We start from the raw sequence: 144,179 nt of genomic DNA, 5'->3' as shown, positions 1-144,179 counted from the left end.
CCTTCTAAATCAGTTCAGTTTTGTGGTGATCTCGTTGCATCCGCTGGTTTTATGTTTTTGTGCGCACTTCTGTTTGTTAATCTTTTGATTGTCTTTCTGTGTGACTTAATGCTATTTGTCCTCTTCCGCAGACCTCTATTTTCTGTACTCTTTTCTTGTTTTCTCACCATCCCACTTGAGATGCTTGTTAGTAGCTGTTACAGGAAATACAGAATCCTACTAGACGCCAGAAAAAAATGTTCTAGACACGGATGGAAGGCCCTCACTTATGCCTGTTGACTTCAATACGCCTGAAGGTAGGGAGCGCCAGGTCTACCGTCAGACTCCAATGGTGGGTCTCTGAGGGGCTGAAAAAATGCCCCACCAATTTGGCTAAAGTAAGGAAAAGATATGAAGAAAAAGTTGCAGAAACTTGAAGGGTTAAGCTAAGTTGCTGAGAGAGTTACTGTAAGTTGCAGAGAAATTAAGGTTGATGTGTGGTTCAGGGTCTGTGCACAAAAGTGGATAGCACCTAGTAGCTGTAAGATGCAGACAGAGAGACTGAAAAAAGAAAGAAAGAAAGAAAGAGAGAGAGAGAGAGAGAGAGAGAGAGAGAGAGAGAGAAAACAAAAAGAGCAGAAAGCTAGGGAAGAAAAGAGACAAAAAGAAGAGGAAGCTAGAGAGCTAAAGAGAGATAAAAGACAAGAGAGGAACATATACTAGCCACAGTAGTTAGGGAACCTAGGAAGACAGTACCTGGCTAAAGATCAGTGTGCCTAATGCAAAGAAAAAGGACACTGGGTCAGGGACTGCCCCAGAAAGAACAAGAGGGGCCACTGGAGAGTCTCTCGGTCCTAGAGTGCTGGCTATGTGCAAAAATAGAAGGGAATACAACAATGCCAAGCAACCAGAGCTTCCAGGGACTAAGCCACTACCTAAAGACTATACATGGACTGACTCTGGACTCTGACCACATAGGTAGCAATGAACATCTTAGTAAGAGCACCAGTGGAAGGGGAAGCCCTGGGTCCTGCTAAGACTGAACCCCCAGTGAACTAGACTGTTGGGGGGAGGGCGGCAATGGGGGGAGGGTTGGGAGGGGAATACCCATAGGGAAGGGGAGGGGGGAGGGGGGAGGGGGATTTTTGCCCGGAAACCGGGAAAGGGAATAACACTCGAAATGTATATAAGAAATACTCAAGTTAATTAAAAAAAAAAAATAGAAGGGAAGCCCGCCCAGTTGTTTTGTGGATACAGGGACCCAACGCTCTGTGCTCCTATGCCCCAGTGGGCCAGTATCCATCAAAGACCTTGGGTACAGGGGGCTACTGGCAACAAACAATGCTTATGGACTACCCAAAGAACAGTGGACCTTGGCGTGGGCCGGGTAACCCACTAGTTCATGGTCATCCCTGACTGCCCCTATCCCTTGCTCATGAGAAATTTGCTCTCCAAAATGGCTTATGTGGGCTGAAATGGCTGGGTGAGGCCATGTGTATGCATATCTGTAGACTGTGTATGTGGAGTTTAAGACTTGTCTCAGTGTACCAGTACCTGATGCTGGGAGATGTGTGGCTTAGTGCCGTTCTGCCTAGAACACATCACTCCTGCCAGCTGGGCACTAACAATTATCACCCTATCCGGGACTTAAACTGTGGTAGAGTGGCTGATGTTTTGCTTTTAAATGAAATGTCCCAGAGGATGGGACCACTGGTCAGCTGACATGGACTAGATTCTCCACCTGTTGGGGGCAATCTGGTCACCTTGCTGCCCAATCCTGACCTGGAGCCACCATAGAACGAGTGTCAAGTACTGGCAGAAACCCATGGGTGGAGGGAAGACCTCTGTGACTGACCAATTGACCCCTGCTGAAAGCTGAAGCTACCTTGTCCACAGATGGGAACAGTTCTCTTCATGAAGGTCAGAGATAAGTGGGTGCTGCCATGGTGGACAACACAAATGTCATCTGGGATGCCTGAACCTCTACCCCCCCCCCCAGCACATCAGCACCACAGATGCCTTTGCCATCTCTTGGATGCCCTGATGAATCCAGCAACTGTGAGTATTATTCATTGCCCAGGACATCAGGAGGGAAGAGATTCTGTGGCATGGGGCAGTAACAAAGCAGATCAAGTGGCTCGAGAAATGGCTATGCAGGAGCCTATCCTGGTTACAGGCCTGCAAGAGACAGCCACTGGGAACTGGGATCGGACTAAGGGAGGCCTCACTTAGAATGTACAACAGAAGAAAAGGCACAAATTGCTTAAGAAAAAAAGACAATGGCACACTTGAGGGAAAACTATATTCCCCAGAGAACAAACAAAAGACTCACTTTGCCAAATACACAAATGGACACATTTAGGAGGTAAGAAGCTTGTCCAAGTAGTTAAGGTATATGTAATAGACTTTAAGATTTTAGCCAGAGAGGCAGTAAAAAAAATATAAGGTATGTCAGTAAGTGATTGCTTAGCAAGCAAACAGGAGTTTAGTAGAAAGTTGAAGTGAACTTCACTGAGATAAAAACCAGGAAAATATGATCACAAGTATCTCCTAGTGTTTGTAGATGCCTTTTCAGGAACAGATAGAAGCTTTCCTCACCAAGCAAGAGATGGCCTCGGTAGTTATTAAGAAGATACTGGAAGAAATCTTCCCCAGGTCTGGAGTGCCAAAGGTAATCTGGTCAAACAACAGCCCTACTTTCATTGCCAAGGTAAGCCAGGGTGTGGCCAAGTATTTAGAGGTCGATTGGAAATTACATTGTATTTACAGACCTCAAAGTTCAGGACAGATAGAGTAAATAAATAAAACTCTAAAAGAGACCCTGACCAAATTGACCAGGAAAACTGGTGCAGATTGGGTGGCACTCCTTCCCTCTTGCTCTCTTCAGAGCAAGAAATACCCCTTCCAGATTCAGCCTTACCCACTTTGAGATCTTATATGGGACCTCAGCTCCTCTGACTGTATTAGATGATGTTATTGAACCAAAATGTCATAGTAATAATGATTTGTATGCCAGGCTAAAAGACCTATAGGTGAAACAGAAAGAAATCTGCTCACAGCTGGCAGCAGCCTATGCCTTGGGGATCCCTGAGACATCTCATCAGTTCCAGGTCGGAGACTCAGCTACATACAAGAACACTGAGTCCAGACACTCGAGCCTCACTGGAAAGGACCGTACCTGGTGCTGCTGACCACCCTGACAGCCATCAAGTCTCAGCCCTCACCAGCCGTGTACTAACTGTTGGGGCTGAGAGCTGGGACCTAGAGGGACACTCAGATCTTCAAAACGCTCCCTAGACTTGCACATCAGATAAGTGGATACATCAGAGATGTGACTGGGAGGTTGCTATAATGCTCACTTGAGGAGTGTGCTTTAGAAAAAGAATTCCATGTTTGCCCTGGGATATCAGGATAGGTGTGGGGATAGACTTGATTTCTATTGCAAATGATGTAACATTGCATATGTTAGTACACCTAACACTTCTTGGGACTGTGCCCCAGGGATCACAACCTGTATAAGTTTAGAAGTTCTAAAAGGCAGTCATGACCTTTGTGTGTAGGTTCAGATAGTGTCCAGGTTGGAATCCTGATGCTAAATACTTAGACACAAAAGAGAGTTGAGAATTACTTAGGGCTATCCTAAGGCTGAGTCTAGGTGCTGCAAGGGCAGCTACAAGGACATCTGCTGTTGCCCTGCAACACAAGGCTTATGGAGAATTCAGAACTGCCATTGACTTAGATATAAAAAGAGTGAAAAAGACTTTTTACCTGACCTCCAAGAATCCCTAACCTCCCTCTCAGAGGTAGTCCTTCAGAATAAGAGAAGATTAGACCTGATATTCCTTAAATAAGGAGAGGTCTGTGTGCTACACTAAAGAAAAGAATGTTGCTTCTATGTAGACCATTCAGGAGTAATTAAAGACTCCATGAGTAAACTTAGAGAAAGGTTAGACAAAAAACAGAGAGACTGAGAAACACATCAGGGATGTTTCGAGAGCTGGTTTAGTAGATCTCCTTGGATGACTACTCCGATATCTTCCCTTATGGGACTCTTCTTAGTTTTGCTTCTGCTTCTGATTATAGGTCCATGTGTGTTAAATAAACTAGTTACCTTCATTAGAGAAAGAGTGAGTACTGTTCAGATTTTGATGTTATGCCAACAGTATCATGCTTTAGGAGGACAAGAAAGCCAATATTATAAAGATACTAAAATTTAGTTCAATGATTAGAACTAGCCAGTAGAAGAAGTGGGGAATGAAAGAATAAAAAATACAGCCAAAAAGTCAGAAGTTTAAGAATGCCGTCTCACCCCTAAGAAGCCCTAAATACCTCAAATTCCAGACCCTGCCCTCTACCTGTAAGTAAAGGGTCACTTTTCTTGAGCCTGCTCTCCCAGGATCCAGATAAAAGGGTTTAAGATAAGGCCCTTAGATAGGTGATCCCAACCTAGTAAAGATAAGAGGAAGCTTCTTCCAGGAACTAGCTGACCATAAAGCTAGATTAAAATCTTAGAGAACAACCTTGAGAAGCAGGAAGCTTCTAGGAACTAGCAGATCATAAAGCTAAGCAATCTTGAGAGACAGGAAGCTTCTCCTTGTGATTTTCCAATGATGCTATCCCTGCCCCCTTGGGTTGTGGCTTCTTCCTTTAAATACCCTTTCTCCCAGCTTCTTGGAGTCAAACTCCAGTGCCCCTGCGTGGGATATGGGTCTCGACCCCAGTACACTGGTTCCTATCAATAAATCTCATGTTTATTACATCAAAAAAATGGGTCAATTTGCATTCTTCTACATGCTGACCTCCAGTTGAACCAGCACCATTTGTTGAAAATGCAATCTTTCTTCCATTGGCTGGTTTTAGCTCCTTTGTCAAAGATCAAGTGACTATAGGTGTGTTGGTTAATTTCTGGGTCTTCAATTCTGTTCCACTGATCTATCTGCCTGTCTCTGTACCAATACAATACAATTTTTATCACTATTACTCTGCACTACTGCTTAAGGACAGGGATGATGATTCCTCCCAGAAGTTCTTTTATTGTTGAGGATAGTTTTTGCTCTCCTGAGTTTTTTGATATTCCAAATGAATTTGCAAATTGCTCTTTCTGGCTCTATGAAGAATTGAGTTAGAATTTTGATGGGGATTGCATTGAATCTGTAGATTGCTTTTAGCAAAATGGCCATCTTTACTATATTAATCCTGCCAATCCATGAACATGGAAGATCTTTCCATCTTCTGAGATCTTCTTTGATTTCTTTTTGCAGAGACTTGAAGTTCTTGTCATACAGATCTTTCATTTGCTTGGTTAGAGTCACACCAAGGTATTTGATATTAATTGTGACTATTATGAAGGGTAACATTTCTCTAATCTCTTTCTCAGCCTGTTTATCTTTTGAGTAGAGGAAGGCTACTGATTTGAGTTAATTTTATACTCAGCCTCTTTGCTGAAGTTGTTTATCAGGTTAAGTAGTTCTCTGGTGAAACTTTTGGGGTCACTTAAATACACTATCATATCATCTGCAAATAAGTAATATTTTGATTTCTTCCCTTCCAATTTGTATGCCTTTTACCTCCTTTTGTTGTCTAATTGCTCTGGCTAGGACTTTGGGTACCTATACAGAATAGGTAGAAAGGGAGTGGGCAGCCTTGTCTAGTCCTTGATTTTAGTGGGATTGCTTCAAGTTTCTATCCATTTTGTTTGCTGTTGGCTACAGATTTGCTGTATATTGCTTTTACTATGGTTGACTTCCTGACCTTTCCAAGACTTTTAACATGAAGGGGTGTTGAATTTTGTCAAATGCTTTCTCAGCATCTAGTGAGATGATCATGTGTTTTTTCCCCTTCTGAGCTTGTTTATATAGTAGATTACATTGATAGATTTCCATATATTAAACCATCCCTGTATTCCTGGGATGAAGCGTACTTGACCATGATGGATGATCATTTTGATGTGTTCTTGAATTTGTTTTGCAAGAATTTTAATGAGAATTTTTGCATCACTATTCATAAGGGAAATTGGTTTGACATTCTTTCTTAGTTTTGTCTTTGTGCAGTTTAGGTATATGCTTAATTGTAGCTTCAAAGAAAAAATTGGGTGATGCTCCTTCTGTTTCTATTTTGTGAAATTGGACAGTATTGGTATAATGTTTTCTATGAAGGGCTGATAAAATTCTGCACTAAACCCATCTGTTTCTGGGATTATTTTTTGTTGGGAAAGTTTTAATGACTGCTTCTATTTCTTTAGGAGTTATGGAAATGTTTAGATGGTTTATCTGATTCTGATTTAACTTTAGTACCTGGTATCTGTCTAGAAAATTATTCATTTCATGTGGCTTTTACAGTTTTGTTGAATATAAGCTTTTGTAGTAAGAGCTAATGATTTTCTGAATTTCCTCAGATTCTGTTGTTATGCCTCCCTTTTCATTTCTGATTTTGTTAATTGGATACTTACTTTGTGTCTGCTGGTTAGTCTAGCTAAGGGTTTATCTATCTTGTTGAGTCTTTGTATAGTTCGTTTTGTTTCTACTTGGTCGATTTCAGCCCTGAGTTTGATTATTTCCTGCCTTCTACTCTTCTTGGTTGAATTTACTTCTTTTTGTTCTAGAGCTGTTTGGTGTAGTGTCAAGGTGGTAATGTATGCTTTCTCAAATTTTTATTTGGAGGCACTCAGAGCATTGAGATTTCCCGTTGGCCCTGCATTCATTGTGTCTCATAAATTTGGGTATGTTGTGCCTTTATTTTCATTAAATTCTAAAAAGTCTTTAATTTCTTTATTTTCTCCTTGACCAAGTTATGATTGAATAGAACATTGTTCAACTTCCATTTATATGTGGGATTTCTATTGTTATTATTGTTATTGAAGAAGAGCCTTAGTCCATGGTGATCTGATAGGATTCATGGGATTATTTCAATCTTCTTGTATCTGTTGAGGCCTGTTTTGTGACCAATTATATGGTCAATTCTGGAAAAGGTACCATGAGGTGATGAGAAGAAAGTATTTTTTTGGTGTTGTTTTATGATGAAATATTCTATAAATATCTTTTAAATCCATTTGGTTCATAATTTCTATTAGTTTCTCTATGTCTCTGTTTAGTTTCTTTTTCAATGATCTGTCCATTGATTAGAGTGTGGTGTTAAAATTTCCCACTATTATTGTGTGAAGTGCAATGTGTGCTTTGAGCTTCAGTAAGATTTCTTTTATGAATACAAGTGCCCTTGCATTTGAATCATAGATATTCCAGATTGAGTTCATTTTAGTCGATTGTTCCTTTGATAAATATGAAGTGTCCTTCCTTATCTTTTTTGATAATTTTTGTTTGAAAGCCAATTTTATTCAATATAAGTATGGCTACTCCAGCTTATTTCTTCAGACCATTTGCTTGGAAAATTTTTTCTAGCCTTTTACTCTGAGATAATGTGTGTCTTGGTCACTGAGGGGTGTTTCCTGTATGTAGCAAATTGCTGGGTCCTCTTTACATATCCAGTCTATTAATCTATGTCTTTCTATTGGGGAACTGAGTCTGTTGAAGTTAAGAGGTATTAAAGAATAGTGATTATTGTTTCCTGTTATTTTTCTTGTTAGAGGTGGAATTATGTTTGTGCATATCTTTTCTTTGGGTTTCGTTGCAAGGAGATTACTTTCTTGATTTTTCTAGAGTATAGTTTCCCTCCTTGTGTTGGAGTTTCCCATCTATTATACTTTGTAGGGATGGTTTTGTGGAAAGATATTGTGTAAATTTTGAGAGTTTTACTCAATTTAGTAGCCTGTGCTGGCATTTGTGTTCTCCTAGGGTCTGTATGACATCTACCCAGGATATTCTGGCTTTCATTGTCTCTGGTGAGAAGTCTAGTGTAATTCTGATAGGGCTGCCTTTATATGTTACTTGACTTTTTTCCCTTACTGTTTTTAATATTCTTTCTTTGTTTTGTGCATTTGATGTTTTGACTATTATGTGACAAGAGGATTTTCTTTTCTGATCCATTCTATTAGGAATTCTGTAGGCTTCTTGCATGTTTATGGGCATCTCTTTCTTTAGGTTAGGGAAGTTTTCTTCTATAATTTTGTTGAATATATTTACTGGCCCTTTAAGTTGGGAGTCTTCGCTCTTTTCTATACCTATTATCCTTAGGTATAAAGATAATATACCTATATCTTTGATCTTCTCATTGTGTCCTGGATTTCCTGGATGTTTTGGGCTAGGAGTTTTTTGCCTTTTAAATTATCTTTGATGCTTGTATCAATGTATTCTATGACATCTCCTTCCCCTGAGATTCTCTCTTCTCTCTTGTATTCTGTTGGTGATGCTTTTGTCTATGACTCCTGATCTCTTTCCTGGGTTTTCCATATCCAGGGTTGTCCCCTTTCTGTTTTCTTTATTGTTTCTATTTCCATTTTTAAAACCTGGATGGTTTTGTCCAATTCCTTCACCTGTTTGGTTGTGTGATACTGCATACTCATTACTAAGCAAACATTACAACTCTTAACATCTATGTCCCAAACACTGTACCACCCAAAATCACAAAAAATACTACTACATTTTAAATCACATATTGATCCTCATACATTAATAGTGAAAATACTTCAACACCCTACTCTAACCAATGGACAAGGTCTTCCAGACAGAAATTAAACAGATAAAAAATGAAAATAACAGATGTCATGAATCAAAGAGGACTAACAGATATCTACAGAACATCTCACCGAAACATGAAGGTATATAACTTCTTCTCTAAACTTCATGGGAGATTCTCTTAAATTGACCACATACTCAGACACAAAGTAAATCTAAACAGATACAAAAACACTGAAATAATACCCTACATCCTATCAGACAACCATGGATTAAAGCTGGACATCAACAATAACAAACGACAGAAAGCCTTCACACACTCATAGAAACTGAACAACTCTATGCTCAATGAAAAATGAATCAAGACAGAAATTAGGAAAGAAATTAAATATTTTGCAAAAGTCAATAAAATAAATGTGCAACAAACCCAAATTTATGGGACAATAGGAAAGTTCATAGCACTAAGTTCTTACATTAAAAATTTGGCAAGATTTCATACTAGCCACCTAACAACCTACCTGAAAACTCCAGAACAAAAAGTAGCAAGCCCACCCAAAAGGAAGAGAAGACAGAAAACAATCAAACCTAGATCTGAAATAAAATGGAAACAAAGAGAACAGTACAACAATTCAATAGAACCAAGAGTTGATTCTTTGAGAAAATCAACAACATAGACAAACCCTTACCCAAACTAACTAAAAAGCAGAGAGACAATATCCAAATAAGCCAAGTCAGAAATGAAAAGAGATATATAACAACAGACACCAAGAAAAACTAGAGAATCATAAGGCCAGACATTAAAAACCTGTACTTCACAAAATGGGAAGATCTAAAAGAAATGGATAATTTCTGCAATAGGTACCATATACCAAAGTTAAATCAAGATGAGACATGCAATTCAAATACACCTATAGCCCGTAGTAAAAGAGAAACAGTCATTAAGTCTTCCTACCAAAAAAGGAAGGAAGAAAAAGAAAGAAAAGAGAAAATGAAAGAGCCCATGACCAGATAGTTTTAGTGCAAAATTTTACCAGACTTTCAAAGAAACAGAAAGAACATTGCCCAATTCATTTTATGAGGCCACAAGTACCCTGGTATCCAAACTACATATTCAACAAAGAAAGAAAGTTACAGACTAATTTCTGTTATAAGCATGGATGTAAAAATACTCAATAAAATACTTGCAAACTGACTCCAAATAGATAATTCACCATGATCAAATAGGCACATCCCAGAGATGCAGGGATGGTTCAACATATGAAAATCAGTCAGTGTAATCCACCATATTAATAAGCTGAAAGAAAAAAACCCACATAAGCATCCCATTAAATGCCAAAGAAAGCCTTTGTCAGAAACCCAGTACTCCTTTGTGATGAAGGTTCTAGAAAGATTAGAGATACAAACAACATACCTCAACATAGTAAAGGCAATTTACAGCAAGCCTATAGCCAACATTAAATGAAGAGAAACCCACAATATTTCCACTAAACCCAGGGACAAGACAAGGTTGTTCATTCTATTCATATTTTTTCCATATAGTACTTGAATTTTTTGCTAGAGCCATAGGACAACTGAAAGAAATCAACAAAATACAAATTGGAAAGAAGAAGTCAAAGTATGGTTATGATAAATGAGTCAGAAATACACAAGGGAACAAAAGATAGCATATTCTACAAATGATGCTGCTCAAACTGGAAATTTGCTTATAGAAGAATACTAATAGATCCATATCTATCACCCTGCACAAAACTGAAGTACAAATGGATCACTGAACCTAATAGAAGAGAAAGTGGGGAACAGCCTTGAATGCATTGGCACCAAACGCAACTTTCTCAACAGAACATCAATAGCACAGACTAAGATCAACAATTAATAACTGGGACCCAGTGAAACTGAAAATCTTCTGAAAGGGAAAGGCCACCATCAGTCAGACAAAGAGGCATCCTATGGAATGGAAAAAGATTTTTACCAGCTCCACATCCAGTAGAGTTATAATGTTGAAAATGTATGAGCAACTCAAAAAAACTAAATATTAAAAACCCAAATAATTCATTTTTTAAAAATGGGGTCCAGATCTAAACAGAGAATTCTCAATGGAAGAATCTCATATGACTCAGAAACACTTGAAGAAATCTTCAACATTTTTAGTCACTAAGAAATGCAAATCAAAACTACTTTGATAATCTACCTTACACTTGTCAGAATGTCAAAGAACAATCACGCAAGTGACAGCTCATGCTGAAGAGGATAAGAACCCAAGTGAGCACTCCTCTTTTGCTGGTGGGAGTGGGAATTTGTACAGCACTATGGAAATCAGTACTGTGGTTCCTCAGAAAATTGGGAATCAATCTACATCAAGACTCAGCTATACCACCACTTTTGGTCATATACTTAAAACACACTTCAGCCATCCTGCCACAAGGATACTTGCTCAAGTATTTTCATTATGGCTTTATTCCTAATAGTTATGAAATGGAAACAACTAGATGTACCTAAGCTGAAGAATGGATAAAGAAAATGAGGTATGTTACACACAATGACATATTACTCAGTTGTTAAAAACAGTGATGTCATAAAAATTTTCAAGTAAATGGGTAGAACTAGAAAGATTATTGAGAATGACAGAACCCAGACCCAGAAGGACAAATATGATATATTTTCACTCACTTATAAGTAGATATTAACTGTTAAGTAAATGCTAATCAAGCTGTAATCCACAGTACTAGAGAGGTTAGGTAAAGAGAGGGACTATATGAGGGGAAGCAATGATGAATCTCCCTGAGAAAGAGAAGTATAATAGATTCTGAGGATAGACTGGGGACAGATGGGGCTGCCTGTGGATTAGGTGGAGGGAGAGATGGAGAGAGTGTGGGGAGAGACGGCTGAAATTGGCGTGCATTTGGAGGAGTAATATGGAAACCTAGTGCAGTGGAAACTTTCTGGAATCTTTGAGGATGACACTAGCGAGGACTCCTAGTAATAGAGGAGTCCAGAACCGGCCATCTTCTGTAGACAGGCAAGGCTTCCGGTGAACTGGAATAGAACGGGGTTATATTTGGTTGAGTTGTTGGCCAAAGAGATCCTGGGGAGATCTCTAGCCAACACAGGCTTGTGTTTCAACAGAAGATTCCCCTGTGAAAACTCCATTTCCAAGGAGAACTTTGGCTGAGCTCATTGAGTGTAGAGAGGTTGACTTGGTGTGGGCTTGGAGTCTTCACCTCTATGTTCTAGTCTCTTTGGCAGAGAAAATACTAAACATGCTACAGAAAGAGAAACCAGACACAAACCCAGCCATAAAACCTTTCCACTTACAATATGTCTTGCCTTCAATAGGTGCTGGGGCAATGGTGACAGAGAACATGTGGGAGTGGCCAATCAATGTTTGATTTAACTTGAAACCCATACCATGAGAGAGAACCCATGCCCTATGCTGCCTAAATAGCCAGGAACCAGAGACCGGATAGGCCAGAGACCTAGAATAATTTCTAATGGTATTCTGTTATACTCATAGATCAGTGTCTTCTCCCATCATCATCAGAGACGACTCTTCTGGCAGCAGATGGGAATGAGTATTGAGAGCCACAGGCAAACATTATGAGGAGAGGGCATCTAAATTTGAGGTCTCTATCAGGTGTCTCCCTGTGGGGCACGAGTTGTGAAAGGTACCCTGATTCCTGATCAAGATCCCCAAAAACCCTAATAGAGATGGCAAATGGCAGGCATATTTCCAGCCTCCCAGATCAGGGTCTCACTAGTTGCAGCATTCCACAAACTCCTGTAGAGAGGTTTGAGACAGACCAAGTCACATAGAGCAATGCTGCAAGCCCCTCCTCCACAGGTGAAGATGTGACCACAGGTCATGTAGGCTCAAGACAGATCAGTCGTAGAGACAGGACCATGCCCCCAAATATGTAGATGAGGTGACCCATCCCAAATATGTATTTAAGGGTTGTGTTCAGAATTAAAGGTACACAAGAATCACCTTGTTGTCTGAGAGCTTCTGTCATAAGAGCTGTAACACTGCTGCTTGGGGAAGAGATCCACTCTCCCAAAATCGCTGCCAGATGCCTTCCTGTAAACCTTGCGGCTAGTCCTTCTCCTGCTGGCTAAGCCCATTCTGAAATGGAGGCAGAACAAGACCTGCCCGGGTTCTCTTCCTTTCTCCTGGACCCGTGAACCCAGATGGACCAGATATCTCCATGAAAAACCCTCATCACAGAGGCCCAGACATCCCCTCAGTAATCAGAGGACCCTACAGAAAAGGAGGGTCTGGAAATCAGAGGAAATGGAGAACACCAGGAGAACACGATCAACCAAACCAACAAAGCAGCACTCACATGGATTTACAGAGACTGAAATGGCAAACATGGGGCCTGCATGGGTCGACACAAGGTCCTCTGCATATGTTATGGCTGTTATCTTAGTGTTCTTGTGAGACTCCTAAGAGTGGGAATGAGTGTGTTTCTGATTCTTTTGTCTGCTCTTGAGACTGCTTATTTCCTATTAGGTTGCCTTGTACAGCCTCCATAATGACTGTATATTCATTTGTCCTGTCTGGCTATCATCCAGAGATCTGCTCTTTTCTGAAGAGAAAACAGAGGGGGAATAGATCTTGGAGGAAGGGAAGCTGGGGGGGGGGGGACTAAATGAAATGGAGGAAAGGAGGAAAGGGAAACTGGGATGTGCTGTGTGAAAGAAGAATCGCTTTTCAATTTTAAAAAAGAAAGAATTTGGCCCAGGACTGCAGACATCCTGAAGCCGCAGGACAGACTGCCACCTCTGCACACTGGGGTCCACATCCATGGTCCAAGGAGAAACTGCACAGTGTCTCTGGACACAGGAGTATAGGAACAGACAGCCACTGGTGTCCATAGTTCTGGTCTATGCCCAGGACCGAACTGAACCGGCCAGACAGCTCCCTGCACCCAAATCCTGAGGAGGAGAGAGTTGGACCCTCAGAAGTGTGCATATTCCTGAGAAGTCAGAGAAGATTACCCTCTGCCCACAGTCCAGACCCAAGAGGGAATCGCATAGTGCCAACTGTGTCTGCGGGGTGCAAGGACCTACAAGCAATCAGGGGCAGGAACCTTTGTTCCTGCCAGGCCCCAGAGCTGGAAGGCAGTCTCCAGGAGCACCAACACAACTGAAATCAAAGCACCTGTTCTCAGGAAAGGCTGAAAGAAAACAGGAAAACAGCTACAGGAGTGCTGACACAGAGGCCTATAGGAGGGTCAAGTCACTCTCAGAAACAGCAAGATAAGCAAACGCCAGAGACAACCCAATGGATAGAGGCAAGTGCAGGAACCTAAGCAACAGAAACCAAGACTACTTGGCATCATCAGAGCCCAGTTCTTGCACCAAAGAAAATACTGGATATCCAAACACACCAGAAAAGCAAGATTTAGATTTAATATCACATTTTTGGTAATGATGGAGGACTTTAAGGAAGACATAAAGAACTCCCTTAGAGAAATGCAGGAAAACACAAGTAAAGAAGTAGAAGCCCTTAGAGAGGAAACACAAAAATCCCTGAAAGAATTCCAGGAAAACACAATCAAACAGGTGAAGGAATTAAAAGTGGAAATAGAAGCAATAAAGAAGGCACAAAGGTAGACAACCCTGGATATAGAAAACCAAAGGAAGAGACAAGGAGCCACAGATACAAGCATCACCAACATAATACAAGAGATAAAAGAGAGAATCTCAGAAGCAGAAGATCCATAGAAATCATCGACACAACGGTCAAAGATAATGTAAAATGCAAAAAGCTCCTAGCCCACAACATACAGGAAATCCAGGACACAGTAAGAAGATCAAACCTAAGAAAAATAGGTATAGAAGAGAGTGGAGACACCCAACTTAAAGGGCCAGTAAATATATTCAAAAAAATTATAGAAGAAAACTTCCCTAAGCTAAAGAAAGAGATACCCATAAACACACAAGAAGCCTAGAGAACTCCAAATAGATTGGACCAGAAAAGAAACTCCTCCTGTCACATAATAGTCAAAACACCAAATGCACAAAACAAAGAAAGAATAATAAAAGCAGTAAGAGAAAAAGGTAAATTGACATACAAAGGCAGACCTATAAGAATTACACTAGACTTCTCACCAGAGACTATGAAAGCTAGAAGATCCTGGACAGATGTTATACAGACCCCAAGAGAACACAAATGCCAGCCCAAGTTACTGTATCCAGCAAAACTTTCAATTAACATAGATGGAGAAACCAAGATATTCCATGACAAAACCAAATTTACACAATATCTTTCTACAAATCAAGTCCTACAAAGGATAATAGATAGAAAAATTTAACACAGGGAGAGAAACTACACAGTACAGAAAGCAAGAATATAATTTCCTTGCAATGAAGCCAAAAGAGAGACAAACGTAATTCTACCTCTAACAAAGAAAATAACAGGAAGCTACAATCACTATTTCTCAATATCTCTCAACATCAATGGTCTCAACTCCCCAATAAAAAGACATAGACTAACAGACTGGATATGTAAAGACGACCCAGCATTTTGCTGCATGCAGGAAACACACTTCAGAGACAAAGACAGACACTACCTCAGATTAAATGGCTGGAAAACAACTTTCCAAGCAAATGGCCTGAAGAAACAAGCTGAGTTGCCATTCTAATAGCAAATAAAATTGACTTTCAACCAAAAGTCATTAAAAACGATAAAGAAGGACACTTCATATTCATCAAAGGAAAATCCACCAAGATGAACTCTCAATCATAAATATCTATGCTCCAAGTGCAAGGGCACCTACATTCATAAAAGGAACCTTACTAAAGCTCAAAGCACACATTGCATCTCACACAATTATAGTAGGAGATTTCAACACCCCACTCTCATCTGTAGACAAATCATGGGAACAGAAATTAAACAGAGACATAGAGAAACTAACAAAAGTTATGAAATAAATGGGTTTAACAGATATTTATAGAACATTCCATCTTGAAACAAAAAGATATACCTTTTTTCAGCACATCGTGGAACCTTCTCCAAAATTGACCATATAATCGGTCACAAAACAGGCCTCAACAGATACAGGAAGATAGAAATAATCTCACACATCCTATCAGATCACCAAGCACTAAGACTGGTTTTTAATAACACCAATAATGACAGAAAGCCCACATACACATGGAAGTTGAACAATGCTCTGCTCAATGGAATCTGCTCCCTTGGTCAAGGAAGGGATAAATTAAAAAATTAAAGACTTCTTAGAATTAAATGAAAACGAAGATACAACATTCCCAAACTTATAGGACCAAAGAAAGTGGTACTAAGGGGAAAACTCATAGCTCTGAGTGCCTGTAAAAAGAAACAGGAGAGAGCATATGTCAGCAGCTTGACACTACACTTAAAGCTCTAGAACAAAAAGAAATAAATAAACCCAAGAGGAGTAGAAGGCAAGAAATAATCAAACTCAAAGCTGAAATTAACCAAGTAGAAATGAAAAGGACTATACAAAGAATCAACAAAAGCAGGAGCTGGTTCTTTGAGAAAAATCAACAAGATAGATAAATGCTTAGACAGACTAACCAGAGGTCACAGAGAGTATATCCAAATTAACAAAATCAGAAATGAAAAGGGAGACATAACAACAGAATCTGAAGAAATTTTTAAAATCATCACATCCTACTAAAAGAGCCTATATTCAACAAAACTTGAAAATCTGGAGGAAATGGACAATTTTCTATACGGATACCAGGTACCAAAGTTAAATCAGGAACAAATAAACCATCTAAACAACCCCATAACTTCTAAAGAAATAGAAGCAGTTATTAAAAGTCTCCCAACCAAAAAGAGCCCAGGTCCAGATGGGTTCAGTGCAAAATTCTATCAGACCTTCATAGAAGACCTCATACCAATACTGTCCAAACTATTCCACAAAATTGAAACAGATGTAAACTACCGAATTCCTTCTATGAAGCCACAATTTCTCTTATACCGAAACCACACAAAGACCCAACAAACAAAGAGAATTCAGACAAATTTCCCTTATGAATATCAATGCAAAAATACTGAATAAAATTCATGCAAACTAAATCCAATAACACATCAAAATGATCATCCGTCATGACCAAGTAGGCTTCTTTTCAGGGATGCAGGGATGGTTTAATATATGAAAATCAAACAAAGTAATCCACTATATAAACAAACTCAAAGATAAGAACCACATGATCACTTCATTAGATGCTGAGAAAGCATTTGACAAAACTCAACCCCCCTTCATGATAAATGCCCTGGAAAGATCATGAATTCAAGGCCCATATCTAAACATAGTAAAAGCAATATACAAGAAACCAGCAGTGAACATCAAACTAAATGAGGAGAAACTTGAAGCAATCCCACTAAAATCAGGGACTAGACAAGGCTGTCCACTCTCTCCCTACTTATTCAATATAGTTCTCGAAGTCCGAGCCAGAGCAATCAGACAATGAAAGGAGGTCAAAGGGATACAAATTGGAAGGGAAGAAATCAAAATATCACTATTTATAGATGATATGATAGTATACTTAAGTGGCCCCAAAAGTTCCACTAGAGAACTTCTTAACCTGATAAACAACTTCAACAATGTGTCAGCATATAAAATTAACTCAAACAAATCAGTAGCTTTCCTTTGCTCAAAGAATAAACAGGATGAGAAGGAAATTAAGAAAAGGACACCCTTCACAATAGTCCCAAATAATATAAAATATCTTGGTGTGACTTTAACCAAGCAAGTGAAAGATCTGTATGACAAGAACTTCAAGTCTCTGAAGAAAGAAATTGAGGAAGATCTCAGAAGATGGAAAGATCTTCCATGCTCATGGATTGGCAGGATTAATATAGTAAAGATGAACATTTTGCCAAAAAAAAATCTACAGATTCAATGCAATCCCCATCAAAATTCCTACTCAATTCTTCATAGAGATAGAAAGAGCAATTTGCAAATTCATTTGGAATAACAAAAACCCAGGATAGCAAAAACTATACTCAACAATAAAAGAACTTCTGGGAGAATCACCACCCCTGACTTCAAGCAGTATTACAGAGCAATAGTCTTAAAAGCTGTATGGTATTGGTACAGAGACAGGCAGATAGATCAGTGGAACAGAATTGAAGACCCAGAAATGAACCCACACACCTATAGTCACTTGATCTTTGACAAAGGAGCTAAAAACATCCAATGGAAGAAAGATAGCATTTTCAACAAATGGAGCTGGTTCAACTGGAAGTCAACATGTAGAAGAATGCAGATCGGTCCATGCTTATCACCCTGTACGAAGCTTAAGTTCAAGTGGATCAAGGACCTCCACATCAAACCAGATACACTCAAACTAATGGAAGGAAAAGTGGGGAAGAGTCTCAAACACATGGCACTGGGGAAAATTTCCTGAACAAAACACCAATGGTTTATGCTCTAAGATCAAGAATAGACAAATGGGGGGTTGGGGATTTAGCTCAGTGGTAGAGCACTTGCCTAGCAAGCACAAGGCCCTGGGTTCGGTCCCCAGCTCCGAAAAAAAGAAAAGGGAAAAAAAAGAATCGACAAATGGAACCTCATAAAACTGCAAAGCTTTTGTAAAGCAAAAGACACTGTCATTAGACAAAACAGCAACCAACAGATTAGGAAAAGATCTTTACCAATCCTACATCTGATAGAGGAATAATATTCAAAATATACAAAGAACTCAAGAAGGTAGACTCCAGAGAGCCAAATAACCCTATTAAAAAATGGGGTACAGACCTAAACAAAACTTTCTCAGCTGAAGATTATCAAATGGCCAAAAAGCACCTAAAGAAATGTTCAACATCCTTAGTCATCAGGGAAATGCAAATCAAAACAATCCTGAGATTCTACCTCATACCAGTCAGAATGGCTATGATAAAAAAAACTCAGGTGAGAGCAGATGCTGGTGAGGATGTGGAGAAAGAACACTCCTCCCTGTTGATGGGATTGCAAACTGGTACAACCACTCTAGAAATCAGTCTGGAGGTTCCTCAGAAAATTGGAAATTCCACTACCTAAGGACCCAGCTATACCTCTCTTCGGCATATACCCAAAAGATGCTTCAACATTCAACAAAGACACAAGCTCCACTATGTTCATAGCAGCCTTATTTATAATAGCCAGAAGCTGGAAAGAACCCAGATGCCCTTCAACAGAGGAATGGATTAAAAAAGATGGTACATTTATACAATGGAGTACTACTCAGCTATCAAAAACAATGACTTCAGAAATTCATAGGCAAATGGAATGAACTAGAAAATATCCTGAGTGAGGCTACTCTATCACAGAAAATCATACTTGGTATGCACTCATTGATAAATGGATATTAGCCAAAAAGCTCGAATTATCCAAGATGCAATCCACAGACCACATGAAGCTCAAGAAGGATGACCAAAATGCGGATGCTCCCACTCCTTCTTAAAAGGGGAGAAAATATCCATAGGAGGGGATATGGAAGCAAAGTTTAGAGCAGTGACTCAAGGAATGGCCATTCAGAGCCTGACCCACATATGGCCCATATATATATATATATATATATATATATATATATATATATATATATATATATATATATATATATATATATACACACACACATACACACACACATACAGTCACTAAAACTAGATAAGATTGATGAAGCTAGAAAATGCATGCTGAAAGGGACCGGATATAGATCTTTCCTGAAGGACACATCCAGAACATGCCCAATACAGAGGTCAATTCTAGCAGCAAACCACCGAAATGAGAATAGGATCTCCTTGGGGGGAATTGGAGGAAATATTCAAAGAATTGAAGGAGCTTGCATCCCAATAAAAACAACAATGCCTACCAACCAGAGCTTCCAGGGACTAAACCACTACTGAAAGTCTATACCTGGACTGACCCAGGGCTCCAACGGCATATGTAGCAGAGAATAGCCTTGTTGGGGCACCAGGGGAAGGGGAAGCCCTTGGTCCTTCCAAGGTTTGACCCCCAGTGCAGGGGAATATGGGGGGGCAATAAGGGAGATTTATAGGGGGAATACCCATATTGGGGAGGGGAGGGAATGGGAGCTTATAGACTGGGAACAGGGAAGGGGAATAACATTTGAAATGCAAGTAAAGAAATATATCTAATAAAAAAATTTTTAAAAAAGAAAGAAATCATGAAATTCACAGGTAAATGGAAATAAATAGAAGAAAATCATCCTGAATGAAGTATCCTAACCCCCAAAAATATAAATGTGGTATAAATTTTTTATATATGGATATTATCTGTTAAGTCAACGATAACCAAGCTACAACTTCTCAACTTAACAACTTCTTAACATATATACATTTATAAAGATGACCTAAATGAAATCACAGAAAAATGAGGAGGAGAGTTCCTACTGGACATCTCTTGTCACCAAATGAAGCTTTCAGTACCAGGAATACAGTACATCCAATTGAATTGTTGGCCAAAGGGATACTACAGGACTCACAATCAACCTAGGCTTTTGTTTTTGCCAAGACTATAGCTCTCCACAAACTGACAGGAAGTCCCCGTTGCTGAACGCATCACCTACACAACTCATTGAACTTGGATTATTTGCATGGACGCCTTGACCATTTGTTCTAGTACTTTTGGTTCAAGTAGGTACTCTGCATGCTACCAAAGGAGAAACCTGAATGCTAACCCACATCAAAGCCTTCAATCAACAGTAGTGTCCTGCCTGCATGGTAAGCTAATGCAATGGTGGCACAAAGCTAAAAATTAAGCATTCACTATCTGATTTGGACCTAAGAACCTGTCTCACAAGATGGAAACTATACCTGACACTGCTTGGGTGACCAAGAACCTGAGACCGAAAAGCCTAGGGAGCTAAGGTAAAATTAAATATTACTATTCTACTAAAGAAAAGTAGCAAAAAAATGACTACTAATAACAATATGCTGTACTCACAGATCAGTGCCTTGTTCACCATCTGCAGAGAAGCATCATCCTACAGCAGAAGGGAGCAGAGACTGAGACACATAGTCAGGCAATATGCAGAGAGTGAGAAACCTTGGACCATTCATCCGTAAATGAAATGTCTCCTTCAAATATCTCCCAGCAGGGGTCAAGGAACCCTGTGGAAAAGCCAGTGGTAAGAGCTGAGAGAATGGAGGAACATCAAGAAAATAAGGCCCACCCAATAGACAGAATCAGTGCACATATGAATTTGCAGAAGCTGAGGCAGCATGGACAGGGCCTTCACTGTCTGCAAAGGATGGCATTCTAGAGCTGAAATAAGGCCCCATTACTGAACACATCACCTGCACAACTCATTGAACTTGTAGACACATGTCCCCATCAATGATCTAGGTGCTGTCTCCAGTTGATAGCAAATGAAATTTACATTTTCTCTAAGGAAGTCTCATTGGGGAACAAACTACTCAAAGGGGTAGTATAGATTGCCTGCCCAACGATGGATGGCCAACAGAAAATGAATTCATTGCTATATTTGGAGAGTTCTTATGTGGCGTGGGGTTTTTTTCTTTTATTTATATAATAGTTAATTTTATTTTTGCTCTTTTTACCCTATAGTTCTTTGGGGTGTATATTATGGTTTCCAGTTTAGTGCTTTGACTCCTGAGTGTGGAAACAAATTGGTCTTTGAGCCTATATTTGCTTCCTGTGCCTATGAGGGTATGTGTCTCTTTTCTTTCTTTTTATTCCTTGTGCTCTATTATGGTGTGTTAATTTTTGTTTTCTCTAATTATAATTTATTATTTTATTTTATTATGCCTTAGACACCTGTTTGTTTTCTAACAAGAGAAAAAAGGGGGTTGATCAATGGATTCAAAATGAAGACCACGCATAAATCCATGTACCTATTTTTTATAAAGGACACCTGAATTTTAATAAAGAGGCCAAAAAACACACACCGGAAAAAAAGACCTCATCTTCAACAAAATTGTGCTCATCAAACAGGATGTCTGCATGTAGAAAAATCGATTCATACTTGTCACCCGGCACAAAACCCAGCTTCAAGTGGTTCAATGATCTCAACATAAAACCACATACCTTGAATCTGATCAAAGAGAAAGTGTGAAGTAGTCTTGAATACATTGGCATAGGGAAGAACAGGACACTGTAACACAGACATTAACACCAACAAATGGCACCTGATATAGGAGCTCAGAAAGCTTAAAATCTTCTGTATAGCAAAGAAGGCCATCATTCAAGTAAAGCTGCAGCCTAAAGAAAGGGAAAAGCCATTGATTATACATCTGAGAGGAGTGTTTAGAATATATAAAGAACTAAAACAGAACACATAGGAGCAATACGAGTGTAAAAGGATCACTGTATCACCATGAATATACTATTCACCCTATACATATTCTATAAAATGCATAAAAAACTGCACAGAATTCAGGATAGCATGATACATTTTTTAGTGAACTCCTCCAGTCTCTTTCTAGAGTATGCTTTGTTTTGCAAAATGAACTCTAGACTGTCCATGCGTGTTGGCAGAATTCTTTCCATTGAGAAGACAAAAATTAAGTGGAAACCATCACCCAGCTTCATAAGAAATGTTAAATACATGGCAGTAAGTGAAAAAATATCATTTAAAAGACTGTATACTAACATTTTGGAAATATCAACCCTCTGGAAAGAGCAGGATCACTGGTTGACATGGATTATGAGGAAGACAGAGAGAAAGGCAGAGCACAGGTATGAGAACGCTCTGCATTACACGGTTATAACAAACACAGGATGTTATTACCTATGTCATCACCATAGAAACACACGACACTGAAGCTGAGCCTCAATGTAAATTATGGACTGCAAAGATACTAATGTGTGTTACACATAAGTCAGACAGGATACTCCATTGTGCTGTTAGAATGGTCACGGTAGGAGCTGGGGCAGAGAGGGACAACACAGGGGGTTAGTACATAAGAACTCAGTCTGAACAATTTTTCTATGACTTTAAAAACTTCTAAAACTTAACACTTTAAAGAACCATTATGTGAATGATTGCAGGGAGCAATGTAGCATCTATTTCCCAAAAACTCTTCTCCTGAGTTCTAATAATTGAACAGTGGGAAGTTGGACTTTGCAATAGAGAAAATTTAATAAATTATAATTTATTGGAGCACAGCCCAAGGTATTAATGAAGTAACCAAATGTACTGTTATGGATGTTCAGGTCACATAGGGAAACCTGACGATGAGCGACAAGCAGATGTTGATGTGTGTTTAGTTTTATTAGGACAAATAATTTTACCAGGGATGTGTGACCTTGTTAGAAAAGACCTGACTACACTCAGGATAGCACCACAACCGCTAAAACTACTTACAAGTGATTCTGCCCGAGATGGGAAAGAAGCACAGGTGCAGTAAAAGGTTTGCTCTGGTTGTCCAAGCTAAGGGTGCATTCTTGGAATGTTTATGTGGCCTTTTCTCAGAGTTTAGGAGTGCTAGAAAGTTTTCAGAAAAAAATTAGAGCAAAAAGTACCCAACCATCAAATTACTTAAAGAAGTTAGCAAACTTTATTACATATTTATCTTACTGAGCTAAGGAAATGTTTGTGTTCTGTGTATACATGGTTTAGGGAACAAGAAGGGCTGATGACCATGGTAAAACAACACCATGGGAAAAGCCAATCAAGCAGAGAATGTGAGGTATACTTTCACAATGTCTACACAGCTCGATAAAGCTTCCACATACATGTTTATTTATTGGGGAAAAGTTCATTCACAAACACAAAGGCACATCTCTAACCCCAGGCCATTTCGACAGCTGAATTTGTAAACTATGGGCTACGTATTACAGCACTGCAAATATGGAGACAACAACGGGTACGATCTCATGGTATCTGTGTCAGGTACCTAGACAGATGCCAAAGATGTGGGCGGACTCATCAAACAAATTCGCATGCGTCACGGCTTCTAGCTGCTGGAACAAGTCATGTCACCTCACGAAAGTGAGGACACCTTTGTCATCTTGTCTTAATTATGGTTTACATTGCTGTAATGAAACACCATGACCATAATCAACTTGGGGAGAAGGGGGCTTATTTTGATTCCACTTCCACATCACAGTCTATCACTGAAAGAAATCAGAGTAGGATCCTGGAGGCAGAAGCTGATGCAGAAGCAGAGACTGCCTACTGGCTTGCTCCTTAAGGCTTGCTCAGCCTGCTTTTTTTTTTCTTTTAGTGCCCAGGATCACCAGCCCAGGAATGGCACCACATTGTTCATCAACCAAGAAATGCACCATAAGACAATCTGGTGTGGTAATTTTCTCAATTAATAGTCTCACTTCCAAAAGGGCTTTAGCTTCTATCATGTTGGCATAAAACTAACCAGCACATGATCTGAATGCAATACTATTTAGATATAATTAGATTCTCTGGTACCTCAGACTATGCTATATATCATTGTTAAAATCTGGTTTTTCTGAGAATGACTGAGTATGTTTGCTAGATGGGGCCGCGAATTAATGTACTGTCTGCAGAGTCTCATTATCATTCCTTTAGAGTAGATTTTTCTTGCTTTCTGTGACCTTATCAGGTTAATGAGAATGTGTGAGCAAAGAAGAAAGGAACTGCCCAGAGGGAAAGTGGAAATACTTGTGGGGCTTGCGCTTGCTAAAGGACACCCCCATGGGCACCTGCATTTGGCTCATGTAGGTCACAACATACAAGAACCTATATTTGGCCCCTTAAGAGGATCTTAGACTTACCAACAAACAGCATATAAAATGTGACTTAGATGAATTCAGTTTATCTTGCTATAAAAAATCATTATACTTCAGCAACATATTATGCTTGGAACTGCTTAGAGGATAAGGGATATGCATTTCTTTAAGACAGCAGCCACTATTTAAATGTCCACTGAACTGTATTTTCAGACTGTTAGAAGCATTCAACTTTAGAACCAAGTTTAAAAAAAAAAACCCCACATAAACCCTGATGTAGTCAGCGTTAGCCATAAAATTTTTTGTTTCCAAATGAGTGCTTGGACACTCGGGCCTATCAAGGACCCTGTTACAGTGAGTAAATACTCATCAAATGCCAGATGTCACTACTTCGTTTTTATGCCTAGCTTTTATTTAACACCCTGGAGTCCAGAAGGTTAACAAGGAAGCTCACTGGCCGAGGATAACACCATTCATGAGTAGATTTGGATTGGAGCCCAGACTCCCTAATGGCAGAACTCTTCCTTCATTGGCTGCTACAAAGACAATGTTTGGGAATAACTTTCAATAAACTGGGCTTTAACTCATGAGGGCCTTCCTTCATTGTTTAGACATGTGCTAAGGACTTCAAGTGGAAGGACAAACTGTGAGGCTAGGCATTGGTATTTTTGCATGGATGTTGAGCCTAGGACTCGCAGGTTCATATGTACAGACATGGATTCACGTGCTGCCTGCTCCTCCAGGCTTTCAGATATCTTCTCTAAGTGGAAATTGCTGGCAGGATAGTGCTACCTGCAAGGTTATAACACCTTGGGTCTTTTAGCATTCTCAATGTGACCTCTAAGTTACTTCTTGACTGGTTTAAAATGAAAAATCTTGAAAGGCAATTCTTTTTTTTAATTGGATATTTTACTTATTTACATTTTAAATGGTATCCCCTTTCCCAGTGGTTTTTCCCTTTGGAAACCCCATATCCCATCCTTCCTCCCCCTGCTTCTATGAGGGTGCTTTCTCACCCACCCACCCACTGTCTCCTGCCTCCCTGCCCTGGCATTTCCCTACATTGGGGCATTGAGACTTCACAGGACCAAGGGTTTCTCCTCCTATTGATGTCCAGCAAGGCCATCCTCTGATACATATGCTGCTGGAATCATGAATGCCTCCATGTGCACTCCTTGGCTGGTGGCCTAGACCCCAGGAGCTCCAGGGCATCTGGTTGTTTGGCACTGTTGTTCCTCCTATGGGTTGCAAACCCGTTCAGCTCTTTCAGTCAAAAGGCAATTCTTTTTATCAGACTCAACTCTTGTCTTTTGCATAGAATGGGAAGGTATACACTATCACTTAGAGTTTAAGAACATGGACACTGACATCTTGATGTGGCATAAACTTATATCTCCACTATTACTAACTGGGGTTTGCTAGCCTCTTAGTGACTGCACTTACATCAGTAAGATGGGCACCCTTATGAAACTTAAATGCCTTCATGCCTGCTGAGCACTTGGAAGTTACTTGGTATGTGAATTTTCACAGCTTCAATAACAACGGGAGAGCATTTTTATCACTGCCATTTATAGTGGGTATCCTGTTGAAGTACTCGGGCTTAAGTACAAATTGTATGTTTCTAAATTTAATGGCTCTATGAGATGATGGTGTAGAGTTGTTAAAGTATGACAGAAGAAAATTATCAGAAATCAGGAAAATGTGACCAAATATAAAACTCATCTTTTTTTTTTTATTGTGTGAGAGCTGGAGAGAAGGCTCAGCAGTCAAGAGCACTGACAACCCACATGTCCTACAACAGAAGAATGGATACATAAAATGTGGTTCATTTACACAATGGAATACTATTCAGCTATTAAGAACGAGAACATCATAAGTTTTGCAAGCAAATGGATGGAACTAGAGAGCATCATTTTGAGTGAGGTAACTTAGACCCAAAGGACATGCATAGTATGTACTCACTAATAAGTAGTTATTAGCCAAAAAAGTACAGAATACCCAGGATACAATCCACAGAACTCAAGAAGGTTAACAAGCCAAAGGGCCCAAGTGAGGATGCCTCAATCCCACTTGGGTTGGAGAAGAAAGAAATCATGGGGGACCGGGGGGACCTGTGTGGGAAAGTGGACAGGGAGTGGAAAATAGAAACATGATCAGGTATTGGGGGGAGGAACAGGACTGAAGCCCCGAGGGCCAGCAAGAAAAAAAAAATGGAAACAGGCAACCTGGGGAATTAGGAGGTAGGGGGACCCTCTAGATTGTACCAGAGACCTTGGAGGTGAAAGACGCTCAAGACTCGAAGGAAAGGGACCTTAGATAAAATGCCCAATAATGGGGAGCAGGAACTTGTAATCCACCTCCAGTTGAAAGACAGAGCATCAAGTGGAGGAATGGGGTTGCCACTTTGACCTGGAATTGTTCCTGTCTAAAAGAACTGCAAAGGTCCTGAATTCAATTTCCAGCAACCACATGGTGGCTCACAACCACCTGTAATAGGATCTGATACCCTCCTCTGGTGTATATGAAGACAATGTTCTCACGTACACAAAATAAATAAATAATTCTTTTTTTTTAAAGTGGCTGTGGGTAAAGGACCCATTAGTTCCAAGAACAGCCTACTCTAGTTGTAAAGACCTGAATGACAGTTAGGGAAACTTCTGCTTCTAACTAGCTAGCTATGTGACTGCCCAATGAAATTACTCAATATTTTCTGTTTCAGTATAAAGTAGCAATATTATACTTAGCTAGTCTCTCCCAAAAATTATTATATGAATCAGGTGAAAGGATATAGAGGCTTTATTTGTAATGTTATTTCTATATTAATTTTAAATGACCACCAAGTGGAAGAGCATTTCTATTAGAACATTAAGTCGTGTAGGGGTTTTTTAGGCGGGGGCAGGGTATATTATTGTTTTGTTTTGTCAACATAACACAAGCCAGTATCATCTGAGACGAGTGAGCCTTGGTTGAGAAAACTGCCTCTGTCACATTGGCCTCAAGTCAAGTCTATGAGATAATAGATGTGGGAGGGCCCAGCTCACTGTGAACGGTGCCACCCCTGGATGGGTGGTCATGGAGTGTATAAGAAAACTGGCTGAGCAAGCCAATCAGTAACATTCGTCCATGGTCTCTGCTTCAGTTTCTGCCTCAAGTTCCTACCATTAATTCCTTTCCTGACTTCCCTTCATGACAGACTGAAACCTGTAAGGTAAATTAAATCTTTTCTTCCATAAGTTACTTTTGCTCATGAACTTTATCATAGCAATAGAAAACAAACTAAAACAATGCAATAGAAAAATGGTTAGACCAAGTGTCTTTTTTTGGTTCTTTTTTTTTTTTTTCCGGAGCTGGGGACCGAACCCAGGGCCTTGCGCTTCCTATGTAAGCGCTCTACCACTGAGCTAAATCCCCAGCCCTTAGACCAAGTGTCTTAAGTCCTACTTTACTTATCATGTAAGGCTGAGTGACACAAGGCATAAAGATTTTATGTCCTTAAAAACAAAGCTATTCTTATCATCTATGCCCTTCCTATCAATCACATTATCTGAAACTGGGTGTTTTATAAATTATTTCTTATTAACATAAAGTGTTCTCATAATCATTGTTTATGTAATTTAATAATTAATGTTTCTTGTTGACATAAATGTTATCATGATTATTGTTTATACTATTTACTACTCATCAGTAATGACAATATCTACTAAATCTATAATTTGAAAATACTGTCTCAGATATAAAGCCCCTGTACTAAATGATGCACTGTACTGTAGCTGTTCTAATGAGATGGACTTACACAGATGCTTTTCCCCTTATTAGGACATTGCTTTCTTCAATCAATCAATATGCATGCAGTGGCAGACACAGTTATCTTTTTTGGAAAGTTTCTATATTACTTTTTAGAATCTTTAGTTTTCAAGGTAATTCCTAAAAGAAGAAAGGATGTTTCTGGAGAGATTGTACTTATAACAGGAGCTGGGAGTGGACTTGGAAGGCTACTGGCCATGCATTTTGCCAACCACGGGGCCACCTTAGTTCTCTGGGACATTAATCAAGAAGGCAATATGGAAACATATAAACTGGTCAAACAAAAAGGTGATGTGAAAGTCTTTGCCTACAAGTGTGATTGCAGCAACAGAACAGAGGTCTACAGAGTTGCTGATCAGGTGAGTTCATGGCTGCTCCTTGCACAATTCTGGGAAAACTGTTTCTAACCAGCACTTCTACTACTGCAAGGGGAAGGGATTTGTTATAGGTTCTCTGGAAGATTGCTGTATACTGACAGTTTAATTCCATTCATTTAAGTACGACTTCATATTTAAGACAAAAAAAAAAAAACAGCATAGCTTAGTAGGACTTGGTCTGGCTTCAAAGTCCAATGACTGCTTTGCTTAGTGACTATCACTTCAAGCCCAGTTCTGTCTGGCAGCTTTGCTTAGGGAGTCACCCATGCTTGGTAGACAATGTGCCAAGCCCCAGATCTCCTGATTTCGTTGTGCAACATTTACCACGTTACTTACCTTTCGACACCTATCTCCATATCTGTGAAATGAGTGGTTGGCAAGGTCATGGTGTGCAACTGTAACTCCTCATCATCCCATGACTTTGATGGCAATGAAATTCCACCACAGATTATGGCAAACCTATTGCCACATGGTGTTTGTTGAAGACAGTATAAGGAGTATAAAGGGGAAATCACTCAGCGTACGAAAGTTCTTCTCACAGTTTACCTACTGGTGTTGTCTAACTTTGGGTGAGATACTTCACTTTACCCACAATCTCTTGACAGACACAGCACAACACAGCACATAGGGGATCAGCAATGGAAACATCAGTGAGACGGGAATGAGAAGAACGTATAGGCAAACACTGTTATTGTTTTTTCCACTGAAACGAGCAGGCCATTTAGTAACTGAATATGTTTTGTGATTTCAAAGGGATCTAGAGCATAGGAACACCTCTGTTTTCTGCTGTCTCAGGCATGATTGAAATAGACATATTAGTAACATAGTCTACAGTAATACTATTAGGAAAAACAGTTAGACATATGGGATTAATGACTTTCTCAAAAAAAAAAAGTTAATGTACCAGCCTCTAGTTAGAATCTCAAAGCTGACTCAAAATACTTGAACAAACAAGCCAAAACAAAACAATATATAAAACTAGCAACTATATTATTTTCATCTTATATTACTCTTTTCAGCAACTGTGTGCCTCATAACCCAGTTAATCAACACACTCTGGCCTTATGAAATTATTTTGCTATCGTCATTCCTGTTTATCTAAGGAAGAAGCCATGGAACACTGACCTACAAGCTTACACAAGATCACAAGGCAGAAACTGGCAAGAGACAGAGTCATGGCCAGATAGCTGGAACCACAAGGTACATGCAGTTGGACCACAGAATCCCTAACAGATTTCTGTGCAATCCAATTTCTGTATGTGCCATTCAATTTTTCATTTATTCAAAATTAATTACTGAGTGACCACACCATGATACTTTCCAAACCTCTCACTTCATACTTCCTTACTTTCCTCTTCCACTCTCTTTGCTTGAATACCCACAGTAACTCATTGCTAGATGATAACATTGTGGGCTTTATAGCTCCCTGCGGCCATCTTGGTACAGAACAGGGGGAATGAAAAGAGAAAGAAACATGACAGAAAGAGCTCCCAGCAGAATGCATTTGGGGTGAACTTAATGTAATCTCATTAGTGGGGAATCCTGTCCCAGAACCAGGCACCAGACAGTTCAGAGTGCCTGGAAAAACCTTTGCTTCTGTCTCTGATAATATGAAACTTCACAATGAAACAGGAACTATTATTTTAATATTTTGTCCATTATGAAATAGAGGCAGGGAGAGTTGGAGGAACTTAGGCAGGTCATGTATCCAGAAACTAATGGATGTAAAGCAGCCCTAGAACCCCTGCTACATTATCACAGGAGTATCACCAGTGACCTGTGAGCAATGCTAACATCCCCCAACCTTTCCCTATGCTGAAATATAACATCACCTCCTATACCATCATCCCAGTCTCCCTACAAAGCATTCTGTTATGGTTGAAATTTCCTTGGTGTCCAGTAGGAAAGAATTCTAAAAAATTAGAAATATTTGCCATTGAAATATATCTGAAAGGTTTCTTCTTTACCACTATTCTATAAGTAGCATGACTCCAGGTTTACCCTTCTATCTTGTTTTTGGCTTAATTGTAGTTAATTCTTAAGTACTGAGAAACCCAAACACTTTACCTGTAAGACAAATGGAAGACATCATTCTCACCCTTGAAATGGATGGAGACCCAGTTACCATGGTAACACTCCAATGGGCAGAGTACTTAGTTTTCTATAAGCAGAGAAAGGAAATAATTTTAATTCCCATGTGTAAAGTCAACAAAAAACATCAAACATAATGACTATAAGCCCACATCTGGGAAGGGTAAGGCAGGAAGATTGTGAGTTCAAGGCAAACCCAGGCTATAATATTGATGATGATGAAGAGCAGATTTGTGTAAAAGGAGGTATTGTATGCCACTCCAGATCCATGTGAATCACTGTCCTCTCAGCAACGGTGATTCTTTTGGCAGGGTCTTAATTTCCCACAGTCTATATCTTTATCCATGATCTAGAACAATGCCTTCCTTAAATGTCTTCTCTATGTAGAGTTAAAATTAAATTCCATGATCTAGATAAAAACTCCTCCTGCTGTAGTGACTTTCAGATTCAGGACTTTCTCTTGGAGTGGTATCAATGACCATTCATTTCCTAAGATGGTTAGGGATTTTATATGAAAGACTCTACCTCCTTCTCCCCATTTTTTTGATCAGGTATCCCTCACTAGTCTAAGATTGATCCCTTCTTTACACTGATTGTCTCACTAAACCAATAAGATGTCCTTTACGACTTAGTCTTTTGTGGATATTTTCTTCAGACCTACCTTCCTCCAAAGCAGAGATGTCTAATCCCAATACCAACCCATATTCAATCACTTACCTATATCAACAACAGATAGGTAGATAGATAGATAGATAGATAGATAGATAGATAGATAGATAGATAGATAGATAGACAGACAGACAGACAGACAGACAAATCCAAACAACATTTTGATACATACCCAAAGTATCTCCACCTGGAAGGTTAGCATATAGCTTGCACCAGAAATTAGAAAAGTCAGGATAGGCAATGCTTCTTGTTTAGAGGAAAGAAAGAGTAGTGTATTTTCTAAAAGATTTGATTTGGAATCTCTCTCTCTATCTATCTATCCCTCTCCCTCGTCCCCAACCCCCGTGTATGGTGTGGTGTGTGTGTGTGTGTGTGTGTGTGTGTGTGTGTGTGTGTGTGTGTGTGTGTGTGTGAAGATTTCAGGTCATTGTTTAACCTGTTGACTACTTTGGCCCAATATCAGCTACAATCTGAGACAAAACAGCAAGGGAGAGACATACTTTACTTAATATTCCTGGAGTATGCTTTACTGCAAACAGGACTCATGATGTGTAGTAGATTATGCAACAGGAGAAGTGTGCCATGTGGGAAGGGAGAGATAAGATAGCTGTGAAGCTTGTAAAAATCCTACTGGACAATAATATTGAGTTTAGAACTGGTCTTTTGGGCAGAGCACAAAGGGTCACAGTAGCCTCTGGGCACGGGAACAAATACACCATTGTTTGGGATGTTTATTCCAAGCAAGACTTACCCTAGTCCAACAGGAATTAGGAGGCTGTTGACTATATCAGGCAGTCACATGCTCACAGTAAACCTAATGGTTGCAAGAAGAAATATGCCCAGAAACACAGGCAGAGAGTGGAGGAAGATAGGAAGGGAGGAGGGAGGGAGGGAGAGAGGGAGGGAGGAGGAGGAAGAAAGAGGGGGTATTACCCTTATACAGAGATCAATTTTTTTAACTAAGAGAACAGGTTTATTATGGCTCATGTTTTCAGTCCATGGTAGCCTAAACCACCAAAACCAATCAGAAGAAAGCAACATTTACTTCACCACAAGGAGCACAGGGCATGGCAACCTGCCTGCTTACCACATGGCCAGGAGTGGAAGAGAGCGGTGCTACATACCACAGTCCCCACTGAAAATTCTTCCAATGACTGAAACTTCATGATAGATCCCACATCCTAGAGTTTCTACCATGTCCCTAAAGCATCATACTGAATATCAAGCCTCAAGGGAACTTTCCAGATCTAAAGTACACCATGCAAGAGGGAGATGTACAAAACTTGGAGGGTCTCAGCATTCCTCAGATGTTATTGTTTAGAAGTGGGGCTCCATGAGATATCCCCCTTCCCTGTTAGTATGTCGGCTGATGTTGTCCTTGTTCAGGTCTTATGTAGGCGTCATACTGCTGAGATATTTCATGGGTGAAGCTTCCCTCTTATCTCTAGGAGATATGATCTCACATCAGATTATCTGGTCCTCTGGCTCTTACGATCTTTCTGTTCCCTCTTCCTCAAGTTCCCTGACCCATAAGTATAAGAGGGATATTGTGAAATATCAATTGGAGCTGAGCATCCCATAATCAGAGGTTCTCTGAATTTTCACTAGTTACAGTTTCTGTAATGATCTCCATCTGTTACAACAGGAAGTTTCTTTGATGAAGGAAGAGAACTACCCTTATCTGTGAATATAATGATAAATGTTTAGAATGCCATTAAGTATTACACTGGCTTAGGAAAGGAGAGGTAGTAGGTTATCCTCTAAGATCCATGATCTCAACAGCCCTTGTAATTGACTAGGTTTCTAGTACCAGGACTGATTTTCTTTCTGTTAAGTGGGTCTTACAACCAATTAGACAGGTTTTGATTACTGACAAGATGTGGATGGCGCTATGGCAGCCTTAGGAATATTTTGACCTGATGGTTGTTGTGGCGGCTTATAGGTATCACAACTAGCTAGTACTTATTATTGGCTGCTCCCTCCCTTGGCAGCTTTCAAAGTGACTTCCAGTACTCTGTAAGCTATCCCTTAGGAAAGGGACATTTCAGAAGGTTGTGTCCAGGATGCATTGTGTCTTCACCAAAAATATACAAGTGGTATTAAGAAAGAAATAGTCACAATTGGCAATGATTGTATTTGGCTGCAGTGATGGAAGATCAATCGAAGAAGTGGGATGGAGGAAGAAAAAATGACACAAAGGATGTTTGGATGTTTGGTTAAGCCTTAAAATCATATTATTTTTATTTATCTAATATTATAAATAACACGTATAAGTGTATATAAACATATGTAGTTTAAATGAAGTTACGTGGGCTGAAAATGCTTCCAGCAAGATAGAGTCTCTGACAAAATACCCAGCAGCAGACATGAGAAACATCTTTCAAGTTGTTTATCAGAGGAATCCAAGAGAATCTCAAAACCATATAAGCTACTGCTGTGTCCTCGGTGGTCCTCAAGAAGAATTTGTGTACTTTCAGCAAAATTTCCAAATCAAAATCTTTCTCTCAAAAGGTATCCTAGGGCTGGAGAGATGGCTCAGCGGTTAAGAGCACCCGACTACTCTTCCAGAGGTCCTGAGTTCAATTCCCAGCAACCACATGGTGGCTCACAACCATCTGTAAGAGATCCAACGCCCTCTTCTGGTGTGTCTGAAGACAGCTACAGTGTACTTAGATAAAATAAATGAATAAATCTTTAAAAAAAACTCACAAAAGGTATCCTAGGATTACTTTTAAATTGATTAATTTCTTCATGAAGAGACAAGAGCAAATTAAGTAAATTAAGGAAATAATAGGCAAGTATGGTTGAACAGTGGAAGCATGTTCTGAAGAGCATACTACTAAGTGATTTCTTAGTAGTTGAAACATCATAGAGTCTCCTTACACAAACAAATAAAGCTAAGTGTCAGTAGACAATTTAATCTTGGCACTACCTTTACTTGTCATTGAAATGCTGTGCACTCCACAACTACACTTGAGTAAAACAAGGGGAAATGTGACTTAGGAAAATAAATGTCAAAAATTCAACATTTCAATCAATGTCATGTCTCTCTCCTTTCTGCTAGGTTAGAGAAGAAGTTGGTGATGTCACCATTCTCATTAATAATGCAGGTATTGTGACAGGAAAGTCGTTCCTTGATACTCCAGATCACTTGGTGGAAAAATCATTTCTTGTCAATGCCATCTCTCACTTCTGGGTAAGTCTCTCTCGTGTATATTAGAGAGCATCAAAATTCTCTGTACTTCCAGAAGGAACTGTTCAGTTATTTGCCCAGAAATATAGCATTTGTCTGTTTTCTGTTGACAGCTCAGGCAAGTCGCGCACACCCTTACCAGGTTCTGCTCTACCTGGCCTAGGTTAGTTTTTCCTGCTCTTGCCCTACCCCAAATTCTCAGTGATATCTCTAACCTCTTTTCACAATGAAAATCTTCTCTCTTTGCTTCCTAATATGCAAATCATTCAAAACATGATTGACAGGAATAAAGCTAAATTCTTATTTTTATGCTCTTTAATAATAATATATAATGTATAACAATTAATGTACATTTAATTAGCCACCAATACCTAGAGGCTAAGGCTTGGACATTGTCACTTACAAAGTGGGTTAGAGACTGAAGGAAGCTGGTACTAACAAAATCATTTCCACTGGAGGGACTATACTTGTGATAGAAAATAATCACCAGTGGTGAATGCAGGGTACAGGATATCCAAGTGACTGAAGCCAGAGACATAAGAAATATAGAGACTGTCAAAGAGTAGCAGAGGTTCAATGTTTTGTTTCTGAAGGATTTTGGAATAGATTTGTTTCATCTAACTCGTACTTACTGCAACTGAAAATTTTTGCAGCCTTTATCACCTTCACACCATTGTCTTCGTCCTTGGTCACCAAGAAGTGATGTGAAATCACACTGGAACCCACAAATGTATTTCAGTCAACACTAATAGAACGATTAACACAGTGCTTGTGTGTTTAGGTCTCCCATAAACATTTCACCAAGCTCTTACTTTCCTTCCCTGTTTATTTCATTTTAAGCCTTTTTCCTGGGTGGTAATTGCCATTCATGTTGGTAGATGGGTCTCGGATCCACATACTAATCCTATCAGACACATAGAAATCACCCGGATTCCTTTTTAAAAACACTGTCCTGCCAGCCATGCAAATCATGCCCAAGTGCATATCCCTCCGCCCTTGATGCCAGGTTTTCAAGCCACCTCTTTCATTTACTGACAGTTTATCATGGCTTCCCATCCTCAACCCTCATGCCTTCTAAATTTATCTTGCTATGTAATCAAGGTGACGCTTCCATGGTATTAATCAAACAATCTCATTTGATGTAAGAATCAAACAGTCCGGGGCTGGGGATTTAGCTCAGCGGTAGAGCGCTTGCCTAGGAAGCGCAAGGCCCTGGGTTCGGTCCCCAGCTCCGGAAAAAAGAACCAAAAAAAAAAAAAGAATCAAACAGTCCTCATTCAGAGGATCCCAAATACATTGAGAGTGGAGAATGCTTACATCGCAGAGCTTGCAAACCCTACCAGGACATGAAACTAGCCTCTCTTACCTTTCTCCAAACTCTCACCTCTGCATTTCACTCATGTTCAATTTACTCCAGAAATCCTCACTAAATCCTACTATGTCAAACCTTCCTCAGAGAGTCTAGGCATGAGCTGTGTTCTCTGACAAAATTCTTCCTCCTGACTCTCATCCTTCTGGCTCCCTGTTGTCATTGAACCTGTACTTCTGTATCATGTCTAAGTGCAGTTGAGGTCTTAATGGTACACAGTTAATAGTAAACGGAGTCAATAAACACACATAAGCCATTGTGATGTATGTCAGCACATTTAGGCATTATTCTGAGCAACCAATAAAACTAGGACATCCACTTCCATCCAAACTACAGAGAGAATTTATCATTCATATTTAAAATTTGAGAGGTTCAACATTTATATATTGCATCCTTGTACTGGATTCATCTGCTTCAAGGCTTGATGGCCAAATTCATCATAGATATCTCCAAACACTGTGCCTACAGCACCTCTAGTGAGAGATTTCTTTTCTCAGAAATGTTAAGCTTCTAGTCTATGAAAAACTGCCTTCCGTTATTACCCACAAATATCTTTCTTTCACTGGATTCTAGTGACACAAAGAATTCACAAAGAATTTCCCTCTAGCTTGCGTATGCTTACAGCTTCCTAAATAGAGGAGTCTAGGATTATAAATAAACCAAGATTTCAAACTCATTCAAAAATGTCCTTATATGAAATTAGTACATGTGATAAGTTTTAAAGAAATAAGCCAAGAATGAAGGTAAAGTACTTCCCCATACACTTAACAATATACTCATCAGAAAATAAATCAGTATTTATATTAAATATCTCTCAGTATCCCTTTACAGCCTTTCTTTCACGCCTACAGATTCAATTAAGCTCTAACTGGAAATATTTGAAAAATGGTGTTGCATCTCGAGAGAACATGTATAAACACTTTCTTGCTATTATTCCCTGAGCAATACAGTATAAAACATAATATGTTGATAGCACTAACATTAAATTATGTGTTATAAGTAAGAGACATGACTTAAAATTTGCAAAACAATGCTCATAGATTATACACAAACATTGTATCATGCTATATAAGGGATTTCTATAACCTTGAATTTTGGTATTATTGGGGTCTGGAAACCAACATTCCTCTGAAATCTGTTCAGGATATACTTCTCCATAGCCACTAGTTACAGTAGATACCATTAATAGTTCATTTTAAAAAGTCAAAACTGTGTTTGGTGATTCAAATACTTATTTACTATTGCTACGGGGTACCCACCAGAGAAGACTGCTCAGACATGGCTTTAAGCCAATAGAAAGTCTTTATTAATCAGTCAGCAACTATACTGGGTGTTCAGGATCCCATTATAGCATCAAGCCTTTCTCAGGGTGAGCTTTTAAGCATAAAATCGTGCTCTGGATTGACAAACTTCAGGGGCCAAAAAGCAACGTTCGCACATTTAGAGGGTTACCCAGAACTGTGAACTTTGGTGGGTTGGGCCTTTGTTCTTATTTTAGCAGGCGATGCTATCTACCTGCTGAGAGAATGGTATTTCCACGATGAGGTCAATTGTGCTAAAATCTGAGGGCCTACTAAAATCTGGAGCCCTGTTACAATGTGAATGTTTACTTCCTTTAAAATATTATGGGTAAAATCCTCATACAGTTACTAACTAATGTAACTCCCAAAATGTCAAGTCATTAAAGTTGACACTGTCTATTCAGCAGTATAATCTCTGATGATGCTAAAATGTTGTCAAGAGGTAAAGCTAAAAACGTGCACATGATAATCCACATATTGAAAAGAAGTCCAACACCACCAGCTTTGGTTTTGGTAGTAAAAGCATCACTTTTGATTTGAATGAATAGATATTCCATGAAAATGGAAATAACTTTTCAAACCTTTAAACCAGTGGGGAAACATTCATTAGGTTTTATGAGGGGAAAACAAAAGCCTTAAACAAGTCCAATAAAATAAAATCAAGTAAATTTAATGATTCTTTACATCACAACCTACATATTAAAAAAATGAGCAAAAGAGGTACAGCTTTTTATAGAACAATTATGAGTTGTTTATATAGATATTTTAATATAGATAATAACCTATATCCAGTGTAATTTCTTTCAGTAATTTCTCTGTTATTAAAAATACTTCATGGGCTGAAGTGGTGGCTCAGTGGGTTAAAGTGCTTTCCATGTATGAAAACCAGGGTTCTGACCCCCAGAACCCACCCACATAAATGCCAAGCAAGCTTGACAACCAGCCTGTAATCCTAGCACATGAGAGGCAGAGTCAGGAGACCCCAATGGCAAACTACCTGGCTAGATAACTCAAATTGGTGAGCTCTGAGTTTAGGGAAGAGACTTTACTTCAACAATGTAAGTCAGAGAGAACACCCAAGAGACACTTAACATCAACCTCTAGCTGTATATATATATATACACAATGCACACACACATACACACACACATGTACACACATTCATAACCATATACCTGAAAACACACAGTTATACACAAGTGCACAAAAAAAAATTCACAAAGTTAAAAAGCATTCTTGACAAATGATTGCTAAATGAACACTTCTCTGTACTCATTTTCTTTAATAATACCCATTGACACAGTGTAAATTATGCATTTCTATGATAAATTCATTTCAAAACATCCTTTAAGAAATCCCCATCAATACAGCATTGGTAATGTCCCAAACAGGCTTTCCCAACCTTTAAATTATATGCTATTCTGAGTAGTATGGTTGAACTCTTAGACATATCACTCCCATCCAATGAATCAGCTGGTCCTCAAAGAATTCTTACTTCACTTAAAATTTGCCTCAAAGTACAAGGTTAATGATTTTGTCAAATTTAAATGTCAAAGAGAGTACCAAATGTTTCCTTTAGTAAAGAAAGAATCATATGTGATAGTTACTAATATTCATAATACACTAAGATGTTTTGAGCAAAAAGAGGTCACATTAATATAACTTTGTCACAATATATTATTATACTTGTTTTAGCTTATTAGTCACTGTTGTTTGCCTACTTGCTTAATTTATAAATTAAATTTTATCATAAGCATGTAGATAGGCATAGGAAAATGCATCCCCTACATATGATTTAATATTCATCAAGGCTTCAGCATTCTTCAAATGCATCCTCTCTGGGTAAGAGGTGAGGGCCCCTGTAAATACCCAGCCATTTTTGTCTTCAACTGAAAATATAGAATACTAGTAGCAAATCCAACCCCAGCACCAAATAAAACTCTGAAAACAGTTAGACCTTTGTGACTGGCTTACAGATGGCCCTGGACACTGTCCCAGAAGTGTTTGGCTGTTTAGAAAACTATTGTGGACATCAATGGTCTCACCCACACCTGGGAGCTTTCTATGCCTCACTGCCTATGCTTCCATAACTAAGCGGCACTGACCCACACCGTCAACTCTTTTATTCACTTCCCTTTCTTGAAACTTGCATAAGCTCTCAGATACAAAACTAGTATCATAGTGGAACCTCTACCTAAGCTTCCAGACCCTGCATTCCACAAAGTCTAATGAGGGGCAACATAGAAGATGCCTATAGGACTCAATTAGAACCTTCAAGCTTTTGAGCTGAAATGCAATAACCAGATCCTGCCACTACCAACCAGCATACAGTCGTGACAAGATTTCTATCATGTAAAGAGATAGATGCCATAACCACAAGGAACAGATCCTTTAATTGACACTGTACATGAGCATGAAATGACAAAAAGAACAGAACCGTGATCAACTAAGCAGAAACCTGGGCAGTAGTATAGCAGCCCCAGAACAAGGCTGACAAAACAAAATGAAGCTGAGGTGCTGGTTTTGGTCCAGTGGCCTCTCTGTTAGGCAAGCACATTTGTGCAGGCTCTCCCAAACTCCACTGTGAAAACATGACATTGTCAAAATCATACACCTCCTAGAAGCAGTGGTGAATGATAGGACAGATGGTCCCAGACTTTTACTAAACTCCTGTTCTGAGTCAGTAGAACGGTAGAGCTGACAAAATGGTGACATGAGAAACTTGGACCTAGATAGTAATGAGGACAGGAGCCAGAATTAATATCCCTGATCTTTTACCTGGTCTTGACCCTCAGGTGAGCTGTAAAAGGAAATACAGCATGTTGTTTTTAGCCATTATCACAGCACTAGATAGCAAAAGGTGGTTACGTGGAGACACACACAAATGGATACAAACAAATGGATAAATAAATTTAAAGGACTTTTTAAAGAAAACATTCTGGTGTGCTACAGGTTACGCTGCTTTCTCTGCCTTATTTCACAATTTTTCCAAATTGGTTATGAGAAAGGTTTAGAAAAAAGAACCTGTTACTGGGGTTCAGTAAATGCTGTGAAGCTTCCCAGAGAGTATTTGAGGAACAGGAGTCAGAGAAGGGACAGGGCATTTGCGGTGTGGGGACTTATGATATTGCTTTCAAATAAATGAATGAAGTTTACCAAAGCATACCAAATATGTTAGTCAAGGTAAACCATTTCCAAATGCCCTTCTTACCATGTGATATAGAGTTTGAGTTAAATCCATCTTCCTCTAGTAATTTCTTCCATTTCTGCTAATTTCTGAAGGTGAAGGAAAATTGTACTGATAGCAAAGTCTGGAATGTACGTGTGATTGATTTTAATGCACATATCAAAAATTATATACAGAACCCAGAGTACTTTCAAAAGTTTCTATAATTATAACAAGCCAATGAGTATAAAAAGCTCTGATTAAATTAGTAAAGTTGATTTCAAAGGACAAAGAAAGTATTCAGTTTCTTATATCTGACCACATAATGAATTCAAAATGACTGTATACTTCCTACTTTTGTGCTACCTTAGAATTTAACACACCATAGGTATTAAGAAGAAATTCACCAAGTGGATTAATAAACTCATCAAATGCTTACAGAATAATGAAAGTAACTAATTAATCAATTAATGACACAATGTGTTTATATCTCCTAGATTTGTAAAACCTTTCTTCCTGCCATGATTAACGCTAACCATGGTCACCTGGTCTGTATTTCAAGCATAGCAGGAGTCGTTGGTATTAATGGACTATCAGGTGACTATTTCCATTCGCTATACTTTCTTTTATCCCCTAGAAAGAGGGCCCTTTCAGAAATCAGACAGACTCTTCCTACACCAAAGGAAAACCTTACAACATTCAACACAGGAGCATCACCACCCCCTACCCCTTTCACAACAGCAGGCTGGGAAACATACCCTCCTTTTGAAAAAAAACACATAAAATAATATGTATGTGTGCCTGTTGATTCATTGGTATTCTTGCATTGAAAGAAATTGAAACAATTTCAGTGTTTTTATTGGCCACACCGGTGGAGATACTCTGTCTTCAAGGACAAGCCAGAAAAAAAGAAAAGGAGATATTTTTAAAAAAAATAAGTAATTATGAGAAATTTCCAAACTATATCACTAGTGGCCCCTGGCTTTATTTCAGATTATTCTTCAAGCAAATTTGCAGCCTTTGGTCTTGCTGAGTCTCTCTTCCTTGAATTAACTATGGTACGGAAAACTAATATTAAAAGCACCATTGTTTGCCCCTATTTCATCAAAACTGGAATGTTTGAAGGCTGTAAAACCAAGTAAGTGAGCCTTTTCTTTACTCTTTTTGTTTGCTTGCTTGTTTTTGTTTTGTTTGTTTGATTGGTTTTTTTTTGGTGGGTTTTTTTTTTTTTTTGGTTTATGTTATTCCCTTTCCTAGTTTCCTGTCCATAAGCCCCTAGCCCCTCTCCCTCCCCGTCCCCTATACGTGTATTCCCCCCATCCAGCCCCCTTGCTGCCCCCCCACATTCCCCTGCACTGGGGGTCCAACCTTGGCAGGACCAAGGGCTTCCCCTTCCACTGGTGCCCCAACAAGGCTATTCTCTGCTACATATGCAGTTGGAGCCCTGGGTCAGTCCATGTATAGTCTTTGGGTAATGGTTTAGTCTCTGGAAGCTCTGGTTGGTTGGCATTGTTGTTCTTACGGGATTGCAAGCTTCTTCAACTCTTTCAGTCCTTCCTTTAATTCTCTCCAAGGGGGTCCTGTTCTCAGTTCAGTGGCTTGCTGCTAGCATTGACCTCCGTATTGGACATGCTCTGGATGTGTCTCTCAGGAGAGATCTATATCCGGTCCCTTTCAGCATGCACTTCTTAGCTTCATCAATCTTATCTAGTTTTGGTGACTGTATACATATGGGCCATATGTGGGGCAGGCTCTGAAAGGCCGTTTCTTCAGTTGCTGCTCTAAACTTTGCCTCGATATCCCCTCCTATGGATATTTTTCCCCTTTTAAGAAGGACTTGGAGCATCCACAGTTTGGTCATCCTTCTTCTTGAGGTTCCTGTGGTCTGTGGATGGCATCCTGGGTAATTCAAGCTTTTGGGCTAATATTCAATTATCAATGAGTGCATACCAAGGGTTTTTTTCTGTGATTGGGTTTCCTCACTCAGGATGATATTTTCTAGTTCATTCCATTTGCCTATGAATTTCATGAAGTCATTGTTTTTGATAGCTGAGTAGTACTCCATTGTGTAGATGTACCACGTTTTTTGAATCCATACCTCTGTTGCAAGGCATCTAGATTCTTTCCAGCTTCTGGCTGTTATAAATAAGACTGTTATGAACATAGTGGAGCATGTGTTTTTGTTGTATGTTGGAGCATCTTTTGGGTATATGCCCAGGAGAGGTATAGCTGGGTCCTCAGGTAGTGAAATGTACAATTTTCTGAGGAACCTCCAGACTGCTTTCCAGAGTGGTTGTACCAGTCTGCAATCCCACCAACAATGGAGGAGTGTTCCTCTTTCTCCACATCCTCGCCAGCATCTGCTGTCACCTGAGTTTTTGACCTTAGCCATTCTGACTGGTGTGAGGTGGAATCTCAGGGTTGTTTCGATTTACATTTCCCTGATGACTAAGGATATTGAACATTTCTTTAGGTGCTTTTTGGCCATTCAATAATCCTCAGCTGAAGGGGCTGGGGATTTAGCTCAGTGGTAGAGCGCTTACCTAGGAAGCACAAGGCCCTGGGTTTGGTCCCCAGCTCCAAAAAAAAAAAAAAAAGAACCAAAAAAAAAATAATCCTCAGCTGAGAATGTTTTGTTTAGGTCTGTACCCCATTTTTAATGGGGTTGTTTGGCTCTCTGGTGTCTAACTTCTTGAGTTCTTTGTATATTTTGGATATTATCCCTCTATCAGATGTAAGATTGGTAAAGATCTTTTCCCAATCTGTTGGTTGCCATTTTGTCCTAATGACAGTATCTTTTGCCATACAAAAGCTTTGCAGTTTTATGAGGTCCCGTTTGTCAATTCTTGATCTTAGAGCATGAGCCATTGGTGTTTTGTTCAGGAAATTTTCCCCAGTGCCCATTTGTTCGAGATGCTTACCCACTTTTTCTTCTATGAGTTTGAGTCTATCTGGTTTGATGTGGAGGTCCTTGATCCACTTGAACTTAAGCTTTGTACAGGGTGATAAGAATAGATCGATTTGCATTCTTCTACATGCTGAACTCCAGTTGAACAAGACCATTTGTTGAAAATTCTATCTTTCTTCCATTGGATGTTTTTAGCTCCTTTGTCAAAGATCAAGTGACCATAGGTGTGTGGGTTCATTTCTGGGTCTTCAGTTCTGTTCCACTGATCTATCTGCCTGTCTCTGTACCAATACCATGCAGTTTTTGTGACTACTGCTCTGTCATACTACTTGAAGTCAGGGATGGTGATTCCCCCAGAAGTTCTTTTATTGTTGAGTATAATTTTTGCTATCCTGAGTTTTTTGTTATTCCAAATGAATTTGCAAATTGCTCTTTCTGTCTCTATAAAGAATTGAGTAGGAATTTTAATGGGGATTGCATTGATAACATTAAGGTAGAACAGAAGTTAACAATGACAGTTCATAAAAATATCATTGTTTAACTGAGAAAATGCTTTCTATATAAAATATAAAAGTATAAATATCCCCAAATATAAAATATTTTGTGATATTTGTTAGATATAAGAAATGTTGTGAAGTGATTTTATATGAAGATAAATTTTATCTAGAATGATTTAAATCACTCGAGTGCTAATAAAACACAAAGACTTTTGCACAGGGAGCAGTGAACTACAGTGACCTCAATGTAAGGACTATGCAGACCTTCTTATTGTTAGAAAATGGACTGAAGTAATTTATATCACACAAGTCAGCTATGTTCGGAGGAAGACAGTGAGCCAACAGAGAGATCCTGAGAATATTTTGAGTTCACTGAAGCTATAAAATTAAGAAGGAAAATTTTCAAACAGATGGAAAACCATTGTTTGAATATTTGGAGAGGATTGTCTATCACATGACTGAAAATCATAAAGGCAATCAAGATAGGGCTTGTTTCTGAGTGAGGCAGCTCTTGAGAGGCCTTTGACAAGGAGAGCAGCTGTAGTAACAGTTTGGGGATTTTGGTTTCTTTGAAAAACAGAAAAATACTGTAAGAGTATGTTTTCATTTTAATCCCAGGTATGAGATATGATGATGCTTCAGATTGCCCACAGAAGTTGACTGTGATTTGCCTCATGATCTAGCATGGGAACGATTTTGCCAGTTGCAGATAGTTTCTGCAACTGTATGACATTTGGAATTCTGCAGACTTTTCAGAGAATATATAAATGCCAGGGCCTTGAGAGTTGGGGGAATGTTGGTGGGTTTTTGATCATTGATTGATGGTTGGTTTCTGCTGGCTACATGCAAAGAAGAAGCAAGAAGAAATTAGATATCCTGACAGCAAAGATCGAACTTACTCCAAGGAACTCGATGCATGCAATGAGCAGAAAGTAGTATAACAATTATATCATCCTCCTCTGTTATTTTTTCTCTCCTAGCTAGTGTTAGGGGGTTAAAATAGAAGAAAGGGGATAGAGAAAGGTGGAAGAAAAAAAAGAACCCACAAAGCAGCAAATCCAAGCTATAGGCATCTCCTGTTTCTAGAGTTGTGGCTTGTTGTTAGAGAGCTCCAGGATCCTTAACAGTCAAACATTAAGCCCATTGTCTTCAAGTCTCCTAAAAGAGATGAACATTAGGTAGACTTGCCCAGAGGTCTAGTATCAGTAGATCTTGTCTCCCCAGGCTCTGGATTATTGGAGATCCATAGAGGATGGTGGCAGCAGCTGTCGCCTCTAGCTCCTTCCACCCTCCTACAACGTCCAAATCCTGAATGGCAAGATAAATTTAACAGAAACTATCAATAAAAAACAATAAATTACTATCAAACTTCAGGTTCCTGAATCACTTCATTGGGAGCTTGATATGCTGCCACTGTAATCAGCTGTTGACTTTTTAAAAGGCATCAGAAATGTGTTGGAAGGCAGGTCATTCCCCATCCCAGCCCTTCTCTTTATCCCTGTGTGGATCATGTAGGGAGCAACTGGGAGAAAACATCAGAAATTTTGAGAATTAGGACAGAATTGAGACTAGCAAGTAAATTGTCTTGAAGTATTCAGAAAAACTGATTTGTTGTTAAGCTTTCCACAGATTGCCACAAGGCATGAAAGGCAGCAAGTACAGTGACTATGATGTATTAGATTGTGCTGGCTGTTTTCCCAAGACAGCTTAAACACACAAGAGTCTCTACCCTCCAGAAGAAGAGCCAAATTTGGTTATGTGACAACGGAATTTCTGGGAACTGCCATTCCAATTATCAGATAGGAAAACACTAAAATACTACTTATTACCTAATAGTATATAAAATTAATAGTTTAAAAAACACCTCTGGGTATTCATCAGTGTTTACTCAGGATCCATCATGACTGCATGTCAGTCTTCTATTACAATTGAAAGTATATTTTAAAGTTATTTACTAAAATGGACTGGTTCCTGGACAAAGTAATCATCGTGCTATCATGAAACCAATAATGGATTTTATTTAACAAAGTGAAGATGGGCAGCATAGCTGTCCATTCAATTCCAAATGCTGGTTATGAGATATTGTCACTACGATGCTTTAATATCTACAAATCTTAGTTTTTATTCAAGTAAATTTCAATCATGCTAAGAAACTTCATTATAAATTCTCTAAAACGTCAAAGAACTCTAAGAAAGTTGAATACTTGGTATTCCACATGGACATGGCATTTTCAAAAGACAAAAATTAATAATAATCTTACAAGCAGCAAGAAGTGTGTCATCATGAACAATTCAACTCCGGTATGGTTAACAGCTGAACTTCCATCAGAAATAACAGAAGCCAAGACTTCAGATGACACGTTCGAGAAATCAAGCAAGAGTCTCTTCCAGAAAAATCATGTGGCAAAAAGACCACAGGGCTGAGGAGGTGGCTCAGTGGTTAAGAGCACTGGCTGCTCTTCCAAAGATCCTGAATTCAATTCCCAGCAACTACATGCTGGCTTATAACCATCTATAATGGGATGCCGTCCTCTTGTCATGCAAGCATGCACTCAAATGGAACACTACTATACATAAGTAAATAAATCTTAATAATAAAATCTTTTTTAAAAAAAAAGGCCACTATAAACAGAGTTCATTCTAGTTCCCCAATCTGAAAGAAACAGAAAATTCTTTGGAATGAAACAAGTGACACCAGAGAATAATAAGAATTCACATGAAAAACAACCAAATATTCATAAAAGTAGATAACTGTGCAAAGGACAGTAGAGCTATATGTTTATTTTCCTTTCTTGAACTAATTATGAATATAGTGTCATTCACAATGTGAATAGTATTATTAAAAGCTCAAATAAGATGAGTGGACAAAATATTAGACACTGCTGATGAAGAAATAGTAAAACAACAAGATTTAAAATCAATCTTGACTAAGATAAGACCACATTGTTAAAAAAAACTTTTTACAAACTCAGAAGAAATGACAAATCATGTGTAATTAAATAGCTATAATTTTTACCTATACCATTTTAAACAAGTGGCAAAACCTGTGACATACAGAACCTTTTGCTTTTCACTGTCTTTTAGCAATCATTTAGGCTGAAATTAATTCATGGTTGAAATCCTTCTTGTCAAGAAGTTTATTCCCTTTATCAGAAGTGCATTCCTTTGCCTACATTTACCCATTAGCATGATTTTTTTTTCGCTGCTTCCTTCCTTTGTCAGATTCTTGAGGTAATTCAGGCTTCTGTTTCTGGAAGGCTTAAAGCCCTGAACACAGCAAATCTCATCATATTTGTGAGTTATAAAATGGGTTTAGATGTACAGTATTATCAACATTGTTATTAGTTAATGTGCTTTTTGACACCTAGCTTCAATAACCTGCTGACATTGTATAATTCTGATATTTCCTTTTTTCTTCACAAATTTAAAACAATATAATGTGTTATATTTGCTTTTATCTCGTGAATTAAAACACATTCCCTCTTTTAAAAAAAAGATGAGCCGGAAGAAAGCTACATTAGTCTTTGGAAATGACAGCAGACAGAAAAAGCCAGGAAGGAAGGACTCTATAATGAGTATCAGTTGTCCTTTGTCCCTTCATCCTCCTTAAAATACAGAACTTATAAAGTAATAAGCACAATGTGTAATAGATATAATTATATATCATAGTAGGTATATAGTGATAATATATTGTTGTATAGAGGAAGAAAAAGTAATATAGCTGTGTAGAAACAAAATTTCTATACCATACTCAGATTAAGGTGGTATATATCTGAAGTGGATTCTGCTAGATTAAGGTATGTAGTATACCTTATATATAACATTTAAAAAACCAGTCAGCAAATAGCTTTAGAAATAAAATTTTAAGATACTGAAGGATGCTCTTGAGATCAAAAGACCCAAGCAAGTAGATGTGATAGACTTTGACAGTCACTCAGCTCAGTGATAAAAGAGTGCATACTCATATTGAGCATGACTGAAACATTGCTAAAAAGAAAACATCCTCTTGATCATAAAGTACCATTAATAAAATTTAAAATAATAAAGTCATATAAACTATGCTCTCTAGATAAAATTGAATAATGTTATAAACCAAAGCAAAAGAAACTCAACAGCACTCAATACTAGTCACCATAGGGAAATCCAGTCTACTAACAGAACCTCTGTATTGCCATTCCAGGTATCCACTTCTCTTACCTCTCCTGGAGCAGGAATTCGTGGCCCAAAAAATTTTCCATGCTATTTTAGAGGACCAAGTTTACCTCCTCATACCCAAGTTTGCATATTTTACATTGTTTCTCAAACAGTAAGTTGATGAAGATCTAATTGGCCTTTGGGTTGATTGGGGAAAAAAATGTCTGATCATTGCTAGCTTCTATCTAGAAGATGACTTCACTTAAAAATGATGACAAAGAATTTTAATACTGCACAAGGAGGAATTTATGGGACTTTAGTGAACCATATTTTTGTTACTTCTGATATTATTTAAATTGAGCCATCTATGGGCCTCTCAAGAGCATACTGTATTTGTCCCTACACAGAACCAGAAAGCACCAAATTCTAGGGGAGACTTTGGGGAAATTGTAAGGTTGTTTCCTATTGTTTTGTTGTGCTGTTGCTATTGTTGCATACGTGTGTCCCTTCATTCACTTACTTGAGATTTTTGAGACTCTGTCATGCTGCATATTTCAGGCTTCCAACACTCTTGCCTCACCTTCCTGACTACTGTATACAACACCATATTCAGCTTTTTTTTTAATCATTTTATGTCTTTATTTTATAATCCATTTAGTTTGTATAATTCTGAGTTACATTTAAATCTGCACATGAAAGAACACACAACACAATAACCTTTGGCCCAATTGATTAGATATAATGGCCCACCTAAACATACAAAGCCCAATACACATCCATTCTTTAAGAACATTAATAACAACCTGTAAATACACAGAGCGGAATCTTAATGTCAGCCTCCATTGTTGTCCTGCCATGACTTCTCTCCCTCTCCCTCTTGTCTCTTCCTTTCTGTTCCAGTCTCCTCCTCTTCCTTCAAACTTCTCTCCCACCCATCCTTCCTTCTCCTCCAATGACAGGCCTCCTTCTATCCTGTGCCTGCCCCTCACCTGTATTTTACAAATTCAATGGGGAGAAGGTTCTGGTGAAGTCACCTGATTCTTGAGTAGAGACTAGGCAGCTGTCCTAGGGGCAGTAAAATTAGCATCAAAATACAGATAACTCCAGGACAAACCACAACAAAGGTATTTGGTAATTTCTTCATTTTCACTTAGTGAAAGAGTTCCAGAAGCCAATACAATGTGTTATGGAGTATTTGTGGGTAGATTCTCACAGGCCCACATTTAGTATGTAGGCGGTGTCTTTTGTAGGTTGCCTACAGCCATTAGGGAACCTACTTCAATTGGGTTAAGGAAGCTTGCCAGTATAGTACATCCGGAGTCTAGAGAGGATAGATAATTCTCCAAGATTAAATGGAACTACTAAAGCTTCACATTAGGACCTTCTGCTCTGCTGTACGCACAAGATGCCCTTAGAATCAAGTTTTTTGGGGTTTCGTGTTTATTAAATTTTAGATTAGTTTATATATAATGAGGTATCTTAGAGATAGAATCTAAGTCTAAACAGATCAGCTGTGTGTTTCCTGAATACCTACATACAAGCCAAAGGTCATCTGGAAAAGTGCTTTAATTGCGACTTGTCATATGTCACATGTGGAGTTTGCCTCTCATGGCCTCATGTTAATGCTTTGAAAGCTCTTGACTCTGGATGATGAGGATAGTGTTACTGGAAAATACAGTATATTCTTTACTGTTTCTACATACTTGTCACATTTCCTCTTCTTCTCCACTGTCCTGACTGCCTAGGAAAGCCAGCAGCCTCATTGGATGACCCATCACATTTATCTCTGCCTTCAAGCACTTGACACATTAAACACTTGGCAGCTTGTTTGCTGTCTGAGGCCACAACTTCGAAACTCTTTCCTGGTCTATGCTTACACACAAGACAAGACCTAAGAAGGAATAAGCATGCAAAAATATTTGCTCATTTGAATTGGACAGAACTAGGCTGACCCAGCATTATCCTTGATCTAAGCAATGGCACTCAGTCTCAGAAGCACATTAGATCCATCCTTAAGCTTAAGACCAGTGCACCACACATAATCTTAATTGGCATGCTTTTATTCTAATTCTTGCTATTGTTGTCTAGCAAATAAGTATATACTGGGGAAATAGAAGCCATCTGATCTCTCCAAAGAACCAGTGAGTATAGCAAGTGAAGAAGCTGGAATTCTTCAAAGCTTTGGGGATGATTATAGGGTAAAGGAGCAGTCAAAAGTACCCACCATCAACTATAATGCTGATGGTCCTGAACTATGATATGGTGGTTTCCTTCCACTCACCTCTCCCATTGATAGCTGCACAGCATGAATCTTTCAAACTTAGTGTTATTTTCACTTAGTCCTTGCAAAGTAGTCCCTTTGGTGACTTTAATAAGAGTTGTAAAGGATCATAACTTTTCTCTGCTTTTCTCTAGACTGATATCTCCAAAAATGATGATTGCCCTGGGTGAGTACCTTGGTGTGGACACATGTATGACTTCGTTCACAGGGAGAGCCGAAGCAGAATTGCTGCAGACTGAAACAGAAAGGAAAGAGCAATAGCTCAGGCCTCGACCATGATAACGACATATAGAGATGAGACAGGATGCTGTTGGGAATCTCCCTAGTGGTTGCAGCATCCCAGTGTACCTGGGGCCATCCAGGCTTTGGGAAATATGTAACTTGTCTTCTCAGGAGACAGTTTGCACATGGCTCTTAGTCTTTTTCTCTTCTCTCTCCTGGTTGTTTTTCTATCTCTCTCTCACAAAAAGATTCTCAATATATTGTCTAGACTGGCTTTTCATATACTCCTGCTGGATTTGTAGACATTTATTCTCTTTCTCAGCCACACTGATATTTTTTAACATTTATATTATCTATTCAGATTCCCATATATTTCTTCAGCATGGTAAATAAAAATGTTGTAGCCTTTTCAGTGAACTCCAAAAAGACTACATGATGATCATATAAAGACTGTTATAAAGACTAAATCTGAACATGCTTATTGGATTAAAGAAACCTGTAACTTAACAGTTTTGTTCGCATCCCAATGTGTTGAACAATTCTTCATTCTTTTACTTCATATGAAAAATAAACAATTTAGACTTTCTATGCTCTGCTGGCTTGTAAATAAAACTTATTTTTGTATTAACATCAGGAATGCTGCTTTAATTAATATATCTCAATTCAAGGTGTTTTTCAAACAGTTATAACATGGGAATGTGTACTTCATGTCTGGCCATTTCACGAACAGTCCTAACAATGACACTTCTGGTGCCCTCCAGGCTCAAGATGCTTCTTTAACTGCAATGACCATATATGAGCCCATTAACCTCTCTTATATCAAAGGACTAGTGGTAGAGAGAGCACAAATCTACATTTCTACTGCATTACCATATCCCTTCTGGTAGTGACAGAGTTTATTAGTATGACTTATTCTGCTATTGGGGACATGGTCCTTATACATTCATGCAACTAAAACATAGTTTACCTTGAGGCAGAAAAAGAAGGGAGAGGTTGTCTTGATAAACCAATAAAGTAGTCCTAAGAAGAACACTAGTAAGGCAATAAAATATTTGACCATTTTGTGAGTAAAAACTAGACTTGCTTTTTATTTATGTGTATTCTAGGAAGAGTTTTTTATCCACTAGTTCAGCATATATTTACCAAGTACCTGCTATCTATGACACTACAAATGAGAGAGATGAATAAGGCAGTCACTAGGAACTTCCTGGGTGCCGCTAACCACACAGAAACTTTGGTTTGGTTTACTTTTGCCCTTTTCCTGGTCAATATTATGGGTCAATATTGTAAGCATACAGTAATTAAAAACTGCACAGTCTGTTCTCCTGCTTTTTATTTGCATTGAGATAGTATGGATAAAACAAGTTAACAGAACATTTACCTCTCTTCATTTCTCTAATTCTATTCCCCTGATAACCCAGGAAGTATTATGCCATACATGTTTCTAAGAAACATTGCTTGTAAGGATGCCTGGTTGGTAGTATGCAACTGACAGGAGTGATAAATGGACAATATCATTAGGGAATGTCATCATTCTCTGAACTTCCTGGGGCTAGAGGATTCTGCTCACTTGGAATGTGAGGGTTATATCTATGGAATTATTGAGTCTGTGAGGATATAAGGCAAACATCACATGTGCCCCATTCCAAAGCTGAGGAGAAAATGTGTCTAACCTCTCTGCTAACTTCTGTGTGAACTGTTGCTGGTCCTAGAACCTGGCCAGAATAGAGGGTTCAGGAGGAGGGCTGTCACTACCCAATGGTAGTGACTCTTCTCCCACCCTTGGAACCAAGGCTCCTTCAGTCTTGATTTTGCAATTGAATGTTGTATTAAACATAAAAGTCTGCATAAGCCATTGTGCCTTTTCTTTCTATTACATTCTCTTTAAATATTAATAGTACAATGTCCATTGCAATTCATCCAGGATTGGTAGAGGATGCCATGAATAAAATCCAAGGATGCTTCAACTATGGGTGGGACAAGGCAGTGACATTTGTATATAATCCATACACATCCTCCCATGTATTTTAAACCATCTCCAGATGTGCACTAGTACCTAACACAAGGCCTCATCACGCCAGTGTGAATTTAGCAGAATACTCAACATGTGGTAAACTGAAGTTTCATCCTTTGTGCTTTCTGGAACCTTCTTTTCCAAATTGATTTTACATCCACACTTTTGAATAAGAAGGGCCAAGGATGGATAGCAGGCACCTGTGTAATGTTTCCCACAGTTTTACATTTGACCTTGAAATCTAATAATTCATCAACACTGAATTTAGTAGGCCTGAAACTCAGTCACGTGATTTTTTTCTACCAACTTCTCAAAAAGAAAGTATACTTAGGACATTTCATGTGCTATAAGTCTGGGGAAGCAGAGGTAATCATTAAAACAAAAGGCTTTTTTTTTTTAATTTTAAAATTCTATTGAATGTTGCAAATCTCTTACACAGTCTTAAGATTTTTTTAATCTTTATTAACTTGAGTATTTCTTATTTACATTTCGATTGTTATTCCCCTTCCCAGTTTCCAGGCCAACATCCACCTCCCCTTGGATATAGGCTTCCCCTCTCCATCCTCCCCCCATTACCACCCTCCCCTCAACAATCACATTCACTGGGGTTTCAGTCCAAAAGGCTTTTTTTAATAGAACAATGTAATTGGCAATTACCCTCACCCTCATCCTCCAAAGAAATTTCTTAATCCAATGTAACAAAAAAGAGTGGTGAAGTCACTGGTGAGCCTACCAGGGTCCAATGCACAGCTCCAAGCCCATGATCATGCAAATTGCCCTGGATAAACCCCACTAAGTCACAAAAAATGATAATATATTAACGTAGACAGGAATGGAAGGGAGCTAGAAGAGGGTGGGTGAGAGTAACCAAACTCCATTAGATATCCACAAAATCATCAAAAATAAACTTAATTATTAAAATAATCAATTGTGTTAAAAGTTAAAAAATATGTGGAAACAGTATTTAGTAATGAGTGAGCTATTTAAAATCAAATGCTCAAGTGAAATCTTAAAAGCTAATGAAGCAGAATCTTGCTATCACTGTATTAGCATGTCCCAAGGGCTTTGAGAAATAAGCCCTTTCTTTTTTTTTTTTTAAGATTTATTCATTTATTATATATAAGTACACTGTAGCTGTTTTCAGATACACCAGAAGAGGGCATCGGATCTCTTTACAGATGGTTGTGAGCCACCATGTGGTTGCTGGGAATTGAACTCAGGACCTCTGGAAGAGTAGTTGGGTGCTCTTAACCACTGAGCCATCTCTCCAGCCCAAGCCCTTTCTTAATACTGGAAAGAAAAATTTGGCTTCACATTAGTAAAAACTCCCTAATAATAAAAGCTCCCTAAGATTAAAGGCTGCTTCAGCTTCTTAAGGGGTTTTTCCAGGAATCAAAGACTGTCTGACCTGTCACCTGTACTGGCCTGATCCTAAAATTCTGAGTAACAGGAATGAGTTATTTCTCTTGTATGTATCTTTACTGGGAGCCTGAGAGCAACAGTATTTGTGAAATCACCAAATGTACCTGGCCTGACACAGAGTTTGATTTAGAAAAGAAAACAGAGTCTGGATAACTTTGCAGGATTTGGAATGGGGGGAGTAAAGGATGAGGAGAGGGAAGACAAATGGGAAAGAGACAATCCCTTCTAAGAACTCTGTCTTTCCCCAAGAAGAATCCAAGAAGCCTGTAGAAGGATGCCCTCCCTGAGCATGGAAGCAGAGTGGGGCTGATACTCACTCCTCTTCTCCTTAGGTTTATTGGAGAGTTCATGGAAAGAGTGGAGGAAGAATGTGATAATTAGGTGGAGAGAAGAGGAGCTTCCAATGGGAAGACTGGGGCCAACTGTGCTTCTCCTGGGTGTTGGCAGCAGAGATGACTTTTCAGTCATTCCTAGAAGTCTTTTGGCCCAAGAAGACGCGTGTGCTTTGAGAGAAGCCACTAATGTAAAGCACTAGGTGTGACCTCAAGTGCATTCAAAAAAAAGTAGTTGCCCCCTATGAAGAACCTACACTCAGGCCTTACAGATGATGGAAGTGTGATGACCCCACCCTGAAATCCCAGTACAGAAATGAGCATCTTGGATTCAGGGCAGTCTGTGCTACACAGTTATATGCCATAGGGAAGCAGGCGGGTGGCAGAGGGGAGTGGACAGATGAGAAAGAGAGGAACTACAGGCAAATAAAAGAAACAGTAAGAAATTGAAGCATGGATGGTGTACAAGTTTCCTAAAATGAAAGGCATGGTGCCTTCAGCAATCACAACAGTATCAGGAGCAGGGGTCAATTTCTGAAACACTGTGGTCTCCCATCAGTTTCAGGGAACCGCAGTAGAACACACTGAGCAGCCAATAGAGGGAAAAGTCATGCAAAGGTGGGGCAGAGGTGGGGCCCTCTATCTGAAAGTCACATTGGGAAAAGATCACTAAAGCAAAAAACAAATTACTGGGAGTTTTGTTTGTTTGTTTGTTTGTTTGTTTTTGTTTGTATCTTCATAGAGACTGAGTTTAATTATGTTGGAAAAGCCCAAACTGAAAAACCCAATTTTGTCCTTGGGTCATACTAGCTTTTTATTTTCATTACATTTATTTATTTATTCATTCACTTTACAACCCAAAATCAGTCCTTCCTCTTCCCCCAGTACCTCCCATGTAAGTCATTCCCCCGTTCCCATTAAAGGGATGCTCCTCTCTGAGTGTCAACACCCCAATCCTCCCACTCAACCACTCAACACCCCACCTTCCCAACCCTAACATCAAGTTGCTGAAAGACTAGGCACATCCTTTCCCACTGAGGTCAAACAAGGTTGTTCATTTAGGGTGTGGGATCCACAGGCAGGCATGTAGGCAACGGGTTCAAGCACAGCCCCTACTCCAGGTGTTTTGGGGACCCTCATAAAGACAAAACTGCTAACCAGCTACATGTGCACAATGGGCCTCTGTTCACCCCATGCTCACTCTTTGGCTGGAAATTCACTCTCTGGGAGCACCCAAGGGTCCAAGAGAGTTGATCTGTTTGTCTTCCTGTGGAGTCTCTGTCCTCTTCAGGTCTCTCAACACTTCTTCCAACTTTTCCAAAATATTCCTAAGCTCCATCTAATGTTTGGCTGTGAGTCTCTGAATCTCTTTCCATTGGCTGCTGGGTGGATCCTCTCGGAGGACAATTATGCTAGATTCCTGTCTGCAAACATAACAGAGTATCATTAACAGTGTCAGGGATTGGTTCTTGTAAGAGGATGGGTCAGTCATTGGGGCAGTCATTGGTTGGCCATTCCCTCATACTCTGCTCTGTCTTTGTCCTGCACATCTTGTAGGCATTTTGAGTGGAATGTTTTATAGGTGGGTTGCTGTCCTTATCCTTCCACTTTGAGTCCTGCTTGGCTATAGGAAGTGGCCACTTCAGGATCCATATGCCCCACTGCTAGGAGTCTCAGCTAGAGTCACAGGTCTAGACTCTCTGGGATCCCTCCCCATCCCAAGTCTCTGTCATGTCCTAGAGATAGCCCCAATTCCCCAGCAGACCTCTCTTCTCCCCTGCTCTCCCTACATATGAAACCCCCACCCTTTCGCCCCTCTCGATCCCCTCCTCCACCCAGTTCCCTCCTTTCATTGACTTCTGGTATCTATTTTGTTTCCCCTTCTAAGAAAGAGTCAGCCATCCTCTTTGTGCTCTTATTATTTGACTTCTTTGCATCTGGGTTATGTCAAGATGATATTTTCTAGTTTCATCCATTTGCCTGCAAAAGGGTATACTTTCATGATAGCCTTGTTTTTAGTGGCTAAGTAGTATTCCACTGTATAGATATACCACATTTTCTCTATCCATTCTTCAGTTGAGGGCATCTAGGTTGTTTCCAGTTTTAGGCTATTATATTAGGAATAAAGCTGCTGTGAATATAGCTGAGGAGTTATCCTTATGGGATAGTACAGAATTTTGGGGTATATGCCCAGGAGTGGTATAGCTGGGTCTTGAGGAAAAAAAATTCCCAATCTTCTGACAAACCACCAAATTGATATCCAGAGTGATTGTACAAGTTTGCATTCCCACCAGCAAGAGTGTTGCCCTTGCTCTACAACCTCCCCAGCATGTGCTACCCTTTAAGCTTTTAATCTTAGACATTCAAATTGATTTGCATTTCTCTGATGACTAAGGACATTGAACATTTATTTAAGTGCTTCTCTGCCATTTAAGATTTCTCTATTGAGAATTTTTGTATAGTCATTTTTTAATTGGGTTATTTGGATTGTTGGTGTCTAAATACTTGAGTTCTTTATATATATTTTTATATCAGGCCTCTTTTGGATGTAGAGTTACTGAAGATCATTTCCCAATCTATAGGGTGCCACTTTGTCCTGCTCACAGTGTCCTTTGACTTAACAGAAGCTGTTAAGTTTCATAAGGTCCCATTATTAATTTTTGACCTTAGCGTCTGAGCCATTGGTATCTTGTTCAGGAAGCTATCTCTGGTAATAGTTCAAAACTATTCCCCACTTTCTGTTCTATTAGACTAAATATGTCTGGTTTTATGTTGAGGTCATTTATCCATTTGGACTTAAATTTTGTGCAGGGTGAGAGATATGAATCTATTTGCATTCTTCTATATATAAACATCCAGTTAGACCAGCACCATTTGTTGAAGACTCCCTTTCTTTTCCATTGTACCGTTTTAGTTTCATTGTCAAAAATCAAGTGTCCATAGGTGTATGGGTTTATTTCTGGGCCTTCAATTTAATTCCATTGTTCTATCTGCCTATTTCTATACCAGTGCCATGGAGTTTTTATTACAATTGCTCTGAGGTACAGCTTGACGTCATGGATAGTGACACCTCCAGAAGTTCTTTTGGTGTTCAGAATTGTTTTAACTATCCTGGGTTTTTGTTTTTAGATATGAATATGAGAATTGTTCTTTCAAGATCTGTGAAGAATTGTGTTGGAGTTGGGATGGGGACTGTCTTGAATCTGTAGTTCACTTTTAAAAAGATGCCCATTTTCACTATGCTAATCCTACAGATCTGTGAGCAAGGAAGAGCTCTCCATCTTCTGAGATTTTCCTCAATTTCTTTATTCAGAGTCTTGAAGTTCTTGTCATTCAGGTCTTTCAGTTGCTTGGTTAGAGTGACACCAATGTATTTTATGTTATTTTGTGGCTAATGTGAAGGATACTGTTCCCCTAACTTCTTTCTCAGCCCATTTCTCACTAGTGTAGAGGGCTACTGATTTCTTTGAGTTAAACTTGTATCCAGCCACTTTGCTAAAAGTGTTTATCAGTTGTAGGAGTTCTCTGGTAGAATTTTTGAGGTCACTTATGTATACTATCATCAGCAAATGCTATACCTCAGCATCTTCCTTTCTGAAATGTTCTCCTTTAGTTGTCTTATTGCTCTAGCTGGAATTTCAAGTACTATTCTGAAGAAATATGGGAAGAATGGAGACCCCTTGTCTTGTCCCTGATCTTAGTGGAAATTCTTTAACTTTCTCTTTATTTAATGATGTTGACTAATGACTTGCTCTATATTGCCTTTATTTGTTTAGATATGCCCTTTGTATCACTGCTCTCCCCAAGACTTTTATCATGAATGGGTGTTGGATTCTGTCAAATGCTTTTTGGCATCTAGTGAGATGACAATGCAGTTTTTTTCTTCCTTTCAGTTTGTTTATATGGTAGATTACATTGATGGATTTTTGTATATTAAACCATCCCTGCATCGCTTAGATGAACACTACTTGATCATGGTGGATGATGTCTTTGATGTGTTCTTGGATTCAGTTCATGAGTATTTTATTGAGTATTTTTGTATCAATGTTCATAAGGAAAATTGCTCTGAAATTTTCTTTATTGAGTCTTTGTGTGCTTTAGGTACCAGGGTGTCTATGGCCCCCTAGAATGAGCTGGGCAGTATTCCTTCTGTTTCTATTTTGTGGAATAGTTGAGGAGTACTGGAATTAGCTCTTCTTTGAAAGTCTGGTAGAATTCTGCACTAAAACCATCTGGCCCAGGACTTTTTTTGGTTGGGAGACTTTTAATGACTGCTTCTATTTCCTTAGGGGTTATAGGACTATTCAGATAGTCTACCTGATCTTTATTTAGCTTTGGTATTTTATATTTGTCTAAAAAAACATCCATTTTATTTAGATTTTCCAATTTTGTGGAATATAGGCTTTTGAAGTAAGAACTAATAATTCAATTCATTGGATCTCCTCATGGTACTCTGTTATGTCTCCCTTTTCATTGCTGATTTTGTTAACGGGTAAAGTCTTTCTGCCTTTTAGTTAGGTTGCAAAGGGTTTGTGTATTCTGTTGATTTTCTCAAAGAACCAGCTCTTGGTTTCATTATTTACATTGTTCTCTTTGTTTCTAATTGACTGCTTTCAGCACTATTTGATTATTTCCTGCCCTCTACTCCTCCTGCATGTGTTCACTTCTTTTATGTTCTAGAGATTTCAGATGTACTTTTAATTCATTAATATGAGAAATCACCAAATTCTTTATCAGTGCATTTAGTGTATGAACTTTCCCCTTAGTCCTGCTTTTGGAGTATACCATAAGTTTGGCTATGTTGTGCCCTCATTTTCATTGGATTCTAAGAAGTTATTAATTTCTTTATTTCTTCCCTGACCCAGTGATCATTGAGTAGAGAATTGTTCAGTTTCCATGTGTATGTAGGATTTGTGGCTTTTTCTGTTGTTGAAGTCCAGCTTTAATCCAATGATAGATTCTCTTTATGCATCCATTCTGTTAGCCTGCGTCTTTTTACTGGAAAATTGAGTCCATGGGTGTTGAGAAATATTAATGACCAATGATGGTTACTTCCTGTTATTTTATTATTAGTGGTGGCTAAGCGTGTGTGTGTGTGTGTGAGAGAGAGAGAGAGAGAGAGAGAGAGAGAGAGAGAGGAAGAGAGAGAGAGAGAAGAAATTCTCTTCTATTGGTTTTAATGATATGAAATTAATTTTTTTCTTTTATTTTCTTGAGTGTAGTTAGCTTCATTGGGTTGAAGTTTTCCTTCTATTGTCTTCTGTAGGGAATGGTTAGTGGAAAGGTGTTGTCTGAATTTGGTTTTGTCATGGAATATCTTAGTTTCTCCATTTATGGTGACTGAAACTTTTGATGGGTATAGTAGTCTGGGCTGACATCAGTGATCTCTTAGGCTCTGCAATACCTCTGCCTAGGCCTTTCTAGGATTTAGAGTCTCAGTTGAGAAATCAGGTATAGTTCTGATAGATCTACCTTTATATATTACTTGACCTTTTTCCCTTGCTGCTGTTTAAATTCTTTCTTTGTTCTGTATATTTAGTGTTTTGAGAATTATGTGGTGGGAACATTTTCTTTTCTGGTCCAATATATTTGGTGTTCTGAGAGCTTCTTTTACATTTCTAGACATTTGTTTCTTTAGGTTGGGGAAATTTTCTTCTATGATTTTGTTGAAGATGTTTTCTGGGCCTTTGATCTGGGAATCTTCCCTTCTTCTTCCTCCTCTTCCTCCTTCTCTTCCTCCTTCTCATCCTCTTCTTCCTCATCAGCCTTCTAATCTATTATTCTCTGGCTTGGTTTTTTTCATAGTGTCCCAATTTTCATGGATGGTTTGTGTTATGAACATTTTACATTTTGCATTTTCACTGACTAATATATTGATTTCTTCAGTCATATCTTCTACACCTGAGATTATATCTTCCAAATGTTGGTGATGCTTACATCTGTAGTTCCTGCTCTCTTTCCTAGGTTTTCTATCTTCAGGATTGCCTCAGTTTGTGTCTTCTTTATTGCTTCCATTTCTCTTTTCAGATCTTAGACAGTTTTATTCACATTCTTATGTGTTTGATTGTAATTTTTCTGTATTTCTTTATATTTATTTGCTTCCTTTTTTAATACCTCCACCTGTTTAAATGTATTCTCCTGTATTTCCTTAAGGTATTTATGCATGTTCTCTTTAAAGGCCTCTATCACCTTCATAAGATTGGATTTAAAATCTGCTTCTCATACTTTGGTTTCATTAGAATACACAGGGTTTGTTGTAGCAGAATATATGGGCCTTGGTGATATCATGTTGCCCTGGGTCTTGTTGGTTGTGTTCTTATGCTGTCCTTTAGGCATCTGGTTTTCCCAGTTGTTGGCTGGATGATTCTGATGGTAGAACGACTTCTCAGGAAGGTGGTAGGGAAGCTATGATCAAACACTGGAGGTCAGATATCCTACTCTGTTGGCTGTGGCTGAAGTAGATCCCAGTTTGTAGGCAGTGTCATGAGTGGATCCTATTCTGCAGGCTGTGTCCCAGTCAGACTCAGCTGGGGTGATGGGAAGACCCAAGTAGGATCCGTGGTCAGGCAAGGTTCTAAGCTGGTTAGTTTTGGGGCCCCCAAAGGTTTCCACAGGGAGGCAAAATGCTCTTGGGATCCAGAAAAACTCCTCTGAACAGAGAAGCAAGGCCAAACCTAGATAATGGGGCTCAGAGGACCATGCATCATGCCACTCCCAGATTACTTTTTTAAGTGTGTATTAATTATGAAGTATACTTATGATCATGCTAATACCTAAGTCTCAGACATGGGTAGCTAGAATAAATGTCAAAAAATTCTGTTTTATAATCTAATATACTACAATAATTTAAAATGTAAAAACTTAACTGATGTTAAGAATTTTCTGTCTCATATTTTTTGCAGGTTCATTTGTAAGAACATAATAAACTGTTCTTTCAGCAGTCTTGAAAAGAAAATTTCTGTTGATATGGTTGTCAAGAGTGTATCTCAGGTTATGACATATATAGTCTGAATCAATTTTTTATTTGAATACATACATAGTAAATACATATCGGGAACAACTTTTCTGGAAAGGTTAACTCTGTGTACATTAGGTGCTGTGATGGCCTGCATATGCTTGGCCAAGGGAGTGGCAATATTAGAAGGTGTGGCCTTGTTGGAGGAAGTGTGTCACTGTGGGGGTGGTCTTGGAGACCTTCCTCCTAGCGCCTGAGGATGCACAGTCTGTTCCTGGCTTCCTTCGGATAAACATGTAGAACTCAGCTCCTCCTGCACCATGCCTGCCTGGATGCTGCCATGCTATGGCCTTGATGATAATGGACAGAACCTCTGAACCTGTAAGCCAGCCCCAATTAAATGTTGTTCTTTATAAACCTTGCACTGATGATGGTGTCTGTTCACAGCAATAAAACCCTAACTAAAACAGGTACATTGTGTGCATTTATTGTAATCAACATTTGCCCCCTGGCATGAGAATTTCCTCCAAGTTTTCCTGTGACTGATGAATGTTGGATAAAGAACTGTTAGTGACTTTATGGTGTGTTTACTCAAATGCCTGTTCATGCATTATATAATGTCTTCAGTTGTATGGGAAGAACTGACTTCAAAAGTGTCTTCTTCAGTAGAATAGGCATTATGGGTGGACAGAATAGGGACTGGATGGAGGAAAGGAAGGGATAGGAACAGGAGGGATTAGGTGGGGAGAGTACAGAGGGAGAGAGTACTGGGAGAGACAACTGGAATGGGGAGGAGCATCTCTGGGACAAGCTAGAAGAGTAGAGCAATGGAAACTCCCAGGAGTCTATGACTTTACCCTAAAATGTCTAAGACTCCTAAAAATGGGGATATGGAGCCTGAACTAGCTGTTCCTACAACCAGGCAAGACGTCCAATGGAGGGATTGGGACACCAACCCAGACACAAAAACTTGGACCCACAATTTGTCTTGCCTACAAATATGCAGGGGTAAAAAGATGGAGCAAAGAATTAGTGAAGGACCAACCAAAGACTGGCCCAGCTTGAAACCCATGCCATGGCAAGGGACCCATCTTTGGCACTAATAATGATGTTCTGCTATACTTGCAGACAGGAGCCTAGCATAACTATCATCAGCGAGGCCTCACCCAACATGTGATGGAAACAGATGAAGAAACCCACAGTGAAGCATTAGACAGAGTTGGGGAAATCCTGCAGAAGATGGGGAGGAAGGATTGTGGGAGCCAGAGAGGTCAAGGACATCACAAGAAAACCCAAACCACAGCATTAATTAATCTGGCCCCATAGAGGCTCACAGAGACTAAACTTCCTACCAGGAAGCCTGCCTTGGACTGACTTAGGCCCTCTGCCCATATGTAACAATTCTGCAGCTTGCTCTTCAGGAAAGACTCCTAACGGCAGGAGCAGGAGCTGTCTTCTGACTCTGCTGCCTGTCCTTAGGCCACTTTTCCCCCACTGGACTGCCTTGTCTATCCCCAGTAGGAGAAAATCCACCTAGTCTTATGAAAATGTATATGCCAAGACTAGTTGATACCCAAGGAAGGCCTCCTCCATTTGGAAGAGAAATGGGGGGGTGGGTAAGGGAAAGGGGGAAGGACTGGGAGAAGAGGGAAGGAAATGGCAGTCAGGATGTAACTTTTGTTAGTTAGTTAGTTAGTTAGCTAGTTAGTTAGTTAGTTAGTTAGTAGTTAAAAAAACAAATTTAAAGTATCTTCCTCACTTCACACTGGGACACGTCAAGCTTCAAATTAAAATAGTGTTTTTATGACCAATGCAAAGATCTTCACTTCAGTTTCTATTTCTAAATTTGTAGTTGTTTGCTTTTGCAACGAAGTTTTGGGTTTCAGGATTGGGGATTATAGGTCATAATCATAAGAATGATTAAATAACATTTTGACCTACCTGATTAAAAGGTCCAGACACAAATTTTTACTTTTCAGTGATTTGTTTCAAAGGTTTACTGCCTAAGAGCTGACAGCTCCTTTTCTGCCTCAGATGAAAAGGTTAATGTTACTATGGTTGCTCCAGAGCCAGACACTAGATATCACTGGCAAGCTTGTCACACAGACCTTGGTGCTGCTCCATTGTAGAGCCACTCTCTCTCCTATAGGAAGAGCCACTGCCAGCATGAATTATGCTAATGTTGACACTGTAAGCACTCCAGTCTGAAATGATCAGACCAAAAGTGACTTTGGAGCCCAGTGACACTCCAAACTTTCCCAAGAGTTCACTGCTGTATGTGATTACCTGCTATGCCCCTAAACTGAGTCCTCCTCTGAGAATTTGCAAGGACCACCACTCAGGTGCCTGCTAACTCCTGGCACTCATCTGCATTCCTATGCCAGCTCCATTGCCCCACTAACTTCACTTACAAAGCACAAGTTCAAAGACAAGTTGTGAGGAATGTAATGAGAGGGAAGGCAGAGCACTGACCTGGGCTTTTCTGAGTGCAGAAACCTGTGTAGCCCCAAAGCCAGCCCTGTCTTTCAATGTCACATATAAAGCCAGATTTTCATCAAGGAAACTCCCAGCTTAGTAATTTGGTGATCCTCATCAAAGCTACTGAGCTTCGGAGCTTTTACCTGTAATGTGGGAGTTAAAACATCACAATTGAATTGTTATAGAAAAGGGCTTTACAACAATCTTAATTTTTAAAAGCATCTGACACATTGTAAATGCCAAGTAAATTACAGCTCTTGATACTTAAAAGAGGCTGGAGCATTGTAACCCTCCTTGAAATGCAATCAATACCAATGATTTCTAAATACAACTTGGGGCAAGTAATTATAGTGTTTCAGGATCCTTGTCTGTAATGAAACTCATGAATTAATAACAAAGACTCAGATAAGTGCCTGGTACACCTTAAATAGTGAGTGCTATGTGGGTATATTTTTATTATCATACTTTATTCCTAGAAACAACGACAGTAGGCATGTGGTATTATACCCACTGCACAGGTGAACAAACTGAGCTCACAGAGATCCATAGGAGTTTACTCAATCACACTAATAGGAATGGATAGATCTGCACATCAAATGCAAAACAACCCAATTTCCTTTCAGATCAGGTTGTTCCAGGAGCAAACTTAATGACTCTCGCTATTCTTTCTCTAGAGTAGAAAGCATATAGAAAGAACTAGAACTAAAGCTAGTTCAGTTGGGTGGTGAGGGTCCTGCGGTCCCCAAGTCACTTCTGAAAAAAAAAAACACAAATAGAAAATGTCCAAACTTAACAGATTTGCAAAATCCTTCCCAGTTCTAACATGAGAAATGTGTTCTCTGTCATTCTTTGGCTCTCTGCTTATGACTTTCAGCCACCTGCAGTTCTTCTGTATACACACATACTTCTCACCCACACTCAGTACCAGCAAATATGCAATGATGTTGTTCTTAATGATGTTACCCAAGTAATGGTTACATTTCCTCCATGGCTTCTGCTGATCCAGTGTTCCATAACTGTTGTGTCAGGCCTTTCTCTTCACCTTTCTTCCCCATCTGTTTTAAATGTCTCCACAAAGGCCAAAATGTTAAAGGCCACTAGCTTATTGCTGTTAGGAGGTAATGTCTCATGGAAGGAAGTAAAAAGGGAAATTCTGAAGGGAAATTGGGCCCCAACCCCTCCTCTCTGTTTCCTTGCCATCATGGGCAAAGCAATTTTCTTCATTACATCCTCTCCAGCATAGCCCACTACCTCACTACAGGCCCAAGAAAAGCAGTACTGTCTTAGTTAGGATTTTTATTCCTGCAACCAAACACCACTATCAAAAATTAACTTGGGAAGAAAAGGGTTTACTCTTCTTACACTTCTACAACACTGTTCATCATTGAAGCAGTTCAGGACAGAAACTCAAACAGAGCAGAACCCAGAGGCAGGGATTGATGCAGAGGCCAAGAAGGGCTGTTGCCTCCTGGTTTGCTCCACAGGGCTTACTCATCCTTCTTTCTTATAGAACCTAGGACCACCATTCCAGGGACAACACCACTCACAATGAAATAGGTCCAACCCCACTAATCACCAATTGAGAAAATGCCTTACAGCTGGATCTCACGGAGGCATTTCCTCCACCAAGGCTCCTTCCACTCTGATGAGTCTAGCTTTTGTCAAGCTGACACATAGAGCCACCCACTACGAGTACTAACAAGCTCCAAGCTCTGAAACTTGATGTCAAAATGAAACTTTTTTCTGTTATTTTGTCACAGTTGCAGGTAATTGCCTGAGGCATCTTCCATTACTGGAACTTCCCTGCTCAGGAGAACAAATGTTTTAGAGGCCAGTTTGGGTTCCAGACTCAATCAGAAGAGCCACACGGATAAGAACAGAAAAGGCAAAGGAAGATCTCACACCACAGAGAAGAAGTCAACTCCACTGACTGCTGATCCAAGCAAGTGACAGGTGGGATAGGACATGATGAACTTCCTTAAATCACAAACCTGAAAAACACATCCTCAAGTTTATTACCACTGCCATTTTCACGTTGTGACTGAAATGTATGTCAAAACCATTTACTTGAACATGTGAAAGCTCACTTAATGAACCTATCTCAAAAACATCAATCTGTTGTCAAGTGTTTAAGAACTTGGGTCTAACAGCCAGAATATGGCAAACATAGGCGAATGCCAGCAGCAAACTACTGAACCGAGAATGGGACCCCCATTGAAGGAATCAGAGAAAGGACTGGAAGAGCTTGAAGGGGCTCGAGACCCCTTATGAACAACAATGCCAAGCAACCAGAGCTTCCAGGGACTAAGCCACTACCTAAAGACTATACATGGACTGACCCTGGACTCTGACCTCATAGGTAGCAATGAATATCCTAGTAAGGGCACCAGTGGAAGGGGAAGCCCTGGGTCCTGCTAAGACTGAACCCCAGTGAACCTGATTGTTGGGGGGAGGACGGTAATGAGGGGAGGGTAGGAAGGGGAACACCCATATAGAAGGGAAGGGGGACGGGCTAGGGGGATGTTGGCCCAGAAACCGGAAACCGGGAAAGGGAATAATAATTGAAATGTAAATAAGAAATACCCAAGGTAATAAAGACAGAGGGGAAAAAAAGAAAGAAAGAAAGAAATTGGGTCTAAAATCAAGAGATTGCCTATACTAGTGTTGTAGGTTGCTGGAGCTACCAATCACTCCAGGAAGCACTGGAGAAGGTTGAAGGCATGGAGTGACAACAGTACAGATTTAATCTCCATTGGACTGAGAGGAAATCACTGTTCATATTAGCCAGAACCCCTGTGTCCTTCTGCCTAAAGCTCTGTCCACTGTGCTTGAGGTTGTCTCTGGAAATCAGCAGTCTAGAAACTTGGGCTCCAAAAAGCCCATAGGGAATTTACAGATGTCAGCTTCATACATGAATAAAGAAATCTTCCCATGGGACTGGAGTTATCTCAAACTCTGGTTCTATCCCAAAAGAAATGAAGGATGGTACAAAAAACACAGATGCGGTGTTACATAAAAAACCCTACACACAATTGCACATGCCTAGCAAAGATTTCATCAGCCAGAAGGTCTGTAGATATACTCCAATCCTTGACCAGGTGGAACTTTGCCAAAGAGGGGAAAAAAACAAAACTCCCATTGGCATGAAGTAGCCAAGTGCCTGTGCCTAAGACTATGTATTCAAACTGGTTTTGTTTCACGTGAGCATGTCCAGTGGCCCAAAGAACCCATGCTGTCTTCGTAGGATTAAGCTGTATTTTCTAACTGTTTTTTCCTGAGTACAACCACCCATGCTGGCAAGAAAAATGACAGAGAGAACAGGCTGTAGAATGACACCCACTCTCAACGCATACAGGAAGCCTTAGTGAAATTCTCAATATAATTCATTTATTAACTGATTAATTAAAATAAATGCTTTGGTGGCTGATGAAATATCTTGATGGGTAAATGGGTAAGAGAATTTACTGTTATTCCAATGGATACAATAAGAGTTTGGTTCCTAACATTCATATTGGGTACCCAACAACCTCCTATAACCACCAACTTTGGGAGTTCCAATATACTCCTCAGATATATACATATGGCATACACACACACACACACACACACACACACACACACACACACACACACACACAAAGATGCATGCATATACATAGAAACAAAAACAAATATTTTTTCAAAAATTATTTGGGACTTCCATGCACCCAAATCCCATGGAGAAAAGAGCTGAACACCCAGGAGTGCAGACATCTTGAGACCGCAGGACAGACTGCTACTTCTGTACACCTCTGCCGACATCCCTGGTCCAAGGGGAACTGCACAATGCCTCTGGACACAGGGATAGAAGAACTGTCAGCCGCCAGTACCCACAGTTCTGGTCTGCGCCCAGGACCAAACCGAACTGACCAAACAGCTCCCTCCACCCAAATCCCCTGGGGGAGAGAGCTGGACCCTCAGAAGTGTGGACACACCTCAGAAGTCAGTGGAGACTACACTCTGCCCACAGTCCAGACCAAGAGGGAATCGCAGAGTGCCAATAGTGCCCCCTGGGTGTAAGGACCTAGGAACACTCAGGGTCAGGACCCTTTGATTCCTGCCCATTCCTAGAGCTGGAAGACAGTCTCTAGGAGTCTGTTCTCAAGAAAGACTGAAAGAAAAATGTTCTACAGGAGTGCTGACACAGAGGCCTATAGGAGGGTCAAGTCACTCTCAGAAACACTAAGACAAGCAAACAGCAGAGACAACCCAATGTCTAGAGGAGAGCACAGGAACCTAAGCAACAGAAACCAAGACTACTTGGCAATATCAGAGCCCAGTACTCCCACCAAAGAAAATACTGGATATCTAAAAACACCATAAAAGCAAGATTTAGATGTAAAAAGTCATCTTTTGATAATGATGGAGGACTTTAAGAAAGACACAAAGAACTCCCTTAAAGAAATGCAGGAAAACACAAGTCAGTAGAGGCACTTAGAGAGGAAACACAAAAATCCCTGAAAGAATTATAGAAAAACACAACCAAACATGTGGAGGAATTGAAAATGGAAATAGAAACAATGAAGAAAGCACAAAGGGAGACAACCCTAGATATAGAAAACCTAAGGAAAAGACAAGGAGCTGTAGATACAAGCATCACTAACACAATACAAGAGATAGAAGAGAGAATCTCAGAGGCAGAAGATACCGTAGAAAACATTGACACAACTGTCAAAGATAATGTAAAACTCAAAAAACTCCTAGCCCAAAACATACAGAAAATCCAGGACACGATGAAAAGATCAAACCTAAGGATAATAGGTATAGAAGAAAGTGAAGACTCCCAACTTAAAGGGCCAGTAAATATATTCAACAAAAGTATAGAAGAAAACTTCCCTACCCTAAAGAAAGAGATGCCCATAAACATACAAGAAGCCTACAGAACTCCAAATAGATTGGACCAGAAGAGAATTTCCTCCCGACACATAGTTATGCATAGTTAAAACACCAAATCCACAAAACAAAGAAAGAATATTAAAAGCAGTAAGGGAAAAAGTCAGGTGACATATAAAGGCAGATCTATAAGAATTACACCATATTTCTCACCACAGACTACAAAAGCCAGAAGATCCTAGACAGATGTCAGACAAACCCTAAGAGAACACAAATGCCAGCCAAAGTTACTGTACCCAGCAAAATTCTCAATTTACATCGATGGATAAAACCAAGATATTCCATGACAGAACAAAATTTACACAATATCTTTCTATAAATCCAGCCCTACAAAGGATAATAGATGGAAAACTGCAACACAAGGAGAGAAACTACACAGTACAGAAAACAAGAATATAATTTCCTTGCAATAAAACCAAAAGAAAGACAAACATAATTCCACCTCTAATAACAAAAATAACAGGAAGCAACAGTCACTATTCCTTAATATCTCTCGACATCAACAGATTCAATTTCCAATAAAAAGACATAGACTAACAGACTGTATATGTAAAAAGGACCCAGCATTATACTGCACGCAGGAAAGACACATCAAAGACAAAGACAAACACTACGTTAGAGTAAATGGCTGGAAAACAACTTTCCAAGCAAATGGCCTAAAGAAACAAGCTGAGTTGAAATTCTAATATCAAATAAAATTGACTTTCAACCAAAAGTCATTTAAAAAGATAAGGAAGGACACTTCTTATTCATCAAAGGAAAAATCTACTAAGATTAACTCTCAATCCTAAATATCTATGCTCCAAATGCAAGGGCACCTACATTCATAAAGGAAACCTTACTAAAGCTCAAATCACACATTGCATCTCACACAATAATAGTAGGAGATTTCAACACCCCACTGTCATCAATGGACAGATGATGGAAATAGAAATTAAACAGAGACATAGAGAAACTAACAGACGTTATGAACCAAATGGATTTAACGGATATTTATAGAACATTCCATCCTAAATCAAAAGGACATACCTTCTTCTCATCACCTCATGGTGTCTTCTCCAAAATTGACCATATAATCAGTCACAAAGCAGACCTCAACAGATACAGATATGGGAAATAATCCCATGCATCCTATCAGAACACCACATACTAAGACTGGTCTTCAATAACAACAAGAGAGAGAGAGAGAGAGAGAGAGAGAGAGAGAGAGAGATTGATTCTACTGCAGGAATAACACACATGCTCTCTGAATGTTAGCTCTAGGCTTAAGTTATTACCAACAATACTAAAATGAATATTTGGTACATGTTATTTAAATGAGGCCGCTATGAAGTAGAAATTATTTTCAATCACACTTCTCTATTTTGATAGTTAGATTGTCTTTCTGATTTCTTCCCATAGCTTCTAAATGAAAACTACATTTCAGAGTTCTGCTGGGACGTGAGATAAATTAGAAGATAAAATCACCTACTACCCACAACACCCAAAGGAAACCCAACTCCCAGGTGCTCTGAAACACCCCAGATCACAGGATCACAGAGGAATCTGCACTCCCAGAAGACCAGACACAATCAGGAGCACTGGAGCTCTGACACACTCAAGATCACAGTTGAGGCCACAACATCTTTCTGAACATCCAGCATAACTGGCACCCCCAACAGGAACCAGGGAAACAAAAACCCTTGAACAGACAGAGGCACAGGTTCCTTCCAGCTTGCATCTGTGCCTGGAGCAAATCCAAGGAACTGATTCCCCACCTACTCTTGCAACACCCAGAGAAAGCTTGACTCCCAGGATCTCTGATACACCCAGGACCTCAGGATCACAAGATGCAGAATCATGTGATCACAGAAACAGCTGAACTCTGAGGAGTTCTGACACAACCATGATCACAGGAGGGACAGGCTCCAGTCAGAGACAGCAAGGGCAGGTAGAACTAGAGATAACCAGATGGTGAGAGGTAATTGAGAAAACATAAGCAAGAGAAACCAAGGCTACTTGGCACCATGAGAACCCAGGAAATCACAAAGGGAGATAATCCTGGAGACAGAAAATCTAGGAAAAAATCAGGAGCCATAGATGCAAGCATCACCAACAGAATACAAGAGATAGAAGAGAGACTCTCAGGGGCAGAAGACACCATAGAAAACATTGACACAATAGTCAAAGAAAATGCAAGAAGCTCCTAACCCAAAACAACCAGGAAATCCAGGACACAATGGGAAGACCAAATCTAAGGATAATAGGTTTAGAGGAGAATGATGGACCAACTTAAAGGGCCAGTAAATATCTTCAACAAAATCATAGAAGAAAACTTCCCTAACCTAAAGAAAAAGATGCCCCTGAACATACAAGAAACCTACAGAACTCCAAATAGATTGGACCAGAAAAGGTGGAAGGGAGTAGGTAGGTAGGTGGGGGAATGCCTTTATAGAAGCAGGGGAAGGGAGATGAAATAGCAAGTTTCTGGAAGGGAAATCGGAAAAGGGGACAACATCTGAAATGTAGAGATAGATAGATAGATAGATAGATAGATAGATAGATAGATAGATAGATAGATAGATAGATAGATAGATAGGTAGGTAGGTAGGTAGGTAGGTAGGTAGGTAGATAGATAGATAGATAGATAGATAGATAGATAGATAGATAGATAGATAGATAGATGATAGATAGATAGATAGATAGATAGATAGATAGATAGATAGATAGATAGATAGATAGGGGGAGGTATGTAGATAGATAGATAGATAGATAGATAGATAGATAGATAGATAGATAGATAGATAGACAGATAGATAGATATAGAGATACAAAGATAGAGATATCCAATAAAAAAGAAACCAAAAAGCTCCAGAAGTTAGAATCCAGAGAACTAATAACTCTTTTAGAAAATGGGGTATAGAGCAAAACAAAGAATTCTGAACTGAGGAATACCAAATGACTGAAAAGTACCTAAAGAAATGTTCAACATCCTTAGTTACCAGGAAAATGCAAATCAAAACGACCCTGAGATTCCACCCCACCTCAGTCAGAATGGCTAAGATCAAAAACTCAGATGACAGCAGATGCTGGTAAGGACGTGGAGAAAGAGGAACACTCCTCCATTGCTGGTGGGGTTGCAAGCTGGTATAACCACTCTGGAAATCAGTCTGGAAGTTCCTCAGAAAACTGGACATAGTACTAACTGAGGACCCAGCTGTATCACTTCTGGGAATATACCCAAATGATGCTCCAAGATATAACAAAGACACATGTTCCACTATGTTCATAGCAGCCTTATTTATAATAGCCAGGAACTGGAAAGAACCCAGATGCCCTTCAACAGAGGAATGGATACAGAAAATGTGGGACATCTACACAATTGAGTACTACTCATCTATCAAAAACAATGACTTCATGAAATTCACAGACAAGTGAATGGAACTAGAAAATATCATCCTGAGTGAGGTAACCCAATCACAAAAAAGTAACCACCCCACAGGAAAGGGAATAACATTTGAAATGCAAATAAAAATATCCACTAAAAAAAGATGTTAAACTGGGATGTAGCTCAGTGGTTCAACACGTATATGTAAGGACCTGTGTTGATGCCTAGTCTTCCCCCCATGATTAAGATGTGTGTGTTTTATTTAGAGATTGATAATTTTGCTAAAGAGCAAGAGAAAAATACTTTAAAATGCCAGAATAAGTTTTCCTTTAGTATGAGAATAAAAAAAATCACCCATAAATGTGCTTTGAAGTTGACACCAAATGACTTTTCTATGAGGTTATTTGGGCAATCGAGGAACTTTCTGCCTGTTACAATGCCAGCATTGTTGATGAGGACAGAGACGTCACCAACTTCTTTCTTAACCTGGATTGGATAAGAAGAGGGCCATCATCAGACTAGTAATTCTGTATATAATCACTCTCCCAATAGTTATACACTCTTGATCCTTACTGCAGGCTGGAATTGTGTGCTCTTTGCAGAGTCCTCACCGTACTAGATGGCTAAGCTCAATGCTCTGCACTCATTCTCTTCTCTCTCCAGTACTGAGGTGAATGTTGAAAAGCCACTTTCCATCTCCATTCCAACATCTTACTGCCTATGCTCGTCATCTTGTTTTACATCGTTGCATTGGGAACATATCATTCAGCCAAGTGACATATATATAAAATCAGCTTTATTACCACCAAACAGATTACAGACCCCAATTTGGCATACACAGATTTAGGGAGAAGGCAGGAGCCAATGGGAAGAAAGATAATATACACTTTAAACACAAGGCAGATTAGAATCTGCCTGTCTTATTTCCCTCAACAGACCTGTTTTCTTCTATCCACTTCAAAATGTTAGGAACAAGATCCATGAGTCATGTTTGTTGTTGAAATGCCAGTTTGACAAGGCATCTGATCACTGTTACTTTAGAACTCAAGGTCCCAGGTGACACAATGGTACCTTTGCCTCTAACAAGCCTTCAGTTAGTCATCTTGTCTTCTAGTGGGCATGAGCCTTTCCAGGATGATGAGAAGGCTGTTACTGTCCCTAAGTTTTCCTTTGTGTTCTGAAGTTTCCGTTGTGTTCAGTCCAATTCAGATCATACAGTATCTCCACTGACTGTCCAAAAAGAGACCTTCCAGTAGTGAACAGGAAACAGGAGTCACAGGATGGCCTGTGACAGGACATGTCCTGTCTACTTTTGCTCCCAGAGCTAAGGTTGTCCCACAGTCCTGCAGACCCAAAACCTGCTCTTGCTGGTCTCCCAGAAGCACTCTCACTCCTAAGATCACAGACTCACAGACTCACAGGCTCAGAGGCCCACAGGAGGGACAAGTTTCAGTCAGAGACAACAAGACCAACTAACATCAGAGATAACCACGACAAGCACCTAAGCAACAGAAACCAAGACTACTTGGCATCATCAGAGCCCAGTTCTCCCACCAAAGCAAATACTGGATAACCAAACACACCAGAAAAGCAAGATTTGGATTTAAAAATCACACCTCATGATGGTGATAAAGGTCTTTCAGAAGGACATAAATAACTCCCTTAAAGAAATATAGGACATCACAGGTAAACAAGTAAAAGCCCTTAAAGAGGAAACACAAAAATTCCTTAAAGAGTTATATGAAAACACAACCAAACAGGTGAAGGAACTGAAAAAAAATCCAAGATCTAAAAATGGAAATAGAAACAATAAAGAAATCACAAAAGAAGACAGCCCTAGAGATAGAAGACCTAGGAAAGAGATCAGGAATCATAGATGCAAGGATCACCAATAGAATAGAGAACACACCAAATAGAGAATCTCAGAGATACCACAAAACGTTGACATAATAGTCAAATAAAATGCAAAAAAACCAAAAAGCTACTAACCCAAAACATCTAGGAAATCTGGAACACAATGAGAAGACCAAATATAAGGATAATAACTATAGAAGAGAATTAAGATTCCCAACTTAAAGGGCCAGTAAGTATCTTCAACAAAATTATAGAACAAAATTTCCCTGACCTAAATAAAGAGATGCCCCTGAACATACAAGAAGCCGACAGAACTCCAAACAGATTGGACCAGAAAAGAAGTGCCTCCCATCACATAATAGTCAAAACCCCAAATATACAAAACAAAAAAAGAATATTAAAAGCAGTAAGGGGAAAGGTCAGGTAGCATACAAAGGCCATCCCAGGCTACTATATCCAGCAAAACCCTCAGTAATCATAGAAGGAGAAACCAAGAAAACAATCACTATTCCTTAATATCTCAACATCAATGGACTCAATTCCCCAATCAAAAGACATAGACTAACAGACTGGATACCTAAACAAGACCCAGCATTTTGATGCATACAGAAAATGCACCTCAGTGACAAAGATAGACACTACCTCAAAGGAAAAGGCTGAAACTTCTTTCCAAGCAAATGTCTCAAGAAACAAGCTGCAGGAGTCATGCTAATATTGAATAAAATCAACTTCCCACCAAAAGTTAACAAAAAAATAAGAAAGGACACTTCATGCTCATCAAAGGAAAAATCTACCAAGATGAACTCTCAATTGTGAACATCTATGCTCCAAATGCAAGGACAACAACATTCATAAGAGAAACTTTTCTAGAGTTCAAAGCATGCATTGCACTTCACACAATAATACTGGGAGACTTCAACATACCACTCTCAGCAATGGACAAATCATGGAAACAGAAAATAGAGACACAGCAAAACTAACAAAAGTTATGAACTAAATGGACTTGACAGATATCTATAGGACATTTCATCCTAAAACAAGAGAATATATCTTCTTCTCAGCACTGCATGGTATCTTCTCCAAAACTGACCATATAATTGACCACAAAACAGGCCTCAATAGATACAAGATGAATGAAATAATTCCATGCAGCCTATCAGATCACCATGGGCTAAGGCTGATCTTCAATAACAACAAAAACAACAGAAAGCCTACAAATACATGGAAGCTGAACAACGCTCTACTCAATGACAACTTGGTCAAAGAAGAAATAAAGAAATTAAAGACTTTTTAGAATTTAATGAAAAGGAAGTCACAACATACCCAACCTTATGGGACACAATGAAAGCAGTGCTAAGAAGAAAACTCATAGCGCTGAGTGCCTGCAAAAAGAAACAGGAGAAAGTATACAATAACAGCTAGACAGCACACCTGAAAGCTCTAGAACAAAAATAAGGAAATTCACCCAAGAGGAATAGATGGCAGGAAATAATCAAACTCAGAGCCAAAATAAACGAAGTAGAAACAAAAAGAACTATATAAAGAATCAAACTAAATCAGGAGCTAGTTCTTTGAGAAAATCGATGAGATAGATAAACTCTTAGCCAGACTAACCACGGGGCACAGAGAGTGTATCCAAATTAATAAAATTAGAAATTAAACAGGATACATAACAATAGAAACTGAGGAAATTAAAAAAATTGTCAGATGCTACTACAAAACCTTATACTCCAAAAAACTGGAAATTCTGGATGGAATGGACAATTTTCTAGACAGATATCAGGTACCAGAGTTAAATCAGGATCAGATAAACCAACAAAACAGTCCCATAACTCCTAGAGAAATAGAAGCAGTCAATAAAAGTCTCCCAACAACAACAACAAAAAAAAAAAAGCCCAGGACCAGATGGGTTTAGTGCTGAATTCTATCAGACCTTCATAAAAGACATAATACCAATACTCTCCAAACTATTCCACAAAAATAGAAACAGAAGGAACACTACCCAATTCCTTCTTTGAAGTCACAATTATTCTTATACCTAAAACACACAAAGAACTAACAAAGAAAGAGAACTTAATGTCAATACAAAAATACTCAATATAATTCTTGCAAACTGAATTCAAGAACACATCAAAATGATCATTCACCATGATCAAGTAAACTTCGTCCCTGGGACGCAAGGATGGTCCAATATATGGAAATTTATTAACATAATCTACTATATAAACAAACTCAAGAGAAAAAAACCATATGATCATCTCATTAAGTGCTGAGAAAGCATTTGACAAAATTCAACACCCCTTCATGTTAAAAGTCCTGGAAAGACCAAAGCAATAAACAGAAAACCAGGAGCCAACATGGAGAGAAACTTGAAGCAATCCCACTAAAATCAGGAAATAGACAAGGCTGTCCACTGTCTCCCTAACTATTAAATGTAGTACTTGAAGTGCTAGCCAGAGCGATTAAACAACTAAAAGATGTCAAAGGGATACAAATTAGAAATGAAGAAAAGTCAAATATCATTATTTGCAATGATATGATAGAATACTTAAGTGACCCAAATAATTCCACCAGAGAATTCCTATGGCTGATAAGCATCTTCAACAAAGTGGCTGGATATAAAATTAACTCAAACAAATCAGTAGCCTTCCTCTACTCAAAGAATAAATAGGCTCAGAAAGAAATTAGGGGAATGACCCCCTTCACAATAGTCACAAATAACATAAAATACCTTGGTGTGACTCAAACTAGGCAAGTAAAAGATCTGTATAACAAGAACTTCAAGTCTCTGAAGAAAGAAATCGAAGAAGATCTCAAAAGATGGAAAAATCTCCCATGCTCATGGATTGGCAGGATTAATATAGTAAAAATGGCCATCTTGCCGAAAGCAATCTACAGATTCAGTGCAATCCCCATCAAAATTCCAACTCAGTTCTTCATAGACTTAGAATGAGCAATTGGCAAATTCGTTTGGAATAACAAGAAACCCAAAATAACAAAAACTATTCTCAACAATGAAAGAACTTCTGAGGGAATCACCATCCCTGTCCTCAAGCAGTATTGTAGAGCAATAATGATAAAAATTTGTATGATATTGGTGCAGAGACAGGCATTGATCAATGGAATAGAACTGAAGACCCAGAAATGAACCCACACACCTACGGTCACTTGATTTTTGACAAAGGAGCTAAAGCTATCCAATGGAAAAATGACAGCATTTTTAACAAATAGAGCTGGTTCAACTAGGGGGCAGCATGTAGAAAAATACAAATTGACCCATTTTTATCTCCTTGTACAAAGTTCAAGTCCAAGTGGATCAAACTAATAAAAGAGAAAGTGGGGAAGAGCCTCAAATACATAGGAACAGGGGCAATTTTCTTGAACAGAACTCTAATGTTTATGCTCTTAAGGTCAAGAATCTACAAAATGGGACCTCATAAAATTGCAAAGCTTCTGTAAGGCAAAAGACAGTGTCATTAGGACAAAACAGCAACCAACAGATTGGAAAAAGACCTTTACCAGTCCTACATCTGATAGAGGGCAAATATCTAATATATACAAAGAACTCAAGAAGTTAGACTCCTGAGAATCTAATAATCCTATTAAAATGGGGCATAGATCTAAACAAAGAATTCTTGACTGAGGAATGCTGAATGAATGAAAAGCACCTAAAGAAATGTTCAACATCCCTAGTCATCAGGAAAATGCAAATCAAAACAACCGTGAAATTCTACCTCACACCAGTCAGAATGGATAAGATCAAAAACTCAAAAAAAAAAAAGCATCAAAAACTCAGATGACAATAGATGCTGGCAAAGATGTGGAGAAAGAGAAACATTCTTCCATTGTTGGGATTGCAAGCTGGTACAACCACTCTGGAAATCAGTCTGGAAGTTCCTCAGAAAAGTGGACATAGTACTACCTGAGGACCCAGCTATACCACTTCTGGGCATACACCCAAAAGATGCTCCAACATACAACAAAGACACATGCTCCACTATGTTCATAGAAGCCTTATTTACAATAACCAGAAGCTGGAAAGAACATAGATGTTTTTGAAGAGAGGAATGGATACAGAAAATGTGGTACATCTACACAATTGAGTACTACTCAGCTATCAAAAATAATGACTTCGAGGAGAGAGCTGAGAGACAGAAGGGACAGAGTCAGAGCCCAAAGGAACCGACAGCCCCGTAGCTCCTCAGGGAAGTGGGTAGGGGTAGAGTAGAACAGGAGAAATCAGTTGAAGCGATGGACTAGGACAGATTTTGTGGGAAGAGGAGTGGCAGTGCCTTTAATAGAGATTAATGTCTTGTGTGGTCACATGGAGTTCTGGAGGGTGTAGTGAGCTCCAGGAGCCAGAGAAGTGTTAATGGAGTAGACAAGGAAGGAGAGGCAAATGGTTAAGGCACATGGAGAGAAGAAGCAGCTAAGAGTCAGAGTCTAGCATTTAGAGCCAAATTTGGTTAGTGGCAGAAGCCAGCAGAAACAAATGATTCATGTTTATCTCAAGAGAATCAGATCAGCAGCCTGGTTTGGAGGGGCCAAGTCCTTGAAAGGGAGCTCATATATGCCAACCCTGTGGTTTCTGCAGCAGATGAATGAAACACTGAGGACAAGACCCCTCCAAGCTGTCTTTCAGAAGGTGCTGGCAGTTTATCTCCCACACAGAGTATACTTTGCTCCAGAATCACAAGAGCTAATGAAAAAGGCCTAGTGGCAATTAGAGGTGCCGTCTCATCTTTTCCAGTGGAGCCCAGATCAGCAATGATCTCTTTATACATTCAAGCTACTCAGATAGCTCTTTATGGAGGCACTCAGAGCTATGAGTTTTCCTCTTAGCACTACTTTCATTGTGACCCATAAGTTTGGCTGCGTTGTACCTTCATTTTCAATGAATTCTAGAAAGTCTTTAATTTCCTTCATTATCATTTCCTGACCCAGTGGTTATTAAGTAGAGAGTTGTACACTTTCCCTGAGTTTATAAGCTCTCAGCTGTTTCTGTTGTTGAAGTCCAGATTTGGTCCAGAGTGGTCTGATAAGATACAGGGGTGTTTCAATTTTCTTGTATCTGTTGAGACTTGTTTCATGACTGAGTTTATGGCCAGTTTTGGAGAAGGTTCCATGAGGTTCTGAGAAGTATTTTTTTTTTGTGTGTTTGGTCAAAGTGTTCTGTAGATATCTGTTAGGTCCATTTGTATTGTAATGTCATAACATCAATTAGTTCAATTTGGTGGCTTGTCAGAAAATTGGGAATAACTTTACCTCAGGATCCAGCTATCCCATTCATGGGCACAAGGACACTTGCTCAACTATGTTCATAGCAGCTTTATTCATAATAGCCAGAAACTGGGAACAACCTAGATGTCTCTCGACAGAAGAATGAATTTTTTAAAAAATGTGATACATTTATACAATGGAATACTGCTCAGCTATTAAGAATGAGGACATCCTGGGTTTTCCAGGCAAATGGGTAGAACTAGAAAATACCGTCCTGAGTGAGGTAACTCAGACTGAAAAAGGTATGTACTCACTTAAAAGTGGTTATTAGCCATAAAGTACAGAATAACCATGCTGCAATCCACAGATCCAAAGAAACTAAGTAAAAAAGAGGGACCAAGGGATGATGCTTGAATCTCATTCAAAAAGGGAAATAAACTAAACATCAGAGGTTGATAGAGGAAGGCAACTGGGTGGGAGAGGGTATGGGGAGTGGGGAATAGGAATGAAAATCAGGTTGAATGGAGGTTCAGCAGGAGAGAGCTGGGAGGAAGAAGGGTAATTGGTGAGTGGGGAGCATCTCTGGGACAATAAGGGAGGTTCCTGTGAGTCTCTGGGGATGGCCATAGCTGAAACTCCTAACAGCTATGGATGTGGAGACTGAAGTAGCCACCTTCTGTAGCCAGGAAGGATTTCCAGTAGGGAAGGGGACACCAACTCACCCACAAATCTTTCAACACAAAATGTGTCCTGCCAAAAAATACACAGGGATAAAAGTGGAACAGAGATTGAAGGAATGTCCAACCAATGACTGGCCCAACTTGAGACTCATTCCAGGGGAGAGAGCCAAGCTTTGACACCACTAATGACAATTTGCTATGCTTGCAGACAGGAGCCTAGCATAACTGTCCTCTGAGAGGCTGCATCCAATAGCTGATGGGAACAGTTGCAGAGACCCACAGCCAAACATTTGACAGAGCTCAGGGAGTCTTGTGGAGGAGTTGGGGATAGGATTGAGAGAGCAAGAAAGGTCAAAGACAAGAAGAAATACAGAGTCATCAACTAATCTGGGCCCATGGGAACTCACAGAAACTGAACCACAAGCCAAATAGCATATAAGAAATAGACCCTGCATATTTGCAGAAGATGTGCAGCTTGGTATTCATATGGGTCTCCTAACAATTGGAGGGGGCTATCACTAATTCTGTTGCCTGCCTTTAGAACCCCTTCCCCTAGCTGGACCTCCTTATCAGGCCTCAGTAGGAGAAGATGCATTTAGTGTTACTACAACTTGATGTCCAAGGCAGATTGGTACCTATGGGGGGGAGGAGGTGGCTTGCCCTTCTTTGAGGAGAAGAGGGAGAAAATTGGAGACAGGGATTCGTGAAAGTGGGATTGGAAAGAGAAGAGGTAGAAGGCCTTCTATCAGGGTATAAAGTGAATTAATTAATTACAGTAAAAAATTGGGGGGAAAGGGATTTATGCCTGGGAGTTTCAAATGCTTGTGAGTTGGAAGCATGGCAAAGCAGTCGTATATTTTTGTCTAAAGTACTCAAATGGAGAGAATAGATAAAACTGAAAAACGGGCCATTCATGTATTTTCTACTGCTTTAAAAAACTTAGACTGGAACAACACAAAAAGAAGCCATCTATTTCTAACCGTCACTGAGGCCATGACAGCCTTCTTGGTGCACCCCACTGTGGTGCTGGACACCAGTTCCTTCCTCCCCAGGTCCCACTCTGAAAAGGAAATGCAGGCCCATGTTAGTGCTTTGCACCACAGCTAATTTTGGTTTTGCTCTTGCTGACCCCAGACGCTTCTTGGATGGCTGGATCACCCAAGAGTCCTTCACATTCTATAAGGAAGAATGAGGCTGAGTCTGAAAAGAGGTACGGTAGCCAAGCGGCCTGGAAACCAGGAGACCTCATGCCTTTCTTAGGCAGACGAGTTTGAGGACGAAGACACGTTCAAAGGCCAGGGAACCACTTTTCTTAAAGTCCTTTAATTCTTTTAATATTATCCCAGCCTATAGTCCTTAACCTTCCCCATTTGTGTCCCAAAGTGTGAGATGAAGACAACTGTCATTCCTGTGTGCCCTGCTTGGAGTCTCCCAGGACAATCTGTGTGCTACTGAAAACATCAAATGTGTTTGAAAACTGACTTCTATTTTTGGCTGTTGGGATGGCTACATGTTTGGAGAAAGTCTTCTGGCATTAGATTTGAAAATTATATATATATATATATATATATATATATATATATATATATATATATATATATATATATCTTAAGCCTTAAATATAATTGGCTGAACATTTGGGAAAATAAATTAACCAAGGCAAACACCAGGGAATTAAGTCCAATTAAAGCTGGTGCTTGTCAGGGGGCGATGGGCAAGGTATATGACTATCACAGGTATGCCTCCATGCATCATCTGCCACTGTTGCAGAATACCACATATCTGGTAAAATACAGAGAAAATGAATGTCTTTCTTTCGGGTCTGGTGATGGGGAAATCACCAGCATGGGGAGAAGTGATGTCAGCAAATTCTCACATGGTGATGGTTACTGCATGAGAGAAGCTGAGGGGCTGTGTGTTCGTGTCTGATCTCCTTAAGTCATTATTCCTATAATAAGGGACCTCTCATAAAAGTTCAAAGTACCTCCTCCACCTACCTCGAGAACCCGAATGTAGGAGTTACCTTTCCCGCTAAGGACAGCTTCAGTCCTGGCAACCTGTAAAGTGAAAAAGGGAAGACTCAAACGCATTCATAGGAAAAGAGAAGCCTGGGAAGTTCAGACTATCAAATGGTTGAATGCAGCAATGGGAATGCTGAGGGACAGCCATCAAGAGACACATCAAATAGGGAGGCTGAGGGATAGCCTTCAAGAGACACATGGAAAAAGCTTCTCATCTCAGGTATATGTGAACAAAGTAAAATGGAAAACACAATCCTGGGGGTCATCACATGCGGTAAGTATCCAAATCTTTATAATTTCATTTCTACTACCCAGTACATTTTAAGCCATAACGTGGTTTAAAACATCTGCAACAGAACTTCTTGGTCAAGGTATTAATTTGAATTAGGTTGAATCAAGGAATTAACTTAAAGAGTTGCACAACACGATTATCTTCAGGCTAGGTGCTTAAAATGCACGAGCTGTTTTTATTACAGTGCAGTAAAACCAAGGAAGGCAGACAAAGGGGAGAGTCTGCCCTGCTCCTCTCCCTGAACACCTAGTCTCTGATCATTCTTTCCAAAACCAATACAAACAGCTGATGTTCTTTGTTAGTAGCATGTTCACTGAATCCAAAGAGAAAAGAAAAGAAATCGCAGAGGAAAAAAGGAAAACAAGGAGGGGGAAACTGGGCCATGGGACACTGGCTCTGTCTGAATTATCATCCACCCGTGCTCCAAACACAGCAATCTAGGTCAAATCCGCATAAATTCATTACCATGCCATTCACACTGCAATTACTCGGGGGTTGGGAGGGGAGGATTGTTAGCAGTGATAATGATCTTGAAATAAATAGAGGAGCCAGAACCAGCATATAACAATACATCTTTTTGTGTTGGAGTGAGGTGGAATGAATGCTTGGCTTCCTGCCCCGCCATCCTGAGAAACGTAGTTTGTAGTGAAATCCAGTCATGTGCCTGTTCCTATCGCTACCTTCCTCCAGTCTCAGTTTTCTGAAATGTCTGCATCTCTTTGCTATGCATACCGGGTGAGGTGACAGAACACACACCCTCCACCCACTCGGCCCCTGATGACTCACACATTTGTCCCAGTGTGATTGCAGCTCACTCTGAACCCAGCCAGCAGAGTTCCCCTCTTATCCTACTACAAGCAAAAGGGATGGTTTTTACTAATCAGTTCTCAGAATGATTTTTTTATTATCCATTCCATCCAGTACAATGTATTTTGATAAAATATATCAGCTATGACTGTCTTTCTTTCAGTATTTTATAAAGTATTTCCCCATGGATACATTCTTTAAGATGAGCCTTTTCAAATAGAAGGTATACAGGTTTAATTTTAATTTACTATTGTTTTTGATACCCCAAACTAACCAATGGCTTTTTTAAAAATATAAAACATTGTGGAAGCAAATATTAAAACACGGAAAGCGACCATCCACTCCTCTCACTCAAGCCCCTTTGGGGAATTATCATGAGAAATGTGAAGAAACTTTCAGGCTCTGATGTTCTGTGCATCTCCATGCATATTAAACATAAAAGCAAGTGAACGAATAATGCGATTGTGGAACAGACTTGATGTTTTAGAGACCCCCTGCCCGGAAGGGTAGCATGAGCCTCAGAGTTCTATTACCTGTCTATACCACAGTTAGTGAAGCAGAGGCATCTACATGGTTTCTAGCTTGTTAGCTTCCACAAACAAGCCTCGCTGGAAAAATCTCGATGTCCAGCAATTGATTCCAAGATGTAAAATAACAAGCAACAGGCATAAGTACTGTTGAATTGTCATCCACACAAGACACACCAGATCACACCCCCAGGATTCTGTTTCCTTGTCTAATGTTTTTATTTGTGGATATTGGTAGCTGGGGGTGCTGGAGGGGGTGATCCTTTCAACTGACTTTTTCTGAATAGCAGCGACCTTTAGTACCATTGGGGAAGCTTCCTGTTATCTCTGCTTGTCGGACTTGCCTGCCATCTCTCTGTCCACTTTTCCTAGTTTATCCTAACTAGTCTGTGGACGTATTACTATTTTCAACATTTTCTACTAATCTGCTAACATTTCACTTTCCTTATGTTCTTGCTGTGGAGAAGTTTGCGTGGTTTAGGTGTTTCCACATGGTTTCTGTCTTGTCTATTCCCAATTTATAAAAGTCTCCCTCCCACATTTCATTCCAGTACTCTACTAGTTCTTTGTCCTCCTCACATTCTTTTCTCCCTCTGTGCGACCCATGTCTGATTTCCATTCTTTGCCCTTCTTACTGGAACTGGTTCTTTGAGTTTCTGTGAGAAAGGATGAGTCACCTGTGTCATGCCTGTCCGATGTGTTTAGGCTCCTGGTGTCTTTTGCCTGGTTTCTGGAAATGGGATTAATTAGTTGCTGGTCTCTAGGCAGCTCTCATTTGAAGTCCCCTTTTTTGTAGTAATTCTATGCATTTAACACCTGTTACCTCTTTGGTTTCATGTCAATAGAAGGAAAGCAAGATCTAAATGCGCATGGGCAGTTCACCATCTGAAAAGAAAATATCATGTGTGTGTCCTTAGAGTAATTTTATTGTGAAATAAAAATGGATGGACATGAGACCTTTGAAGAGTGCAGACTAAAGCCCAGGCAAACAGTGCAAACCAATCAAAATGCCATTGCTTTAATAAGTGAAGGGGTGAAGTTTGCTAGATCACCGTTGCTTTAATTCCCATAGGTGAGCTTTTCATTAGACATGTGATCAAAGCATATACTTCACCTTCTATTATGTAAATAAAATTTATATTTTGTGAAGAGTGTTTTCCATAGCCTTGAAAACCTTCACTTTACCGAAACATCTAGAAACTACCCATTTGCACATAATTCTTAGAAATGAATATTCAAAGACTTACCTTAATATACTTATTTCCTGAGAAGGTTAATAGATCCAAGGATTCAATGAAAAAGTCTTTTTTACTGAAAAAAAAAATCTCTGACTCCCCGTCACCTACTTTCTCTTCTGGAAATTAACAAATAATGCCTGATTCTTTGGAGAGAATTGGGTCAGAGGCATACGCCTTTCAGGTCTGAAGTTTTGTTTTGTTTTTTCGTGTGTGTGTGTGTGTGTGTGTGTGTGTGTGTGTGTGCGCGCGCGCGCGCGCGCCTGTCTGTGTGTCTGTATGTGTTCATGTGTGTCTATACACATATGCTTGAGAATTATATAACTGACACCCTATATCCCAATAGGAACACACTCTTCTTTCTCAAAATAGTTGTCAGTGTGAAAGGAAACTATCCTCTGAGCGTGTATCCATACCATCCAAGACACTCCGACTGGGCTGAGCCATGCTGTCATATGTCAATTAGTCCATGAAATGTTTCCCATCATAAACTGTCCGTTTCTTTCCCTTACAGAGGGACTGTATTCAGGAGGCCTCCCTTAACTCTCAGGCTAGCAGCCCAGCCTCTGATCCTCAAGCAGAGCCTCCACACCCCAGGCCTCCAGCTACTGCAGCTACACATGCGATGCCCCACATTGCCCACACCCCTAATTTGTGGTGATGAAATTTCTAGTAATGTTCCACGAGGTCTATCCCCAATGTCTGGCCAGAATGGCATCCGAGGATTCTGCTCAGAAAGTCATGAAGGTGATAGAAGGCTATCCTTCCAGTTTTCCAGTGTCTATCCATCTGAACTCAAAGATGGGCTTTATGAGCCAGGCCCATCAGCCAGCTTCTCTTCAACCTTCAGTCTACTATCACCGCTAGGGGCTGCTCACCTATATCCCCAGGCCTGTTCTCCCTTTGCAGCTCCTTCAGGGCCCTATAGTCAAGCCACTTCTTCCTTCCAGGCTGCCTGGCTGCCCTCTTTCATGGACCCGCAGAGCATGTGAGATGACTTCTCACGAGGCAGTCATTAATGGTCTCCTATTCCACATGCCCTCCAGGAAGGACGACTAATCTAACAATGCCCACACATCACAGCTACCCAAACCTTTCCAGGCCTTGGAAAGGCTAAACACCGAAAACACACTCAAAGCTTTCCCTGCCTCTACTTTTCCAGGCTTTTTCCTTCTTGCCCAAGCCTGTCCCGGATAAAACTTGGCTAAGGCTACACACCTCTGGGTCTTACCCGGTTGCTCTGTTGCTTCCCAGTCTGGAAATGTGCATCCAAGCCTGAGCTGGTTAGTGCTCCCGGTATTTCCTGTTCGGTGTGGTGCCACCATGAAACCCTACCTATCATAAGCATTTTGGCGTCAAGACACATGAGATCACTCACTAGTTTTTCAAACTTAACTTGTTTTCTTGGCTGTTTATTATAGCAATATTCTGGTGGGGGTGGGGTGGGGAGTTGTTCACAAGTGATATTGAAGAAACAGGTTATAGTGCACAGTTTGACACTTACTCTGTTTTGATTTCTCAACTTCATTTTGTTAAAACACCTCTCTCTCCCTTGGCTACCTGCCTGAGTCAGGGGCACCACAACCACACCACCCACCCACCTCCGGGCAGATCCCAAGATAACACCCACGCTCCTTTCAGACACCTGAGACTTTGGATTCCAAGTGACAGAATCAGTGATGTGGAATTTCGTATCTGTGCCATGAGCTGCAGATAGCTGGGGCACAAGCTAGTCCCTAAACCCTGTGAAACCTTGCTTGGGCTTGCAGGCACACCTGGCCTTAGGAAATCTTTTGCCGCTGACGCTACCCTTTTTAACCCAGAAATTCTCTATTAACAATCTTGCATCCACCCTGGGCATGGGAACTTTTTAAACAATACCGGGGCACACGCCCAGTCTCCATGATCCTTACCACTTTCTCAGGAAAGGACGCCTGCACGACGCCCCACCCCCGCGGGATCACAGTCCCGCCCTTCGCTTGGGCTCCAGCCTACTCAGGGATAAACATCCGAACCTTGCTGCTTAACCAGGGACCTGGGTGCCTGAGGCCTAAGACGCCTGCATCTCTCCGTGGTGGCAAGAAAGGGAACTGTTTGTGAGGTGAGTTGCGGAGCCCACATTCTGGTACTGCTCCTAGAGAGGTGGCACCATGCGGCTCCCAGACCCAGTCAAAGGAGCTTAACCCAGGAGAACCCACCTCAGCAGCAGCCCAGCACCGGAGCGGTGTTCTGGACAAACCCAGATGTCTGTCCCTCTAGGGGTGAGGGGGTGAGCTGCTGGCCGCTTGAAAGCAGAATGAATGCCTACCTAGTTCCTGGTTCCCTGGTTCCTGTATTCTGCCCAGGCCGGCACATTCACCTCTTCCCTGCAACCTCTAACTCACCCCTTTCAGCAGAAACTATCTGACACCACCATATCCATCTGCTTACTTTCTGCAACCCTGGGCTTGGAAGCAAGTGTCATGGGCTTACTATGTGCCTGGTTAGCTCTGCTTTTGAACTGGGGACGATACCAGGTTTTCAGCCTGATGAGATAGAACACACTTGTATTTTCCTAAAAAAAAAAAAAATCATTAAGATAAAGTAAAGGCATAGATTCACTTTCTGTTTGCTGCTGTACTTATTAAATCACCTTCCAAGAATGTAGTCAGAGAGCATTGATCCATTTGTCCCCACAAATGCCCATGGCATCATTAGAGAGTAATTCTGCTGTCTATGGGCCACAGGCCTAGCAAGGAATTCGTATTCTGAATGTGCCACCTTCTGGAGACTGGAGAGGAAATGGACAGATGCTGTTGTGGCTAAAATCCAGCAAGCTCTTCTACACTTCTCCCAACCCCTGCGTTCCCTAAGGGTGGCTGTGTACAGGCTGATGCCTAGTTTTGTTTCTTAATTTTATTTTAAGGCTGGGCTTGGCTATGCGCAGCTCCTGCTCGCTCCTGCAGCCCCCAGTGCAGTAGCATTTGCATGAGCATTAGCTTCTTAGAGAATACTGAAACACTAGCAATGAAATCATTTTGATCAAAGTTGCCAAGTAGGACCCTGACAGATGCAGCATCCTAACCCCATCTCTACAATCCCCGTCCTTGATGCATGTGTGCTTACACAGAAGGAATCCAAAGCTTGGCACGGGGCTACTACATGCTACCATGCTCCTAAGAACCTAAAACACATCTGCCAAGACAGGGAAAAGCCAGGACTTGTTCCAGAGTTTGTGTCATACTGACATTTCTCCACAGGGCTGGAGACTACTGAGCAAAGAGCTCTGTCTTCTGGTAAGCTATCATATAATGTTATGCCAGAAAGGAGACAGCATGGCCTGGCTGGGTCACCTGTTGTGTGTCTTCTAATGGGAAGACTAACGGAAGTGAGATGCTGCTGTGTAGGAAGTGGCCAGAGTGTCCCTTTGCTGTGTGCACAATCCGGTGTACACCCTGACAGGGATGCAGGTGTGCACACTATGACTGCATATTAAAATGGGAGTCTTCCTCCAAGGGATCATTACAGTTGTCTCAGAGACCTGATCATCCAAAAGTTGCTCCGGGAATAGATCAGAGCGAGGTTAGCAGAGGATTTGAGCTATTGCATCCAAAGTACAGTAAAAACCCATGTTAAGCTACAGATCTGAGGTGGGAGCTTAGTGAACCTCCCAAGCAACACCACTGCCGCCTGAAAACCCCAGATGAGCAGAAGAAGCCTTGAGACCCACAAAGCCACTGCGCAGTCCCTGACCCCTGCTGCTCATTACTGGCAAAGTCACTTCCCAGCATTCTTTCCTCTTGCTTCTTTGCAGGCCTCAATCTGGATCACGTCTCCCACCACCCTTGACACTCTTATGACATTATTGCTTGTGATGATTCAACTATCTACTGACTGTTTCTTTATCTAGAACAGCTTAGCTTATGCGCTTATGAGATTGAGCCCAGAGCACAGAGAACCAACTGAAGCTGATAGTTGATAAGTATAGCATGGAACCAACCTAGCCTTATGCTAGCACGGTGACCTTAAGCATGCAGGTCACATGTACATTCTTCCTCTCCATCTGTCAATGTCAGTCTTACCTGTAGAATAAGCCAGAAACTAGGTTATGCCCTAGCAACTTTCATATGCTAAACCCTTCTAGCAATGGAATGAACCATCCGTTATCATTAACAGCATTTAGTTGGTTCTTAGCCAGCCAGCAAACTAAGAGCTGCTACTATCTGTCCTTTTAACTCTGGAAACCTATACCTGCAACTGAGCCTCTCAGTGGACCAACCTGCCTAGGAAAGCCCTTTACCCCTTCACAAAAGCCTGTCCGGTGCCTTTTTCGGCGATCTGCACAATGAATCTAAGCCAACACTGGTAAGAACTGAGAGCCAGAGCTTACATAGATCATAGATCACTCTCACCTCAAGTACAGAACTGCCCTACGACCCCAGCCTGGTAAAGAGATCAAGGTCCAGAAGGACATTGGAGACTGCCCCAAGGTTCACAGACAGAGGCAGACAAGACTCTCACCAAATCTCGTAAGTGAAGGGGAGCTGACTGAATGGGGCACGCAGCCTAGTGAAAGGAGTTAAAGCGTTGATGCAAAAATCAGTTGGAGAAGGAAAAGTAGGGTGTTTATGGAAAGCCAGTTAGTTCTCTCCTAATACTTTATGGAGATAGGATTTTACAATTTCCCCTTTTGTCTCAAACCTCTTTGCCATTATGTTGGGGATCAGTAAGAATCCAGGGCTTCATACATACTGCATGAGCACCCTTACACTGAACTAAATCCCTAGCCTTCACATCTTAAATAGCATCACTAGATGAAAGAATTGTAGTGCAAGTCAGAAGAAAGAAAATCTAAAAGGAGACAAAAGTGTAACACCACAAGAGTTATATTGTAAACGTCACGATGTGACAGCATGGTTGAGCATCACGTCACGATGCATAGTATGGCAAAAGTTAACTAGAGAGAAATATAGGCACAACCCTTGGCATATGCTTGGGTAAGGTGGTTCCGGCTGCCAATTTACAAATGTCGTTATCTGTGACACATAGCTGGCATGCAGATCTGAATGGAACTTGAGAGCCATGTGTAGATATTGTGCCAGATATCGTACATCACTGTGGTTCCTGCCTGCTCCTGAGTTCAGTATCCTCAGCATCTGGAAAGAGCAACTCTATCACATTCTTTTCTTTCAGAAAAGGGAACTGAGAAAACTCTCTCTTGCTTTAAAGGTGTTGGCCAGAACATGCCTTGCAACCTGGAATCAGCGAAGGACTTGCTTGTTTTCTTAGGGAAGTCACTGTTGAGTATTTTGGAGGCTCTACTTTCTCATGTCATCTCAAAACCACGGAAGAATGTTGCTGGCGAAGTAGTCCTCATCACAGGTGCTGGGAGTGGACTCGGAAGGCTTTTAGCATTGCAGTTCGCCCGCCTGGGATCAGTGCTCGTTCTTTGGGATGTGAACAAGGAGACAAATGAGGAGACCCGTCAGATAGCTCAGGAAGCAGGAGCCATCAGAGTGCATGCCTACACCTGTGACTGCAGCCAGAGAGAAGAAGTATACAGAGTGGCCGACCAGGTATGTCATCTCACTGGGTTTTGAGGGCTGTGAGAATCCTATGCAATTACTTTGGTATGCACCCGTTTTATTCATTGGCCTCTCTGTCTCAGTGCCTCCCATGTGTCCTCAGTATCCCTCTACTTTACAAATAATCTGGGGGGAATGGGAATTTGTAATTTTTCATTCTTATTGTATGCAAAATGTTTTGCTAAATCCCCTGTGTGTGTTATCATAACACTATAAGACAAATTATTATTCTCCTTTGAAAATTGAGCAGTGAATCTGTGCGGGCATGTAGTTTCCCTTAAATAGAGCTGACAGTTAACAAAGGAATGGCCAGCACTTGAATTTCTGGCTTCCTGGATGGTACCAGTACAGTGGAAGGAGCAAAAGGTTGAAGCATCCTTCTTTGAGGGGTGAAAAAGAGATGTCAAATGCTTCATCCAAGACCACACAATATATGTGTACCCTGTTTAGTCAGAGTTAGATCCACTTTACCACCATGTCTTCCATTTGAACATGTGTTTTTCACAGGTAATCAGAAGACAGTAAGAGTACTCATCCTGAGAACATTTATTTGGTTTTGGTGGCTCGAACCCACTGACTTGGTACTTCCTAAGCACTTGCTCTATTACTGAATTAATTCACACCCAGATCGTCTAAATCAGTAGTTCTCAAACCGTGGGCCACGAAACCTTTGAATTTGAACAACCCTTTCACAGAGGTCAAACATGAGATATCCTGCATATCAGATATTTACATTATAATTCATTACAGCAGCAAAATCACAGTTATGAAGTGGCAACAAAATAATTTTATGGTTCGGGGTCACCACGACATGAAGAACTGTATTAAAGGGTCACAACATTAGGAAGGTTGAGAATCACTGCTCTAAATACTTCTTTGGCGATAACACGGATGGACTTTTAAAGTTTTAGGAAGCTGAAACTCCAGTATATTGGCAGACGGGCTGTTAGCTCATCAAGTCCTGCCCCTCGTAAAGACTTCTGTTTCCTTATATCCACACTGGGATCCATACACCACAAGCTACTCTCCCTGGCCAACTAGAGGAGGTAGAATTGCTGAATTTTGTGGAAAGGGAGCAACCAAGCCTGCTTGCTCCAATAGTCTTTCTACTTCCCATCTTTTTGTTCTTGTTTTTATTCTGATTACAGACTGCCTGATACAGTCTGAAGATCCAAAGCCGGATAAACCCACCCAGGCTTACTCTGAGATCACATCCCAAGTACAGCCAACTGGCCAGCTGAGGCTGTTTACCCATGAGGCATGCTGATTAACACATTGACTAACTACAAACAACTTTTCTAGCCAGGCTTCGGCAATCACAAGTCGATACTCAGACACTAAAGAAAGACCTTTATTATAATGGCAGAATAATACAGTGTTCTATAAATAATTACTTCCATATCTCTTGAATTGGGACCCATGTCTATCCCAGAGGGTTGCTTTCTGAAATTGTCCGCCATGCCATATTTCTAGCTTGTTCATTTTTATCACTTTATGGTCTTGAAGAGTGTTGGCAATGTGCTCTTCTGCACTTAGGAGAAACAATTTTACTTATAAACTTGCCATTCCACTTCTTATTTTAGATAAAAAGAAACCGTAAGAATTTTAAAGGAATATCCCCCCAGGAGAATGACCATGGAGAAAATTTTTGAAGTGGTACTTAGAGTTTCCTCTCATCTAGTCTTGGGTGGTTTGAGAGCTTGTATCCCAGAGTCATAACTTAGCCATGAGTTTAGAAAGTCCAATGGTGCTCTGTTGTCCTTCTAGGTTATTTTGAACAGCAGGATATGAGCAAGCCGAGGCTATGAAGTTTTCCTTTATCCTGCTGTAACGTTCAACGATCCTAGTTATATATTTAATGACAATCAGTCTGGATTATCATATATATGCCTGTACAACCTCTTCTCAAATGGAAGGAATGAAAGAAGGAAGAAAGGAAGGAAGTAGAAAAAGGAAGGAAGGAAGGAAGGAAGGCAGGCGTGCAGGCCATCTATCCTCCTGAATTTAATTTGTAGCATCTACAATTTTCCTAAAATTGGTTATTAATTCCTGATGATTTCCAAAATCGTGGACTACTTAGTAACTAGCAGAAGCAGATCATTCCTGTTGCCTGTTACCTCTAATAGGTAAGGAATGGGAAACCTGAGATGTTGGGGAATTCCCATTGGAGATTCAGAATAAGTTACTAGCATGCTTGACAGCCCAGGGCCTTCCAGCAGGTAATTGTTTCTATCCCAAATCTCTTTCTGAAGTTATTGACATTTGCCCCTTTGTTGGACAAGCTGGTTTCTACTTTTATTGCTATTCTCCTTGTTAATCAAGTTTAATTTAATAAACCACTAGCCTCTTTCCAAGTCAGACATGTATTTAGACTTTTTTATACTGCTTTACATGAAAACTGGCACAGCTGTGTCACTTGATCTGAACCCAGGCCTTCCACAACAGCACTTTCCACCTTCCACAATGATATGTCCTCACCAAGACCATCCTGTGCTACTGTGATAAACTTTACACTATCCTTCTTTCAGGTGAACACACACACACACAATCACACACACACAATCACATGCACACACACATACAATCACATGCACACACACAATTACATGCACACACACATGAACATACATTCACATACACTCACATACTTGTACACACATGCAGACATACATGAGTACACACACACATATACACCAACATGCACACACACACACACACACACACACACTAACAGCTAGAGATATAACAGGAAATGTTGTGAACCTCATTTATAAACACTTGATAACTACTATGGGTGGTCCTTTCTAAATGGTGTCAGCATGTTACTGATACTGTATAATCTAAATTGGACTGATGGAATTCAGAACACAAAGGAGAACATAGGGACAGTAACAGCCTTGTCATCATCCTGGAAAGGCTTATGCCCACTAGGAGCCAAGACGACTAACTGAAGGCTTGTTAGAGGCAAAGGTACCACTGTGTCACCTGGGGCCCTGAGTTCTAAAGTAACAGTGATCAGATGCCTTGTCAAACTGGCATTTCAACAACAAACATGACTCATGGATCTTGTTCCTAACATTTTGAGGTGGATAGAAGAAAACAGGTCTGTTGAGGGAAATAAGGCAGGCAGATTCTAATCTGCCTTGTATTTAAAGTGTATATTATCTTTCTTCCCATTGGCTTCTGCCTTCTCCCTAAATCTGTGTATGCCGAATTAGGGTCTATATTCTGTTTGGTTATAATAAGCTTGTTCTTATATCTGACACTTGACTGAAATGATATGTTACCAATGCAAAAACCTAAAACAAGATGACAAGCATAGGCAGTAAGATGTTGGAATGGAGATGGAAAGTGGCTTTTCAACATTCACCTCAGTACTGGAGAGAGAAGAGAATGAGTGCAGAGCATTGAGCTTAGCCATCTAGTACGGTGAGGACTCTGCAAAGAGCACACAATTCCAGCCTGCAGTAAGGATCAAGAGTGTATAACTATTGGGAGAGTGATCACATACAGAATTACTAGTCTGACGATGGGCCTCTTCTTATCCAATCCAGGTTAAGAAAGAAGTTGGTGACGTCTCTATCCTCATCAACAATGCTGGCATTGTAACAGGCAGAAAGTTCCTCGATTGCCCAGATGACCTCATGGAAAAGTCACTTGATGTCAATTTCAAAGCACATTTATGGGTGAGTTTTTTTTATTCTCATACTAACTGCAAAATTAATCTGGCATTCTAAAGTATTTTTCTCTTACTCTTTAGCAAAATTATCAATCTCTAAATAAAATACATACATCTTAATCATGGGGGGCAGACTAGGCATCAACACAGGTCCTTACACAACCTATATACGTGTTGAATGGCTGAGCTACGTCCCAGTTTAACATCTTTTTTCTTACTGGATATTTTTTATTTACATTTCAAATGTTATTCCTTTTCCCAGTTTCCCATCCATAAGCCCCCCTATCCTGTCCCCCTCCCCCTTCTTCTATAAGGGTATTCTTTCTCCCCAACCAGCCCCCTTACTGCCTCCCTGCCCTGACATTCCGCTACACTGGGGGATCCAGCCTTGGCAGGACAAAGTGCTTCTCCTTCCATTGGTCCCCAACAAGGCTATCCTCTGCTACATATGCAGCAGAAGCCATAGATCTGGCCATGTGCAGTCTTTGGATAGTAGTTTAATCCCTGGGAGCTCTGGTTAGTTGGTATTGTTGTTCTCATGGGGTTCCAAGCCCCTTCAGCTCTTTCAATCCTTTCTCTAATTCCTCCGACAGGGACCCCATTCTCAGTTCAATGGTTTGCTGGTAGCATTTGCCTCTGCATTTGTCATACTCTGGCTGAGCCTCTCAGGAGACAACCACATCAGGCTCCTGTCTGCCCTGGCCTGCAGGAGTTCAGAGGAGACCTGGGAGGGGGCGAAAGAATGGGGGACAGGAGGCACAAAGAAGGAGAGCAACTCTGTGTTCTGACCAAGCTCTCAAACTTTAATTTAAAAAAAAAACAGCAGCTTATAAAGACAAGCAGGTGAGAAAGCTACTCAGAACGATCCATCACTGCCACTACCCTGCTATAGCCCTAAACCATAAATTGCAGGTATAAACTGATAAGAACAGAGGGCTGGAGACAGAGGCTGTGAAAGTGATAAGAACAGACAACTGGCTAGGGTCCCAAGGCCAGAGGCTGTAACTGGCTTAATTTTCCTGGAGATAGGGACTGTATAATGAGCAGAGCATTCCTGAGAAGAATTCCTGAGACAGAGAGTGCTTGACCCCTGGCACCTGTCAGCATGCATTTCTTGGCTTCATCAATATTGTCTAGTTTTGGTGGCTGTGTATATATGGGTTGGATCCCCAGGTGCGACGTGCTCTGAATGGCCATTCCTTTAGTCTCTGCTCCAAACTTTCTCGCCGTATCCCCTCCTATGAATGTTTTATTCCCCCTTTCAAGAAGGATTAAAGTATCTGCACATTGGTCGTCTTTCTTCTTGAGCTTCATGAGTCTGTGGATTGATTGTATCTTGGGTAATTCCAGAATTTGGGCTAATATCCACTTATCAGTGAGTGCATACCAAGTGTGCTTTTTTACGATTGGGTTACCTCACTCAGGATGATATTTTCTACTTCATTCCATTTGCCTATGAATTTCATGAAATCATTGTTTCTGATAGCTGAGTAGTACTTCATTGCATAGGTGATCCACATTTTCTGTATCCATTCCTCTGTTGAAGGGCATCTGTGTTCTTTCCAGTTTCTGGCTATTATAAATAAGGCTGCTATGAACATAGTGGAGCATGTGTCCTTGTTATATCTTGGAGCATCATTTGGGTATATGCCCAGGAGTAATATACCTAGGTCCTCAGTTAGTACTATGTCCAGTTCTCTGAGGAAACTCCAGACTGATTTCCAGAATGGCTATGCCAGCTTGCAATCGCACCAACAATGGAGGAGTGTTCCTCTTTCTCCACATCCTTGCTAGCATCTGTTGTCACCTGAGTTTTTGATCTTATTCACTCTGACTGGTGTGTTGTGGAATCTCAGGGTTGTTTTGATTTGCATTTCCCTGATGACTAAGGAAATTGAACATTTCTTTAGGTGCTTGTCAGCCATTCGATAATCCCCAGCTGAGAAGTCTGTTTAGCTCGGTTCCACCATTTTAGTAGGGTTATTTGACTCTCTAGAGTGTAACTTCTTGAGTTCTTAGTTAGCTATTAGATATTAGCCTTGGATGTAGGGTTGGTAAAGATCTTTTCCCAATCGGTTGGTTGCTGTTTTGTCCTAGTGACAGTGTCTTTTGCAATACAAAAGCTTTGCAGTTTTATGAGGTCCCATTTGTCAATTCTTGATCTTAAAGCATAAGCCACTGGTGTTTTGTTCAGGAAATTTTCCCCAGGGCCCATGTGTTCAAGGCTCTTCCCCACTTTTCTACTATTACTTTCAGTGTATCTGGTTTTATGTGGAGGTCTTTGATCCACTTGGACTTAAGCTTTGTACAGGGTGATAAGAATGGGTCAATTTGCATTCTTCTACATGCTGACCTCCAGTTGAGCCAGCACCATTTGTTGAAAATGCTAACTTTTTTCCACTGCATGGTTTTAGCTCCTTTGTCAAAGATCAAGTGACCATAGGTAGGTATGTGGGTTCATGTCTGGGTCTTCAATACTATTCCATTGATCTACCTGCCTCTCTGTACCAATACCATACAGTTTTTATCACTATTGCTCTGTAATACTGCTTGAGGTCAGGGATGGTGATTCCCCCAGAAGTTCTTTTATTATTGAGTATAGTTTTTACTATCCTGAGTTTTTTGTTATTCCAAAAGATTTTCCAAATTGCTCTTTCTAAGTCTATGAAGACCTGAGTTGGAATTTTGACGGGAATTGCACTGAATCTGTAGATTGCTTTTGGCAAAATGGCCATTCTTATTATATTAATCATGCAAATCCAAGAGCATGGGAGATCTTTCCATCTTTTGAGATCTTCAATTTCTTTCTTCACCAACGTTAAGTTCTTGCCATACAGATCTTTCACTTGCTTGGTTAGAGTCACATCAAGGTATTTTATGTTATTTGGGACTATTGTGAAGGGTGTCATTTCCCTATTTCTTTCTCAGCCTGTTTATACTTTCAGTAGAGGAAGGCTAGTGATTTGTTTGAGTTAATTTTATATTCAGCCACTTTGTTGAAGTTGTTTATCAGGCTTAGTAGTTCCCTGGTGGAATTTTTTTTGGGGATCACTTAAGTATTCTATCATATCATCTGCAAATAGTGGTATTTTGACTTCTTCCTTTCCTTTGTATCCCTTTGACCTCCTTTCGTTGTCTGATTGCTCTGGCCAGGACTTCTAGTACTATATTGAGTAAGTAGGGAGAGAGTGGGCAGGCTTGTCTAGTCCCTGATTTTAGTGGGATTGCTTCAAGTTTCTCTCCATTTAGTTTAATGTTAGCTACTGGTTTGCTGTATATGGCTTTTACTATGTTTAGGTATGGGCCTTGAATTCCTGATCTTTCCAGGACTTTTATCATGAAGGGATGTTGAATTTTGTCAAATGCTTTCTCAGCATCTAATGAAATGATCATGTGTTTTTTTTTCTTTGAGTTTGTTTATATTGTGGATTACTTTGATGGATTTCTGTATATTGAACCATCCCTGCATCCCTGGGAAGAAGCCTACTTGATCATGATGGATGATCATTTTGATGTGTTATTGGATTCGGTTTGCAAGAATTTTATTTGTATTTTTGCATCGATATTCATAAAGGAAATTGGTCTGAATTCTCTTTCTTTGTTGGGTCTTTGTGTCATTTAGGGAAAAAGCATAATTATGGATTCTTAGAAAGAATTTGGTAGTGTTCCTTCTCTTTCTATTTTATAGAATAGTTTGGACAGTATTGGTATTAGTTCTACTGTGAAGGTCTTATAGACTTCTACACTAAACCCATCTGCTCCTAGGCATATTTGGTTGGGATACTTTTAATAACTGCTTCTTTTTCTTTAGGAGTTATGGGACTGTTTAGATGGCTTATCTGATCCTGATTTATCTTTGGTACCTGGTATCTGTCTATAAAATTGTCCCTTTCATTCAGTTTTTCCAGTTTAGTTGAGTATAGGCTTTTGTAGTAGGATCTGATAATTTTTGAATTTACTCCATTTCTATTGTTATGTCTCCTTTTTCATTCCTTATTTTGTTAATTTGGATACACTCTCTGTGCACTCTGGATAGTCTGACTAAGGTTTTATCTTGTTGATTTTCTTAAAGAGCCAGTTCCTGGTTTTGTTGATGCTTTGGATAGTTCTTTTTTTTTTTTTTTCCTGCTGGGTTGATTTCAGTGCTGAGTTTAATTATTTCCTGAAATCTACTCCTCTTGGGTGTATTTGCTTCTTTTTGATCAAGAGCTTTTAGGTGTGCTGTCAAACTGCTAATGTTTGCTCTCTCCAGTTTTTTGTTTGTTTGTTTTGTTTTGTTTCGGAAGCATTCTGAGCTATGAGTTTTCCTCTTAGCACTGCTTTCATTGTGTCCCATAAGTTTGTGCCTTCATTTTCATAAAATTCTAAAAAGTCTTTAATTTCTTTCTTTATTTCTTCCTTCAACAAGCTATCATTGAGTAGAGCATTGTTCAACTTCCATGTATATGTAGTCTTTCTGTCATTTTTGTTGTTACTGAAGACCAGCCTTAGTCCATGGTGATCTGATAGGATGCATGAGATTATTTCAATCTTCTTGTACCTCTTAAGGCCTGTTTTGTGACAAATTATATGGTCAATTTTGGAGAAGGTACAACGAGGTACTGAGAAGAAAGTATATTCTTTTGTTTTAGGATGAAATGTTCTATAGACATCTGATAAATCCTTTTGATTCATAACTTCTGATAGGTCTGCCTTTATATGTTACTTGACCTTTTTCCCTTACTGCTTTTAATAGTCTTTCTTTGTTTTGTGTACTTGGTGTTTTGAGTATTATGTGACAGGAGGGATTTCTTTTCTGCTCCAATCTATTTGGAGTTCTGTAGACTTCTTGTATGTCTATGGGCATCTCTTTCTTTAGGTTAGGGAAGTTTTCTTCTATAATTTTGTTGAAGATATTCACTGGCCCTTTAAGTTGGGAGTCTTCACTCTCTTCTATACCTATTATCCTTAGGTTTGACCTTCTCATTGTGTTCTGGATTTCCTGGATGTTTAGGTTATCTTTGATGGTTTTGTCAATGTTTTCTATGGTATCTTCTGCCCCTGAGATTCTCTCTTCAATCTCTTGTATTCTGTTGGTGATGTTTGCATCTATGACTCCTGATCTCTTTCCTAGGTTTTCTATCTCCAGAGTTGTCACCCTTTGTGATTTCTTTATTGTTTCTATTTTCATTTTTAAATCCTAGATGGTTTTGTCAATTCCTTCACCTGTTTGGTTGTGTTTCCCTGTAATTCTTTGAGGGATTTTTGTGTGTGTTTCCTTTTTAAGGGCTTCTGCTTGTTTACCTGTGTTGTCCTGTCTTTCTTTAAGGGTGTTATTTATGTCCTTTTTAAAGTCCTCTATCATCATCATGAGATGTGACTTTAAATCCAAATCTTACTTTTCCAGTGTGTTTGGATATCCAGCATTTGTTTGGTGGGAGAACTGGGCTCCGATGATGCCAAGTAGTCTTGGTTTCTGTTGCTTAGGTTGCTGTGCTTGCCTCTTGCCATCAGGTTGTCTCTGGTGTTAGCTGGTCTTGCTGTCTCTGACAGTGGCTTAACCCTCCTATAAGCCTGTGTGTCAGCACTCCTATAGACCTGTTTTCTTTTAGCAGGATCTGGGAACAGAGAGCTTATCCTGGGTTTGTGTGTCCTGAAGCCTCCAGTTAGGTCACTTGCAGAAGAGTTGGTCTTCTGCTTACCTCTGCTCTCAGGTGTGTCAGCACTCCTGGATACTGGCCTCAGCTCTGGGCTCAGGCAGAAACCAGAAGGGCCCTGCCCCTGACTGCTTCTAGGTTCCTATGCCCAGAGAGCATTAGACAGGTTCCTCTTGGACCAGGAATGTGAGCAGAAGTGGTGGTCTCCCCTGAACTCTCAGGATTGTCTGTACTTCTGAGAGACTAGCTCTCTCCCCCAAGGGATTTGGTTACAGAGAGCTGTGCGGTGGGTTCAGCTCTGGGCACAGGCAGAAACGGGAAGTGTCCTGTCCCAGACTGCTCCTGCCTTTTCCTGAAGCCTCCAGGCTGGTCGCTTGGTGCAGAAGAGTTGGCCTTACCTCTGCTCTCAAGTGTGTTGGCCTAGTTTAACATCTTAATTTTGGGTTTCTCCACTCAATTGTTCTCTCTTTTTATCCATTAACTTACTTATTAATTACTCATTAACTTATTTATTTATCCCCAATGGCAGCTCCCCTCTTCCCTTCCCTCATCACACGGCCCCTCCTCCCAGCCCTCCCCTTCACCGCTGATGATCCAACTTGGCCTTGAAGCTCCCAGGACCTCTACCTGTGATGGAGCTATCTTTCAAAGACAGAACTGCCCTAGTCATTGAACTACCATTCATTGATCACCAGCAAAGGTCTGAGGCTGACCCATAAATCTTGCATGCATAATCAACTTCCATATCTACCAATTTCACATCTACAGACCTAACCACTGTGTCTGTGCCAAATATGTTCAAACTGTCTTTGTAATCAGCCTCAACTAATACACTCTAACAACTATTTATCCATTTTTACTCTTTCTTGGGTATTTTATCTAGTGGTGTTTTAAAGTATAACAGACACACACACAGACACACAGACTTACACAGAGACACAGATACATTCAGACACAGACACACACACACACACACATAGACATAGACACACATAGACAGACAGGCACACACAGCCAGACACAGACACACAGTGATAAAGACACACCCAAGGATATGTGTGGTACTAAGTAAGTGTTTCACTATTTTATATAGAGATTTGAGCATCCATGAAGTTTGCCATGGATACAAGGTCCTAGGCTTTATCTTTTCTTAATAAAAACAAAAAATGAGAAATGACTATATTCCTTGTAGCAGTTTGGGGAAATATTTGCAAGGGAACATCAAACAAAATGGTTTTTGTTTGGTCGTTTTTTTTTAAGAATAGGTAGTGAGTAAACTTATTTTGGCATGACTAGGGGAATTTATAATTTGCCTGCACAAGGACACTTTGGAAGTAAAAAGATAAAAAAAAAAGCATGATTAATAAGCAAGCATTAATCAGGTATGTCCTAGACAAATTAAGACCTAACTTGGTACCCACCTGGAGAAAGCATAGGTTACCATAAGCCACATATGACCATCACTAAGAAACGCATCCTTGACTTTCATAAGGCTGCACCCAGGCCCAGAGGTTATATTTGACCTTGCCTGACCAGCCTTTTCCCATATCTACACTTCACGCCTCTTCCTGTGGCCCCTTCCTGCTGCTCTGTTTGCTACCCAGTTGTTTTCAGTGCTGTGCTCAGCTCAGCCTCCCTAAACAAGACTCTCTTGAGAGGACTCACAGAAGATTTCAGGTCCCTCTCCACACTTCTCACACCTTGTCCAGCTCTCTGTCAGAAGCTTTAAAATACGTGTGGAGTTTTTTTGTCTTCTATCTCCACCTTCGCTAGGGTATAGTGGTGCCACTAGTGTTCTTGGTGTCCTGCATGATCTTCAGGAGAAAAAATGGAAAGATCTAGCCATTAGTGACTGCTGTGTCTTTACTGGAACTACTTCTCTTGTCCCAAATGTGCAGAGTGTGTGTGTGTGTGTGTGTGTGTGTGTGTGTGTGTGTGTGTGTGTGTATGCGAGTGTATTTCATGAGTTTACTTTTATCGTTATATGTAATAGGTTAATCCCCTTCAGTGTCTCCTCCTGTGGCTCTACATCTATTTTGTCTGGCCTGCATCTATTTTGCCCTAGACTCCTTTCTCTTCCTCTGCTAGTTAGCCCTTAAATATTGTTTCTCTATCTCCTGGCATTCCCCTCCTGTATTGTCTCTTCACTTTTTCTGAGTGGGTCATATCTTTGAAACCCTGTGTGTGACCCAATAGAGGGCTTGTGACTAAATTGCCAGAGGCTCAAACAACTGACTGACCACTGGGCTCCAGCTTTCACAGCAGAATCACAGAGGAGTCACTGGACCCTGAACACAGGCTCCTTCTTAGAATGCTCTCTGTCTTCTTCATTTTGATTTTTTACCTCTCTGTGAAACAACACAAAACAATTGAGTGAAGAGGTGGGGCTTTTGTAAGACACTCCTTTTTATTTCTTTTATTATAGCTGTTAGCTTTTGTCGTGGTTGGGGCAAGGTGGGGGACAGCAAACACTTATCCATCTTAGCCTAGAACCCATTTTTTTCCTTTTTTTTTATTTTTTTCAGAGCTGGGGACCGAACCCAGGGCCTTGCGCTTGCTAGGCAAGCGCTCTACCACTGAGCTAAATCCCCAACCCTAGAACCCATTTTTAACCTCTCTGTCTGAATCTGTGGAAAATTTTTGCTTGTTGCCCAAGACATCCTCTTCAGCAGTTCATTGTTCTTCCTGTACCACCTTTCTCCAGGTTCCCAGTTTAAAAAAATAAAATAAAAGTAAAGATATTCTGCATGACTGAGACACAGCCTAAGCACCCACTACCTCAAAACCATACTTTATTTTACGAATTGGCATTAAAAGATCATCATTCTAAGAAACAGAGATTGCTCTAAAACATAGTTCTTTCTTAATAGAAGCAGGGTAACTTGTGAGTTGTGTTAAGCCAAGGAAGGAAATGTAATATGCATGTAAACAATGATGCACACATGTACTGATGGGTTTTTGGACTATGGGTGTTGCAACTAAGATTTTCCTATACCACTTTTGGAAGGGGAAGCCCTTGGTCCTACCAAGACTGAATCCCCAGTGAACATGATTATTGGGGGGAGGGCGGTAATGGGGGAAGGATGGGGAGGGGAACACCCATATAGAAGGGGAGGGGGAGGGGTTAGGGGGATGTTGTCCCGGAAACTGGGAAAGGGAATAACACTCAAAATGTAAATAAGAAATACCCAAGTTAATAAAGATGGAGAAAAAAACAAAAACAAAAAGATTTTTCCTATACCACTTTTAATATTATCGACAATTTCATGGGGAGATAACAGTTTAGCAATATAAAATACTCTGTAATGTGTGCTTAAGCTTATATTCAGTATTTTTAGGTAATTTCATTAGCTTAAAGTTTGAAGCACAGTAGCCATTTACACATCTGAGGAAAGCATATAATGTTCTACTGGGTATTAAAAGCTTTTTTTTTTTTTTTGGTCTTCATAGATGTATAAAGCCTTTCTACCTGCCATGATTGCTAACAACCATGGCCATTTGGTTTGCATTTCAAGTTCGGCTGGATTGATTGGAGTAAATGGGCTGTCAGGTAAGAGAATTCTTGACAACTTTAACTTGCATAATAATGGCACACCAGGAGTGTCTGCCTCACACAGCACTTGCAGGTCACTGATACTTATCCAACAAATGGACAGGAGAGATTATTTTGAAGATGTTAGTGTTCTGGTGGTTTGGTTTGCTTTGGTTTGCTTTGGTTCGGTTTAGTTTCTAGAGACAGGGTTAGACTTTAAGACAAAGGTGGCCTGGTACTCAGTCTTCCTATCTTGGTTTCTTTTTTTTTCCCCTCGGAGCTGAGGATCAAACCCAGGGCCTTGCACTTGCTAGGCAAGTGCACTACCACTGAGCTAAATCCCCAACCCCCTATCTTGGTTTCTTAAGCACTGGGATTCTAAGCATGTATTTCTGTGCCCAAAAAGACTGTTGATCATACACTTCTACAGATTTTGAGTAAATAATAAAGTAAGTTTTAGTTTTCTATATCTCAATTATATGATTAAGGTTCTTGGAACTACCCATTACTCAAATGGCACTATTGATACAGCCTGAGACCCACACTGTTCCTTTTCTCATGGGTTTGAATAGCATGCCTGAATATTCATAGCTACTGTTTGTCCTCTTTCTCACACAGTAGCTGCACCTTTAGATGTAAGAACCATATCAACAAGTCAGAGCCTTCTGTGTTTCCCACACTGTGGTCTTTGCTTCTGTAGCACAGCCACTTACTAAGGCTCTGTTGAGAATACAGATTGTGCAAGTCCTGAGTTCTTTCTGCTTATCAGGATGTCAGAGATCAATGGCTTCCTAAGAAGTAATTTATCAGATGAGCCTAGAAGCATTTCCAGATCCTTCTCTTCCCTCTTTGCCCTCTACCCTCTTGCCTCATGTTGCATCCCTGAGGCCTGAAAACCTGACACTTGCAACCTGGATTTTGTCACTTATAGTGGCTGTTTCACAACAGACTGAGGATATATGCATGCCTCTTGGAAATGGATGCAAAGGAAAGTGTTGCCAAAACAAACAAACAAACAAAAACTTACTTAAGTTTCTATTCCTTCTCAAGTCATTTTCATTCACAGAATTCAGACATTCTCCATTCTCTCTCTCTCTCTCTCTCTCTCTATATATATATATATATATATATATATGTGTGTGTGTGTGTGTGTGTGTGTGTGTGTGTGTGTGTGTACATATATAAATATATATTTGTTTTATGAATGTGAGTACACTATTGCTCTCTTCAGACACAGCAGAAGAGGGCATCAGATCCCATTACGAATGGTTGTGAACCACCATGTGATTGCTGAGAATTGAACTCAAGACCTCTATAAGAGCAATCAGTGCTCTTAACCTCTGAGCCATCTCTCCAGCCCCCAGGCATTCTCTTAAAGCAAATGTGACTTAAAATAAAATGCACAGCATGGACAAAAATGCCACTCCCCTCCCCCACCTCCTGCATTTTCAAGTGAAGTAAGAGGTGTAAGAAGTTCTTTGTTCTTCTCTCAAAATAGAAGACAGAGTTGAAGTCAGTCATTGTAGTTTGTACCTCATAAAGACAGCATCAATTGCTTTCCACCATTTGCAGCATCTGACTAACATGATTGTGAATATCAGATCCCACCACTGTGGCAAAGTAAGTAAGGACTTATTTGTCTCACAGTTGAAGAGGTTTCAGTCTGTGCTCTGCTGCGTTGGAGTTTGTGACAAAATCCTTCCAACAGCTTCTGAATCACACCATCAGGTTTCCACAGTCAGCCCCACTTCAGGGGACCAGTATTCTAGCTCCCTACCACTGAGACAAAATACTTGAAATAGTCAACTTGAAAGGAGGATAGGTTTATTTTGGCTCACAGTTTTTGGCTCACCTCAAGGCTTTTCTTTATGGTTCTGTGGCCTTGTTGCTTTGGGGCCAAAGTAAAGCAATACATCATGCAGGAGCATGTGACAGAGGAAACCAACTTACTTTGTGTCAGTTGAGAAACAAAGATGGAGGCAGAAAGAATCCAGTCTCAGTCTCTCCTCCACTGTATACTCCCAGTTGCCTCCTTTCTTCCACTAAGCCCTTCCTCCTAATGGTTCTATCACTTCCCAGGAATGCTGTAATGGTTTGTATATGCTTGGTCCAGGGAGTGGCACTATTAGGAACTGTGACCTTATTGGAGTAGGTATAGTCCGGTTGGAGTGTCACTGTGGGCATGGACTTTAAGAACCTCACCCTAGCTGCCTGGAAGCCAGTCTTCACCTAGCAGCCTTTAGATGAAAATGTAGAACGCTCAGCTAAGCATCAATAGGAGAGGCCCTTGGTCCTGAGAAGCCTCAATTCTCCAGTGTAGGGGAATGCCAGGGCAGTGAGGTGGAAGTGCATAGGTAGGAGAGTCAGTACCCTCATAAAAGTAGAGAGAGGGAGATGGGATAGGGGGTTCTGCAGGGGAAACCGGAATAACATTTGAAGTGTAAATACATAAAATGTCCAATTAAAATAATCTCTTAGTTATTCCTCTACCATGCCTGCCTGGGTACTGCTATGCTTTCAGGTAAGCCATCCACAATTAAATGTTGTCCTTATAAAAGTTGCCTTGGTCATGGTGTCTGCTCATAGCAGTAAAACCCTAACTAAGATAAATGCCAAAACTTTTAAGGAAACTCCTAGTAAATTTGCACATAAGTACAGGTAGTATCAATGTGATCACTTAAAACCATTTTAAACCATTGAATTATTTATTTTTTATTATACTGACAAGCTGAGAGTTATGATGGGAAGAACATTTACTTCTGAATACTACAAACCACACTTACCTTTCTTGCTTAAATCCCTATATAACTTGTTATTTTATGTAGTGTCATATGTACTTATACTTCATGAGGTTAATTTATTTGAAACAAGGACCGGCTAGTCTATGTCCCATGTAACAGTTGACACAGCACTGACTTATAAGTAAAACTATACAGTGTAGAGGAGCACGTAGCAGCCTTTCTCATCACATAGTCCATTTGTTCATTAACATATTATTTTAGTGCCCATGTTCCATGCTACTCACTACATATTTCTCCCCATACAAAGAACTTTTGAAATGATTGCCACATCCTCTGTTGCTGTCAGCATTACAAGTGACCTTAATGTCATGTCACTTAAAAGCTTTACAATACAAACAGACCTCAGAAATATACACATCTGGTTCTAGATCACAATAAAGCAAGACACACTAGGTCTTTGGTTTCTCCGAGCATATAAAAGTTATATTTTATATCACTGTACTCTGTTAAAGATGCCTTCTCATTATAGAATAAAAGCCATGTGCATTCTGTATTTTAAAATACAATTGACTTACTTTAGATTACTAGTGCTCTGATAAAACACCATGACCAAAGCCACTTGGGAAGAGTTTGTCTTTTGCTTCCTCCTCACTGTTTATCATGGAAGGAAGTCAAAGCAAGAGCGCAAACAGTGCAGGGACCTGGAGGCAAGAGTTGGTGCAGAAGCCACAAAGAAGTGCTCCTCACTGGCTTGCTCATCCTGCTGTCTGATAAAACTCAGGACCACCAGCCCAGGAATGGCACCACCTACAATGGGCTGGGTGCTCCCACATAATCACTAGTTAAGCAAATACTTCACGGACCAGCCTACGGCCATATCTTATAGAGGCATTTTCTCAATAACGTGAACTGTGTTGAATTGACTTAAAACTAGCCCGCACAAGGTAACTGCTAAAACCTAATTATTACCTGAGCTGTAGGAAAGATGGATCGAGGACACTTGCTCAGTACAAAGTTGTCATTAATCTTCAAATCATACAGAATGCAGTCACTGAGCTGCACAATGACATAGAATGCAAGGAGACCTATACACTTTAACTCTCTCTCTCACTTCCAGACTATTGTGCAAGTAAATTCGCAGCCCTTGGATTTGCAGAATCTATGTTTGTCGAAACACTTGCCCAAAAACAAAGGGGGATCAAAACTACTATTGTGTGCCCATTCTTTATAAAAACTGGAATGTTTGAAGGTTGCACTACTAAGTAAGTATACCTTTTGATTTTAAAGGCATTCAAATTGACTCTTTGCCCGTTCGATTTTATTCTTTCCTTTGAGCTGCCTGGATCTTCATCTAAAATATTTTCTGATACACAAGTGATTTCAGAATTGTCCCTGACACATGTGTGTTTAAGGACCTGATTGATCATGTTTACAGTGCCCAACTAGCACCCATCCTGTTGCCCCAGATCTGCTTCTCTGTTTCCTGTCTTGGCCATAGTCCCTCTCTGCCACCTAATGCCATTCAAACCCCTTCTCTGACTCCAGGAAAGCTAGATGTCACTGAAGGAAAACAACTCCCAGATTCCTTAAAAGAACACCACATATCTTGATTAACCACAGGATTCCTTAAATAATACCGTGAATAAGTTGACCACAGAAAAGTCTTACCCACTACAGGCTCTAAGTTCAAGAGCTGGGGTGGAGTAAGGCTCATAGCCCCCTTCCTCTTGTTAGTTAGATCTTGTTTGCCAAGGAAAATGGATCTCTCCTCTCTCCTTGCCAAGGAAAGGACAAAGAGAAAATCCACCTATGCTGTACCTCTTCTCATAAGGGCACCAATCCCATTCACAAAGGCTCCATGCTCTTGACGTAATTACTTCTCTAGATCCAAGTCCTGATCCAGATTCACCATGTGGAGATTAGGCTAAAGTATAAATTTGGGGAACACATTCAGGCCCTAACAGACACAAATACCCAGTTGTGTGTCTTATGAACATAACCCAGTTTGTTTCCAGTGATGTCATAATTAGATGGTTCAATAAGGTTTTACATGGATGATTATCTGTAAGTGTATTGATTTACAATGAGTTTCCATTTCCCATTCCAGTCATGTTATTACTACTTTGACAAGAAGGGAGTAAATATAAAAATATAGAAATTGAGAGAAACAGGGGTATGACAACAATGTCTTATAAATTTTACCCTTAATCTTAAGGAATGATTCTTTTGTTAACTTGAGGTTTTTTTTTCCCCTTCCTTAGGTGTCCTAATCTGTTACCAATTCTGGATCCAGAATATGCAGTTAGGAAAATAGTAGATGCTATCCTTCAGGAGCAGCTGTACTTGTATATGCCCAAGTTTTTATACTTCATAATGTTTTTAAAAAGGTAATGGCATCCGTTTCCATGTCTCCCCATGTCACCAGTTTATTCCAGGTCCTACCTGGACGAGCCAGTCAGCAAGTATTAGTTAAATTGATGGACTTTTTAAGGAAAATCTTCCTCATACTCTTTTTTCATCTTTACGACCCTTTATTGACACAGTTTCAGATTTATGTGGTTTCTGTGCCACCATAAGTTCAGAGACCCTCTCTGACATCGTAATGTTGAATAACTGTCAAAAATGAATGAGTTGACAAAATGAAATCTGGATAGATTTAAAACTTGCTAGGTTGCTTTAGTAAAGATGTTCTTCACACATTATGACATGATTGTATGACCATAAATAGTGAATCAATGCTTCCTCAGGTACAGGACCAGAGAGTCAGCTAGACACTAAGAATTTGAAGTATTGGTTAAACTGGCAATTGCTAATAATTTTTACCAATAAAGTAGTTAAAGATTCCAGAGGGAAAAAAATCTTAAAACCATATAAAAATGGGGGAGCTGAGTATGGCTGGGTAGTGGAGTGCTTGCCTGGCATGCACAAGGTTCTCAGTTCTCTTGCACATGTGCGTGCATACACACACACACACACACACACACACACACACACATACACAGACACACACACACACATACACAGACACAGACACAGACACACACACACACACACACACAAAGGAAAACAAGAATGGAAAGAAGGAAGGAAAAGGAGGGAGGCGGGGATGGGAGTGGAGGAAAGGAGAGGGAGGGGAAGAAGAGAGAAGGGGAAAAGGAAAGGGGAAGGAAGAAATGGAAGAAATAAAAAAAGGAAATGAAGGAGGGAGGAAGGAAAAGAAGGAGGGACGGAATGAAAGTAGAAAGGAAAGAAGAATAAAAGAAAGGATGGAAGGAAAGAAGGACATATTAAAAGAAAGGAAATGGAAATAAAGGAATGAAGGAATGGGAGGAAAGAGAGCAGAATTAAAGAAGGAAGGGGGAAGGGAAGGAAAGAGAAAGAATTGAAAGGTGGAAGGACAGAAGATAAAAAGAAAGAAAAAGGAAAAGGAGTGAAGGAAAGAAGGAAAAAGGAAGGGAGGAAGAGAGTAAGGAAGAAGGGGAAGAGAATGAGGAAAGAAGGGAGGAAGGAAGGACAGAAGGAAGGAAGGAAGGAAGAGAGGGAGGGAGGGAGGGAGGGAGGGAGGGAGGGAGGGAGGAAGGAAGGAAGGAAGGACAGGAGGAAGGAAGGAAGGACAGGAGGAAGGAAGGAAGGAAGGGAGGAAGGAAGGAAGGAAGGAAGGAAGGAAGGAAGGAAGGAAAGAAGGAAGGAAGGAAGGGAGGAAGGAAGGAAGAGGGAAAATCCTCCCTACCCCCACCCTTATGACCAAACTGAACGTTATGTCTGACGTTCAGCAGTGTCAGCTTGGGCACACTGATCTGGGTTCAGGCTGCTGTTGAATGGGCAGGTCCACTGCTCATCCCAGTCTCTCAATCCAGTTTCAGTGTTGCTCCGTGTGTCTGTGCCTCTCCTCACAGTGGCTACACCTTTACAAGGAGAACGCTGTACAACCAGCCACCGTGTTCTGTTGAGTTGAATAGGTCTCTCCTCTGCCTTGTTGCTTCTATCTTGATCCACCAGTTCTGTACACAGCTCTGCTCCCTATGACCGTGATGGTTCTTTGACTGGTTGAATATAGGCATTATTCTTCAAGTTCTCATATGGCTGACAGCCACAGATGTCTCTTTTCAATTAGTCAATTTTATCTTTTATGCAATGAAAAAGAAATCATTCTTCCATCTTTTCCCTTTCCATACTTCCTCTACCACAGGAGAGACCCCAGTGGCTGACAGAGGCTGTCAAAATGAATGGGCACAAGGAGTCTTTAAGTAGCAATTTCAAACCCAGGGTTATGACCCTGCTCTTTATCAAGCCTATAATTCTTACATGTCCCATGTTCTCCTGGCCTCAGTTTTCTTGTCCACAAATTACTAGCCATGTTTGGCAGTGCATACAGAATAGCATAATGTCTGGTTATTGGACATTATGTATTTCCACCGCACAGTGGGTTATAGCTCACATAGAAGCAGATTGTGCTATGACAAGGCCAACTTTAAGAACATGAAGCTTCATTTTATTTTGCTCTGAATAATTGTGGAAATTATATTTCTTTAATGGCATGCACATTCTGCGCCATGTTTTGGGAAAGTACTAGATCATTCTGGAGAATCAGAGGAAAAACAAACAGGCTCAATGAAAGAAATGACATCAAACACTCCTTCAAACAGCATGTAGAGAGCAGTGTGTGAGCCACTCACCATTCCATTCAAGGATCTGGAATTACACAAAAGAACAAGACACGAAGAAACCTCCATCATGATAGGAAGTGTCTCTCAGGAGTAAGAAGAACAGGAGAACAAAAGGAAATGGAGAAGTAGGGTAGGCGTTCAGGGTGTCTCATACCTGCGATCCTAGCATTAGAGAGACTGAAAGACAAAGACTGCCGTGAGTTTGTAGCCTTCCTGGGCTGCATAGTGAGATCCTATCTCAAGACCCCCATCCTTACCAAAAGAAGCTATCCTGGGTGTCCTATGTGTTGTGCATAAAAATTAAGCCAGAAAGGGAAATCTCAGATAGGCCTGGACACAGGGGAACAAATGGAGAACTAAACACTGATGGGAAACTCTCCAATATGTTAACCATTTATCCACGTTGAAACTGGGGAGGACACAAAGCACCCGGCAGCCTCACCTCATCCCTAAAACAAATCTTAGGTTTTCTGTGTCTGATTGTCACTTTTGCAATGTTAGTCTGGAGGCCAACAGGGGCAGAGTATGGAGTGATGGTCAGGAGTGTCTATGAGTCTCCCCAGGCATAGATGGGGATGGAAGAGATAAATGTCTTAGGTCAGGTGAGCAACAGCAAGAAGCCCTATTGCGTCTCATCATCACCGTGATCTTAGGAAGAAGGATGCCCTCAGCTATTACCTGAGGACATGAAGTTCTACAAGCTGGTAAATTGCCTAAGCTGGCATTGAAGTGCAGGGGGCCAAGTTTCCAACCAGATCCATCTACTCCAAACATGTGCTGACAATTATAGTCCTCTAAAGTAGATGCTTCAGAGTACACACAGTACTCTAGACTGGTGATGGTTTAGAGACCAAAGCACGTGAACTAAATGCCATAAACTGAGGAGGAGACCTCTTGGCTTAAGCCTCCATGATGAGTGTTTGAACATGTGACTCCGCTACAAAACTAATACCTAGCAAAGGTGTTTTCACAGATGATAACCAAGATGTTTACTCTTGTGTTCTTTTTAGCTTCTTGCCCATCAAGACAGGAATACTTATAGCTGACTACCTAGGACTCTTTCATGTGATGGATGGCTTCACTGGTCAAAAGAAGAAATCTTAATGATAACCCCTATGCCCTGTGTTTTCTGAGACCCATTGCTACGTCAGGCTTACTTCAAAGAAGAAAGGTATTTCTGTCCGACAGAACCCAAAAACAAATATGTTCTACTGTGGACCATGATCCTTCCAGTGTCATTTGAATACAATGTTACTGTTTTTTCTTTTGTTGTCGTTGTTGTTGTTGAATGTATTTTTTGTTTAGTTTTGGAAAATAAAAGTAGCTCTTTGTCATTCCCACTTCAACAACTATACTACTATAGCAGTGTAACCATATGCAAACAGAAACAGACTCCGGTGTGTGTGTGTGTGTGTGTGTGTGTGTGTGTGTGTGTGTGTGTGTGTGCACGTGTATGTGTGTGTAACAGATATAATCAGAGAAAAAGAGGCTATCTATTTGAGGGGTGCTATGGGAACAGTTGGAGGGAGGGTAATTGGGATGGGCTAGAGGGGAAAAGGTGGAGGAATGGTATAATCCTATTTCAATTAAAAACATTTTTAAGATAAAAAAATTTTAATTAAAGGAAAAAGAGGTGGGTTCATAGGAGCTACCCTGAGTAAAGCAGATGGCTGTGGCTAAGCTTTCATGGGGCAAAGGAAGTGCAGTGTGTGTCTGGGCTGCAAGACCTCTCTCAAGAGGACACAAAAGTACAGCTTTTCTATCCTCTTAGTCTCAGTTTGTGCTCTTTGGAACCCAGGCCACCAGTGTGAAACTCATGTAACTTACTGCTTTCTTGAGTTGCTATGGTTGCTATGACAGAACACCTGACAAAGGTCCCCTAGGGAAGAAAGTGTTTATTTTGACTCACAGTTTGAAAGTACAGTCCATGTTGTACAGAAGTCATCGTCCCCAGAGCAGCCCCAAAGCAGAGATGAATGTTGCTGTTCAACTAGTCTGGCTTTTCCTGTGGTCCAGTATCTCAGCCCCTGGAGTGGCACCACCCACATTCAGTTAACCTACCTTAGGTTAACTCTCTCCCCAGCTACTCTATCGTAGTTGACTGACAAGTCCAGTCATTTCAGTACTCAATGCCCTGACAAATGCCACTTTTTAGCTAAAGGTCTCAGACACATGGCCCCAGAGAGCCTCACCAGGGCTTTCCTGACAATGACATTAGTCCAGTGTTTCAGACAGAATCATATTTTCAGTCAAAAATATATAAAAAAATAACTGGTTGTTTCTTACTATGAAAATGAAGGTCAGCTGATTAGATTTGTTGTTACTGACTGATCCAAAAGCCACACCCAGAGATAATTTCCATGTTTAACTTAATAATTGAAGCTGAGAGCCACAGTTAGGTATTTTTGACAGAATGAACAATTTCATTCATCTGTATTCATTAAAGGCACCCTCAGCTCCAAGCTATTGTGCTCTTGAAGCCTAATCACCTGACAAACTGCTTTCATGCTTCATAAATTAACTATAAAAGCAAGATTAAGAAACATACGTTAATTATCAAATCCCAGCAACTCATTCCCAAGCTACTGGGGCATGTCCCCTGTGGGAGAAACAAGTTCTTTTTTGTGTCTTGCCCTCTGTTGGGGCTGGGAGAGTAAGTTATCCTGGCAGACTCGGTAAAAGTCAAAAGAATCTAGAATTTAAGGATCTTCTGGGGATGCTCTTCCAAGGGTCAGTCTCGAAGTATCATTCCAGGTACACTGCAGACTGGTTGTTCTTGAATGTTCTTCATGATCCTAGAACCTAGTTCTGTTCCTTTACATTCAACCTCAAATATCACCATAATAGCAATCATAGCTGACATATATTTTGTCTGTCACTAAGCTAAATGCTTCCCACACATCATTTCATTAAACAAGAACACTCCATCATGCCCCCAAAGAATTTTAAAAGGGGGGATGGGGGCTTAGCGTATGCCAAAGAATACAAAGCACTTCATTTCACACAGGCATCCTCTACCACTGTAGATGTGTAGTGAGATGATCAAAGACCCCTAAGACCAACCATCTGATGTTGTAAATCCTTGGCTAACAAGGTTAATTAGGAGAGAGGCACAATATTGCTCCTATACTGCAATTCTAAGAGCATGTATTCTGGGGCCTGTCTATTTAGTTGAAGAATAAAGAAGAGACTCCTAGGGAATTTAGCCGAACAAAAGTCCAAGACCGAGTGGGCATCCACCACACCATACCAGCATTAACAGCAATTACTTCTAATTGGAGTGCAGCTCAGCTGGGCTGCTACAAAGGTCCACAATTCAATAGTAGTTTCATAATATCCATAAAATTGTCTAAACAAATTCAGATTAACTTCAAGCACTTCCACGAGAAGAGACCACGTGTAAATTAGAGGATTCTAGAGAGCGATAAATAATAAGGTGATTTAGCGGCCCTAGGGAGCAAGTGTTCCTGTCGTAGTTCATAGTGGTTTCTAGCTGAAATTCAGCCCCAATAGAGCCATGATCAAGAGCCAAGCACCTAAACAAGCTTGAAGGAACACACTTTAAATTACTCTGCGTTCCTAAGACGGTAGTATCCAGCCCATGGGTTATGCTTGCTGCTCAAAAACCAAGAGGAATTCTCCAGTAAGGAGTAATTTGACTGAAATGTATATGTGGCCTTTGAATTTAAAGGTGATTTTTATGTCGCGATGCTATTTTAGCTGGTTTGAGTTGCCATAACAAAATATGACAAACTAGGAAGCTTATCCAGCAGAAATCCATCCTCGATTTGGATTGTCTTCTTGACTCTCCGACAGCTAGTTTCTCACATTATCTTCCCACGCTGTTTCCTTCAGGTACACGGAATGAGGAGATTTTCATCTTCCTATAAGCAAAAGCACTGCCTCCTGACAGCCTATCCTCTCATGTCCTTTTATAATCATAGTCACCCCACAGCCTCTCCCTGTGCCATCATACTGGAGGGTAGAGCTTCAACCCATGAATCCTTAGGGACAAACATTCAGTCTATAGATGCCAAGATAGAAAGGGTCATGCCTGATTTTACAGGCCTGATGCTAAAACTGGCACACCACATCCAGTGAGGCCACGCAACGGTAATCTAGGAAACATAAAGAATTAGAGGTCCTTTCTAATGCCTAAATTAAGCTTCTGAGAGTCGTAACTTGAGAGGAACATGAGGGGAAGTTGGGCTCTAAACACAACGTGACATGGGTCAGGACGTGCTGATTGGAGCTACTGGGTGATGAGACTGGACAGTGTCCTTAGCCCTACCCCGACTTCTTCATACTTCGAGGCTAGGGATACATCAGACTTGTTTAAGCATCTCTTCCTGGATGCTGATGGTCTCCTTCTACTGTTGCTGTAAATGCTCTCATTGGGCTATTGAGGAAGGCTTCCAATCTGCATTCCTTGTGGTTCCTGTAAGCTTCCCACTATGGTGGAAAACATGCCAATAAGTGCACCAGCCACTGTTCCTCACTCCTTGGGGATGATTGGTTGCGAGGGTGGGCAAGAAGGCCATGCCCACACATCTGTGTCACTGAATATCCTTGCCATGCATCCATACAAACCAAAGCTATTAGGCAATATCTCAATATCCTTTGATATTGCGTCAACTCCTAAGACCACATTGCTATCCTTAGGATTTTTCTTTGCCATCAGTGAATATTAAAGTCACACTGACACCACAGAAACCATAGGCCAGCTGCCCACATCTATGTGATTCTGTTTGGTTGGTTTCCCTCCCACCACCACCAATGTTCTCCTTTAGACCTTTTTGTTTTCCTCATGCCAAAACAGTACCATGGCCCTTCCTCCATCTTTCCTACCCTCATCAAGAAAATAACTCCTGAAAAGTCTGAACTCCCCCTGGAGATTTCTCCATCTCTATCCCTCTCATTGGTTTGCTGAAGCCTGACACATTGGGTACTTCTCTACACCATCCTCTTTGCACTCCTTTCCCCTCACTCTGCTTCTGAAGAATGTTTTTTCCTGCCTGCTCTATCTCCCAGCTGGCTCCTGTCTCTGACCATGAAGCCATGAAGCTCTGGCTGCTGCCACCCCACACACTCCTTGCCACCACACTAGGGCAATACAACTACCCTTGACACACAACCCCTGAGCACATAAGCCATCCTATTTCACTGCCTGATGTTTGCTGTACTGCTGCAGCTGGCCCACACCCAGAATTTCTAGTCTCTAACCTTTCTTTGTTCTCTACTTACTCTGATCTCTCCCTCTGATCACTATGGATAGTACTGATGTATTGTTTTATGCCGTCCTACTTTATTAAAAAGCTGGCTCTGGAGTTGGGTTGTGGCCCACCTCTCTACCCAAGTATGCTTGTTTATGAATGGATTATCTCAGGTAAGGGTCGCAGGACTAGAAAACTAACAGAGATCCAGTTCCTATATCTATACAGACCACTAGAACTCAGCCATCATGTTCACATTTCAGCTTGCAAGAATTCAGTAGCAGAATTCACTCCATCCCTTTCGGAATAACCCATGGACCCTCTACCTTCCATCATTATATCTTTTTGGATGATGTATGAACGTTGAACATTCCATCATCATTGTATTCCTCAGCCAAAGTTAGGAACATTGCTAGACTGATTCAAAACTGATGTTTGGGAACTGTGGTCCTCATCCTGCACTGCCATGATTCAAAGATTAAGGAGTCTATGATTGCTGGAAAAGGTGAAACGCAGAGAGGGCAGTTATCAAAGTCAGCACATTCTTCCATTTATATTGTATGTCTTATTATTAAACTGAATCCACTGGTTTCCCCAAGCTAACATTCACACATCACTGCCCACTGCAAGAAGTCTAGAATCGATTGTGCCAGACACTTCATGGATCAAGAGGGTAAAAATAAGAGATTTGTCCCCATTGTATTCAATATTTCTGGTGCTCAAAAAGCAGGATATAATGATACCAGGGATGGGAGAAAAGAGAAGATGGGAAGGGAAGAAAAAGAGGAGAGGGAGACAGTGGAAAGGGGGAAAAAATGAGGTTTGAAAGGGGATCAGAATCATGATAAAATCCCCAACACAAACAGTTTAAAGGGGAAAGAGTTTATTTCACCTGAGGATGTAGTTTACCCAGTGGGGAGGGTGAGACTCAGGATGCAGTTGCCAACACCCAGTCAGGAAACAAGGAATGAAGCTGGGAACTCTTTGCTGCTTAATGTTTCCTGAAGCCACGACTGAAGACTGAAGTGGGTGTTCTGGAGTATTCTTCCTCAGCACTGTCTGGTTGTATCGTCTCAAGGGACTGGTGTCAATGCAGACTGTCTCCAGCCTAGTCTCGTTGATACAGAAATATTTCTCCCCCACTGTCTGCTAAGATTCTGTGTATTCATTCACTTCCACTCACAATACTTAGCCACCACTAGGAATCTCGCCTAAAATGTAGAACATAAAGCCTGCGCTCTGTGACTGCATCCTGTTTTACTGCCCATTCTAGATGTCCCGTCTCAGTTTGGGCAAAACTAAAATGAGACCCCCCCCCCCTGAAGTTGAAGTGTAGAGGAAAACTGTGCCCATCATTTGCTACCTAACTGACTTGTGCTAAACATGGCTGGTAAACTAACCTTAAGAGACAGTGTTGGGAAAAGGCTAACTTGGGCTAAGCCCTCTGTCTGGGATCTACATTCTGAGGTTTCCAAATTATAGAGAGCATTGACTATGTCCATGTCTCACATCTCCAGGTGGCCACGTGATCACCATGCTAGCAGGTAGAACAGAGCTTCCTGTAGACTTCAGCTTGCACACAATATTTTCCAGCCTTTGCTACCATTGTGAGACTCTGCTTAAAGCAGCACAACACCTCAGCCATTAAAACAGTTCTGCAAGTATTTTATACAGACCGATCAGGCTACACGTGTCCTTATCTCCTGATGTCTTCCAGTGGGAGGAATATCAATATGAACTAAATATTTACCTTTGTAAACAGATGTTCCCAGATTTCTAGTCTGTAAGAATCTACATTTGTCACCTCTCACCTGACAACTTGCCCACAATATCCCACAAATTTCCATCTCTATTCCTTGAACCATCCCCTACACAATGCTACGTTCTCTGTTAGCTTAAAGACTAGGTTTAGTTGTACAAGGACCTTAAAGGACAGTGATTTACAAAACTGTAAGTCTAGAGGTAGAAAGGTCATGTCATCTGTCTTGGGTGAGTTACAGAGCTTCAGGGACCATGGCTACTATTAGTGCTTCGTACAGCCATCCCACCACTGTGAGGTTGGCCACCTTCTGGGCAGCAGACACAGAAAAGGAAAATGGAAAAGACTAGGAATCAATTTACCTTTCTAAAAAACTTCTACAAATATCCACACATTGTTCCCTCCAAATACTATTAACCAATGCAAGAGTAATTAGGGATGGTAAACTTTTCTCTAATAGCAGGACCCTACCTGATAACTGTGGGGGATTTCTAAAACTGAAAAGTAAGATGGGCGTTAATAATCTTTACAAGGATGTATTTTAAAAAATGAATCTGAGTAACTTAAGTGGCTGGAACTTTATAAAACCCTTTCTTTTATCAATAATGGTTGCAGTTTCTCATATGACTACTGTTAATCTTAACGGGTTGTCAATCACGAAATGCTTCATACAATCCTTAGAACATCCTAGCATTCAGTGGGCATCACCTTTTTGTGTTCCTTGTTTACTTTCTGGCTTTAAATCTCAAGTTTCAAGATTTCACTTGAAATTTCTTTATATTCACTTCCATATGTGGTCTTACTGTGGGAATTGGAATTATTTACAGCTATTTTTATAAATATTCTTTTAATTTATTATTAAGAATACTGAGTCAGTGTTTAAGAGCACTTGATGCTTTTGCAAAGTACCCTGGTTTGTAGCCAGCAACTACATAGTAGCACACAACTATTCATTAGGGTATCCATCCAGGGGATTTGACACCCTCTTCTGGCCACTGGGAACATTGTGTACACATTCAGTGGGCAGATGTACATACAGGTAAAAGCTTCATACACATAAAATAAATCTTTAAAAAGAATATTTACATAATACCAAATACTTATCTATAATTATATGCATAAAATTTAAAGAAAAATGCATTCCTAAGTTGGAGATATGTTTCTATTTAGTGTTTCTTATATATGTCACTTATGTTGATGCTTTATCTACAATATCTATGATTTGATAAGCCTAGCTGTCCACCAACCAATAAGGATAATGAAAATGTGGACTATGGATACAATGGAATTCTATTCAGCACTAGATAATATATATAATGTCTTATATATATGTATATATGTATATATGTAGATACAATATACATATATTAGTTATATGTATATATATAATGTGTATATATATGTAAAATAGGAAGAAATAGAACTGAAAATAGTATACTGAGTTAGATAACTCAAGCCCAGAGCGGCAAGCACCACATATTCTCTCTAATCTGTAGATCCTAGTTTAAATTTTTAAATTCCCATGTTTAATTTGGAGTGAGTGTACAAGCCAAGAAGCAAGAATGGAGCCATGTGGGTTTAGAGCAGTGAGGTCTTAAGGAGTGTGATACAAGAAACAAAAACAAACAGCAATGTACAAAAATAGGGATGCCAACCGTGGAAAGGTTCGATCTGGCCTGGAGCAAAGGAAAAAGGTAAAAAGAGAGATGAGAGCAAGGATCAACCGAAAGTAAGAATGTATGGGCAAGCCATATGGAAAACTACTGCTTTATAAGCTATCCAAAAAGTATATTTTTAAACAGAGTTCCAATGTAGTTACATGAGTGGATAATGCTGTGCCCAGAGGTATAGGTTTTTAGATGAAAATCCCAATGTAGGATTGTGAGTTGTTGACCAGGGAGGGAAAAGCAACACAAGGTATTGCCATTGTTCTTTGCTAAAACTAGAAGTAAATGGTAAGCTCCTAGTGAAAATACACACACACACACACACACACACACACACACACACACACACACACACACACACGAAAGCAAGCTGGAACTAAGCTGGATGCTTCCTTCCTGCTGCCCAGCATTCATAGTTCCAAAAGGTCTTGCAGGTTGTGGAGAAAAGAAAACTCATCAATACTCTTCCCTCAGATGGGTAAGAAATACTATAACACTGACCTGTGAAGCAAGATATTCACACTGGTGTAATAGTGGCATGACTGTTTAAGGGATAACCAACTGCTTTCAGAGTTAATGCCCACTTAAAGGAAAGAAGTACATACCTGGTTCTGTACATGAAGAAAAATTTGTGTCATTAAATACATCAAATACAAAAGAAAAAATCCACAAAAACAATAGCCTAATTCCCTACTTTAAAAAAATAACAGAAAAATAAAAACAAATTACATGCACGGCGCTACAGATTAATGGTAGATAATTTGCCTAGCATATACAGGGCTTTGAGTTTGATCTCAAGCAGGTGTGTGTGTGTGTGTGTGTGTGTGTGTGTGTGTGTGTGTGTGTGTGTGTGTCTGTGTGTGTGTCTGTGTGTGTGTCTGTGTGTGTGTGTACACTCGTGCACACACACACGTGTGCAAAAACAATGTGACTATAAACCAAGCAGGAGAAAGATAAGATTTATTAGAGCAGAAATAAGTATCACTGGAAACAGAAAAACAATAAAGAAAACCAGTGAATGCTAAGAAGGAAGATAAAATAGAACCACAAGAAAAATGCACAAAACAAAGAAAGGCCTTCTGGACCTGTGAAAAGTGGCTGGCAGAAATGAGGCTTTCTGATCAGTACCAATTGTTTTCTGTAGTGAGAATTTTGGTTTCCTTTAAAACATAGAAATGTTATGGGAATATGTTTTTGTTTTAATCCTAGTTGTAGGATATGAGGCTACTTCAGATTGTCCAAAGCAGCAGACTATGATTTGCCTTATGCTCTGGCTTTTGCCAGCTCCTGATAGTTTCTGCAAGTGTATGATATTTGACATTCTAGGGACTCTTGCGAGGGTATATAAATTCAAGAGCCGTAAGAGGGGTGTAGCTGCTGCTCCTGCTGCTGCTGCTGATGCTGCTGATGATGATGATGATGCTCCTGCTGCCGCTGCTACTGCTGCTGCTAATGCTGCTGCTGCTCCTGCTGCTGATGCTGCTGCTGCTCCTGCTGCTGATGCTGATGCTGCTCCTGCTGCTGATGCTGATGCTGCTCCTGCTGCTGATGCTCCTGCTACTGATGCTGCTGCTGCTCCCGATGCTGATGATGATGTTGTTCCTGATGCTGCTCCTGCTCCTGCTCCTGCTACTGCTGCTGATGCTGATGCTGATGCTGATGCTGATGCTGGTGCTCCTGCTACTGATGCTGCTGCTGCTCCCGATGCTGCTGCTGATGTTGTTCCTGATGCTGCTCCTGCTACTGCTACTGCTGCTGACGCTGATGCTGATGCTGATGCTGATGCTGATGCTGATGCTGATGCTGATGCTGATGCTGCTCCTGCTGCTGATGCTGATGCTGATGTCCCACCTGCTGTTTGCTGTTGCTAGTTACTTGTTGGAGATCCTGATGATGAAGATCTAAAATGCCCCTCGTAACTCCATACTCCAATCAGCAGGAAGTAGACTAACTATATGAATGCCCTCTTTCCCCTCTAGCCTTCATTTCTCCTACCTAGTGTTGGGGTCTTGAAAGAGATAAGGCTAGAGAAGGGTGGTAGAAATAGGTACCTATAAAATATACAAAAGTCCACTTACAGGTTTCCATGACTTATGACCAAAGTGTGTGGTGTCTTCAGGGGCAGAATCTTGCCATCAAGTTCTAGTGGGTACCCAAAAGCAACCCCAATAGCTTATGTTGTTCAGAAAGTCACGTTGAATAGCTCTAACTAACAAATCAAGCTGAGACATCCCACACATTCTCTGGGATATTTAGTTGGTAACTTACGACTTCTGTTCTGGGATATACATACATACATACATACATACATACATACATACATACATACATACATACATCACTATGTATGTATATGTATCACATATCTATAAGCATATATGTGTATGTGTATAGAGAGAGAGATGGTTAGATGTAATGAGGCTTATAAAATAGCATGTTTCTGCATGGCCCTTGCAATAGCCTAAGTGTTAGCTGCCCCTCCCTCACCCCCTTCTGCTGTTCCTTCCCATCTCTCTCCTTATTTAAAGTTTCCCCAATATTCCCTTATTCCCCCTTCGTATTACCTATGTTCTAACGTCTCCCTCCTTAACGTCTTTCCTCCCTCATTACCAAGTGTCTCTTCCCAGGTCACTGGCTTCTACAGGTACTCCAAGTTAAACACACAGATGTGAAGCCAGGACCCACCCGTGAGGGAGAACATGCCGCATCTCTCCTTAGGACCCAGCACATCTTCCAGCTCCATCCAGTCTCCAGCTCCATCTAAGCTTCCTGATTCCACTGTAAATAGGCACCACATTTTCATCATTCATTTCTCAGTGGAGAGCTGGACAGCATGCCTGTCCTCGCTAGTGTGTAAAAGCCGCAATGAGCATGGATGACCGTGTATCTCTGTAGAAGAATATGGGAGACTATAGAAGCATGTGCCAGAAATGGTATAGCTGTGTCACCTGTTAGATCGTTAGATCTATTTCTACTTTTTGCAGAACCACCACGTCAGTTTCCATAGCAACCACAGCAGTTTACATTTCTATGAACAGCGCATGGGGTTCCCCTTTTCCCACATCCACAATAGCATTTGTTGTCATTTTTTTTCTTTTTTCTGTAAACTGTAAAGCTTATTTTTATTGGTTTTTCTTAATTGTAGCTATTCTGACAAGACAAAATATCACAATAGTTTCAATTTGCATTTCTGTGATGGCCTGGAACTCAGGAAAACAGATTAGGCAAAACCCAACTAACCAGCTGCATCAGCAACCCCAGGCTTTTTAAGATGAGAACCTCGGTGTGTGGCCCAGGCTGGTCTCAAACTCACAGTCTTCCCACATCTGCTTCCCATGTGCTGGGACTTCATGGGTTTACCATCACACCCAGCTCCTAGCACAGATCCCGAAGACTAAACTGGGCACAAGGCGAGAGTCTTGGATTACAGACCAGACTGAAATCTCCTCATTCTGCTGCCCAAAGGAGGAAAGGTATCTATGCAGAACCAAGAAGAGACATCCACAGTTTGCTTACAATGTGTCCCACTAAGCAAGGCCATTGAGCACACAGATAGCCATTCACTGCCTGGACGGGTAAGTAATTCACACACCATTTGTGCCTGATTCTCATGCTATAAAGCTCTTTGAACGCTGAATTAGTGAGAACTAAGCATTGCTTCTAAAGGAAATACAAAATATAGTTCCAGCCAAGCCCTGCTCATGTTTCTGTCAACCTATTAGAACACAGACGTGCTTTATGTGTATTTTTTTTAAGAGTTTCAGCTCAAGGCTATGCAGCTTGAGGCTACAGAATCAAGGCACAGCACAGCCTCCCTGCACAGGGCAACATGAAACAACACTTCAGTACTATACTTAGAGGCAATTTTAAACCTCAAAATCACCAAAAGCAAACAGAAAATACACAAACATGCAAAAAATGTGGCACTAAACAGACCAAGAAAAAAGATACTTGTTCCCAGCATGAGAACTCAAGTAAGACAGGAAAATGTCCCAGTGTTAAACCTCAGCTGGCAGTGCAGTTACTGAGTGACTCAAATATTTTGTTTTTCCTTTAGATGTCCACGGATAACCACAAATGTGCCACAAGATTTGGGGGTCGCAAGTAAATTTTAGCAAGTAGATGAATTCATAAATAAGGAATCCATAATGAATACAGATCAACTGTTCTGGATTCTGGGCCTCTCTGAGGCTGGGCCTGGTCTGTGGTAGAGGGTGGAAACCTCACTTGGCATTGTCCTGATTCTAAACATTGACCGGTACAACTGGTCAGGTCAAACCACTGGTTAAAAGATCATTGTGTCTCTGGTGCTTTAGCCTGTCCATGGGACATACCAGCTCCTGGCAAAGTCTCTCCAGTGAATTACCAGTTTCTACACAGTGCCACAATCCGCAGGGAGTGGCTTCCAGTCCCCTGTCAATAGGAGATACCAACGGCTTGTTCATACTAGACACAGCGAACAGCTAATCCCATCCTGTCATCTCACTAACTGCCATTTCTATGGAATCCTGCAGCCAGCTTTTTACAGCTTTGAGTAGGAACCTCCTCCCTCCCACACGACTGACAGAGCAGGCTAGCTTTTTTTTTTATTTTCTAGAGGACTCAGCTCTCTTGTTTTTCACTTGGACATTAATGTCCACGCGCAGCCATCTTGACGGGTGGTATTCAGTATAGCCTGGCTCTTACATTCTCCATATGGTAAGCCTTCCTCTTTGCCCCCCAGCAGTTCTCCTTCATGTCTTCTGTGTCCCTGGGACGGGGCTATCTCTGAGCTCCCGCTTCATTCCATTGTTCCCATCAGCCCATACCAGCACTATTTTTCTTGCCAGGGTTTTTGTGGTTTTCCTGCTGGCTGGTAGAAAAGTATTAAATGTTCTTTCTAAGGTGTCCATAAAATTTTAGAGTTTGTTTTGCAAGCTGCATTTTTTATTTAATGAATTTATATGGGGTTTTTTTTCAAGATTTTTGTTCCTCTGTAGCTTTTAACTGCTCTATACAGAATGCTTCACTGCTCACTTGAATAATCTTAAATGTCTTTTTAATTTTTCATTCTAAATTTCAGGTTAGCCACAAACTCACAGTCCCTCTACCATTACACCACCACATCTGGCCTTTCTCTGCCTCTTGCTCCCTGCTGCCCTCAGTCTTGGACCGGAGCACCAAAGGCCTGTGTGTATACAAAAGATTCAGAAGAAAGACTTCTCCAGCTCTTTTTCCCAAACACGGACTTTTCCACAGTTTGGGGAATCAAATCAGGACTTCGTACATGTCAGGAATGTACTCCCAGCATCAAGCTACATCCCCAGCCTGTGGTTTTTCAAGACTGACATTGCAATACAAGCCAACCTGTCTTTGAACTCTTAATCCTGTATCCACCACCTCAGAGGTGGAATTACAGATATTCACTGCTGTGCCCTTTTTTGAGATTTAGTTTTTCTTTATGTGTATGTGTGTGTTTGTGCATTTTCTACTTATGTATAAGTGAGTGTCTAGATCTGAGTATGTGCCACAAGTACATGGGTACCTGTGGAGTCCAGAAGGGGTCATCAGATCCCATGAAGCGAGGTTACATGAGGTTATGAGCCATCCAATGTGGGTGCTGGGAACTGAATTCTGGTTCTGTGGAAGAAAAGCAAGTACTTTTAACCTTTGAGCCACCTCTGACCTCTACCCCTAAGCAGACACACACACACACACACACACACACACACACACACACACAGAAAGAGAGAGACAGAGAGACAAAGAGAGATATTTTAATATATTTTAATGGCTTTAATTTGTCCCCTTATACATTTTGGTTAGTTCTTAAATAACATGATAGATAACCTTCGCTGCTGATTATAACCTTCCTTGTAATGAGGGAGCTTTTTGTTTGTTTTGGTTTGATGTTTTTAGTAATTGTTAAGAGAAATGCTATTGAGTTTTTACGTTGATTTTCATGCCTGGGGACCTGGCTTGGCATCTCACTGGCTCTCATAGTTGGCCTGGTGCGTATGCACCTTTCCCAGGTAGTGCTCTATCCACAGTGACCCATCTTCCCAAATACACTTCTCTCTCTGTTCTGTATTGGGTTCAGTCTTCAGTGGTGGCAATCATGAGCATTCCAGGTTCATCTTTTATTAGAAACAAAACAAATAGAAGGTCTCTTCATTGAGTATAAACTTTTCTGTGCCTTTATGGACCAAAGAAAGTGCTTTATCCTCAACCTGGCAAGAATTACTAAGATCATAAATATGATTTCTCAGTGTTTTGTATAATTCCTAACTCACAGAATAAGAATCACTTGTAAACTGCTGGTTGAGTTAGTGAAACTATGAGTTGCAGGTTCTGGGGGTGCTGGTCATATATCGTAGATTTAGGTTCATATATCTAACTCTCGCTTGGTGAGGTCAGATTCTCTACTAACTTTTGCATTCATTTTAAAATTGTACATTTTTTCTAGGATCAAAGTTGCTTCCTTTAAGGTTGTGTTGTGATTGATACAGGGCATCTATAAAATCATTCATTAATTATAAATCCCACTTTCTGTCCAGAGCCAGCTTTTCTAAATCACATTATTATCCATATTAAAAGTTGAGGCTTTTGTGTTCATTTTTTAATGTACAAGACTTTTTCTAGAAAAAAATAAATTGAACTTAGTCTTTCCTTTAAAAGCTGCCTTTTGAGTAGAGATAGTCAACATTGTGCCTCCGAGACAAACTGTGTGGTTTGACCAGATGTAGTATGTCTTGGTAGGTGCTGAGATAAAGACAGAGCCTGCTGGCAGGAAAGCTTTGAGAGGGTCACAGTCAGAAAGAAGGGGGGAGGTGGAGAGATTGGGAAGCTACAGTTTGGCATTGCACAATCCTATTTTTTCTTAAGCTGACAACCACAGTCAGCACAGGCTCTGGGCATTCCGTAGTGGCACCCAAGCAGTGCAAAGTTTAGTGTGAATATCACCCCTAACTGCTGAACTTAACGTACATTCTGTCTGGAAAAAAATAAAATGGGGGGGAGGGGATTTCTGGAGAAATTGCTCAGCAGTTAAGAGCATTGGTTGTTCTTCCAGAGGTCCTGAGTTCGATTCCCAACACCCACACGATGGTTCATAACCATCTATGATGGTATCTGATTCCCGTTTCTGCCATGCAGATGCACAGGAAAGCAGAACACTCATATACATAGTTGAATAAATCTTTTAAAAACAGAAAAGAAGGAGTTGGGGATTTGGCTCAGTGGTAGAGCGCTTGCCTAGCAAGCGCAAGGCCCTGGGTTCGATCCCCAGCTCCGAAAAAAAAGAATAGAAAAAAAAAACAGAAAAGAAAATGGGTTAATCTTTCTTCTGTGCACTCTTTCTCTGCCCTTTCATCCCAGCCTCTCAAATTATTGCAAAGCACCTTGGTTCTGATAGCAATCTCTTTTATGTGCTCAGTTTGATTTGTGTATTGTGTGTTACTGTCTTCAAATGGTGACGTCTGAACGTGGAAGTGCTAGTATAATACGTTATCCCTATAAAACCGTCATGAATCCATCACCCAGGGATGGAACACACCCATCCCCCACTCCCTCCAGTGTATGAGCAGCAATCCACATGCTTCCTCCTCAAGCCTGGCACGTTGCAGTAACCAGACACTCAAAAATGTATAGACGCTTGTGTTGTGATTTAAAAAAAATCATATTTCTAAAAATAGTTTAATGAATATGAAGTACTGTGACAATACCCCTAAGAAGTAGAGTAACAAACTGCGTGTACTCATAACTGTATAAATAAAAGTTTAGAAAAAAATCAGCCATGGCCCAGAAAATAACTCAGTTGATAAAGGCACTTGTCAACAAAGCAAATGACTTAACTCAGTCACCTGAATCCTCTTGGAGGAAGGTGAGATTCCCTACTCTCAAGGTTGTCCTCTGACCTTCAATCAAATGCACCTGTGGCTGTGTACATAGAGTACATGTATCTCTTTAAAGAACACTTGCAAAAACTCTTATGAAAATAAACCGAGGGTACCATAACATCTATTGTCGCCCTGCTCAAACCTCCGATGATGCCACTGGCAGCTGCTGCAAGTCATTCATCGGTAATAGCCAATGGTCATTGAGATTCTCTCCAAAGATTCAGCCTTGTCTAAGTAAAGCTAACCAAACCTGCCACAGTGACTAGTGTCTGACTGGCATGGGAGGGGGAAATCCTGCAGAACATTTCACTTGCTTCCATTTTTCCTTTGTTCTTCTCTTTCCCTAAAGCTTTGCTCATTGGCCTGAGGAGCAAACATAGACTGGGTGACGTCCTCATCACTAATAGGATTAAGGCTACCAGATTAAGTGATTCACTCTCAGAAAGGCCTTTACAGCACAGTCAAGCTAGGGTCCAGATGATACTACTGCAACTCTATATGACTATGGAGATCTCACGATACTCTGATGCTAGAGATTCATCAGAGAGAGACAGGTAAATCCTAAGGCTCTCATTGATGGCTTGCTGTCTGTAGTTTCAAATCAGCTTTCAGTGCTCAGTTGTGTGTTGGTGAAGTTCCTAACTTCTCATGCAGATGAGGACTTTCAAATTCGCCAAGTAGAACTCATAAAATCAGGCAAACCCAGATATCAGTAGATCTCACAAACTCATAGCTCAGCTGAGGCTCTGCTGAGATTAGGCCCAATAAGCAAACACTGGAGAAGGAAGTCTGAAGCTGGACCACCTGTTAGCAAAAAGAATCTGCTAGTGAAAATGCTGATGGGCTGTAACAAAGCAATCACTCAGGTGTCCCGGTGGTGAGGTAGGAAGGTACACTGATGGGCACGGTCTCTTCACATGTGACACATAGGAGAGAAGCAATCATTACTAGAGCTGTATAGCTCAGTGGGATTATAGGGAGAGACCAGCTAACTCCATTTCACTCATCTTTGTGTAAGAGACACTGTGAAAGCCAGAAATCTCCTTGGCAGTGTTTCGAAAGTCTCTTGTCATCTGTGGGTACGGGGTGAGCACAGATCAATAAGGCACAGAACTTAACTGAAACAGTTGCAAAACTTCAGAGAGGAGAGTCTCTTACAACAAAGTCTTGACCCTTGCTATGGAAGCAGTGAACTTTTGAAACTTAACCTGAAATGCTTAAGTAGATGCAGTTGAGAAACTTGAATCCCCAGATTCTGCTGGCGCATTCCCCTTTGAAGAGAGAAAAAGATCACTTGTGTTGAATAAGTGGCTTCTCCTGATACTAGAAAACTAGATGAAATTTCAAATTAGAACCACTACGAGTAGATGCGATCTACTTTAAGATTGACTTCCTCTGCAAGCTACCATACCAAGGAGTAAGGACAAACTTCAGCACAGCCCTGTGAGGGAATTTATCACACTCTAGAAACAACGCACAAGTTATACAGCAAAGTGGCCATAACACATGGTCAGACCAAGGAAAGCGTCTCTAGAAGTGAATTCCGGAAGATGCTGGATGAGGAGTCAAGTATAAAAGGTTGAGGAAGGAAACCTACAGAAACTTCTTCTATAGTATACACAAAGTTTGGCACCCTTTCAAGGGCCCAAAAAGGCAGTTTTAAGTCCAATGTAGAGTTAAGCTGGCCACAGTAACACACACACACACACACACACACACACACACACACACACATACATACACCCTAAAATTTCTCATGAGACCAAAGAAGAGAGCTCAATAGAGTGGATAAGAGTCCTTGGCTAACAATTCCCCTTGGGAAGGCACAAAGGAAATTTAGCTTAGTAAGGGACAAACAGACGTACTTGCAAGAAGCATCAATGAACGTTTGAGAAGTGTCTTCTACAGGCTGAAGTGGAAAGAGAAATGATGTTACTGAGATGTTGCTGCCTAGTAAAACAAAGATGGTAGAATGTCCCAAAGAGCAGCAAAGATGGGAAAGGTCATGAGGATGGCTGTGGAGGGATCTCTGCACGACAGACTGAACCAAGCTGGCCTCAGAGCAGATGCTTTTTTTTCCAATTGTTGCTGCTTCTTTGTTTTGTTGCTATAGCAGACTTGTTCTTTATAGAACCCTGTGACTGATTGATTGCATTTATGAGTTAATCCATCCTCAAGGGAAGGGTTCTAATCATCTCTGTAATGTCTCTCATTTCTTAATATCTCATAATGAAGATTAAAACTTGACTTGAGTTTTAGAGGAGATAAGATCTAATTAGACCACGGTGGAGTCTGGGAGCTAGCTATGGTCTACAACACAAACTCATATACATCTGACCTCACATTTCTGAGCATCCACTCTTGTTATCTTGTGATTATGTGGATCAAGCAGGCCATTAGGGCTACCCACCTAGATTTTCAGGGAGCATTAAGCTTTAAAAATAATGCACGAATAATTCCAGGGTTCGCTCCACGGTGATCCCTGTGGTCATTGTCCACTCGCACCCTGAAGAGCTCCATATAGTTCCGTAATGCACTCTGCCTGCCGCAGTATGTTCTCAGGTCTTAACTGAATTTAGACAATGAATACCACAAACACAAGGGGCAACAGGATGGCCAGGATAATATGTGAATTCTAAAACCATCTTATTAAGTTCCTATTCATCACGCCTACTTTGCTGCAAAGTTGTGTAAGCATTCACAAGTCCAGCTCAGGTTCACGTCAGACACAATCCCAGCACAGGAGGTAGAAGTGGGCACGAAATTCTACTGCAGGCTGAGGAGATATCAGCATTTGATAGGTTTTTGGGAGAAAAAGAGTTCGTTTTATTGATTGCATAACCGCTAGTAGCGTTAGGGTCCAGGAGTCGCCCACAAACCACACAAGCACTGATCTCAGTCAGACAAGGATGGTTTATTGAACGCACACCCTAAGATTGATTGATCAGGACCACAGCTCAGAATTCAGGGGCTGAGCTACATTTCTCAGGGCCAGCTTATAAAGGGAAAAATCACAACGAGCTCATATGCAAGTGCGGGAAGGGCTGCCCAGTGGTTGACTCCAGCTCAAGCTATTTTGGCTAGTTAGACAAAACAGATCTAACTGACCTTTATTCTGATTGGCCCTAAGTGAAGCTTTTGGTTGTTAAATTTCTTAAGATTTGCAAACCTTAGAATAGACAGAACATACCACGGTAATTGGTAAGCATGACTCTGCTCTGAGTCAAGTTATTCTGCATCAATGACTGGCAGGCGTATCACAGCAACAATATGAATTAGCTGGCAGGCATGGGACAAAATGGCTACAGCTGTGCAGGGGGAGTGGCCCTCAACAGTAGATCAATTATACTCCAGGACAGACTCACTCCCAAGGGTAGTTGCGAACTACAAATTCAACTCTGTTTTTGTTTTTGTTTTTGTTTTTAGGAAGAAGAAAACAGGAAGTTGAATGGATAGAAAACTGAGTATAGAGAGAATGGAGAGAGTGGGTCTGGGAAGAATTGAGCAAGAGATTAAATCTGATCATGGTACAATGTGTAAAATTCGCAAACAATTAATGAAAAAAAAATTTTAAGAAAGTAGTGTCATGGAGCCGGATATAGCTGTCTCCTGAGAGGCTCAACCAGAGCATGTCAAATACAGAGGCGAATGCTAGCAGCAAACCATTTAACTGAGAATGGGGTCCCCATTGGAGAAGTTAGAGAAAGGATTGAAGGAGCTGAAGAGGCTTGCAACCCCAGAAGAACAACAATACCAATCAATCAGAGCTCCCAGGGACTAAACCACTACCCATAGAGTACACATGGACAGACCCATGGCTCCAGCTGCATATGTAGCAGAGGATGGCCTTGTTGGGCACCAATGGAAGGAGAAGCTCTTGGTCCTGCCAAGGCTGAACCCTCCCAGTGTAGGGGAATGTCAGGGCGGGAAAGCAGGAAAGGGAGGGGGATGGGATAGGGAGCTTATGGACTGGGAAAGGGGGATAACCTTTGAAATGTAAATAAAAATATCCAATAAAAAAGAATTTTAAAAAAGAAGTTAGTGTCATTAATGAGAATGATGACTCACAAGGAAGAGATGGCTTTTCCAAGAAGGAATCTTGAAAGTCTGAAGTTGAGGTGTTCACTGGTACAGCATCCACGAAGAGATGCCTAAACATGAGCGACAAATGCGAGCTGACCCAGATATAACTGAGAGGCTGCTGTGTGCATGCATCAGCTGAGGAGATTTCAGTAAATACATAAAAAGAGAAGTAGCTCATTGAACAGAACTTCAGGGTGTGCCTAAAGGTCTACACTGACTAGAGGAAGTTAGTCTTTATAAGAGTTGTGTAAGCTGTACAAACAACAGTAGCTGGGCTTGGCGGTGCATACACTGTTTAAAAGGTCCATCCATATCCCTCTCCAAACAAGACACCGGGTAATCTGTCAGCATCCTAGGACCCCCACCTGCATGGAGTTGCTCACATGCCCTCCTCTGTACAGTAAATTGTCTCTTCTCCTTTACGACCATCAAACATAAACTCTAATCAAATGTATTTCAGAGTGTGCATGCTTTTGATTTACAATCAGCCTAGTAAATTAATGTCCTTGATACTGGAATAAACAAAAACAATATGGAAAGGAAAACTCATAGGCTATTATCACTATTATGATTAGAATATTAAATGTCCCCCACAGGTTCACGTGCTGTGTGCTGGGTACTCGGGTGTGGCATTGTCGCGCACAGAGGTGGAAACTGTTGGAGGTGACTGGAGAAGTGGGTCACTGAAGACATGCTTTTGATGCCTAGGCTCGTCCCTCAGCTTCCTGTTGGCCATAACTAAGCAGCCTTGGCGTACACTCCCATTACTACATGTTCTCCTGTGTATAGGCCAGAGTCAGCAGAGCCAAGCACTGTGGGCTGGAGTCGCTAAGCTAATACTGGTGCATTTTAGCACACTTGCCAAAAAAACAAAACAAAACAAAAAGACAAAAGCAAAATTAAAAAAAAACTAACAGAAACCACAGCCACTAATTAGCACATTATACCACATCCAATAAAACACTTCTTTTAAAAACCAACCAAATCTAACTTGCAATTTACAGAAATGCAAGCCAATATGGTCATTTCTGTGTGCGCACGAAAAGTATTTAACAATGGTAAACACGGGAACTCAGTAACTGAGAACAGAATGGTACTTTTAAACCATATAATTGAATCTGAAGACAAGACTATAACACAGATTAAAGGACAGAGGGTGAGACCGTGTAAGGTAATTAAATGAAGAACACATAGGAAGGCTTGGGGTGGTAGCTTTCATGCATCTGGTCTAGAATCACAGAAATGGATTCAAACTGAGATCTTGCCTCTTGTTAGGGTGACCCTAGCAGATGAGATTTTCCACTCCATCTGTAATAAGAATTCATTTGCATGTGGGCAAAATAAGGTAACAGTAAAACCAGCTTAAAATTGGACTGGCATACAGTGAATACTCAACACATATTAGTAAGCAAGTTTTCAATTCCTACTTCTCCATATTTGGCTGATAAACAATGGTTTTCCTCTAAGCTCTGTGTCTTCCTTTTATGTCTCCATTTGTCTACCAATTCTCTTCATTTTCCCTCCATTGATAGAGTAATTTGAGCCAGTATTCTGTCAAATCACACACATACACACAAACACAAACACACACACACACACCACACACACACACATATGCCCACCTACTAGTGTATTAGTATCTTGAACAAAAGTGCAAACCCCCAAGAATCCCACTGTTCCTTAGTGAAGTCCTACCTGGGTTCTCCTGAATAGATAGATGCCTTACCTTTGCCCAGTGTCTAAGTTTCAGTGTCCTACGCTGGCTACTGTCAGCTTCCCTCTAATTTCCCATCCAGTCCCCTCTCCTCTACTTTTGTGGCCTCCTTCTATTCTGCTAGTTTCATCCCTTGCTTCTTTAAAATTCTGAAACTTTTTCAGTCTGCTACCTAATAATACTATCCTTGTCACCTGAACTACACCCAGGCTTGAAGGAGAAACCCCTGATTTCACCAGATCCTCTCTTTTTTTTTCTCTTACAGGACCCTTCACTTGTCCCCAAGTTTAGGTGAACTGAGGATTCTCCCTTTTTTTTTTTGCCATGTGTTTAGTTATTTATTTATTTATTCCATTTTTAATTGGATATTTCTTATTTACATTTTAAACGTTATTCCCTTTCCCGGTTTCCTGTCCATCAGCCCTCTAACCCCTCCGCCTCCCCTTCTGTAAGGATGTTCCCCTCCCCATCCACCCCCCTAACCTCCCCCTTCCAACAATCCCCTACACTGGGGGGTCCAACCTTGGCAGGACCAAGGGCTCCTCCTTCCATTGGTGCCCAACAAGGCCATCCTCAGCTACATATGCAGATGGAGCCATGGGTCTGTTCATGTGTACTCTTTGGATGGTCGTTTAGTCCCTAGGAGCTCTGGTTGGTTGGCATTGTTGTTCTTAGGGGTTTGCAAGCCTCTTCAGCTCCTTCAATCCTTTCTCTTATTCCTCCAACAGGGATCCTGTTCTCAGTTCAATGGTTTGCTGCTAGCATTCGCCTCTGTATTTGACATGTTCTGGCTGTGTCTCTCAGGAGAGATCTACATCCGGTTCCTGTCATCATGCACTTCTTAGCTTCATCCATCTTATCTAGTTTGGTGGCTGTATATGTATGAACCACATGTGGGGCAGGCTCTGAATGGCCGTTCCTTCATCCTCTGCTCTAAACTTTGCCTCCCTGTCCCCTCCTGTGGATATTTTTGTTCCCCTTTTTAAGAAGGAGTGGAGCATCCACATTTTGGTCATCCTTGAATTTCATGTGGTCCGTGCATTGCATCTTGGGTAATTCAAGCTTTTGAGCTAATATCCACTTATCGGTGAGTGCATACCATGCGTGCTTTTCTGTGATGGAGTTACCTCACTCAGGATATTTTGTAGTTCCATCCATTTGCCTAAGAATTTCATGTAGTCATTGATTATAAGAGATGAATGGTACACCATTGTGTAAATGTACCACATTTTCTGTATCCATTCCTCTCTTGAAGGGCATCTGGGTTCCTTCCAGCTTCTGGCTGTTATAAATAAGCCTGCTATGAACATATTGGTACATGAGTCCCTTCTTTTGCCAGTATATTTGAGAGTTTGACATATAGCTTCACCAATCTCTGTCCCCCAAATAAAAGAAGACCCTCCTCCCAATGTCCTCTCTCTCTCTCTCTCTCTCTCTCTCTCTCTCTCTCTCTCTCATGTGTTTCTGTGTGTCTGTCTCAGTCTCTCTGTCTCTGTGTTTTTCTCTCTCTCTCTCATACTGTGTGTCTGTCTCAGTCTCTCTGTCTCTCTCTCTATCTCTCTCTCTGTCTCTCTCTCTCTCTCTCTCTCTCGTGTGTGTGTGTGTGTGTGTGTGTGTGTGTGTGTGTGTGTGTGTGTGTGTTTGGGTGTGTGTGTTCACCTCGAAACTCCTGAAGGACATATTCTCATCAGCTTATAATGGGTTTTTATCAACATAAACAGGACATGGGATCAGTGAAAACAGTGGGAGGAGAAATACATCTACTGTGCCTAATGTATCAAACACCACAGTCGGCTGCACAGTCCCTGTGACTGTCATGACTCCTGGTAGTCATATGGATGACCAGGAGCTGCATGTGGCATCTGCTGCCCCCCCCAAAAAAATAAAAATAAAAAAGGATTATACTGCATATCACTACCTGAGAAGGAAACCAAATTCAAAGCATGGATGACCATATGTGGCTTTTGAACTATAGCAGGAAGATTATTCAAACCAAGTGAGTTAAAGACTATTGGTTGTGCTTTATTTACTCCCTGCGGTCTTGAAAGGTGTTTTGGACAACATAAAATGAAGAGTGGGGAGGGAGTCATATTTGGGAGAGATTTACTAGTTGAAACTGAAAAAATAATTTCCACAGGAAAAGGCTTTAGGCATTAGCCTCTTCCAGTGCTTAATATATCACGGTGCAGCTTATTTCTTTCTAGTTGTTGGGTCCATAAAGTTCTCCGTTGTCAGAGCTTGACATATTTGCATCTTATGTTGTTTTTACCTATTTGTATTTTATGTATGCACTTGCCTGTGTGTATGGAAGTGCATCGCATGTGTGCAGTGCCCTCAGAAGCCAGAAGAGGGCATAAGACCTGCTGGAACTTCAGTTAGACCTGGTTGTGAGCTGCCATTCCATGGTGGGAACTGAACCAGGGACCTTTGCAAGAACAAATGCTTTTAACCCCTCTTCAACGTGCCCAGCCCCTTCACATTGACGTTCTAGATGCCTCTGAAGTCTCAAAAGTCCTGCACCCCATTGGAGTCTTCTGTCACCACTGTGGCTCTGGCTCCTATGCTCTTACCCATAATGTTACAAGGTCCTCAAATTGTGACCTGTCTCTCTGTTTCTGCTCCATCATCCTGCCTACGGGCCTAGTTTAGATCTCCTTCAAACTAGAATCTAATTATCATTTTAGTCTAAAAGGACAAAAACCAAACATGAAAACCATCTTTATGGTGACTGACAAAGCCCCCCCCCCCATTGCCATGGTCCCCAAGGCTGAACCAGCTGCTGTCTGGGGCTTCTAAGACACTGTTTTCTTCTCACTGCCCACTCACCCGGAAGGTGTGAAACTTAAAACAGACCTCATATGGAGATCAGAATCAACTGCGAGAGTCTTAGAGCACACGTACTGAGCATGATTCCCAAAGCATCCAAGGACCCCCCGAGCACATTTTGGGGTTCATTTGCCATAACTCAACAACAGGAGCTGTGCAGCCTAACTTGAATGCTTCTTTCTTCTCGTCCTTTTTCTACTTTTAGAGGACCAGCCTCTTCTCTTTTTTTAAAATTTATTTATTTATTTCATGTTTGTGAGTACACTGTCAATGTCTTCAGACACACCAGAAGAGAGCGTTGGATGCTCATTACAGATGGTTGTGAGCCACCATGTGGTTTCTGGGAGTTGAACTCAGGACTGCTGGAAGAACAGTCAGCGTTCTTAACTGCTGAGCCATCTCTCGCCAGTCCTTGAGTGCTTCTTAAAATCATGTTAGGAGGAGGAGGCAAAGAAAGAGGAGGAGGAGGAGGAGGAGGAGGAGGAGGAGGAGGAGGAGGAGGAGGAGGAAGAGGAGGAAGAGGAGGAGGAGGAGGAGGAGGAGGAGGAGAAGAAGAAGAAGAAGAAGAAGAAGAAGAAGAAGAAGAAGAAGAAGAAGAAGAAGAAGAAGAAGAAGAAGAAATAACTCTAAATATCTCCTAAATAACTGAATTTCAAAAGCTGTCAATTAATCCATGAACTGCCATGTTCCCATTGTCCTGAGGTGGACTTACTATGGACAGGCTGGAGGACCACAGGCAGTGCTTGTATTTTCCAGGATCCCCGGATTGTACCTCTAGCCTGATGCTTCCTGGACTCTATCTCTCAAGACTTGGCCTGTGTAGAGTTAATTCCAAGGACTCCCACACTCCTCTCACAAGATGGCTTCCTCCACCTTTTTGGTTCTTCCTGTACACCCAGCGTGCTTTCTAGGGATATAATAAGCACAGTTGTGTCATAATACAATTATATTTATTTCTACATGAATTCTGGCTTTCACTTTTAAAAAACTATGCCAAAGACCACAACTCACATATTTTTGCAGTCTTCAAATTTAGCGAAGTCCAATCATATTATAGATGCTGAACGAATGGTTGCAGACTACTACGTGGAAGAGTGGCTTAGCAGATGGAGCGCCTGGCAAGATGTGAATGACAGAGTTAATTATGCAAACACAGGAATAAACTAAACTTCTTGCCTGTAGTGAAAAATACAGGCTTAATCGTACAATATAGTCTACATGCCAAGTAGGGTGGTTCTGTAAAGTAACTAGCTGAGACCCAAAGAGTATTTAGTCACAATGAATTATCAACTCTTTACACCTTAGTGTGACTAGTCTTCGAAGGTGGGAGACGAGCGCCATCTGCTGAGCAAATAGAGCATAACAGAACAGAGGAGAGCAGCGACAAATCCCTGAGTGAAATGATTAGGACAGGTCCTGATACGTCCACAGTATATATTATCACGCATTGTCCTACTTTTAAAAAATATGAAAATTCAATAAACATTCCATATACACTAGAAAATACAGCGTGTTTTTTTATATTGTCCTTAAAGTTTATAGAATTTTTCCTAAATATCTTTAAATTGATTTAAATAAAAACCCATAGATAACACAACCTCTAAGGTAAGACTGCTATTCACTAAAAACAAAGTTACTTGATTTGGGTGCAATTATTTTTTGATAAAAGGAAAATAATTGACCCAAGGCAAAGTCCAGAGTGTTGACATTATTTAAGAACCGTGGTCCAGCGAAAGGCTAGTGCCTTTCGAGAGGGAGCATTCACAGAAGCACATTGCAAGCAAGAAGCACATAGAGAATCACCAATGTACTTGGTGGGGTCACAAGTCTAGCAAGAAAGAGAATGCCATCACCTCTCTATGGGCAGAGCAAGATCAGTGCCCTGAGAATTACAGGAGATACTTTCTCAAGACCCTCCGCCCCTCTATTGTGTTGAGGAGAGTGTATTCAGAGAACTGGCTTTCTGACATCCTTGTCAAGATGCCCTGGGAGTCCAAACATAAGGGAAAATGGCAGACATTGGCATGGTGTATCATCAATCAAATGGTCATTTGAAACTGATTTGTTGGGGTGACTTTTCTAACTATCATAATTTTGTTTTGAGATAAGATCTCACTACGAACTTATGGCTTGCCTGGAACTCACCACATAGACCAGGCTGGCCTTGAACTCAGAAAGAGCTGCCTGCCTTTGCCTCTCAATTGCTGATATTAAAGACATGTGCCACTATGCCTGACCCATAATTATTATGCTTTTAATTGAAATGTCATAATCATATTGTATTAATAAAGTACAGTTTAATGTTCTGATAGGTGTATATAGTATAGAATGATTAAACTTCATCTCACTCAGTATTTTGTATTAATTTGGACTTTATTCTTAGTTATTTTGAAATGCATATTATTATTGAACATAGTTAGTGTCATACAATAAATATCCAAATGTATTTTTTTCTGGCCAACACTTGGTGAAATCTTTTGCTATCCCAGACTCAAGTGCTTATGTTCTCCTATAATTCTGGTTTTGCTTTTCTTTTGTTTGTTATAGATTCTGTGTGCAATGAGAGCCTGAGGCAGATCTGCTTGAATGATGGGAAAGACTCAAAGCAACTGAAGATCACCCAAACTCATGCACCTAATTAACTGTTGAAATTCCAAGGCTGATCTCCTTCATGGAAAACTGCCCATTCTCTCCACTTGCACAGGCTGACTTGTGAAGGGAAGAAAGCAGAAAATCTAGAAAGAATACCCTTGGGGAGCCAGCCCCAAAGGAAGAGCCCCAGTGTCAGGGTGAGCACGTGGAGTTGAAGGAGTCCTCACCAAACTGGGCTCTGCAGTCTCGCTAAGGCGGGTCTTCCAGGAATGTGCAGGGCAATGGTAATTCATCACAGTGTCAGTGGGAAAGGGTGCCGCCTGTTCAGGTGGCTTTGAGAGATGCTGTATCTCCTCCCCTCTTAGACAATACTCTGCTTTTATAGGTGCAAAGCCCAGAGCTGAGAATTTTTTTTAATTGCTTTATCCAGGGACACATCTTGAATTTTCTTATGATATACTTAATACCCTGGTGAATGCCAGTTAGAAAGGCTGGTTGGTGGATGTAGATCTCTCCTGAGAGACACAGCCAGAATACAGCAAATACATAGGCGAATGCCAGCAGCAAACCACTGGACTGAGAACGGGACCCCCATTGAAGGAATCAGAGAAAGGACTGGAAGAGCTTGAAGGGCCTCAAGACCCCATATGAACAACAATGCCAACCAACCAGAGCTTCCAGGGACTAAGCCACTACCTAAAGACTATACATGGACTGACCCTGGACTCTGACCTCATAGGTAGCAATGAATAGCCTAGTAAGAGCACCAGTGGAAGGGGAAGCCCTTGGTCCTGCCAAGACTGAACCCCCAGTGAACATGACTGTTGGGGGGAGGGCGGTAATGGGGGAGGATGGGGAGGGGAACACCCATATAGAAGGGGAGGGGGTGGGGTTAGGGGTTGGCCTGGAAACCAGGAAAGGGAATAACAATCGAAATGTAAATAAGAAATACTCAAGTTAATAAAGAAAAAAGGAAAAAAATTTAAAAAAAAAAAAGAAAGGCTGGTTGGGAAGACTCATGGGAGAACTGTGAGGGGTGGGCATGGTTAGCTATGCATCATCCACATGGGATTTTCATATGTGACATTTTGGGGTAAGAGTGAGCAAATTTGGGGGAAAGCCAAAGCCTACCACAGAGCTATCTGGGAGGATAGAAACAGAAATGGGAACAATTTTTTTTTAATGTTAGGAAGTAAACCAAGTAAGACTTGGGGATAGATGAGATCTGGGAAAGAAATGAATGTTGACCCACAAAATTCTAGTTAGAATGGCTTCTGAATAAATATTCTACTACATGAAGAAGAAATGTTAGGCTAGCTTTTAAAAGCCAGAGCTTTCCAAATTCATTTACACACACACACACACACACACACACACACACACACACACACGCCCCAGAGGAGATATCTTATGGAGCTAGAGTTTAGCAGAGCACACAATCAGAGGTCCTGCTATGAGGGTATCACACACCAGAAAGGCAACTGGCCCAGAATCCACACGATATCATCTAACGTCTATGGGGAAAATCCTAAGAAAAAAAGTCTGCCGAGATGAATGAGTTTTTCTAAACAAATCAACAGTGTCTACATGATTTGGGGGGACACAAATACCTAACTTAAAAGAAAATCTGAATTTTTCCACTTTATAATCTAGAGCAAAGAACTGGCTAACTATAGATGTCAGGCCAAATCTAGCCCACTGCTCTGCTTCCATAAATACAGTATGGCTGGCACACAGCCCGGCTTGCTTACTGCTTTCAGGCAGAGGTAGTGGTTCGTACTCACTGGGACAGAGACCGGATAGCCTGCCAAACTCACATGCTTACTACCTGACCTTTTACAGAAAAACTTTGTCAAACTCATACTTAACACTTAAGGCTGGATCAGGGAGGAAGGAGGCAGAGAAAGCCGGAGGGAGGGAGGCAATAAAAGAAGGTGAGCAAAGAGGGACAGAGGGAGGGAGGGAGGGACGGAGGGAGGGGGTAGAGGTCATTCCTCATGCTATACCCATTGATGGCTGTAAAGGAATCATAGCAAATAACCCCCAAGGCTGAATCTGCTTCAACATCCCATTTACAAATATTTGACTTGTAACACAAACCTCCTTCTGTTTGGTCACAGAAATCCTTGTTGGAATGAGACCGGACTTCAATCTGCTCCGATCGCGTTTAACATCGCCATCTGCCCCACTACATCCCACTTCCTAAAGTGAGCTGATCTGGCTAGAACACGCCACTACATTTCATGGAGCCTTTATCAGTTAAGAATATATCCAGTACCAAATAGAAGGAATTATATGTTTCAGTGTGTCTCTATTGTTTTTACGTGGATGAGAGCTTTGACTGCAGTTGAGTGTGTGCTCCACATATGTGCACTGCCTGAAGAGACCAGAAGTTCATAAATTGCCGAGTATGTGCTGGGAACTGAGTTTGGGGGCTCTGCAAGAGCAGAGGTCCTGTTGCCTGCAGAGCCATTCTCCAGCCCCTAGAAGAAAGTCTTCTTATTTTCGTAGTCTTAAACACAATAGGTGTTTCTTTCTTCCCTCACACAGGAACCCTGGCCATAGGTTCCCAGGAGTTGTCTAAGAAGGAAAGACAAGCCTTGAAGAACCAACATTGTTCTTTCTGTGAACTGCCACTTGTCACTCCAACTCCCGTTTTGCTCACTCCTCGTTCCCAGAACCACACTGTAGTTTTCCTTGTTAGGGAACTGAAGGTGTGCTGTTAACTTTCTGTTACTATATCAAATACCTGAGATGAATCTATTTACTGTGAGAGGCGCCATGCCATGTTGGCTCAGCTTTGGAGGTCCCAGTACATGGTAAGCTGGCCACAGAGCTTCGGGCCTGGGGCTAGACCTTGTGTCTCAGTGGAAGCATGTGGTGCAGGAAGCCAGCTCAGCTCACAGCAGAGAACAGCTCTGGGAGCGGTCAAACAATTGCTCCTTCCCATGCAGGTCTGGACTCCCACCCCGGCTTCAGCCAGTCACAGAGATGTGGAGTCTGTAGGCTGGTGCATGCAAAACAACTTCCTTTCTTTGTGGCTCCGGATGTGGAGACTAACCTACAGGGCAATCCACAAATCCGTGTCTTTGCTGTATTCATTTCCCTGGTGCCTCTCCCTCCTAACTCTAACACAAATCCCTAGGGGAAGTTCACAGTGCACCGGTCCTTTTAAAGGAAACAGTGTCATAGCGTCTCAGGGTAGTTAACATCTGGGGGTGGGAGTGGGGTGGAGTGGGGGGTCCCATTCACTTCCAGACACAGCTGAACCTATAGACCTATAGGTTATAGACAGTTTGGAATTATTCTGGGATCCTCACAAATCAGAAAGGTAATGGGGAAAAGGCAAGGTTTCCACAACACCAGCCCTGGGCTTACAGACAGGGCTGCACAAGGAAATAGTACTTAGGAATGCCTACCACTTTCCACAAGTTTAACATCTAAATTTTAGTTACAAATATTTTGTCTATCTATGAGATGAACCATATAGGCTAACCATGCTCCAGTAGGTGGCCCTATACATGAGCATATATGGGCGGCACATATTGGACTCAGTATTATTTAATTTTAGAAAATAAAGCCTTTAATCTCTGAGACTTGGGGGCCAGCCTGGTCTACATAATGAGTTCAAGGGCAGTCAAGTCTTTGCCTCAAAATTAAAAATAAAGTTTGGAATGGATGGGGTGGATCTGGGAGGAAAGCTGTGGAATGAATAGGATCAAAACACATTATATAAACTATGAAATTCATTTTCAATTTTAAATAATTTTTATAAAGCAGACCACAGAGAAATTTTGGGAAGCACAGTGCCCATGGCATCACATCCATGGGCTTCACAAAAGCAGTGCTTATAACTTGATGGTAAGACTTGTGCTTGGCATCTGATGCACTGTCTTCATCCCACACCATCAAAATAAATAAATAAGGGAAAAACCAGAACCAGAGGATCAGTACTCCATGTTTCAAAGAAGGAGGAGGAGGAGAAGGAAGAGGAGGAAGAAGAAGAGGAGGAGGAGGAAGAGGAGGAAGAGGAGGAAGAAGAAGAGGAGGAGGAGGAAGAGGAGAAAAGGAAGGAGGGGGAGGACAAGGGGCTAAAGAGATGGCTCAATGGTTAAAGAGAATTTGTCTTTCTTGCAGAGGACCCTGGTTCAGCTTCCAGAACCCACACAGAGGCTCATGACCATCCATAAATCCATTTCCAGTGGATCCTGTGCCCTCTTCTGACTTCTGTGGACACCAGGGACTCAGATGATCAGGGACACCAATACATACGCAGGCAAAACTCTCATACACATAAAATAGATAACTCTTTTTAAGATACCTTTCTCAAAAAGAAAAAACTCAGGAACAATATGAATAGTGGATATTACTAATCTTTTAAAAATAAAGGCTAAAGTCAATCAGACAAACTTCTAAATTCTCCAAATTAAGCAAAAAATATAAAATATTCAGTTCACTGTGGATTGATTAGTATCTCATTACTGAATACATGTGTGGGCCTCAACTCGGGATCTGTCACATGTTATAGCATAATAATAATTATTATTAAGACGGAATATCCAATTCAAAAACATCTCCAATGACTGTCAAAATTTTTTAATTCACTCCATTTTGCTCTAGATTCATCAACAGCCTTATACTGATGATTTCCAGACTAAGAATATGGCTCAGTCTGTAAGATGTGCCCCAGGTAAGCATGAGAAAAGCCTAAAGTCAGATACAGTAACAAATACTACAATCTCACCACTGGGGAGGTGTACAGACCCCCTGGGCTAGCTCACCTTGCTGGTGGGCTAGCCTAACCTATGAGGAAGCTCCAGGTCCCAGGGGGAGACACTTGTGTGTGACAGTGACAGTGTGTAGAGCTTATTCTCTCTCTCTCTCTCTCTCTCACACACACACACACACACACACACACACACACACACACACACACACCAGAGTCATATAAAAAAATTTTAAGAAACATGATTCCTTTAGTTGTAGATAGCTTTATGGAATTTTAGGTTATTTTTCTTTTATGTGTGTGCACTTTTATCTACATGTGTGTATGTATCTGTGAATGTATGTATGTGTATATGTATGTATGTATATATGTATGTGCACCACGTGTGTGTCTCTGGAGGCTAGAAAAGGATATCACATCTCCTGGAACTAGAGTTACAGACCACCATGTGGAGTAAGTCACCACGCAGGTGCAGGAAACCAACCTTAGGTCCTCTGCAAGAGCAAGAAATGCTCTTATCCCATCACTGAACCATCTCTCCAGCCCATTATAGGCAGATTTTTAATAGACGCTGGCTGAGGCCTTCCTGTATCCACAAAACATTTTTATTAACTCTTTACTAATGCATGTCATGTTTTCATAGTAAAAAGTCCATTCCACAATTATAAATGAGGCAAGAAAAAATTTCACACTAATATTCCACTCGCTTTCACGTGCAGATGTGAGGGCAAGTTGGTGATTTAAAGCAGAGTGGTTCTAGCCCCAGCCAGATGGGCCCAGGATCCAACATGGGCTCAGCCATTGCAGACTTTCCTAGTCAATAAAATGAAGTCACTTTAGCTTTTCCCCTGTTGCTTTTCTCATGTTTAACATCCCAGCTGCTCATAAGGCCTCAGATAGAGCTGTCCTTTGTCTGAATTTTGTTGTTGGACTAGATGCAAAGGGCTCTCTGAAAGGGACAGAAGCCAATGCTTCACAGGAGACAGAAGAATACCAAAAGAAAGGTGTGTGTGTGTGTGTGTGTGTGTGTGTGTGTGTGTGTGTGTGTGTGTGTGTGTGTGTACAGTGCAGTGCACAGTCAGAGGCTGGAGACTACTTAAGCCTATGTGATTTATAATCAATTCTCCTTCTGCCACGTGCCTCCGGGGATTGGAACACATTTACGACAGGCACCTTTACTCACTAAGCCATCTCTCAGGTCCTAACCTTCACGTTGTTTTATTTTTCTAATTTCATATGTGTATGCTATGTTTACATCATCCTGCTTCCTCCATCCCACTGCTCCCGTCTTGTTTCCGCCTGCCCATGCCTCTCAAATCCATGACCCCTTCTTAGTTATCATTGTTACATATATATAAAGAGATAAATACGTAGATACAACCTGCTGAGTCCGCTTAGCGTTGCTTATTTGTATGCATTTTCACGGATGAGCTTCCTATTTATTCATGAAGCTTCATGGTGTTCGGTGTTGGCCCTCCAAGGCCCACTAGGGGCTGGTCCGCAGGAATCTGGGACTCACTGGAGGCCGCAGTGTAGCAGTATAC

At 40.7% G+C, this 144,179-nt stretch overlaps 2 protein-coding genes and 1 long non-coding RNA gene across 5 annotated transcripts; 2 read left to right on the top strand and 1 right to left on the bottom strand.

The window, feature by feature from the left end:
- The first annotated feature begins 27,347 nt into the window (after window positions 1–27,347).
- Window positions 27,348–50,855, top strand: Sdr16c6 (short chain dehydrogenase/reductase family 16C, member 6). Its single transcript, NM_001109356.1, has 7 exons — window positions 27,348–27,419; window positions 28,028–28,374; window positions 34,217–34,348; window positions 40,679–40,778; window positions 41,175–41,319; window positions 47,767–47,892; window positions 50,136–50,855. Exons 2-7 carry the CDS (start codon window positions 28,054–28,056, stop codon window positions 50,260–50,262), a joined length of 951 nt encoding a protein of 316 aa, NP_001102826.1. The 5' UTR covers window positions 27,348–27,419; window positions 28,028–28,053; the 3' UTR covers window positions 50,263–50,855.
- A 1,990-nt stretch (window positions 50,856–52,845) lies between these two features.
- Window positions 52,846–86,297, bottom strand: LOC148005654 (uncharacterized). The gene is made up of 4 exons (XR_015620114.1): window positions 86,273–86,297; window positions 85,591–85,694; window positions 81,475–81,534; window positions 52,846–55,415 (listed from the first exon to the last, which is right to left on the bottom strand). It is a non-coding gene; the product is annotated as an uncharacterized LOC148005654 (long non-coding RNA).
- Sdr16c5 (short chain dehydrogenase/reductase family 16C, member 5) lies at window positions 86,254–111,531 on the top strand. 3 transcript variants are annotated; one of them, NM_001436644.1, is given in 7 exon segments: window positions 86,254–86,460; window positions 89,568–89,914; window positions 93,478–93,609; window positions 102,689–102,788; window positions 106,629–106,773; window positions 107,773–107,898; window positions 111,189–111,531. In NM_001436644.1, coding segments are annotated over 6 exon segments (930 nt in total). In that variant the 5' UTR covers window positions 86,254–86,460; window positions 89,568–89,581; the 3' UTR covers window positions 111,283–111,531.
- Window positions 111,532–144,179: the final 32,648 nt, after the last annotated feature.

Source organism: Rattus norvegicus, chromosome 5, assembly GCF_021556685.1.
Source record: "Rattus norvegicus strain SHRSP/BbbUtx chromosome 5, alternate assembly SHRSP_T2T, whole genome shotgun sequence".
Taxonomy (NCBI): Eukaryota; Metazoa; Chordata; class Mammalia; order Rodentia; family Muridae; genus Rattus; species Rattus norvegicus.
Note: the sequence above shows the minus strand (reverse complement) of the source record. Positions and strands in the feature narration are given on the sequence as shown.

What these genes read in the sequence shown, in the direction of transcription:
- Sdr16c6 (NM_001109356.1), top strand. Translation starts at nt 28,054, where the DNA reads ATGCATGCAGTGGCAGACACAGTTATCTTTTTTGGAAAGTTTCTATAT. An exon ending in TGGTATTAATGGACTATCAG is followed by an intron (nt 40,779 to 41,174) that starts GTGACTATTTCC and finishes GCTTTATTTCAG; the next exon opens with ATTATTCTTCAAGCAAATTT. An exon ending in TTTGAAGGCTGTAAAACCAA is followed by an intron (nt 41,320 to 47,766) that starts GTAAGTGAGCCT and finishes TTGCCATTCCAG; the next exon opens with GTATCCACTTCTCTTACCTC.
- Sdr16c5 (XM_087547836.1), top strand. Translation starts at nt 93,568, where the DNA reads ATGGAAAAGTCACTTGATGTCAATTTCAAAGCACATTTATGG. An exon ending in TTTGAAGGTTGCACTACTAA is followed by an intron (nt 106,774 to 107,772) that starts GTAAGTATACCT and finishes CCCCTTCCTTAG; the next exon opens with GTGTCCTAATCTGTTACCAA. An exon ending in TTCATAATGTTTTTAAAAAG is followed by an intron (nt 107,899 to 111,188) that starts GTAATGGCATCC and finishes TGTTCTTTTTAG; the next exon opens with CTTCTTGCCCATCAAGACAG.